The following is a 144,179-nucleotide window of genomic DNA, read 5'->3' on the forward strand; positions in this document are numbered from 1 at the left end:
TCTGTTTATTTTCCTCTATGTTAAAATGGGTACATGTATCTCCATTTTGACCTACTTCACTGTACTTTTTAAAACATTTATTTAATGGCTATTCAGATTCAAATTTATATGAAAAAAACATGATAAAAATGATAAAATATCAGTTCCGATCAGCTTACAACAGTAACAACAAGTTGGTTAACAATAATGTATCAATAATAATAAAATAGCATATGTTATGGAATAATCTTACACTCTTAAAATATGCAGAATCAGTACTTGTACTTTTGATACTGTAAGTACACTTTGCTGATAATAGGCTACTTCTGTACTTTTCCCTCTATATATATATATCAATTGTGAATTGATTTCATATGGTTGTATTCATCTATCTATAAATTATAAGAACGTCTGTCTGTGTGTCTATTATTCGCATATCTCTTGAACCGTTAGCCCGATTGATTTCAAACTCGACAGGTGTATTTCTACGGGCACTAGTAAGTTTGACATTGTTTGGATTAGAAATGCAAAAGATATTGTTAAATATATATCGGTAAAAGAAGCACACATTGGCTTTTGCCGCTCTAGCCTCTGGCCACTCCCCCTCTCACACTGCACTCTAGTGATGGGACAACCGACTCTTTTACGTGAGTCGGTTCAACCGGACGGTCGTTGGTTGGCCTGCCGAGTTAATAGATTCGGTCACCGGTTCGCGTGCCCTTGACGTTTGGAGGGAGTGATCGTGCTATTTCTTATACCCTACAGTAATAGATGTTTATACTTTACTGTAATAGATTTTATTTTTATTTTCTTAATTTCTTATACTCTAATATATTTTATTTTGATTTACATGTATTTTTGTAATATTTACAGTATTTCAGTTTTCAGCCACAGTTTTCAGCCACAGAAAATAAGAATCAATGGAATCAATAAAATTTGCATCATAGAATTTCTGATTCTGGATTCAATTCTTTGCAAGAAGGCAATTTTGACAACAAATGGCTCTGCGTGAAAGCTACGTACAGAGGCTACAGTGACAAGCACTGATTCACACTCAGTGCTGTATTTTGTATTTTGTTGTCCACTGTGTAATGGTTGATTGGAAGAGCTCATACACTTGTGAATACAAACAAAATGTGTCATTTAGACCATGAGTGCCACTGTTTCGGCCTGTGTGTTAACTGTTTTGAAAATGTGGAGCTTGAGTCGACTGCTGCGTCAAAGCAATCAAGATAAGACTTTATTGATATCTGGAGTAGCTTCACAACCTACCCAGCAGCAGTGTTGGGAGTAACGGCGTTTAAGTATAACGGTGTTTAAGTATAACTGCGTTACTAATTGCGTTATTTTTTCAGTAACGGAGTAATCTAATTAATTACTTTTCCCATCGTTGCAACGCCGTTATCGTTACTGAGAATGTAAAGTGGCGCGAATAAAGCGCAAGGTGTCAGGCTTTGGCTACACATCAGCTGCCTGGAGAGAGCAGGGATGGGGATGATGACACCGTTGCAAATGCAATGATGATTGGCATGATTGGAACATGTTCAATGATTTTTAAAGGGTTTTATTTCTTTTATTACACTTTTTTTTTATTACTTTGACCTGCTTAAAGAAACTGGGATCCACTCGGTTTTCATCATCACTGTCTCAGCAGAGCAGAAGACACCTCTTGCAAATGTGTTAACCCTTTCTCATTGGATTGACACATTTCCCCCAGCCTTTTGCAGAACAGTTAACACGGACATCATTCAAGCAGTCCAAACTCCATTGTTTTAGCTATGGTAACCAAACAGAAAGCATCTGTTCCTAATTATTTGAACTACCTACATCAGTATGAAATCACTGAAGCACCTGTTTGATACTCCTTCACACAAATCTTCAATTAGCTATCAGTCTGCAGGGTTAGACCATGTGGGCCCATCGTCAAGACAGAAGAGACTGAGTATATCAATAGTGGCTATTTCTTACACTTTACAGTAATAGATGTTTATACTTTGCTGTAATATATTTTATTTTTATTTTCTTAATTTCTTATAATCTAATAGATTTCATTTTGGTTTACATGTATTTTGTGTAATATTTACAGTATTTCAGTTTTCAGCACAGTTTGAAAATAAGAATCAATGGAATCAGTAACATTTGCATCAAAGAATTTCTGATTCTAGATCCAATTCTTTGCAAGAAGTTACAGTAGAAGAATAAATTACAGTAAGGTGTCCAATAGCTTATACACAACATACATCCAAATAGGATGACAGACATATGACATCCAAGCACACATACTACATAAATACAAAGAAAGATATCAATAGTGTGCCCTTAGGGTCGTTACAGAGTCAACGCATCGGTACGCATAAATATTGAATCAACTTAGCTGAGCAAATTCATCAAACATAGGACTACTGAGTCACATTTTTCGGTATGTATCATCGTTGTGTGTGTGTGTGTCTATGCTGTGTGCCCTCCTCAAGAGGCTGAAATAGCGTACAGCAGGAGAGAGAGAGAGAGAAAGACCCAAATGGGTTTATATATTTTTTAAACCTGCTAAACCATGTTTATGCGACCTTTTATTAATGTATTGGTCAGTGCTACCCAATCGTAGTACACTGTACTGGTGGGGAAACACGCCAGCATCTGATAAAAAGAAGTCAGCCAGCCAGCTGCTCCCTGACGAGAGCCACTCTCCAGGAGGGTCTGGCTCTGCCGACCGAACACCGTGGAGCACTCTGCTACCCCCTGTTGCGTGGGCGGTATTGCATTTCACGCATCGCCCGTGACGCTTGCGTCTACTTGCGTCCACTGTTTAGACTATGAAAGGGAGCGCGTTGCTTGTTCGCGTTGACTCTGTAATGGCCCTTACAGTAAAGTTTGGTTGTAGCATGTTTAAAGGAGCGGTGTGGAAAAAATACAGAAAGGTGCAATGGCATCATAGCGCAAGATAGCGTCAGTGCAAATTCTATATCTATTCAAGTACAACAGGCAACGCAATATATCAAAAATAGAATAATCACACTAGTAAAAGTTTAAGTTACGTAAAGTTGAAAACTGTCCATACAGACAAAAGAACAGCATGGTGTATTGACCATACATGCAAGCTAGCTGGCATGCGAGTGCTGTATTTTGTATTTTGTTGTCCACTGTGTAATGGTTGATTGGAAGAGCTCATACACTTGTTTGCAAGTTGTGTTGTTTGATTGCAAAATTTGCTTTCGTTGCATATTTTAAATGTTTTGGCACGGTTAGAGCCTTTTGCAAACAAAATGTGTCATTTTGACCATGAGTGCCACTGTTTCGGCCTGTGTGTTAACTGTTTTGAAAAATGTGGAGTTTGAGTTGACTGCTACGTCAAAGCAATCAAGAAAAACTGTAAACAACACAACTTGCAAACAAGTGTATGAGCTCTTCCAATCAACCATTACACAGTGGACAAGCAAATCAGTGCACCATTGCTTATCATGTTTTGCTAGCTTGCATGTATGGTCAATACACCATGCTGTTCTTTTGTCTGTATGGACAGTTTTCAACTTTACGTAACTTAAACTTTTACTAGTGTCTATGTATAGTTAAGTAATGATTATTCTATTTTTTATATATTGTGTTGCCTGTTGTACTTGAATAGATATAGAATTTGAACTGACGCTATCTTGCACTATGATGCTATTGCACCTTTATGCATTTTTTCCACACCGCTCCTTTAAACATGCTACAACTAAACTTTACTGTAAGGGCACACTATTGATATCTTTCTTTGTATTTATGTAGTATGTGTGCTTGGTTGTCATATGTCATATGTCTGTGTGCCTATGTGGATGTATGTTGTGTATAAGCTATTGGACACCTTAATTCCCTTCTGGATAAATAAAGTATCTCTATCTATCTATCTCTTTTGTAGCCTATTCCTGTAGCTTTCATTCCAGAGCCATTTGTTGTCAAATTTGTCTTCTTGCAAAGAATTGGATCCAGAATCAGAAATGCTTTGATGCAAATTTTATTTATTCCATTGATTCTTATTTTCAAACTGTGGCTAAAAATTGAAATACTGTAAATATTACACAAAATACATGTAAACCAAAATGAAATCTATAAGAGTATAAGAAATTAAGAAAATAAAATCTATTACAGTAAAATATAAACATCTATTACTGTAGAGTATAAGAAATAGCCACTATTGATATACTCAATCTCTTCTGCCTTGACGATGGGGCCACATGGTCTAACTCTGCAGACTGATAGCTAATTGAAGATTTGTGTGAAGGAGTGTCAAACAGGTGCTTCAGTGATTTCATACTGATGTAGGTAGTTTCTAATAGTTAGGAAAAGATGCTTTCTGTTTGGTTACCATAGCTAAAACAATGGAGTTTGGACTGCTTGAATGACGTCCGTGTTAACTGTTCTGCAAAAGGCTGGGGGAAATGTGTCAATCCAATGAGAAAGGGTTAACACATTTGCAAGAGGTGTCTTCTGCTCTGCTGAGACAGTGATGATGAAAACCGAGTGGATCCCAGTTTCTTCAAGCAGGTCAAAGCAATCAAGAAAAACTGTTATATCTTATACTGTAATAGATTTTATTTTGGTTTACATGTATTTTGTAATATTTACAGTATTTCAGTTTTCATCCACAGTTTCAAAATAAGAATCAATGGAATTAATAAAATTTGCATCAAAGCATTTCTGATTCTGGATCCAATTCTTTGCAAGAAGGCAAATTTGACAACTAATATCACTGGCATGAAAGCTACGTACAGTAATAGGCTACAGTGACAAGCAATGGTGCACTGATTCACACTGAGTGCTGTATTTAGTATTTTGTTGTCCACTGTGTAATGGTTGATTGGAAGAGCTCATACACTTTTGTACTTTGCAAGTTGTGATGTTTGAAGGCAAAATTTGCTTTTGTTGTATTTTAAATGTTTTGGCACGGTTAGAGCCTTTTGCAAACAAAATGTGTCATTTTGACCTCAGTGCCACTGTTTCGGCCTGTGTGTTAACCGTTTTGAAAATGTGGAGTTTGAGTTGACTGCTGCATCAAAGCAATCAAGAAAAACTGTAATATGTCTTTAAATTGTCAAAATTCATTTAAGTACAAGCAAGGTCTTCTCCTTTTTTAGAAAAATAAAATAACTTTCCCCCCACCCATGTTCAGTATATTAAAGAAGTATCCTTTTTAATGGCAACACATATATATATATATGTATATGTGTGTGTATACATAGAAACAGGGCCTTTAAAAAGTATCACCCTCTCTTTAGAAGGAGGTTTTCATGTGTTATTTTTATTGAATCAAAGTAGATTTAATCAACAGGACTTTAATGTCAAAATGAAAACAGATCGTTTCTCTCTTCCTCCTCATCAGAATGGGCGATCGTGGAGGATTCAATAAGTTTGGTGGTAAGTGACAACAAAAAACACTTGAGCAAAAAGGTTTGTTGAGTTTGAGGAGTCAAAGGTAAAAGGAGGGAAGATCAGTACACTTAAAGCATGAAGCAGGTGTGTGGTTTTTGAAGTAATCTAAGTACTTAGAGATGTACAATTTATACTACTAATCTGATTAATACAGAAACATAAACACATGAACAGAATATGCGTAGCAAACTGATGTTAACTTATTAAGACTTTTATGTTATTTCAACTAAGCAATATGCTACGCAAGGTAGTGTGATGCCTAATGTTTTCCATAGCACAGCCTCGCAGGTAAGAACCCTCAGTGTGCTTAGGTGTGGGTAATAATCTCAGGTACTGTGAGTGTACTCATACTCAGTGAATGAAAGTGTCCAGCAGAGGGATTTAAATGTCCCATTATAGCTTTACATGAAGTTCTTCCTCCTCTGCTCTATGTTGGCGTTGGAATATTGATGGTGTTTGGATCTGATGGAAACCTCCACTGTTTGATGGGATAGTGTTTTTTTAAGAGATGAGAGTTTAATGATAAAAACTGGTTTCATTGCACAACTGTGCAATGAAACACATTGTGCTGTAAATGGAAGGAAAGTTTGGTTTCTCAGGAATTTGGTAATTAATTTGAAACAATAGACAAAGGTGGTATTAAAACTTGGACTTCTTCTGTTGTTTAGGTGAACTTCAGGCTCACTCTCAGGTCTGTGGTGGGGACAGAGAGATACTTGGCATTTACATTATCCAGCTTGAAGTTGCTTTTATTGATGTATTTTTTATTATTATAAAGCAGCAGAGTGGATGCAGGTGCATTAGTGCAAGAGACATCTACAATAGTTATATTAATAGTGATAACACAATGTGTTTCACCATCAAAAATACAATGTTTACCAAAGGCAGTGGATTTTGTATGTTTTAATTCCAATATTTAAGTAATATACTATAGTAGTAGTAGTAGTAGTAGTAGTAGTAGTGATTTATTTTTCAAAGTGTCTTGCACCAAAAGGAGCCCAGCCCGCATGGGCTTCCAATACTACCTAACAAACAAGAGCAATAACAAAAAAAAGAGCAAAAGAACAAATATAATACACCGAAATTCATGTCAAACTAAGTGCAACTAACAATGTCAAAGCAAATACACACAATCCTACTGCTTGGAAATTACAGCTAGCAAAGAGGCACATTTAACACGCCCTCCCACACTGTAGGTAAGCTTCTAACAAAATACTGAGGTAGGTCTGTAAACTGGTACTGAGGTCTGCATTCCTCAGACCTCGAAAAACAAATCTGACATTCTGCAGACGTTTGAAGGAGAAGCATGTGTCTGAGATTGTGATATAATGGACAATAGAACAAAAAGTGTCTCTCCAAGATCCCACAGATGGCACTTGCTATTCTAATCTGGAATTATGTGGAAGAGTCTTAGTACAAATAAGCCTATACTACATGGATTATGTAATAATTATTATTATTATGTAGTTGAAGTGCAGTAGGGTCCAGTGTTGGAAACAAATTCTGTGCAGTTGGAATTTTAAATTGCACCAGCAAAGTTGATTAAGAGGTTTTTGATTTGTTGCATACTAATAATATGTGTAGTGAATAGTAATTACAAAAAATAATAATAAAAGTTCAACTTTAAAATGCTACATTTAATTTAGTATAAAATATGTTCATATTAGCCACGTGTCTAGGTGGGCTGAGCAGTTTACTCAATGTATAAAATGTGAGCTGTAGACACAGTATGTCACAGTTGTGAGGCAAAGTATGCCATGAAATGTACACGCTCAAGTGCAAATATGCAAATGTTCAAATGATTCGCAAAGGTCAATGTGTGGCCGAGGATATCCAGAGGTCAGAGTTCATTGTCCTGGTCTGAGAAAAGAAGGTTTCTCTGACTCTGTGTGGGCTACAGAAGAGTTTATTTGAGTGTAGGAGCTGGAATAGTTTATTGCTTGGGTGGTGCAGATTGTTCATAATCCTACTAGCTGTGGTTCCTCGAAAGTGGTGAGTGTAGTCCACCACTCACTGTAGGTCTCTAGGACCCCCCCACTTAAGATGATCTTACCTTAAATAATAATATGAATCTGACAAAACAATAAAAAGCTACAACATAATAACACACAGAAATAAAGACGTAAGAGTAAGAGTAAAAACATGTTACAGCAACAACTCTAGTTTTGTAGTTGCAGTGTAAAGCATGCAAATTATGGGTGAAAGGTGCCATTGTAATCAACAGATATATAAATTGTTGATTTGAAAGAAAATAATCCATACAAAATAATTAGAAAGCATCTCATTGTTTGTATACTTGATGTACAGTTGATTTTACATGAAATACAATTACCAATCACTCAGTCTCAAGTGAGATTGAGACTTGAAATCTTAGTTTCGCTGTTGACACTGATACCTGAACACATTAGTCATGGTGACATGGCGCTATCATGATAAAGGTGTGGAAGCTTTTGAAAGGGAGTTTTTTTTTTCAGAAACAATAACGAGTCATCCACCAGTTGTGCCAAGTGTGGTCAATTAACTTATGGGTGAGGCTATTTGCACCCCTGGTACAATTAGCAGTGTATGCTATTTGCACCCCTGGTACAATTAGCAGTATGCTATTTGTACCCTGGTGCAATTAGAAGTGTATGCTATTTGCACCCCTGGTACAATTAGCAGTATGCTATTTGTACCCTGGTGCAATTAGAAGTGTATGCTATTTGCACCCCTGGTACAATTAGAAGTGTATGCTATTTGCACCCCTGGTACAAATATCAATGTATGCTATTTGCACCCCTGTGCATTTACAGTACCTTGGCATATATTTACACACAGTTATCCATACTACTCATGTATTACACCTTTTTGGAATATTATCGCCCTGACATTCTTACCCTAACCATAACCATCCCACTCCTCTTGTCTAAACCTAACCAACCCAACCAGAGCAGGCATATTCATTAGTCTTCCCCTACCACCCTGCAAAAAAAAAATAAAAAAATACGCGTTCGCGGGTCCTGACTTACGCAATTGCATGCAAATTATCCAATCCAAATTTTAAAAAATAAGATCACCACACAGAGGAATCGAACTCCAAACTTCCATAACAAAGATAAGCGCACTAACCACTCACCTAGCAGTTCTTTCAGAAAGTTGAACAACTTTTTACCACTTGGTTTCTTCAAGCCTCAGTTGCTAGGTAACCATACTGTATACAAAAAAATAGGTACTAACTAACAAACTAACGGTTGTATGCTTTCACTGAAGACAGAAAGCGCAACTGTAGTATCCATTTTCCGCTAGAAATTCAATTGTTATAAACTTTAGAGACAAAACATTCCTAATATGCCAGTTTCTGTGGTCATGGAAGATGAATGTCCGCCATGATTTCGGTGCACGCGAGCAACGTTTTTTTGTTGTTACGTCACAGGGTGTAAATAGCTCAGCTGTGTGGCCGAGGCTATTCGTACCGGGGGTGCAAATAGACACTCTGTTAACTTATAAAACATCAGTTATCAGTTTGGTAACCTCTGTCCGTGTTCACCTGGTTTCACGGTCACTTCTTGTCAGATTTGAAGTGGTTCAAAAGTTGTGTTGATGGAAGGGGCAAACTTGACAGGTATATATATACCTGTCAAGTTTTGGATTTGAAAATAAGGGAAATTTTCCGGTGCCCACCTCGAGCAGTCCCACCACCCCAACCAAGCTCCAGTATCCCTTACATTTTAAGACAGGTGTACAAGAAAGCTAAAATCACCACTTGATGCAGAATGCTGAAAACATTTACAATTTATAACATTGCTTGTCTTTACATTTACATTTTATTTTCATTCCACCTTCTTTTTATTTCATATTGCTTTTCTTTTACAGTTTTTCTTTTAATTTCACATAACTTTTCTTTAGTGAGTTATTGTACAAATTTGTGGGCTGGGCCAGAGCGGTTAATTTTACATGAGAGTAGAGCGCAAACAGTTCTGTTGTCTAACGTCATCCTATTCTCTGTAACAATCTTTCGTACCATGCTAAACATCCTTTCTCAACTTGCATTGCTATGGGGAATGCATAGTAAAGCCTTCATAAGTTTTGGCAGCGCACCGTCTCTGTCGTAGCGTCCATCATCCGTCTCTGTTATTTTTCTTCTTTTTTTTCCCCGCATTGTCACTCATCATCTGACCTCACACACTAACCTCACGACAACTGCCACCTACAGTACCTGTAGTAGGCTACTGCAGGTGGCAGTTATCGCGAGGCTAGTGACAGAGCTCAGATTGGGAATGTTTTTTTCTTTTTACTCCGCTCGGGTCCGGGGTATTATTATTTTTTAATAACGCAGGTTAAAATACGGGGGAGATTTACGGGAAAATACTAATACGGGAGGACGGCGGGAAAGAAGGGTAAAATACGGGACTTTCCCGGCCAAAACGGCATACTTGACAGGTATGGGAAGGGGTTTGGCTTTGGCTTCTTAATACAATGCAAAGTTTGTTTTAAAGAAGGAACATATTAGTTTCAGATCAAGCTGCCAGTGACACAGACTTCAGTCCATCTTCTAAAAGGTGACAGGACTTTACACACCAAAGAATGTCTTAAGGTGTTTCAGTTGACCTCTGAAAACTTCAACTTTGGAAGTTGGTTTTCTGAATGGGTAAAGTGTGTGTAACTGTTGTACTAAATAACAAAGCACTTTGAAATCCTTCTCTGAATGACGAACATGGTGTTCTTACTCTGAAGATGTATGTTGGGGGCAATTTCCAAGAATCCTCTGTGAAGCTGTGTAAAAAATATGGTAGACAAAGGAATGAATGAGAGAATGACAAACGGCCGTGTCAGTTTAAGGTCTACACTCAATAAGGGCATTGTGTTGCAATATGTTGGACTTGGTTACAAAAGTTGGCAATATCTGTGTGAAAGGAAATTATCCATAGTTTGGTCAAGAAATGCATCAACACAAAGGTTTGACTTGTTTTAAATATCAAATTCAAGAGATTTACACAAGGCTGTGTTTACTCAACAAACAACCCAACCAATTAAAATGATATGCTGTGACAGGTATGGTGGTTATTCCGATACACAAAATCAACTTGAAGGCAGTATTTCTATGTGCACAATCTTGCTTCGTGCTAGCCTGACAAGCCAGACCAACATCAAGATGTTGGGTCTGGCAACTCACCATTGACGGAGCTCAATCCGAGGGGCGGGATAAATGGTTGTCTTTCAAATTCTCTCTGCACGTAATAGGATAGCGCTACAACCAGGCAGAGCAACGAAGAAGGTAGCGAAGCTAGTTGATAAATTAAGCTTTTGCTGTATCCGGTTGGCAAAACTCCGAACACATTTTCCTTTTTTAAGAATGATTTCTGTGCCGTTCTTTGTTCTTTTCTCAAAGAAAAGCTGAACTCCAAGTCTTCCAGAAGACCGCTGTTCCCAGCGGCATAAGCCCGCCCAACCACCGACTCTATACACAATGTGATTGGCCTGACCAGAGTTTGGTTTTTCCAGCTCGCAAGCCAACGGAGAGTGCTTAGACCCCCCTGGCTGCAAATTAAATTTGCTGCCGCTAGGGTGCGTCTAGATTTCTAGGCTAGCTTTGTGCATTTGTTTGTGAGACTTCAAAATAACATCACCTACTTCCTCTGCGTACAAGTGGTAATCTTGATGGTATGAAATAATGACACGGTTGAAAGACAGGGTGGTAAAAAGTGGTGGTAAAAACAGGCTGTCCGTGGTAAGCTCCTTAGAGCAAAGCTCTACATACCAAGTGGCTAGAAGCTTAATACTTAATACTGTTTTGGTGGGAACAAGGAGAGAAGTTACACTGTGTGAGTTTATGTAGTTTATCATTTATTCATTTCCACAATTAATTTCACCAAGAGAGCCGGGGCATGGACATGGGGGACCCCGCTTCAGTAAGTTTTGTTGTTTTTTCACTCCACACCGGACATTATACAACCATCATCACATCTCATCACATCTCTCGCTATCTTATGTGAAATCCGTCCTTTTCCCTGTTCCCTGTTCGCCTCTTGTTGATTTTCTGAACATCTGTACCTGTTATTTTCCAACAGTGCAAGACCAGGATAACTCTGACAATAACACTATCTTCGTGCAAGGCCTGGGAGACGACTACAGTGACGAATCAGTGGCAGACTTTTTTAAGCAGATTGGGATCATTAAGGTAGTGTTTGTTAGTGTAAAAGTGTATAAAATAGTAACAGACTGTACAGTAGACCTTCAGTGGCATAAATGATATTGGAGCCTTGTTCCAGGGATCAACTGGAATTATGTCATTTCAAAATTAGAAACGTTTGAAGTTGGCTTTGGAAAAATTTGAAGAATAGAATTAAAATAAAAGAATTCTTAGAATAAAAGCTCAAATTGTGGCAGCACAATTAATTAGACCAGAGATCTTCAATAGGGGGTCCTCAGAGTTACTCCAGGGGGGCCGCCAATTTATTGTTTGCAAATTTAATGAATTTTTTCCTTTAATTAAAATGTCTGAAAGTATACATTAACATGAAACACGGTGCCTTCCCCATGTATGTTTAGCATTAAAATATGATGTATAAATAAGGTATGAATGTCCATCCATCCACCCAGTTTAATATGCAGCTCAATTTAATACAATATATGTAGTGGGGACCCCTGAATGAGACTATGAGACTGCTTCCAGGAAAGTGTGAAACACTAACAAGCATAGATTTAATCATTACTGAAAAGGAGGCTGATGAATTAGTGCAATGTGTGTTTGATTGCTTTTTTAACTTGGTGTGTGAATGTCGTGTCTCAGAAAGCTTGAAACTGATCAAATTCAACTTCAAAACTTGATGTAAAATTTAAACTTTTGAAATTTTGATCTCAATCACATACATGACAGTTAATATCAGCTCAAATTTGACACCTTTTTGCAACTAGATTATTATTGTTTGTGTCTCTAAATATTAGGTCATATGACTCATAACCTTTAATTTAATTTAGTCCTTGACCGCTTCAATAAATCAGACAGGGCAGCATTATATTTTCAGTAAGGTTGCAGTTGTAATGGAGGATGTGTATTCAGCAGTACTTTGGTTTTAATATGAGAGTGTGGAACATAGGGAGTCTAGAGATAGACAGCAGAGAAGTGGACTGTGCAGCAAGAGTGGGTTTAAATCTTTATTTATTATTATTCGGCCGTTTCAATACCTTTTTTCTCCACCTTAGAAACTGATTGGAATCTGTTGTAACTGTCTTGAAGTTTCTGTTTGTCTTGTATTGTGTTTAAAGCTTTAGTGCATAACTTTTTGATATTAGTGAACGTCCGTTACATTCAAGCCGTTGCCAAATGAGTTGCTACAAAGCTAATTAAGACTATCAGCTCCACACAACTCTCTCTGGATTTCTCAGTATGGCTACTGTATGTTCAGAAGATTGTGTCATCCGACACGCGGTCATGGAAGGCTTGTATCATGTGGACGCGCCGACAGTTTTGTTGTCTTTACTTAGAGACAGAAACTATGCACTTTAGCTTTAATTCTGTGCTTGTCTTTCATCCATTTTGGGATTTAAAGCATGTCGATTTCTTGACTCAGATGTCATAAGGATGACGTCTGTCTGTTTTTCATTGACAGGTAAGGACTTCAATGGAAATCCTATTAAGGTGTCTTTTGCCACCCGCAGAGCCGACTTCGGAGGCCGGGGTGGCATGATGGGAGGCCGAGGAGGCCGAGGAGGTGAGTCTGTTTTTTCAAAATCCTAAATTAGAATTTTTTTTTTTTACTTTTATATATATATATACACACACACAGTATATGTTATAGCAGTATTATTTTTTTTTGAAAGTCCTGTTTCATTTAAGACAAATTAAGACAATCTCACCAGGTAACGTTTTGAAGCTTTCCATCATATCAAAAAAAGTCATTTTTTAAGAACTTTAAGGACTTCTTGTTCATGTTATCTTAACAGTAATGATCATGATGATCAAGTAATGATTCATGACCGCTTGTCACAAGCCGGCTCAACGCATGTGACAAAGAGAGGAGACCAGACAAGTTAAAGTGCCACTTGAGTGTTTATTATTAACTAAACAAAATAACTATCTACAACAGAATCCAAAACATGTGTGGAATCATGGTATCAGTAGTGTAAGTGGTGTGTGGGTGAGTGTAGATGTGTGGATACATGACAACTGTAACAAAGGCGATAAAACAAACCCAAACCAGGAGCAGTGGAGCCTAGGAGAAGGAGAAGGCAGACCCAGAACAATGAGACAAGACTTGTACAAATAGTCTTGGTTGAAGCCTACTCACGTGTCCACCAATTAACTAACGACCCCTCCCACACTGCCAGCTCAGCCAGGAAAGCCAGAGAAGCCAAGAGCAGGCAGAAAAGGGAGGGGTCGTAACACCCCCCTCCATAAGAACGGGGTTCCTCTAAGAACCACGTCAATCATAAACACTAAACCTCATTCACCCATACTGTCTTTACATTATAATAAACAATACACTCTAAGGTTATGTTTGAAGGCAAATTAGCTAAATGGTCAATACATTACCCATAGTCCCATGTAAATATCACTCCTTCTGGTTACTTCCCCCAAAGCAGTCCATGTGTCTCCAAGATCCAGCAACCCTGGGTATTACAGGAGCAATTTAAGGCAAGGAAATAGAGGATAACTCAGAAAATAGAAAAATTAAGAACATGAAATTAAGGATCTAGTGGTGCGCAAGACAGCGCGCCTGCGATTACATTGGTCAACCCCTTTGATATGACGAATATCCAAATCATACGGCTGCAAGAACAACGACCACCTCATCAGTCTCTGGTTGGGATATCCTCCCTCATCGTATCCCCCATATCCTCCACCATAATCTTGCATCCCCTTTCTGCGACCTCTTTTGCACCCACCGGTGGACATCTCCTGCCTTGTGAGAGCTTTCTTCACCTCCACCTTGTTCCCATTGCTGACATGGTACTTTGTCAGCACCGCTTTGGTGGCAGAGTCGGTGTCCTCGAAGAAGACAAAGCCAAAGCCCCTCTTCCTGCCGGTCTGCTTGTCAGAAATGATCACAGCCTTCTCCACCACGCCGAACTCGGAGAAGTACTCGGTCAGGTTGTTAGCCTTGATGTGGTCTCTCACACCGATGACAAAAACTTTCTTAACATTGGCGAGGATGTCAGGGTTATTAGCAACGTCCTGTGCTATGGCCCTTTTCAAATCCACGTCGTGGCCTTTGACAAAACTCACCACAAGGTCCATTTTCTAGCAGAACTTTTAAATCTCAATCTTTGATAAAACTTTTTCCAATGACTATTTTTACATAGATTTTTACACCTGCGAGGGAATGAACACGTGATCATGGCTGGGAAGGCTTCACTGTTACACTGACAGAAGATCTTCTGGTTTGGTTCTGTACTCTGTGTAGGGCCAATGGGTCGTGGTGGATTCGGAGGGGGTCGAGGTGGAGGTTTCCCAGGAGGCAATGGGGGCAACGTGGGCAATGGGGGCAGTGGAGGAGGAGGACAACAGAGAGCCAGAGGCTGGAAGTGTTCAAACCTGTAAGTTGAGGATTTATCTCTTCATGAAGGATCTGGATAGAAACATTTCATATTACAAAATAAGTTTTAAAAAGTATTGTTCAAGGATGTTCAAGGAAATCTCAGCTTTTATTAAATGTTTTGCATACACTGTATTGTGTTCATAGTTCATAATACAGCTTCATACAAATACTGTAAGATTTGTTTTATTGCTTTGGTATATTGGAACATATATACATATAAATCTCAAACAGAAATATAATTTTCTAGATGATTGTGCAAAGACCTAGCCGTAACTGTGTCAACCTGAACTTCTCGTGGCGCCCCGAAACCTGAGGATGCTTGTGGGATGTCCCCAATGGAAAGAGGTTAGACTTTTGCAGTTTTTACATTGTAGTCTTGAGGTGTATAGTTTTTATGCAGTTAACTTGAACTTGTATGTGTAACTAATTTGTTCTGCTATCTTGGCTAGGTCTATTTTATATCTCAATGAAACTAACCTGGTTAAATAAAAAAAAATTCATTAAAGTGTTATTTTACCCAAATTAAAAAGAAACTCACTTTTGACTCTGGTCGTGCAGATAGTTTTGATTTCATTTGCCCAGTTTTCATTGGAACTACTTTCTACCTAAAAACAGTTTACCACACTTTGTATAAGTAAGGGTTAATGCCCGACGAGGTGTCCATTGTCAGGTATTAATGGACGACGGCGAGGTGTGAACCGTCTGATACTGAAGTTCATTAATACCTGACAATGGACTCCTCGAAGGGCATTAACCCACTTATACCATGGTCACTTGCCAAATAACATATTTTTAAAACATTAGTTCATATTTTAATTAGTTTTACAATCGAAATCTAAAGTTTATCCAAACAATAACTCTGTTTCCCTGGTTACGCCTGACGGTTTGACTAATACCTGGAACAATCATTCCCATCCATCAGGTTCTTATGCAATGCAAACGTTGTTCTCTCCACCAGGAATTAGGAAGAACCTTAGATACGACTTGCCTCCCTTAGCAACCGGAGATATTTATATAGTCCGCTCAGCTGATAGAACCCTTCAGTTTAGCTACGAGCCAGAAAGCTAACGCTATGAACGTGGGGGCTTCAGAGGGAGCCGAGGGGGCACCGCGGAGGATACGGCCCTGGAAAGATGGACGCAAGGTCAGATACACTCAAACAAACGGCCCTCTTTTATTAAAATTGTTTCAACATCAAAGGTACATAATACAGTGTTTCCCACATATTAGCTATACTTGGGCAACACACACAATATAATAAAGGATGGGTGTTTTTTATACTCCCAATTATACAGTTTTTGGTTGGTGTAATTGTTCATCCTGTCCACATTGGTCTAAAACAGACAAAAGAAGTGGGTATCTACCAAAGTTACTGTCTTTTCAGTGCCAAATTCCCTGGTAACACACTGAGTGCCAGATTCTGCCATCAGGGAGGAGGTTTAGAGTCCCATGTTATCAATTGTTACTACACTTTTTTTTTTTTGTCAAATTCAACTTTGGTAAAACTTTGCTCTGTTAACAAAATAGCAATTTAAAAAGCAATTTGTGGTCAATACCTGAAAGTTCCACATTTGTTATGTGTATAACAAACCTGCACTGTACAGACACGCACACACACACACACACACACCTGTTCACCCTGTAGTTGTTGTTCATTAGTTGGAGGCTGATGATGTAATCTGTGTGTTGTTATTTGCAGGGGTGACGACAGACAGGAGCGGCGGGGCCGTCCCTACTAAATCATCCTCCATAGGACAAATTCTCCCCTGTCCCACCTCCAGTAGAAAGACCATTGTGTGTCCCCTGTCCATACACCTTCCACCTTTTAAATTACTCTGTTAACTTTGATCCTTTACATTCAGTGTGTAGAAAAATGTGACTATCCCTGTTTTTGTGTTTGCTCTTGTTCATGTGACTCGTTGACGTCCATCCGTAGTTCCTTCGTCTGCTCAGTGAGGTCTCATTGCACACAACTCTTCAATTGTCATTGGGCAACATCTATAATAACCTTGTAATTCAAGTGTTCTGAGAAAAACTGGACTTTTATGCTTTGTTTTCAGGCTTTAGAAAATGTAGCCCATGGAAAAAAAGAAGTCTAAAAGAGAGTCACTAATAGTTTAGCATTCTGCTAACCGTAGCCAAAGGCCCACAGCTGCAGCTGATTTAAGCTAATGTTTTTGAAGCTAGCTACAGTATAACCTAGAATCACAGTATGTCATATCAAAGGGCTTTACAAAGAAAACAGTACAGTAATTCTCAGAATTGTTGCAAGATAACAACATTCATCAGGATGAAGTTAGTCTTGCTATCTCCACAGCGCTGTGGCAGCGTCTCCAATAGTGGAGATAGCGAGAGGGGGGGGCTTTATCACTACAATGTGAGGACAAAGAGGGGGGGAAGCTTCAGAATGATGGCTGGATCTGCTGATTTTTTTGGTGCCTTTTCCAGAAAACTGCCTACCCCAGCTTTAACACAAGCTTTCAGAAACGTTTCAGACAAGTCTAAGCACATTATCTAAACCACTTAATACATGTGCAGGGAGATTATGTTTCAGGTCTCATTTCAGTCTCAGATTTAAAAGAAATGTCTAGAAATTCTTCTCTTTGGTGTGCATTCATTAAAGTTTTAAAATGAATTCCTAAAATTCTAAAATAATAAATTTGTCAACATTATTATTAATTTGGCATGACCTGCTGTACTTACTAATTTATTATTAAAATAAATCTAGAAGATTGAAGCTGTTCTAGTTTGGAAATGGAAACAAAAGTGAATGTTGCTTTTAACATCAGAGCTTGTACTACTGTTAACATAGAGAACAGATTAAAAGTAATGGATGATTATAACTTTATGTTTTATACATGTTTTTGTGTTTTCCCTGTCTGGTAGCTTGTGTTGTAAATGTGTAGCTGTCATTGTTGCTACATGCTTAGATGTCAGCTGTGGAAACAAGTTAAGCTGGTGCTGCAACGGTTTACAGTCAAGAAAACCAAACCAGAAAATCGGTTTGCTTTTTACAGTCAGTGACTTCAGTCACTTGTCAAAAACTCATTGCAACCGTCACATTGTTTCTAAGTAATGGGTCAAGTTTAAGTCCTCGGAATTCTAAGAAATGTTGAGTATCTTGATTCTTTGAGATGTCAAACATGTTGTTATTAGCTTTAATGATCTCATTTGTAGAACGACTTTTATCTCACCAGCATTTTTATGATCTGAGGCATTAACCTTTTGTCTGACTGCCACTCCTGTTTAGAACTTGGCACACTGTTTAAGTTCAAAGAAGAGACTGATTTTTAATTATCGTATCATCAACAAGTTAGTTGTAGGTGTCTTTTATGTCAGGTAAACGAGTACAGCTGTTGCCCTGACAACGAACGTGTCCTAAATCCACTTTATGGAAGGGGTCCAATTTAAAAGGTGTTGCATTCTGGCACAACAACTAGCTATGTGCAGTTAAAACCCCAAAACTTAATGTTCTATTTTTTTATTATTTTCAACTGAAGAACTGTCAGTGTAGGGTCCTTATATAATAATGACCATAATAATGACCTTTATAGTATCTTCAAGCTGGAGCTTCTTCAGCTGCAGTTCCTCTAATGGCCACAAAAAGAACATCTAGGAACTTTTCTCTCCCAATGATGTGGTTTTAAAAACTGTATATAAAAAAAATATTGAGAGTGTTTTGGCTGAACTGACTGGTGTCTCAGTTTCTCAGTTGTGTCTATAGTTATTATTATAATAAAATGATCATCAAACTCCCTCAGAAGACCCAAACAACGAATCTGCTAACAAGTATTGTGTGTGTATTCAAAGCCTGATTAAGGTGGAGCAGGTTCAGTCCAGAGAATGCACATTCATACACCTATAAATGAAGTTTAGATTAGCTGAGGTGCATACAGTGTTGCTAGATTTGACTGACACTAAATAGCCCAATCAGAGCAAAATAAAAAGTAGCTTATTTTTTTGGAATTTGCACTTTTAAGAGGATTTTCTTGTCTTTCACTGTTTACATAATACACAAAGCTAACTCGCATCTAGACAACAATTAACACCTCACTAAATGTAGCATTATTATCAGCCTTTTTGGGTTTCAGAAGGAATTTGGCCTCTCAAAGCCTCCCCATGATGTAATGAGTAAAAGAAGAAAAATAACAGTGCCACAGCGTCACACAAATTCTTTGCTCAAGTTCAAACATTTCAACACTTGACTTTGTATGAAATTCCGGCTGGCAAAAAATTTGCTTCACGTTTAGTCTGAACACGCCTTTAGTCTTGTTATCAAATCATTCTTGTCTTCATTAAAACAAATAAAAATGTATAAGCAGATTTATTAACTGTCATTTACACAGCTGTCAGTTTATTAGCTACACATCACTAAAGCAGTAAAACGCAGTCTAATGTGTATTTGTTTTTACGGCCCGAGCACGAAAGTGCAAGGCCCCAACGGTGCCTTGCACTGAAAGTGCAAAGGAACCTATTGTTTTTCGTCAGATTATTATTTTTCCGAGGCGTTAGCATGCACACCTGTCACAACTGGTGAAAATTGCAAAGTTCTCTAGTGCTTGGCCTCGGGTGTTGCCAGGGGGCTCCATAGCGCCCCCTAACGTGCGCCTTAATTCCGAAAAAAGTAAGAAGTTAATATACCAACTTTTGAGGGCACATAGGTCTCATCTTGAACTCCATGGAGCTATTTTTAGAAAAAATTACAAAATTCAAAAATTTCTAAAATCTTGGTTTTCGTGCAAAAATCTTCATTATACGAATACTTGTTTGAGGACTTTAGGATGCACGAAAACTCTCAAAATTTTGCAGCCATGTGCAGAATTTTAAACTCTTTCATCTGAATACACATTTAGGACTGTGAGTGGTATGGTTGCTCTATAGCGCCCCCTAATTGTTTTTAGCCCTTGGGCACATTTTTGACGGCCTCAATATATACGAAAACTCACAAAAATTGGCGCCAACATAAACACCTGGGAGCTTTGTGAGACTGTACAGTGATTTGGGCCATACCTGTAAGCGGGCTCCATAGCGCCCCCTAAGGCGTGGAAGGTCTTAACTTGGACATAGTTGCTCCGATCTTCACCAGACATAATACCCATATTGCACTAATCATTGCAGACATATTTCCCATTTACCTTCATTAGCTCCGCCCAACCGGAAGGCGGCCATTTTTAATTATGCATTTTTCTGGTGTTTTACATTCTTTCTAACTCGTCCTAGGCCGTGATTTCAAATTTTCTCGAATCTTTGCAGGTAGTATCTGTTGACCCTCATGACGAAAATTTATCCAGAGAATTTTCATCGTTGAAAAAATGCACAAGTTATAGGAACTTCCTGTCTAAACAGGAAGTTGCCTTATCGTGGCAACAATTATTCACATTGCCCCGAAACTTGACAAGGTTGTTCCTCATGGCTGGTTTAGCATCTGTGCCAAAGTTGGCGGCAATCGGCCATTAGATGGCGCTGTTTTAATTTTTTATTAAAAAACAAAATATTGACATATGGGAAGCCTACTTTGTCTAACTACTCCTGGGACGTGAGTCCGATCGGCACGAAAACTTGCAACTAGACACGGAGGACCCTCATGAAAAAAAGCTATCAAAACAATATTGATAGCTAACACAATGCACAAGTTACGGAGGACCAACTTCCTGTAGGTGGGTGTGGAAACAGGAACGGTTGTATCTTGCCAACGGCTATTCCAATGGACACAAAACGTAGAGCAGCTGTTCCTCATGTGCTAATGAGGCTGTGTGCCAAATATGGTGACAATCGGCCTTTAGATGGCGCTGTTTTCATTTTTTTTAATTAATTAGCTAATTTACACGATCCAATGTAGTAAACAATACAGGTTATTACGCAGTTACATCTATTGACCACTAGATGGTGCTCTAAGACCACAAATGAACCTAACAGCAACATACAGGTACAATAGTCATGTGACAGATCAGCGTCGCGAATGGCACAGTGCAATGCGCTTCAACAATTACACCAGCAACAACATCGCGAGTGCAGCAGCTGAACTTATCCTCAGCAGGATTGTAATTAACTAATGTACAACACTGTACTAACATACATCCATGAATCAAAGTATTAACTGTTGTTTCTGAATGATATATTTGCAGTAAGTTTCTAGCATTACAGTAGACATAAGCATGCAGTCCTGAACTATAATAAAGAAAAATACTTTCATGTTAATTACACAAACAAAGATACATGCAACATAAAATTGTGCACTTACGTTTTCAATAACGCACACGGCAACACAACAGAATGCTATACAAGTAACGTGCAACTATAGGAGCAGCTGTATTCATGTCTGCAGCGAACTATAAAAAAAAGTCATGGGAGTTAAGGCGTATTGCGCAAATGCGTGAGTCCAAGAGGTGATGTTGTCTCAGTCCAGCAGGGAGTTTTCCACAGTTTGTATCTTGGCAAAAGTTATTCCGATTTACATTAAACTTACAAGGTGTGGTCTACATCTGATTTTGCGTCTGCCAGTACCCCCCGATGCAAGAAGCGAGGGCCCGTCATCGCTGCTTGCAGCTTTAATTATTTAGTTTATTTTTTATTTATTTTTTTATGGATGCACGCCTTAATAACCAAGGTGTGTTTTTTTATTTTTATTTTTTATTATTAATCATTTGTCATACATCTTCTAACATGGTTTATCCAGCTCAAAATCATTTACCAGTGCTGTGTGGAGTTTTCCAACACGACTCTTAAAGGGATGATAAAATGCAAAACTGATTTTACCCTGTCATAGTTGAATAACGACAGTTCGGTGGGTAAATAGGACATACATAGAAGCTCAAAATCCCATTGACACCCCTTTACTATGAAAATCTCATATTTTGAAACTGCCGCTGAAAACGGGCGAATCTCAACAAAGCTGGAAGTTGACGTCAACCTTCCAAGACCTGTACCTTTGTCACGCCCATAGGTGTATTAAGAGAACGGTCACTCCCCAACATTTACATAGGCTACACAACTGACCTGAGATCAGGTAGTCTTCTGAATTTAGGTCGCGCAGATCTCTGCTATTCCATTACAAAATTCACTTGAGAAATCAACTAAAGCTCAAATATGGACCGCTTTACGAAAATGGATGGCTAATTGCAAATTTTGTCGGACTGTGTGTCGGAGTTCAGCGGCCGGTGCTGCCTGTGTTGTTGCCTCGCTGCCTGGCCTGCCTTCCTTCACACACCCCGGCCTGCTATGAGGTACTTGGAGCTCCGTCACGGCTGGCAGCCCAGGGTTATTTAAACAAACGATTGGGGAAATAAACACTGCTTGTCCGCGAGTCTCATTGATAGAGCCTGCTGCTGGATGTAGCTCTATCAATGAGACCTAGCCAGCCTCCTCTTAGAATTCCTCTGAAATTCACAAATATTCATTAACTTGAAATCGGACACCTTTATTGACACTTTCAGCTTTATAAGACATTTAGCTAGATGGTGTATACGTGGCGTGACGAAATTCAAACTGTAAATATACTCGAATTATGCCGAAAATGAAGCTAACTATCCGTGATTTGTAGCTACAATATCATCTATCATTGAGACTCGCGTTTATTTCCCCAATCATTTGTTTAAATAACTCAACACATTATAATTACACACATTAAAAGATTAACTGGAACTGTGGTAAGAGATTGCTGGCGTAACAAGCTCGCTGACCGCGCTCTCACTCACATACACCGGGCATTTAGCTAGCAGTAAGAGGGGAGTTGCAGGCCCTGGAGCTCTGTCAGAGCAGCGTTTGGTTGTCCATTAGCGCAAAAAACAGTGACTTTGCGCGGGTATGGAGTGCAGTGGGCTGCCAGTCGTGACGGAGCTCCAAGTACCTCATAGCAGGCCGGGGTCTGTGAAGGATGGCAGACCGGGCGGCGAGGCAGCAACACAGGCAACACCGGCCGCTGAACTCCGACACACAGTCTTACCAAATTTGCAATTAGCCATCAATTTTCGTAAAACGGCCCATATATGAGCTTTATATAGTTGATTTCTCGCTAATAAAAGTCTCAGAAGAGAATTTAATAAGGAAATAGCCCGATAAACAACTTTAATAACTTTGCAGTGTCTGAAATATGAGACCTGCTGTTGAGTCTACCATGTGTTTCTATGTAGTTTGCTCAAACCAATCAGCACGTAGCTAATTCTGAATATTCATGAGCATACCATATTTGGAAGAAAAGCTCTTGTTCCAAATAGAGCCATATTCACAGGGTAGTTAAGGGCCAAAGCCGGTCTACGGAAAGCCATTCCACTCCCTATTCAGCCCCATTGTACCGAATTTGGTTGCAGTTCCACCAGAGTTCCACTGGGGGTGATCGCGGTCCAGTGCAAAATGAATGGGACTCTATGGAGCTAGACGGCTAAATGTGTCTCTTTCACCCGATTGTCGTTGAGAAACCTCAGATTTGATTGTAGTTTTTGCAAGTTCAACATGGGTCGAAAGTTGAATGAGTACTTATGTCCTTTTGATTTCTTACAGGGTGAGTCGTTGTTGCCCATAACACACTAGCATTCTGCTAATGAATGCTGATTGGTCAGTGAAGGTCTGATTACGATCGGAGATCCCGCTTGACGGCATCCGAAGCAGAGCCAGAATGTCAGAGTGAATATTTCGGCGTGGTCTTTAAAACATTAGCAAACCTCTTTCTGGCACATATATTGACACGGAGAGTCTAACCTGTCAGCTGTGTTGTCAATGCCTCAAGAGAAAAAAGGAAGCGACTCAGAGCTTGCCGTAAAGCAGTATCTCTGGTCGTATATTTGTATGACGTCATTGACATTTTAAAAGGCTTTTTCGAACAAAAAAGCAACTTTAAAAAAATCTAACACCTGGCAGTGTGTATTTTCTTTGCCTCTCCTTTCGAATGCAACATTCAAATTACTAGACAAAAAATGATATCCTAAAAGTGGATTTTGAGGGCTATAGCTCCATAGAGTCCCATTCATTCTGCAGTGGCCTGTGAGCGCCCCCTATATGGAACTGCAACCAGTTCAGAAGCCGGAAGTAACGAGGGAGTGGAACTTCTTCCTATATTAGAAATTCTTTGTTAAGGGCCTAATAAAATGGCATTCGGGCAATTTTCAGCCCAACCAATGTTACATACCCTATTAGGAGACCTTAAGGAACAGTTTAAAATACCCTATATAATCATTCTATCACCCCTTTAACTTCTGTATACCTACCCATTTACCCATAGTCCCACATGTATTTAATCTCAGTGAAGGCGACTTCCTTGTTGAGCTCAGCATGTATGAATGTTTAACTGGAAGATCCAGTTTGCTCTTGAAAAGATCATGTGTGTTCATGGAAAATAAGCGCGTCTTTGGCCAAAAGAGCAATCACTCTAAAAATCCCCTTAACAATTACGTTATATATATATATATATATATATATATATATATATATATATATATATATATATATATATATATATAAAAGTATCACCCTCTCTTTAGAAGGAGGTTTTCATGTGTTATTGTTATTGAATCAAAGTAGATTTAATCAACAGGACTTCAATGTTAAAGTGAAAATAGATCAGATTTGAGTATAAAAATATAAAAAGTATAAAATAAAAAATAAATATGTATTCATACCGAATCACTGGTGCAGCAGTTGGGTTTTTAAGTCACACATGGAAATCTCCTGTGTGCATTCAAAGGGTTTCAATTATTTGTAGTGTAGATACACCTGTAGGCCCAACTTTTGGTGAGTCAGACAAAGTAACACTCACAAAGCTAGTGCTTGTCAGCAATTTTTTTTATTATGGCATCAATGTGCAAAAATGTTGATCAGCAACACACCTGGTTGGGAATCACTGCCAGCATTTTTGTGAAAAGGTAATTACGTAAAAAGCCTCAGGATGGATACAAATACAAAACATCCCAGTCCCAGTACAGTCCAATTATCAGTTAGAAATGATTGGTTCACAGAGGGATTTTTACTCTTGATGCTTCCTGTCCTGTCCCTGTGTTCACTATTTTTGGACGTCTCATCAGAGCTTTAAAAAAGAGGCTTTTAAAAGCGCTCACATGAGAAACTCACCCAGAGATCACAAACCCTGATGTTTGACCTTAATGATGTTGACAGTTTCTGCTGATTCCCTTTTGTTCCCAATGACAACCTGTAGCTGAAACCACATATGGATCATTTCCTCTCTAAAACCTGGTGCAGTTTGACCAGTTTGCAGAAAGTCAGTGTTGATAGATGGAGGTTAACAGTGAATCAACTGTGTCACCTTCAGGAACTGAAACAGAAATAACTTCTGTGTGCAGGGTTGAAAGTCTGGTTCTGTCTGTCATTATTATTAGGTGTGAGCCTTTCTCCAAGTTTTACTTTATATGTCATCACTGTTGTTTACAAACCTTTAAAGCCCCCGAACATTTTCTTTCAAATCTAGTAATTATCTTTAATATTTAAAAAAAAAACTCAAGTATTATTAATTAATAATTATTTATTAATTAATAAAGCTTATCTGCTTCATAAGTAGTGATTGCCTGTGGTTTGGTCAGACTTGAATGAAAGATGCCATGTTAACAAACTAATGAGCTGTCATGACATTCCTTTTAATCACTGTCTGTGAGGAACCGGAGGAATTATTCCTGCCGCCAATAAACGTTCAGTGCACATGTAGCCATGTAGTTATTGTATTAAGACTTCAAATATGAACTCTTTAGACGTGTGTTTACATCAGTGATGTGTGTAAAATGTGAGCTGATCGTTGAACATAAAGAACATTCATTTAGTCATTTTGTTCGAAGACCTGTGAATCAGTGTGGAAGTATTTCAATCCTGTGGTTTTTGTGAAATCTAGTGGAGGGTAGGGCTGCTCTTTGATTTACAACTCAATTCTTCTTGTAAGGACATGTTACATGTTTTGATTTCACTGTTTATTTTCCTTATTTCTCTTTATCCTTTTGGTTCTTTTTGTATCATAATGATTTATCTGCTCTTGTTATTCCCTTATGTCTTCTTGTTGTGTTTACACTGATTGATTTTGTCACTTTGGAGAGGACTTTCTGTAAGCCTTCCTCCCCTGCTTTACTACTGCTTTGTTTGCCCCAGTTTGTAATGTTGGACCTTTGTGTTGTGTATGGCTTGGGGTATATATATACATGTGTGGTATGGTAATTGCACAGACTTTTGCTCAAGATTCCATTACAGACAGGCTTTGATTACATTATTTCAAATGAGCTAGATATTTTAGTTGCATTACAAACTGAAAATCAAAAATGCACCAAGACATCTGTCATTTAGGCTTATTGGCAGTGTGTTTCCTTTTTTCAGTTCATTTGTGATGATTTTGGCCAAATATTACTTGTAACGCTCCTCCAGTCCTGCTAATTGTCTGCAAAATATTCGGTATGCGGGAACCTGTTCGAGTTGACAAAATTGCATGTTTTTAACAAATAAACTTACATTGATGGGAGATCCCTTTCTGAAGCTTCTGTCAACAAGCCTAAAAGGCCAAATGTCTTGGTGCATTTTGGATTTTAAAGATATATAAAGTAGCTATTTTAGTCATGTTTAGTCATGTAAATGGGAATGTAAAACAACTAAACTACACACACTACAACTAAAACAATTTTTACCTACCAGGAGTGTAAGCTATAATACAGTTTTAATGTGATTTGTTGTGATAATGATGTACACATGATTGAGCACAAAACGTGTGTTTAAGCTGGAGGCATGATTGTGCTAGACTTCAAGTTTTATGTAATGGATATGAATGACACACATTTTGCCACAGTTTAAGGCTTATGATTCAAGGTTGTTAAAGCAGGGCGGCTCCAACCTGTAACATCATGCTGTTTTCAAATGAAACAGAAAAAGAATGACTTTTGTTGTATGTTTATTGCATTTGTCTTAATTTAAATGTTCAGCACATTCAATGAATACAAAAAAGGTTTTGTCACTTTAACTTAAAATAGTAAGTGGAGTTCATGTGACAAGGCAATTGATATTACAAAAGATTTTAAGTGAAATCAACTTGGCATTCAGTGTTTTGAACTTAAACTAACAATTCCACCCTTTCAAGCATTTAAGTTAAATGCACTCAAGTTTTCATAACCCATTACTTAACATTTTTAAGGCAACCGGTTTCCTCAAACTTTTTAGGTAAATTCAACTCATCCGGGCTTACAGTGTATCCACTTACCTTTATATCTGTACGTCGTCTGTCATGGTGTTTTAATTGTGAAATAATGAAGACTACAGGTATGCCTAAACAGTTTAGTTTCTTAAATAATAATGTAATGTAATGAATTGGTTTGACAATTAAAAGGACCAAACCAGGTTGTGTTTTTACAGGTTTGATCTCAATCATTACAGAATAATATGTTAACTCCACATTCCTTCTGTTTGTTTTTCATCTCATCAGTTTTTAGATTTTATTTCTTTCCTTTCAGGCAGTCAGTCAGAAAGACATTCCATCGCCGTCAGCATCATGTGTGTCTCACTGGTTGATTTAAAAGCAAAGCACTGTGCAATTATAAAGTAATAACCAGTGGTGTGAAAAAGTACATTTACTCAAGTAGTGCACTTAAATACAATTTTGATGTTCTTGAATATTCCTTTTTTCTGCTACATTGTACTTCTACTCCACTACAACTGTAGTTTGCCAGTTTAGGTTTTTCATTTAAAACATATGATCAACAAATAAAATATGATATCTTTTATAAATGAAACATTAAACAGGTTTAAAAGCAGTTCCAATGAGCTCCACCTTGACCATCTTTTTTAATGCTATTTATTTGATAGCACGAATAAACATGCAGCATGATGACATGCAGCAAAGGGCCACGGGTCGGATGCGAACCTGGGGCACAGCTAAATAATGAGTACTTTTACTGTTGATGCTTTAAGTATTTTTAGTTAATAGTACTTTTGTATTTGAATGCAGGACCTTAACTTGTAACAGAGTATTTCTACAATGTGGTAGTACTACTTCTACTTAAATAAAAAGATCAGGGCATTTCTGCCACCACTGACACAAATAAAACAAAACATTATGTTGATTATCAAGTTTTAGTGGATGTTTAAAGAAATGAGCTGAAATCAAATACTATATTAATAGAGGTGAGTTGTGTTAAATGAGCCAAAATACTGTATGCCTGCACTCAGTATTGTTCCTCAACATGTCTGGGGGGGTGGGGGGTGGGGGAGGTAAACCTGAGCCATCCACTTAATGGTAAAATAAGCAAACGCACTTACGCATTGACTGGAACTCATCAAGTGCTTTAAACAGTGGCTGAACAAGTATTTCTTTACTTCAGTAAAAATATTGATACAGTAATGTAAAAAAAAAACTGTTACAGTTAAAAGTCCTTCATTCAAAGTCCTAGTAGTAGTAGTCAGTAAAATGCAGTTAAAGTATCACCAGTAAAAGTACAGAAGTTTTCTCAGTGCCATGCAGTAAAAGTACATGTAGTGCAGAGAAGTGTCTGTCTGTGACTGATATCTGATTCTATGTGACATTATTAGATATTAATACTGAAGCAACATGAGAGCAGCATGTTACTGTTGTAGCTGATCCAGTACTAGTGTGAATGTAGTTACTGTAGCCTAGAGAGGACATGTTTGATATCCGGTTAAACAGGTGGTTTGCGGTGAGGGGTTGGGGCGAGTCTTTGGACAGGTGACAAAGTTTGTGTTACTGTTTGGGAGGTACAGAGAGAGGGGAAGGGGGAGGGCACAAGAAGATTATTTAATGCCGGAGTAGATCTGATGGCATGTATTTACAGTTATGGCTCTCTACAAGGTGATCGGTGCGGTGGCTCTACTGACTCTCCTGACACACGGTAAGGACCCTCCTCACTGCACACACCTGAACCAATCATGTTTGAGATCTCCTGAGTGGAAGCACACTGAGGAGGAAGTCAAATATTGTAATGAATTAAGTTAGTAAGTAGTGAAGTAAAACGAGTGCAAGTCCTGTATTCAAAATACTACTTTTGAAGTAAATAAAAAGTACTTGGGGATCAAAAGCTCACCAACTCTGTGATCCTGTCACACTGAGTGCATGTTATGATTCAAAGTATGCATGAATAAAAGGCATAGCAAGTTTATTTATAAAGCACATTTCTGACACACAGACAAGCACAAGGTGCTTTATTATATAACTAAATAGGACTATTTATAAAATAAAATCAGTAGAAAAACGGTAGATTAAAAGAATTTAAGAAGTGCAAAAGATGTAAAATGTATGAAAGTGATCAAATTTAGGAGTGTCCAGGTCAAGTAAATTCTCTAAAACTCTTTTAAAGTCCAAACGTTATCATGTCTGTTTATAATGTTTCCAGGAGGTCAAAACAAAGAAATTAATCTGTTATAAAGTCATAAAAACGGACACAGCCTCACAGTATCATCAGAGAAATCATGGCTTTAACAGGTAGTCTTTTTACTTTATACAATTTTCTTTGAGGTCTGCTTTAAAATTCAAATGCATTTTAATAATTCAATTCTATATTTAATGTAAAAAAATAATGACGTTTCTGCAGTTTAAAGATGGAAGACTGTGTGTAATGTGGGTATAATTTAGTCCACATCACGCCTGTGAATTATCTGTTGACTGACAGACCATCTTGATGAAGCAGATGAGACACGTATAGCGTACTGCCGTATGCTCTTGTAACCTACTGGATTTGACAGATTACAGCATCTCGAACTGGTTCAGGGAGTTTTCACAGGTTTCTTTTCATCACTGCTCAGAGGAATGCTGCCGGGTTTCAGGGTACACACGTTAAGTCCCTGATTGCAAAACTTCTACTGAGAAAAAGAACGTGTGTTAGTCATCCATCACAGCAAATGCATTATGCCACTGTATGTAGGAAAGATGTGATTTAGTGATACGTTCACTTACTGTTAAAGTGTAGGCCATCATCATGGTTATTTATAATTTATATTTACATATAATACAATTATTTTTCGCAGGCTTGGTAGTAGTCTTATAGAGTAAACTGAACTTCATGTGTAAAATGAGTTGAGTGACCCTTTAACTTCTGCCGCTGGGATGTTTTATCCAAGCATCATCGGAGACTGGAGAAATAACAGTAGTAGTGGCAATACTGTATGATGAGCAGCAGTAACCGCAGTAGAAGTATTAGCATACCGCATAATTTTGGGATTGTCGTGTTGTAAACTGTCAGTCAGTGATCATCAGACGTCTGTCGGTGCAGACACAGTCAATAAACATTCACCCCTTGCCTGTGTTGGGGGAATTCCTACTTTTTCCCTAAAAAGGGTACCAAAACCTGACCTCTAATTATTCTTCTCCGCGTATTCTTAAATCAGTTTTACATCGATCGTACACAAGAATCAGTGAGACGATACTATTTCGAATGAGTAAGTAACCCTAACCCAATCTACATCAACCGAAAAGAGACACAATAATATTTATTAATTTAATGATTAAATAGTGTCTCCAAGCTTATCTCAATTATAACTTGTCTCATGTTAGTTGTACTACAGTACTTACTTAAAAAAAGAAGCATATTCATAATTTTGGTAAATATTTTTCGGTGTTGTAGTTTGTAGACGGTCCCTAAACACTTGTCTTACTGCCGTCTCACCGCCGGCTGCTCGTTGACACCATAGACTGTTAATATTAATATTTACAGTCAATGGTAGAGACCAATGTTGTTTCTCCAGGTTGGAAGGCGTCTCATTTTGATGAAAGTGAGTTTGTAGCTCGTTGTTAACCTTACTACGTTAGGAAAGCTGCGTTGTTTGTGACTTAATAACATTTCAGTATTTTACGAGTATTTCCCGTAAATTCGAATCTGTGAATATCTTTCTAACTTTGCCTATGTTTGTAAAACCGAGGGCACGGATTATGAATCCGTGCGCACAGTTTATAAAACCGAGGGAACGGATTATGAATCTCTCCGGAGCTCTCCGGCGTCCAGCAAAAATAGAAGCTCTGCGACCGTCTACGTATCTTCTTCGGAGGGCTGCGGATTGCCAGAGCTGGGACGGAGTAGGAACGCAGCCGTTCCGCAGTCAGTGAAAATACACATATTGACTTTAATGTAAACCTATTGACTCCGCCGCCATTCCGGATTGTTTGCAGATCCGCGGAAGTCGAGCACAGAAACAAAAAATCCGGTTAATTTTCAAAATAAAATACACTTGCTCACGGCGGATCATATTTCCCTGCACTACACCTTGAAAACACAGCACAGAGTTGTTTCCCCTCTGCTCCTCTGGATGGAAGCAAACTGTTGTTGGTTTTGTGGTTCTATTCTACGTGAATTCGCGAAAAATCTCGTGGGTCCTCGTGACTTCAGCTCTCACTCATGGCCGCAACAAATGCGGACCTGGTGGGTATTGAAGGACGGCAGAGCATGGACACGCAGCGGAGCCGATTCGCAGCTGTTCTGCAGTTGGTGGAAATGAGGAGTTAGTGTTTGTCTCATGCTATCAATATTTTTGACATACTTTTAAAATTTTGCAGAGTCAAGATTTAATGACAGGCTATTTTATCACTATAAGTGTTGTTATGTGTCAATGATAGGGTTAGATAGTGTTGTCATTTTCATTATGTAAGATTAAGACTGGGTGGGGTTGTACTGGAACTTTTTTCTGTTCTGTTTTTTTACCCCACAATGAACATTAATTTATAAGGTACATTAAAACATATTGCACATATAAAAAACATAAAAAGATATATATGAATGAGATATACATATATATATATATATATATATATATATATATATATATGTATATATGAAAATGAACAATAACATTTAGATATTGAATAAAATAAACAAAAAATCAAATCAAGATCAACATGTGATGCAAGTCAGAGCAAAAATAATAAAAGTAAGGTTGTTGTTTGTGAGTCCCACAAACTTTATGGAAGCAATACTGAATGGGTGAGTGCTCCTTTAAGTACTCGGATAGTTTTTAGTCAAAGAAAAATAAATAATTTCCACATAGGGTGATATCAGGTAAAATGGGCCATCAGGTAAAATGGGCCATTTAAGGTTTGGGGGTCCCAGCCCCTCTGGAATTTAGAGCCAATGACTGCAAAGGATTTCAAACTGTTGTCTTAACTGTACTTGACAAGTAACAGGTGATTTGATTGGTTTATGGTTGCTATGGTGGGCGGGGCAATAATTCAAATCAAGACTGCACCAGAAAGCTGCATGGTAAGTAGCCTGGCATACCAAATCTAACTAAACTATTATAAGGATGATAAATCTATATAAAAAAAACATGCACATAAAAAAAACTATGCTTAATATCTGTCTTGATGGCATCAATCAGAAACAATGTTGTTAGTTTGGTATATGAACATATTTTTAAAAAAAACAATGTTTTTCTTGGCGGCCCAATTTACCTTAACCCACTGAGGTAAAATGGGCAACATGGTTTCAGCTAAAATGGGCCATCATCTGTGTCACTCACAAACACACATACACGTGTTTGAGTGAGTGAGTGAGTGAGAGTGAGTGTATGTTAATGCGTACACATAACACACATACACACACACACAACACAGGTTTGCGGCACTATCTTTGTGGGGACCCGTCATTGACATAATGCATTCCCTAGCCCCTTACCTAACCTTAACCCTTGTGTTGTCCTTCGGGTCCCAGTGACCCGAAGGACAACACAAGGATTAATGTACTTCCGTTTACTTTGTTGAGAATTGCTCTCTAAACAAGGGTTAATACAGCACCTTAGTTCTTGTTTGTACAGCATTTTGGTCAGCTTAAACTGTGTTTAAATGTGTTCTAGAAATAAACTTTACTTACTTACTTTACAAGAAACAGGATTTAGAGAGCAATTCTCAACAAAGTAAAGGGAAGTACATAATCCTTGTGTTGTCCTTCGGGTCACTGGGACCCGAAGGACAACACAAGGGTTAACCATCACAACTAAATGCCTAACCTTAACCCTTACCCTCACCCTAACCATAACCTAATTCTAACCCTAATCCTAAAACCAAGTCTTAACCCTCAAACAGCCCTTTAAACTTGTGGGGTCCAGCATCTTGGCCCCACAAAGCTGTCGGGGACCCCACAAGTATACTGGACTCCCGGTTTTGGGCCCCCCCCCACGAATATAGTTAAACAAGAACACACACACACACACACACACACACACACACACACACACACACCACTGACATCAGTTCACTGATCTATGCTGTTCCATAATGGACTTTTTTTAATTGCACATTTGAATATGTGGGTTTGCACCCAAAATGTTTTTTTTTTTTAATGGCACATATGAATGTTTGTTTAATGCAATTTAAATGTTATGTGGCTGTATAAGCAACTGTGTTTTAAAATTAATATTGATGATAAATTACTATTTCCCTTTGTAGTTTGACTGGCCCATTTTACCTGAACAGCTGGCCCATTTTACCTGAAACTGCTCATGCAAAAAAAGTTGGCACAGCTGATGTTTCAAGAACTGTAGGGCCTAAATAATTATATTTTATTACATAATTTCAACAAAAAATTATCAAAAACAGTCATTAGTAATCATAAAAACACAAGGAAAAGGCATATATGGTATTGTATTATTGTCCCAAACGATTTACCAAAAAGTGGCCCAATTTACCTGATATCACCCTAGTTCACATTCATAAAAAAACTAAATAAAAGTGTGCCTCTGTTAAAGTATCAGTGGTTATTTCTTCTATCTTGTATAATCAAAAGCAAGTTTGGTTGGTTCAAGCGAAGAAAAAATATTTGTGTTATAATTTTTAATTTCTATGTTTACAAATGATCACATTAGGCATCAGTAAATATAAATATGTTTTAAATGTGATTTTGTGTTTGTTTCCTATTTTTCAGAGTCTCACTCACAACTAGATGGTAAGTCAGTTTTATGCACACTTCTTTACTTTCACCTGGCTGTCAACATGTTGTTGGACTTTAGTTGTTTTGTTTAGCATCCCAGGATCATAATCCTCAACCAACAGTTAAAGTTTATAATCCCAGCAGTGCTCAGTGGTAATCCAGGGAGAGGGGAGTATTGCTCACTGTGTTCTTATTGTCTGTCTCTCTGCAGTGTGCGGTATAACTCCGCTCAACACCAGGATTGTTGGAGGACAGAACGCCCCTCCGGGTAACTGGCCCTGGCAAGCCAGCCTGCAAACATCTGGGAGCCACTTCTGTGGAGGATCCCTCATTAACAGTGAATGGGTGGTGACTGCTGCTCACTGCTTCTCAAGGTAAGCACTAAGGGGCAGATTCTCTTAGGCGATGTTTTTTGTGTTTGCTTAACTGCTCTGCTCTTATCTTCTTTGCACTGTTTTGTTTCTCTTTAGCATCCCAGCCAGTCTGACTGTGTCTCTGGGTCTCCAGAGTCTACAGGGACCCAACCCCAATGGGGTGTCTCGGACGGTAACAAAGATCATCGTAAATCCTAATTATAACGCCATAGCTAATGACAACGACATCTGCCTCCTGCAGCTCTCCTCACCGGTGACCTTCACAGATTTCATTGTTCCGATCTGCCTGGCAGCTCCAGGCAGCACCTTCTTCAGCGGCGTTAGCTCCTGGGTGACCGGCTTCGGCAACATTGCACTTGGAGGTGGGTCAGAAAGCAGCTAGGTTACATTTCTTTCTTTCAATACAATGGTGAAAACAACTGAGTTTACTCAGACATTTAAATGTTAAAATGAGTACCACCTTCCTTTACACATAAAGCAATAAAATAGAGTTTTAGAAATATCATTAAGTTTATAAATATTTTATAAAACAACCCACGATACAAAAAATGAATTGCTGCAAAGAGCCTCTGCAGTAAAGAGTTTGTTCTGGTGATGGTGCTCTAGGAAAGGTCAACTTACCTGTGGAGTTTTCTTGGTTAAGTTTAAAAGTTAAGTTTCTCACCAAATCACACTGTGTGTCTCCTGTAGGTCTAACAAAGTGTTTAATGTGTTATCTTCATTAAAAAAAAAACATTTCCAAAAGCTGATTTTGAAAAAAACATTTCAAATTGTTTTCATCCATGTTCGGTTGTAATCCGTCTTCTTCTTCATTGTCTTTGTTGGTGCATGTAGCCACGGACGGACTGGGGCTAAAAAACAGCCCTGGACTTTCTCCCAAATAGGCCCATCATCCGGCCATTCGCCCCTAGCTGTGCGCGACAGACACTAGCCAGGATGTCCTGATACTATGCCCCAATACTGTAGCCTATCAGACAAGGTATTCATAGCAAGTAACCTCTCAAAACCAATGATGATAACTGGGGTTGTGTTTATTAATGAAGCCTCAGCCTTCAAATAAAAACTAAAAATGTACAATGCCATTACATCTGCATTGAAAATAAAATACAAATAATGAAATGTTCTGGCTAAAGAAACCCCAAATTACACAAACTTGTAATTATAAAACAGTACAGAGTATTACTGACAACACTTTCAGAGATAAAGTAGGCTACTTGCTGTACCTGAACATGGGGGTTAGATATTCTGTAGGCCTATACCAAAACTACACTGAGAGTGTTAGTTACTGCAATAACTATTCAAATATAAATGTATATAACATGTGTTGCTTTGTGTTAAAGAATTAGCATTGAATAACCTATTTAATATTTTGTCAATGTCATATTACACTTTTGGTTCATATTAAGGCTGTGAAATGATGAAAATGACAAGGCCCTATCAATGTTGTCTGTGAAGCTTTCACAAACAACCACCAGAGGTCTGTACTATGAATCAAGATCAACAATGTTCAATGTTCAATGTTCAATTTATTTATAAAGCACATATTAATACAACAAAAGTTGACCACAGTGCTGTACAAAACATAAAATAAAACAATATTCAAGACATTTAAATTCCGGACCTTGCCACTAGTAAATACTACTAAAATCCTATCACATCATTAACACAGCACTCATAGATGATCAAAAGCCAGAGTGAAAAAGTAAGCTTTCAAATGTCGTTTAAACTCTATAAGAGAGGAACATTCCCTAATATAAGGAGGTAAGCTATTCCACAGCCTGGGACCAACATGCACTGGATTTCTTTCAGTTACCCGGCTTCACCTAACCTAAGAACCGCGGTCCCGCATAAGCTGTGTCACGACGGTGGTTATCAACTAGTTCAATCAACCCAGGGTTTCCCAATCCAGCGGCGCGCGCGTTCACATAAAAGAGGCAGTTTTTGCACAGCACGACCAATCGCAAACATCTACCAGAGCCGCATATTTTATATAAGAAGAGGAAATTATAATTCTACATAAATATGAAGATCACAGACACGGTTTTGCAGGCTAAACGCAATACAGTCGCTGCTTCCTAAAACAGGAGGAAAGCTGGCAAAGAAATAGCCGACGCTGTAGATGCGTAAATCACAACGCTTATCAATATCACTTCCCCATCAGTTAGGACCCAGATCTGACCATAATTACACTTGTACTTTCCATAAACTGCCATTGCTTTAGCCTATGATTTCAGTTTCAACCCTGGCAGTGGGAAGCCATCGTGAGAGAAAATAAAATATATAAAAACGTCTCAAAAAGCCGATATGTAATTCCCTTCCATTACAATCTATATATTTCATAAATATACCCATCAGGGAATATGCTAACGGGGTTGGCGGTCTCTAAATGTTTTAACTTTTATGTGCGCACCCCTTTCTCCCCCTCTCTCTCTCTCTCTCTCTCTCTCTCTCTCTCTCTCTCTCTCCGTGCACCGAGTTCTGCCTGATCTTCTATAAGAACGGTGATGCCGTTATCAATCGAGTAGGCCTATTGATCGGTCAGTAGGCGGTGCTTTAACACATTGATCTCTGATCAACAACTTAACCTGCTCACGACCAGGTTAGGTGTTCAGCATAAGTTACCACGGCGATTGAACCTGGTAACAAGTGATCCACCTTCGTGATACAGAAAACCCTGGGTTGAACCTGAAGTTAGCTCGTTAACGCCAAATCCTGCTTCGTAGTATAGGCCTCTGGTCTTTGCCAGTTCCACAATAGTAAACGCAAATATGAAAGAAAAGGAAAAACTGCACTCTGATGGAAGACAGACAGAAAGTGCAAGCTAGGATTTTTTGGTTCAACTTTTGGTTAAATTTGGTGAATTATTTCGCCCCCTTCCCTGTTTGTTAGCACATTTAGAGTGGTACCAATGCATGCCTGATGTTTTCCCGTTTAATGTAATACCATAGTCTTCATCCTAGCAGCAAAACTGAGCTCACTACAACCTCTCATATACAACCAAGTTAAATCGCTGTCAACCCACGTTTAATGTTTCAAATTTCAAACAAAACAGAAATTATTAAATACGTTAAGTTTGACAGCACTATACGATCATTTTCATAATCATGATGCACACTCATGTTGAGCTGACTATGCAATTCACTAAGATAGGGATAAAGGCAGCCTAGAATGTTCCCTGCTGGTAGCCTACTTACCAGTATTGCTGATGTGAAATTGACTCACGTCTAATGATGTAGGCCTACTCTTCTTCTTCAGTTTTATTTTTATATGTAGCATATAAGTGATTGTATTTGCGCCCCTTGCTGTTGGCTGTTAATATTGCTTTATTAGACTTTTTTTGTGCCGACGGCTGTCGGTTGGACGGCCGTTCTGGACTTTTCCAGAACGCACAGATTGTCAGTCTGTCCCTGCATGTAGCTACACCTGGCCCCTTGCCTCGTACATGGTACAAACAAAACAGGGATTTGCAACTAAATTAGAGGGCGTGAGAGGAAACACTCAGTGGTCAGCTGAAAATTTTGGATTCATCCTCTTGGGAACATCAATATTTACAGCATATTTCATGGAAATCTTCAATAGGTGATGTAAACAGCATAAACAGCTTTAACAGCATCAGAAGATCAATGCTAACGTTACTTTTATTCGTCCCTGTCTATGATCTGTCAATTTGAGAGGGTTAGCAGGTTTCAGTTCTTTATTTTGAAGTTGTAGTAGACCTGTCCTTTGGTTTGACTTTGTTTAACTTTAAACTCCTGATTGTACCTTTAATGGGCAAATACATGGTCCTTTAGATTCATAGACCTACTGATGTAGTAATCAAACACTCATAATTCATCAAATGTGCTGTTTATTTACTGTATTTGTTTCTCTTTAGTTTCCCTTCCTCCCCCAGGAAACCTAATGGAGGTGAATGTGCCAATCGTGGGGAACAGACAGTGTAACTGTGACTATGGTGTGGGCCGAATCACGAACAACATGATCTGTGCCGGGTTAAGTGCTGGAGGGAAGGACTCCTGTCAGGTAAACATCTTTACGCCTGTGTTGGTGTCAGATTTAATCTTCTGCAAAGATTTCTCTCCTAAATGTTTCTCTTCTTAAAGGGGGATTCAGGTGGTCCGCTGGTGAGCAAGCAGGGCAGCCGCTGGATCTTGGGGGGAATCGTAAGTTTTGGAGATGGTTGTGCCAAACCTAATCTCCCAGGAGTCTACACCAGAGTGTCCCAGTATCAGTCCTGGATCAACAGCCAGATCACCAGCAGCCAGCCGGGCTTTGTCACCTTCACGTCCACTGGAACTGACAGTGATCTCAGCATCAGCTGTGCTGGCCTGCCACCCCTTCCAACCACCCTCCCTCCAACCACCGTCCCTCAACGTGAGTGTCTGTCATGTCCAGACTTTAACCTTAAATTTTCACTTAAAATTAGATGTTTTCATATTTACAGTAGTTCAGTAGTAAAATCTTACATACAACTAAAACATGTAAGTATTACCAGCAAAATTAACCTAAAGTACTTAAAGTAAAGGTAAGTTGTGTGCTGTAAAATGTGTCCTGTCAGTATCTGATGTTTCTGGATTAATATTACTGCTGCATTAATGTGTATGCTGCATTTTACTGCTGTAGATGTTTAAGGTTGTGCTCATTTTAACTCCTTTATTTCCTGTTAGATGGTTTAATCTACAGCAACGCAATATATTCTATAAGATCATCATTTGTTTGTAGCGTCACCGTCCTGTGAGAACCACGTATCTTTAAAAAGTTTTAAAACTTTTCATGGTGTCAGAAAAACAGCCATGTTTTCAGCTTTGTGATGATGCTTTTTCCAGCTGATCAAAAAAGGCTTTTTAAAGAGTTTATTTAGCTTAAGAAGTAGGAAAATTTTCTCAACACATAAAGTAACACTTTATTCTTCAATTTATCACAAACATTCAACATCAACACATCTGGAGATACATGTTTTTCATTGGACAGGAAGGGCTAAAAAACTGTTATCTGAAAAGTAACTAAAGCTGTAAATATGTAAATGTAAATACTCAAGTAAAGTACAAGTACCTTGAATCTGTACTTAAGTCCAGTACTTGAGTAAATGTACTTAGAGTAGTTACATTTTAACACTGGTTAGATATTCTGTATCAGCTCATTATTGAAGCTGTGTCATTTTTATATTGAGGGAAATATTCAAACCCAAGACTGATGTTTTTATGAAGGCACTTTTCCATCAAACTCCAAACAATTCTGAGTGCATCATTTTGTATTTGCTGTGTTCAACTGATTGCAACTGATACACAGCAATTTCCCTTAAAGGGATACTTCACCGATTTAGCATTAAGCTTTGTATCAGTAGAAACCCTCTAGTATTTTCAGATGACCGTGCTTCCCTCCCTCATGTCCCCCTGAGACGAGAGATCTCTGTATTGGGGGTCTGGAAAAAAATGTTCAGATGACGTAAAACGACGATTTTTGCGTCATCGGAACATTTTTTTGCCCAGAGGCAATGGACTACAGCCAAGGGGGTAAGCTTCACTTCAGAACTCAAACCTCCAATGGCGCCATTTTGATGCGAGAAAGCGATCACCTCCCGTTAGCATTCCATTGACTGCCATTCATTTTGACATCACTTTGACAGCGAATAACTTTACTCGACAATGTATAAAAGGCTCCATTACCTTGTACAGCTCCGTAGCAGACGTTTTTGTAAAAATAGGCTAACAATTGTGTCATAACCACGAGACTTACTGTCATACAGTAGAGAAATTACCATATAGTACAGGAGAAGCTCGCAGGCAGTTTCGACCTAAGTTAAGTGTTTAGGTTTAATTACTAATGTTAACTAGCATTTTAGTTAGCAATAATTAGCCTGTGCCCATGTTATCTCCTTACATATACCTACGCTCTCCGTCTCTGAATGATTGAGATTTCTCTTGGCACAGCTACCAGAAGACTTACAACTTTCAGACAGGTTGCTCACGTCAGATCTATGTCGTCTCTCTCAGTTGGAGACTGCGCAGTAATGCTCAGCGCTCACCGGAAAAGTGCTTCTAATATCCTTCACTGGTCTCCGTCCAGAGCAACGGGATCTGTTGGTCCATTTTTATATATTGTCTATGACTACAGCCAGTAGTAGGAGCTACTTCTGCATGTTTTCAACACGCCCATAGGGGGTTGGACTGTCGTCTTTCTCTGAAGATTTCCGAAGCACAACGAGAGTCAGCCATCTTGAATCTTCGCTACTGGCTTCTCAGCATAGATATATATATATAAACCCTGCTCCAACCTCTGTCCTCTGGTAGGCGCTACAGAACACTGTAGGCCCATACCTCCAGTCACATAGTCAGAAACAATCCCTGTGCAATAACCCTTACATCCACTAAACATCCACTGTACCTGTAAATTATATATTTTGTTAATTTAAATACATATTAAGGAGTTTGGACACACTTTCCCAATGACAAAGTGTGTCCAAACTTTTGATTGGTTATGTACCTTTTATATTTATATCTTTACATAGCACTTTTACCTTTGTTCAGCTTTGTTGTCCTTGTTTAAACTGTGTCTATTTCTGTATATTAAGAGCAACGGCAAAACTAACTAAGTCAAAATCCAATAAATCTGATTGTGATTGTTTCTCCAGCTGTGTTCTGTGGCCAAGCCCCATTGAATAGTATTTTGGGAGGAAGTTTGGTGGCGACGGCTGGTGTGTGGCCATGGATGGCGAGCCTACACTGGAATGGAAGTCATATGTGTGGCGGGACTCTGGTGGCTGTTGACTCCGTGTTGAGCAACGCCGACTGCTTCTCAAGGTGAGACAGCTGGAGCGATGTCACGGATCGAAATTTTCTGTTTAATTTTTGAGCAATTTTAGAACCAAAAGGTAACCAGATTGCTAGCTTTTATCCTTTAATGTAATGTTGGATTAAAAATAACAGCACTGCCCTTTAGGAAACCGTATGTATAGGCCCAGCCCTTGTTTTAAACCATTCAGATTTTTTTCTTGAGGCCTTACTTAGTTCATTTTACCTCTCACAGTTCACGAACACCGTCTGAATGGACTGTGGTGTTGGGTCGGTTGAAACAGAATGGATCTAACCCCTTTGAGGTGACACTGAATGTGACAAATATCACCCTGAGCAACCTGAATGGGTCAAATATAGCAGTGCTGCATCTGTCAACCCAACCCAACCTGTCCAACTACATCCAGCCCATCTGCCTTGACAACGGACTGACCTTCGCTTTGGGCTCCACGTGCTGGGCTGCTGGCTGGAACGCCGATCAAGGAGGGGGTAATGCTACCTCTGCATCAATTCACCTTTTTACATTGAACATTTAGGCCCTTGTACATTGTTTTTGGCACTAACAAAGTATGGTTGCCCATTTATTCTGTGTTCCTGTCATTTGGATTTGATTCAGATGTTTCAATTTGCATCAATTTCTTATTTTTCCCAACTTCAGTGGAACAAGTTCTGCAGGAGTTCCAGACATCTGTGGAAAATTGTGGGAACGGGTCGTCAAGTGACAGCATTTGTACCAGAACTTTAACACTGGAGAAGGTGATTAATGAGAGCAGGAGATTATTATACTTTTATAAGTCTCTGTTTTAAACAGGAGTTTGTTGATCCTTAAACAAGCATTTCTGGATGCTTATTCCCTTTCTTGCTGAGAGCTCGATGAGAAGATCAATACCACTCTCAAGCCTGTACGGTAGATATGAAGCTACAGTCAGCAGTAGGTTAACTTAACATAAAGACTGGAAACGGGGAAACAGCCAGCCTGGCTCTGTCAAATGGTAACAAATTCCACCTACCACCATCTCTAATGCTTACTGATTAACATGTTATATCCTTTTTATTTAACCCATACAAACTAAAGTGTAACATGGCTCCTGGCTGTAGTTTCATGTTTATTTTTGTCAAGTTTTATTTCCTCAGAGACAATGCACATTGATCAACATCACTGTAAATGTGCCCGTGTTGGCCACATGTTAAGTTATCCATTAAATTTACTGCACAAACATGAGAGAGGTATCAAACTTTTTATCTAACTCTCAGCGAGAAAGTTTCATTTCACAAAATCAAACCATTCCTTTAAAGTATAAGAAGGTATTATCTATAGCAAAAAATATATATATATTTTCTGTAGTTTCACGGGAAGGTGCGACTGAATGTCCACTTCATACAAATGTTGAACATGCGTGTCTGTTTGTTCAGGGTGATTCTGGAGGTCCGTTGATGTGTAAGCTGGGCAGCTCTTGGTTCCAGGCAGCAGTGTTATCAGCTAGAAACACCACAAGACAAACACGAGATGCAGTGATGCAATTCCCCAAACTGAGCACCTTTCGAACCTTCCTGGCTCGTACAGTGGGGTTCTTATCTCCACCTTCAAACTCCACCAACACCAGCGCCAGCAACAGCACCAACACAACTCTCCCCAACGGTGGTGCCACTCCTGCTCACTCCCTGGTCTTCCTCTTTTTCCATCTCCTCGTCTTCTCGGCGTGTCTCCAACTTTTCTTATAGAAGCCTTCAACTTTTTTGGAAGGATTTACTGTACATGATGTGACAAGCACAAATTAATGTAAACAACCTTGAATCTGAGAGACAATTTAGGTCAAAGCTGCAATAATACTAATGTATGAATTGATTCTGGTGACAACAAGGAATAAAGTAGTAAGGTTGAAGGGATTAAACCAGACATACAGGGTCCTTACAGCTGTCTCCATTAGGCGTTAAATTCTACAGGTCCAATCATCAGCTGAAACAACAATAATGCTTAGCTAAAAAACTTTTGCTTCACTGACAAGTCAACTAAGACCCAGAAAGCATTGTTTTTGTGCATAAATTGAATGAAAGAGCTTTACAATTTTGTGCAGGAATGTGCAAAATACTGACCAGGTAATGTGATAAGGTGACAGTATGAAGTATAAGGATTACTTGCAATGTAAAAAAGATAATAGTCCAACACATGTGGGTTATTGTAACATGTAGAGACATATGTGGAGGCTTTATATTAATGTGTAGATTTTTTATCAATGAAGACTTTGAATTTGATTGATGAATTATTCTTTCTGGGTTTCTGAAGGGTTACTGCTATCAGTCTAAAATGATGGGTGTAAAATTGTAACGAATGTATTTAATATGTAGCCGAGAATTCCAGCATTTCTTCGATTTGATGCTACAGTATAATTGACATCTTTTTTTATATTATTAATTAATAATTATAATTTTTTAATCACCTCAAATATAATTTTATATAATTTTTTTTTTTTGATTTTTTTTAAAAAAAAAACTTTGTATGATGGAATGATTTAATTTATGATTCGCAGAAAAATTAATTTTATGGAGGCTGAGGTACAACAGTAACTTTGATCAATGTCTATATCTATATACAGAGCTACTGAACCATTATGTATATATTTGTTTGTATCAGCTAATACACTGTATTTTGTTGCACTTTAATGGATACTGAACCCTTAATACTTATTTTTTTTTTTTTTGGTATATCTTTTAATGGGACAACACTGAAGAAATTACACTTTACTACAATGTGAAGTATTAAGTGTACAGCTTGTATAACAGTGTAAATGTGCTGTCCCCTCAAAATAACAGCCTACCCTTCACCAGGGCTTAATTTGTAAGCCGGAACACGGCGGAACATGTTCCGGCTCCTCCGACGTTAGATCCGGCACCTCCTGTGTCACAATGAAAAGTGAATCGCCTAAATGAAAAAAAATAAACTACTGTTTGTGTAGTGTTCTAAGTTGTCATCTGTCTTGTTAGTCTTTATTCCCCATTGAAGTTCCACAAAAATCTTGTGTTTGCATTTTCAATGCGTTTTGAGGTGAATTTTCAGGGTAAGACAGAGGGGGGGAGAGGGACGGAGGGAGGGGAGACAATGTAATTTTTTTTGTTCCGTTACCTCCAACCCCCCTTTTGAGTCGCCGGATCCACCCCCCCTCTGCGCTCCGGGACCTTCCACCAGGGGCGCAACTACCCAGTGTCAGAGGGGTATGCAGCAACAATTTTGCCCCCCCCACACACACACACACACACAAAACATATAAATAAATAAGTGTGCCTCGCGTTCTGATATGTTTACTACGTCCCCGCTGTCAGACATAGGCTAATTGTTATATTTTCCATCTCTGTCTGCACTATTTTTTCCCCAAAAAGGACACAGTGAATAGGTTGGTCAACAGAACTTGAAACCATACTGGACATTTAGTTTTGTGTGGTCAAAAAGAACTCCTACCTGATGTCATCACTGGTCTCACCTCTACCTGATACCATCGCTGACCTCATGTCTGTCTCATTCACTCCTTGCCTGTGTTCTTCTCCACTAAGACATATTGTCAAAAAACATTATGTAATAGATTTTCCATAATAGTTTTTTCATATTAATAATATTAAGAAATTAATCTGTTGGTATCAAGTGGCTCCCCCTACACTTCCACCTAATCATACTTATGCTGAGCCACAGAAGGAATACTCGTCGGCAAAAAAGGGAATTAAAAAGGCAACGGGACTGGCAAATTAAAAAAACAAGGGTAAACATCGGGGTAGCCTTTCCCAGGTGGAAAGCGCTAATGAAAGAGAAAGACTTTCAAAGGGACGCTCTTTCTCAACAGGTTAGTCAATGCTTGGTCTAAATTAAAAACTGTTTTTCATTGCTTGGTTGTGTAATTCATTATATAGGCAGCATAGCAGTAGAACATGTGTAATTAAAAGCTAAACAGCCTCGTAAGTGAATAGCAGCATAGGCTATGTTTGATGGAATAAGGGTTGCATTTCATGCCCACTACCTCCATCAGTAGCTTACTTTGCATGATGGTCTTACGCCTGCTATAATGTTTTAATATTAATTTGGTCTCTATGGGCATTTCTGTTTTCCTTATTCAATGCAAAGAGTGCTCCTGACTGCAAACCCAGGTGTATTGACGACAATCCCCATCATCATTTTTTATGTTATACAATGAAACTAATTTTGAAAGCATGCCTGCATGTCGGTGGAATCATCGTATTATGTTAGGTCTCCATGCAAAATACATGCATGGAATAACTTGCATTGTTTGTGTTTTTTTTATCCCCATAAGGCAGGAAAGGTGAAAGGACAGTCTCTTCTCATTCACTGGCTGAGGGATATAGTTAACCATTTCTGGTGGTGCTGCAAGACAGCAGAGATATTTCAGCAGTTTCTTGTAAGCAGGATTAATATTTTTTTTTTTTATTCAAGAAGTTCCATTATTTAAATACATGTGACACGATCATTTGTTTTTGTTTTTGTGTTTATTTGTTTTACTTTCCTCAGGCACTTTGGATTGGAGTTCTGCATCATGTTTGCAACAATCACACCTGGGAAACGGGAAGCTGCCAGCACGATCACCTTGAAGACACTCAGGTTAAGCAGTGGATTGAGAGAGATTCGAAGAGCCACAAAGCACTAGTGGACATCGTTCTCAACAAGCGCTGGCAGAAGGATGTCCACAAGTATCTGCGCTTCAGGTAAAGTGTGGGGACATGACAATTAAAGTGGGTGGGTGGGTGTGTGTTTTCTTTTTTATTCATCCAGATCAACAGCACATCTTGAGTCATTTCAGAATTACATTCTGATGTATGCCAGCAAGCGCCAGGCCTTCACTCCCCGAGTGTATGACTCAAGAGTTGTGCTCGCCGCTCTGGACTACAATTTCCACCGCGAACGGCCAACATACCGGACGGCAGAGGGCCAACAAGTGTATGTCAAACTCTCATCAAAATTTATGTTGTATTCAAATAAATGCAAATTCCTATTGTCTTACAAGTATGAGAATCTAGTTTTCATAATAACCAAAAATACTTGTAATAATTGTTATTTTTTTTATTTAGTCTTAGGAAGTACAACAAGAATGCAAGAAGATATAGCCTTTACGCCGTCAAGTGTGAGAAATCAGATGGTTACATCCCTGAGTTGCAAGCACGCATCTTGAAAGGGAGAGTCACAAGTGGAGTTGGCATGCTGCGACGGAGGACCCTACATCCAGATGACCCACGGCGGCTTGTTGTTGTGCCCCCGATACCTCCACCACCGACATCAGAGTTGGTATGGACACAGGTCAGCAGAGGTCTGGGTAAGTGACAAACATCTACATGCCCTTATTTCAGCTAATTGTCTTTCCCTTTAACTGATACTGAATTGTGTGCACATGCGTGTTAATGATAATCGATTGTGTGCACATGACTAATGGCACTCCATGTCTTTCACAGGATCAGCCTTCCATGCTGCTACCAACTTGGAGGCAGATTGAGTTGAGTTGTTTTGCTGGTATTTGAGGTGTAAATACATGAGCAAATGATTTTGTAAATATGAATAAATCTCTATATTGGGTTTTTTAAACAACATTCATTTCAATCGTATTGTGTATCAAATTGTTATTGCACCTAATTTTGACATTTTTCTCTATACCTACTGCAGAACAAACAAACAAACAGCACTGAGTCAAATAACAAATCTTTTATTCTTTGTAACAAAGTTAGAAGTCAACAGAACTCCAAAGAATACAACATATATAAATATAACTATTTACAATAATTTGAAAAATACTCATGGCAATCTCTTATATCCTTGGATTGTAGCCAGTGTATTGTCCCTGAGGGTCTGGGAACTTTTCCCTTATCCTGCAAACACAGCAGCTGGGAATCACTCTCCTGTTCCCCTTTCCTAATGCACCATGCTGCCAGAAAATAGTGTCTGTAAGCTGCATGCCTGTATTCACGGTTGTCATCAGAAATGTAAGGGAACCCCCCTTACATTTCTGAATGCTGTGAGATCCTCCCGACACTGCCTATGTATTCGCAGATAACCCTCATCCAGGCAGTATTGTGTGAAATGTGGAAGGAGGCTCACACAGTGGGCAGAGACATGTCCACAGCATTTCCGCTCCCTGTCCGTCGGCATGTCTCTGCAGTGGTTACAGGTACACCAAGGTACCCCCGGTACCGCCGCGGATGTAGGGGCAGACCCAGCTGCCTCTCCAACAGTCCAGCTGTGAGGCGTCTGTGATCCTCAAGGCTCATCTCCTGCAGAAGTCTCTGAAGAAATTAAAAGAAATAGGATAGGGTTAGGCCATTAGGTATACAGGTAGGTATTAGGTAGACCTATACAGCCAACAGATTGGACAACATGTTTTGCAGTATAGTGCACTGGAGGCAATGCAGGGATCTCATGTATCAATGTTGACAAAAGGAAACTATTGGTGTGCAAAAGAAAACATTTCTCTATAACATTTTCTATAGGCCTTTGTTTTCAAAAACACTAAATTAGCTCACGTGACTATTTTTAGATTAGATTAGACTCAACTTTATTGTCATTGTGCAGAGTACAAGTACAAAGACAACGAAATGCAGTTTGCGTCCAACCAGAAGTGCAAAAAGAGCAGAAAAGTGCAAGTGATATACAAGTATAGACAGGACAAGAAATATAGTGCAGTGTAGACAGTAGTGTACAGTTGGTTAACAGAAGGTTGTTTAGAGTAATATAAATTAAATATAAATATGTGCGGTGGATTAGCAGTTACCTTATAAGAGCAGAATAAATATGTAATATGAACAATGTATGAACAACATGTACAGATCTGTGCAATGTAGTAGCAGTAACATTATAATAGTAGTAAGAATAATATAGATATATGCAGTGTATTATAAGAAAAACAGAATACATATGAATATTCACTATGAACCATATAGACAGATGTGTATTTCGCCACGTGCATAGGATTGGGCAGAGAATGAAAACTCATAGCTGCTGTTAGTCATATAAATTGTACAAACCTCTGTCGCTTCTCTTCTCTGCCTTTGGAAATCTTCAATTCTTTCACGATCGTCTCTTGAAGCTGCCGAGCGTCCTCTTCCTCGTCCTCCTCCTCGTCTAGTTTCCACCGATCCACTGCCTCTCTGTCCCCGTCCTCTCGCTCTCCCTCTCCCTCTCCCTCTTCCTCTACTTCTCCCTACCGTTGAATCACCTGATGATATCTAACAAGGCACGTACATCGAAAAATAAATGAATAAAGAATGTATCACTACCAATTACCATAGTTCATGCTTTTTACAGTCTGTGATTCATACTGTAACATTCGTTTGTTTGTTGTGTGTCAAGTTGTTAGCTGATGCTATAGGCTACTAATGGCAGACTACCAAATAAAACCCATAAACATAGCAACATAATTCACAATCTTGCTCGAGGAGTAATTACTTATACATGCTCACACTAATGATTAAATGCAGTTTTTTTTAAATAACAAACCTCATCACCCGAAAGAAAACTCGATGAAGCACTATTGGAAGACATGTTGTCATAGCTTCTTGGTACATAACGGCTACCGTAGTTGCAACACGCATTGGAAAAAGCGAAGCGCTAGAGAGCACTATTCGTTTGAATGCAATATACAATTTCACCGCCAAATGGGAGAAATTCCTACACAGTGTACCTTTAACATAGGGGTGTACTCACTTTTGTTGCCAGGAGTTTAGACATTAATGGCTGTGTGTTGAGTTATTTTGAGGGGACAGCACATTTACACTGTTATACAAACTGTACACTTAATATTTTACATTGTAGCAAAGTGTAATTTCTTCAGTGTTGTCCCATAAAAAGATGTAATGAAATATTTACTAAAATGTGAGGGGTGTACTCACTTTTGTGAGATACTGTATATATGGTTCCACTTTACTATATACTGTAGTTAGGTTATTATCGTAAACTAAAACTGAAACTTAAATAAGCAGTGAAAAATCTTGTCGTAAACTTAAAACTAGGGCTGTCAATCGATTAAAATAAATTAACTAATTAATTGCACAATTTGCTGTAATTAATCGCGATTAATCGCTTTTTTAAATTGGGACTGAAGCTTGTAATAATGGATATTTAAATGCTAAATCACTTAACTTTGCAAATATGAAGAAAAAAACAAACAAGGAAAGGTTCTGCTAAGTTCAGAATGTTTAATATCTTTCAGAACAACAGCAGCAACAATTTGGCTTGGTCCTGCTGAAGGCTGCTGGAAACTGGAAATGGCTAGAAACTGTCCGACTTGAGAGCAGATTTTTGTCACCGCCCCCGGCTGCTGTCGCCTGCTCTCATCTACTTTACAGGCGAGGCGCAGTTCATCTCCAACGAGTCTATGTTCAGTCGGCGGCAGGGCAGTCGGGACTCACCCGGAAATGGCGAGCGGAATGAGGTGACTAGTCTCTCAAAATCTGACGAAAATCTTATAAACTGACCTTTGTTGAGCTGAAATAAAGACAGATTCAGCAACTGCAAGGCCTATTTCTCGCTTAAAATGTTTTCAGAAACATGTTTCAGTGAACTACTTTAGTACAATATGAGTGTCACTACCCAAAGTGAGTAGAGTGCAGATTTGAGTTGCGCATGCGTCACTTTGCGACGAGTGCAGATGTGAGTTGCGCATGCGTCACTTTGCGACAAGTAGCCTACAAGATGCTAACGGCGTTTTGAGCTAACGTTAGCAATCAAGTAGCTAGCCTACTAGCTAGATGCTAATGGCGTTTTTAGCTAACGCGTTAGCAGTCAAACAATCATAAATAGCTAAAACGTTTTTGAAATGACTGCTAGCTACAAGTTAGCAATCAAACACAACATCGGCTGTCACTTGAATGGCGTTTTGAGCCAACTAGCGAGCAATCTAACAATAATAGAGAGCTAAAACGTTTTTGAAATGACTGCTAGCTACAAATTAGCAATCAGACACAGGCTGTTACACTTTATGTCACTTGAATGGCGTTTTGAGCTGAACGTATACAACCAATCATAGATTGCTAAAACGTTTTTAGAAATGATTCCCATCTTCTGTTATTGTATGTAAAGAGAAAAGTTTATTATTTTACAGATTTCACAAATTTCAGTAAGACACGTTATGCCGTAAACAGTTTAAATCTGACCATGCGCAACTCACATTTGCACTCGACCAAAGCCGGTCTGACTCGGTTAACATCGGGTATGACACGTTATGCCGTAAACCGTTTAAATCTGAGCATGCGCAACTCAAATCTGCACTATTCTCACTTTGGGTAGTGACAATGAGATCGTATTCTGAACGGCCGCCATGACAGTCTGGCTCTCAATATCCGGAGAAAACAAACCCATGTGACGCGTTCGTCCAATCAGCTGCCAGTTTTCATTACTTGGGCAACAATACAGAGTAGCGCCGCCTGCTGTTATGTAGACGTATTACGTTTCTCAGCCGCCACATGAAGTAAACAAACACAGCTGCGTTAATTTCGTTAATTTTTTTTAACGAGTTAAATATTAAAAAATTAACGCAAAAATTAACGCGTTAATTTTGACAGCCCTACTTAAATCTAAATAAAAACAACATCCTTTAAGAAAAACTAAACTGAAATGATATTGCCTTGTTAAAAAAAATAAAGTAAACTCATTTCATTATTAGTTTTTTAGGTAGAATATTTCACTACCAAAAAAAGAGACAGCATGAATTTACGTCAAATAATGTGACATTAGTTTTCTGAAGTGTGGTAGTGAAAAAGTGTTTCAAAGTTGACTCCCAAATCAAAAGATTGAAACATTATGGCCATTCCTACACAGTTCTCCAACTATGTATTTTGTATGTATATGTATCTGAGACTTTACACGTGACCCTAACTAGTGGGCGGCTGTGGCTGTGATAGAGCGGTCGTCTACCAATGGGAAAGTCCGTGGTTCGATCCCTGGACAAGCCCTACAGTCCCATGTCACTGACCACCAAATTGCTCTCGATGCTGCGCCATCTGTGTGTAAATGTTTATCTGGCAGTCGCTTTGGATAAAAGCCTAAAGTAAAATGCTTCATAAATCAGAAATAATAAACAGCACAGTGACAGGACCTCTAAACTATTGAGCAGGACAGTTGACAGCATCAGGGAAAATAAGATTCTTTATAATTATTCTAAATGTTTTCTAGTCATGGTAACTTCAAGGTAATCACAACCCCACAGAGAGAGAGAGTAGCTATGGGACTGATAAAGGCTGAGCTCAAGTGGCCAAAGAAACCAATTAGATGGATCCATTTCTAAAATATTTCAGAATAAAAAACAAACAAACAGAATGTTTAAAATAACAGCACAAAGCTACTTTAGTAGTATTTACAACATTTTCTAACATTAAAGTATAAGTCTGGTGATATTCTATATTTTATTCAAGTCACCAAATTCCATGAAAACATACACAGTTCTGCTGCCACAAATGCTCACTAGAGCACCAAATGTAGATTAAACCACCGCTGAAAATACTCCCTAAAAAGTGCACTCTTCCTTCCTGTTTGTTTGATAAAAACAACAGTGACCAGCTGTTTCAGGAGATTACTGATGAAACTACTGACAGGAAGTCAGGAAAGTAGTTTTAACCTAATGAACTCCAAACTTCTAAAAATATGAGAGCAATACAAAAGGTATTTCAGCAACATCAACAAAACCAGGTCAACAATTCTGTATTTCATCAAAAGTAAAAGATATAAAAAAAAGTCCTCTCGTATTCTAAATGAAGTGTTAAACAACAGATAGTGTCAGTTAAGAAGTTTTTATGTTGAGGTTTATCATTCTTTGACAATTTAAAAAACCTGTTTATGAGTAATATTCTGATTCTGAAAGCTGAATACAATGTTCTTTTGAAATGTTAGTCTGTTTGCACAATTTAAGGTCCCATGACATGGTGCTCTTTGGATGCTTTTATATAGACCTCAGTGGTCCCCTAATACTGTATCTGAAGTCTCTTTCCCGAAATTCAGCCTTGGTGCAGAATTACAGTCACTAGAGCCAGTCCCACAATGAGCTTTCCTCAGCTTTCCATTTCTGTGTCTGTAGCTATTGAGGAGGAGAGAGGGGGGAGCAAGGTGGAGAGTGGGGATGTGGCCTTGACCAACTGCCACTTTGTTCGTCTGAAAGCCATGATGTCTCTCTCTCTCATGGGTGGGCCAAATTCTCTGGGTGGGCAAAGCAGAGAAAGGGGAGGTAACCTTGCTCCTTATGACCTCATAAGGAGCAAGATTCCAGATCGGCCCATCTGAGCTTTCATTTTCTCAAAGGCAGAGCAGGATATCCAGGGCTCGGTTTACACATGTCACCATGTCTAGCCACTGGGGCACCATAGGCAGGCTGGGGGAATGCATATTAATGTTAAAAAAAGTGAAATTGTCATGCCATGGGACCTTCAACATAAAGGTCCTCTGTTTTATTAAAGCACGGTATTGAGTTAAGTGCTGTTGGAATAGATTCCTTAAATTTAGCTATAGCACTGTCAGATAGGCGTCTAGTGTAGAAGCTTTTATCTAATTTCGTATAGTCGGGTATGTAGGAAAAGATGCGACCGATTCTACTCCGGCTCAAATGGCCAGAGTCTTTTTGACTCCACTGGTCACTTCTCAAGTTTTCCCCTTTAATTATGTGTTCGTTGGAAGGCAGACCAGGAAATGAATACTCAGGATTCATTCAGTTAAACTTAAACAATCTTTAGTAAAATGATATTGCAAACAGACATTTCATATGCATATGGATCAGCCGGTCCTTCAAGACTTTCTCACCCTAGCTACCAACAAAGTCTCTCCGGGTCTGACACTGGACCTTCCTTTTCCCAGTTCTTTTATTCATCTTCAGGATCCTCCTCCCGCCATTGCGTCTGGGCCACCAATCGGTTGGATATCACTCAGACTTTCTGTCTCCGAGAAGATAGAGAAGTTGCGCACTAGCCTTGGGATCGCTCTCATTCTCTTCTTTTAAATAATTTCCCCCTGGGATTATTATTTAAATTACTAAGATTATAAGTATTTCTGATTCTGATTCTGATTCTGATTCTGATTCATGGCCTAAAGATTGTCTGTTACTTTAAGATATTTCATTAGGCGTATTCTGTTCCAAATGTTTATCAAACAAATCAGGAGCACTTTTGTTCCATTAAATTTGAACATTTCTTATCTTACACATGCCAGACAGGAGGAGACAGCAAGGCCATCCTAGGCTACAGGACATTCTTATTCTAAACGCAATATATTTCTAGAGGTATTAAGAATTCGAAAGTTATTAAAAAATGGTCTGATAATAAAGGGTTCTGCGGGAATACTATTACATCTTCATTTTTGATGCCATATGCCAGCACAAGGTCGAGGGTGTGGTTAAAACAGTGAGTGGCCTTAGGCACACTCTGACTAAAACCAAGTGAATCTAGTAGTGAGTTGAAAGCAATACTAAGGCTGTCGTTGTCAATGTCCACATGGATATTAACATCACCTAAAATAAGTACTTTGTCTGATTTAAGGACTACATATGATAAAAACTCAGAGAATTCCGATAAAAAAATCAGAATATGGACCTGGAGCTCGGTAGACAACAACAAATATAATTGGCTATGATTTTCCTTGTTGGATGTTGAAGATTAAGAACAAGGCTTTCAAACGAGTTATAAATTAGTTTAGGTTTAGGATTAATTAACAGGCTTGAATCAAATATGGCTGCAACTCCCCCTCTTCGGCCTGAGCCTCTAGGAATTTCAGTATTATTATGGCTGGGAGGAGTGGCTTCATTTAGACTAACTTATTCTTCATGGCCCAGCCATGTTTCAGTAAGACAGAATAGATCAATTTGATTTACTAGTACTGCTTTAGAAGACAGAGATCTGATATTTAATAGTCCACATCTAATTTTCCTGTTCTGTTCTATCATTGCCGTGGTAGTTTTAATTCCAATTAGGTTGTTAAGTATAGCCCCTCTTTTGGTTACCTTTGATTTAATTGATCTGAGTCGAGGAACAGACACTGTCTCATTTTTTGGAACAGACTGTGGCTGACGGGGAATGGATTCTAAATTGACTGTGTTTGCAGTCAACTTCTTATTACTTAGGGGATTCACCACTTTGTATGGTCTATTGTTGATTATAACTGGAATAGTAGTAGTACTACATGTTACTCTGTAGAAAACATTTTCAGATCCATCCACTTGTAAAGTGCCATTAGGATCAATACCTGGGGGGCATGAATCTGTGATATTTTCTACACAATGTCAATACTTACTCAGTGTGGTCGTTATGTTGTCAGATAACAGCCTGGCTCCATGTCAGTTTGGGTGGAGACCATCATGCTTCAGCAGGCTGGGCTTCTCCCAGAACAAGTTAAAGTTGTTTATTAGGCATCAATGTGCAAAAATGTTGATCAGCAAGAGTTCCCAGCTGGACCGCAGCCTCCTGCCAGCCGGGAGTTATTGTGTCTGGGTTGAGAGGTTGAGAGGGCCGCCTCAGGCTCCTAGAGGGACGGCAGATTGCAGACAATCACCCCCATTTGCTTTGATTTAAACTGGCTAATACATGAATGTTGCAGTATTGTAGATATTTAGGTTGGTGATCCTTTTAAATAATTAAACACATTTAGGTCAGTTTGTTAAGTTTGCATTTGCAATAGCTACAATTTTAACCTTAGATTTTTAGGTTAGTGATCCTTTTAAATAAATACACACATGTAGGTCAGTTTGTTAAGTTTGCATTTGCATTGGCTACAATTTTAACCTTTGATTTAATTGATCTGAGTCGAGGAACAGACACCATCTCATTTTTTGGAACAGGCGGTGGCTGACGGGGAATGGATGCTAAATTGACTATGTTTGCAGTCAACTTCTTATTACTTAGGGGATTCACCACTTTGTATGGTCTATTGTTGATTATAACTGGAATAGTAGTAGTACTACATGTTACCCTTTAGAAAACATTTTCAGATCCATCCACTTGTAAAGTGCCATTAGGATCAATACCTGGGGGGCATGAATCTGTGATATTTTCTACACAATGTCAATACTTACTCAGTGTGGTCGTTATGTTGTCAGATAACAGCCTGGCTCCATGTAGGTTTGGGTGGAGACCATCATGCTTCAGCAGGCTGGTCCTCTCCCAGAACAAGTTAAAGTTGTTTATTAGGCATCAATGTGCAAAAATGTTGCTCAGCAAGAGTTCCCAGCTGGACCACAGCCTCCTGCAAGCCGGGAGTGATTGTGTCCGGGTTGAGAGGGCCGCCTCAGGCTCCTAGAGGGACGGCAGATTGCAGACAATCACCCCATTTGCTTTGATTTAAACTGGCTAATACATGAATGTTGCAGTATTGTAGATATTTAGGTTGGTGATCCTTTTAAATAAATAAACACATTTAGGTCAGTTTGTTAAGTTTGCATTTGCAATAGCTACAATTTTAACCTTAGATTTTTAGGTTAGTGATCCTTTTAAATAAGTACACACATGTAGGTCAGTTTGTTAAGTTTGCATTTGCATTGGCTACAATTTTAACCTTTGATTTAATTGATCTGAGTCGAGGAACAGACACCATCTCATTTTTTGGAACAGGCGGTGGCTGACGGGGAATGGATGCTAAATTGACTATGTTTGCAGTCAACTTCTTATTACTTAGGGGATTCACCACTTTGTATGGTCTATTGTTGATTATAACTGGAATAGTAGTAGTACTACATGTTACCCTGTAGAAAACATTTTCAGATCCATCCACTTGTAAAGTGCCATTAGGATCAATACCTGGGGGGCATGAATCTGTGATATTTTCTACACAATGTCAATACTTACTCAGTGTGGTCGTTATGTTGTCAGATAACAGCCTGTCTCCATGTCAGTTTGGGTGGAGACCATCATGCTTCAGCAGGCTGGGCCTCTCCCAGAACAAGTTAAAGTTGTTTATTAGGCATCAATGTGCAAAAATGTTGATCAGCATGAGTTCCCAGCTGGACCGCAGCCTCCTGCCAGCCGGGAGTGATTGTGTCCAGGTTGAGAGGTTGAGAGGTTCAGGCTCCTAGAGGGACGGCAGATTGCAGAAAATCACCCCATTTGATTTGATTTAAACTGGATAATACATGAATGTTGCAGTATTGTAGATATTTAGGTTGATTTTAAATAAATAAACACATTTAGGTCAGTTTGTTAAGTTTGCATTTGCAATGGCTACAATTGAAGTACCAGATGCTGGATGTTTCTTATCCATTTTACTTTTATTTGCAATACTATTTCAACTGTGCATTCATTACTTTAAGCTAACTTTTTCAATCATTTATCCAGTATTTATAACGTAAGCTTTTTTCACCATTTGTCCAATAGCTCACTATTTCAACTTTAACCAGTAGGCCTTCTCTTAGCTAATTATTCACCAATGACTTAGACTATTTCATGCAGTTATCCATTACTTGACTCAATTGCAACAAGTGTTCAAGTGTTACAGCTGAATCAATATGTGGATATATTCATCATCATGACTGATATGTTATTTCTGTTAGTTATGCTACACTCAAATACACCTGGTTGGGAATCACTGCAAGCAGCTCCGTGAAAAGGTGATTACGTAAAAAGCCTCAGGATGGATAGAAGAACATCCCAGTACCAGTACAGTCCAATCACAGTTAGAAATGAAAAGAGTCACAGTGGGCTTTTTACTTGTGATGCTTCCTGTCCTGTCCCTGTGACTCAGCCTGACATATTCACTAATTTTGGACACTTCTGGGTAGAGATGGCCCGATACCATTTTTTGCTTCCCGGTACCAATCCGATACCAGTGTGTCATACAGTACAGGCCAAAAGTTTGGACACACCTTCTCATTCAATGCGTTTCCTTTATTTTCATGACTATTTACATTGTAGATTCTCACTGAAGGCATCAAAACTATGAATGAACACATATGGAATTATGTACTTAACAAAAAAGTGTGAAATTGTTGAAAACATGTCTTATATTTTAGATTCCTCAAAGTAGCCACCCTTTGCTTTTTTGATAACTCTGCAAACCCTTGGTGTTCTCTCAATGAGCTTCATGAGGTAGTCACCTGAAATGGTTTTCACTTCACAGGTGTGCCTTGTCAGGGTTAATTTGTGGAATTTTTTCTTTTCCTTTATTAATGGGGTTGGGACCATCAGTTGTGTTGTGCAGAAGTCAGGTTGATACACAGCCGACAGCCCTATTGGACAACTGTTAGAATTCATATTATGGCAAGAACCAATCAGCTAAGTAAAGAGAAACGAGTGGCCATCATTACTTTAACAAATGAAGGTCAGTCAGTCCGGAAAATTGCAAAAACTTTGAATGTGTCCCCAAGTGCAGTCGCAAAAACCAAACTGGCTTACATGAGGACCGCCCCAGGAAAGGAAGACCAAGAGTCACCTCTGCTGCTGAGGATAAGTTCATCCGAGTCACCAGCCTCAGAAATCGCAAATTAACAGCAGCTCAGATTAGAGACCAGATGAATGCCACACAGAGTTCTAGCAGCAGACACATCTCTAGAACAACTGTTAAGAGGAGACTGCACGAATCAGGCCTTCATGGTCAAGTAGCTGCTAGGAAAGCACTGCTAAGGAGAGGCAACAAGCAGAAGAGATTCGTTTGGGCCAAGAAACACAAGGAATGGACATTAGACCAGTGGAAATCTGTGCTTTGGTCTGATGAGTCCAAATTTGAGATCTTTGGTTCCAACCGCCGTGTCTTTGTGCGACGCAGAAAAAGTGAACGGATGGATTTTACATGCCTGGTTCCCACCGTGAAGCATGGAGGAGGAGGTGTGATGGTGTGGGGGTGCTTTACTGGTGACACTGTTGGGGATTTATTCAAAATTGAAGGCATACTGCAACCAGCATGGCTACCACAGCATCCTGCAGCGACATGCCATCCCATCTGGTTTGCTTTTAGTTGGACCATCATTTCTTTTTCAACAGGACAGTGACCCCAAACAAACCTCCAGGCTGTGTAAGGGCTATTTGACCAAGAAGGAGAGTGATGGAGTGCTGAGCCAGATGACCTCGCCTCCACAGTCACCGGACCTGAACCCAATCAAGATGGTTTGGGGTGAGCTGGACCGCAGAGTGAAGGCAAAAGGGCCAACAAGTGCTAAGCATCTCTGGGAACTCCTTCAAGACTGTTGGAAAACCATTTCAGGTGACTACCTCTTGAATATCATCAAGAGAATGCCAAGAGTGTGGAAATCAGTAATCAGAGCAAAGGGTGGCTACTTTGAAGAATCTAAAAAATAAGACGTTTTCAGTTATTTCACACTTTTTTGTTAAGTACATAATTCCATATGTGTTCATTCCTAGTGAGGATGCCTTCAGTGAGAATCTACAATGTAAATAGTCATGAAAATAAAAAGGAAACGCATTGAATGAGAAGGTGTGTCCAAATTTTTGGCCTGTACTATATATCGTATTTTATTATGTTTTAACAACTGGATGTGATATTATTTCTATCTTTGTTGTCTGTCTGGCTCAGGTTAAACTCTTTGTAAAACATGAACAAACAGAAACAATGAATGCCCCAGAACTTTCTTTTATTATCCAGTTTGACAGTCAGTTATAACGGAAAAGAACATAAATAAACAACTTTAACGTAGATTTTCTTTAGGTCTTAATTACGTGGTATCGGATCGGTGCATAAACTCCAGTACTTCCCGATACCAACACCAGCGTTTTAGGCACTATCGGAGCCGATACCGATACCAGTAACGGAACATCTCTACTTCTGGATCTCGTCAGAACTTTAAAAAAGAGGCTTTTAAAAACTCTCACTTGAGAAACATGCCCAGAGATCACAGTAAACCATGACGTTTGACCTTTATGATGTTGACAGTTTCTGCTGATTCCTTTTTGTTCCCAAACAATGACAACCTGTACCTGAATCTGGATATGGTATTTCCTCTCTAAAACCTGGTGCAGTTTGACCAGTTTGCAGAAAGTCAGTGTTGCTAGATGGAGGTTAACAGTGAATCAACTGTGTCACCTTCAGGAACTGAAACAGAATTAACTGTGTGCTGTCTTTCATTACTTTTAGGTTTGAGCCTTAGGTTTGAGTTTTACTTTATATTTCATCACTGTTGTTTACAAACCTTTAAAACCCCTGAACATTTTCTTTCAAATCTAGTAATTATCTTTAATATAAAAAAACAGAAAGCTTATCTGCTTCATGAGTAGTGATTGCCTGTGGTTTGGTCAGACTTGAATGACAGATGCCATGTAAACAAAATAATGAGCTGTCATGAGATTCCTTTCAATCACTGTCTGTGAGGAATGAACCAGAGGAATTATTCCTGCAGCCAATAAACGTTCAGTGCACATGTAGCCATGTAGTTATTGTATTAAGACTTCAAATATGAACTCTTTAGAAGTGTGTTTACATCAGTGATGTGTGTAAAATGTGAGCTGATCGTTGAACATAAAGAACATTCAGATTCAGATTTAGTTGTTGTGTTCAAAGACCTGTGTATCAGCATGGGAGTATTTCAATCCTGTTGTTTTTGTTAAGTCTAGTGGAGGTTGGAGCTGCTCTTTGATTAGATTGATTAGATTCTTCCTGTAAGGACATGTTACACTTTTGATTTCACTGTTTATTTTCCTTATTTCTCTTTATTCTTTTGGTTGTTGTTTTTTGTATCATAATGATTCATCTGCTCTTGTTATTCCCTTATGTCTTCTTGTTGTGTTTACACTGATTGATTTTATAACCTTTAAATCTGTATGTCTTCTGTCATGGTGTTTTAATTGAGAAATAATGAAGACTATAGGTATGCCTAAACAGTTTATTTTCTTAAATAATATAATGAATTGGTTTGACAATTAAAAGGACCAAACTGGGTTGTGTTTTTACAGGTTTGATCTCAATCATTACAGAATAATAAGTTAACTCCACATTCCTTCTGTCTGTTTTACAAATCATCTCATCGTCAGTCAGAAAGACATTCCATCACCGTCAGCATCATGTGTGTCTCACTGGTTGATTTAAAAGCAAAGCATTGTGCAATTATAAAGTAATAACCAGTGGTGTAAAAAAGTAAATTTACTCAAAATAAATACGTAAATACAATTTTGATGTTGTTGAATATTCTTTTTTTTCTGCAACATTATACCTTTACTCCACTACAACTGTAGTTTGCCAGTTTAGGTTTTTCATTTAAAGCTCCATTGTGGAATTTTTTGAGTTGATTCTTAGCAAAAAACTCTTTGTTCTTTCACAAATATGTGCTCATTCATGTGTAATTACTTCCTCCAACTAATCAAAGTATTGTTGTACGCGTAGAACCTGCCATTCAGAATCATTCAGAATACATACGAGCGACTTGCTTGAATGACGGCCACCATGTTGGGCCTCCATCTTTAAAATACATTAGCCAAAGAGGGACATACCTCTGCCTTTCTCCGTTTTTAAACTCAGTGGCACCGTGACGAATGCCAGGGAGGGGGAGAAGATAATGGAGTCATCAAGGAAGTTAAAAAGAGAATTAAAACGACAACGCCACAGGCAAAGCAACAAGACCCAAGTTAATATTGGAGTGGCTTTTCCAAGATGGAAAGAGATCATAAGGAGCAAGGATTTTAAAAGGGACGCCAAAGTTGCCTGCTTTCTTTTCAAAAGGTATTTCTGCCTATTTGTATAAATTCAAAGTTTTATAGTTGCTTGGCTAACTATAGCATGGTTGTGCATAACGCTAGAACGACATCTAGGATACTTTTCCTCGCGTCAATGATGAAAAAGGATTGTCCACCTTGTAACATAAACGTAATCATATGTGTCGTGATTTCTCTGGCAGACAACTCACATCATGGGAGTTGTAACACAGACTAGCTACAGCTAGAACAGCTGCATGTAAACGATGGAGATACTAAGAGCTAATTTCAGTTTCACTGACATTGTTCATACTGCTCAGAGAAATATACTAAAAACACAAACCTCCGTTGCTTCTCTCCTACGCTGTAGAAGAAATTCTTACACAGTGTAGCTTTAAAACATATGATCAAGAAATAAAATATGATGCATTTTATAAATGAAATATTAAACAGGTTTAAAAGCAGTTCAAAATGAGCTCCACCTTGGCCATCTTTTTTAATGCTATTTATTTGATAGTACGACTAAAGAGGAAAGCGGGGAGAGAAGAGATGACATGCAGCAAAGGGCCACGGGTCGGATGCGAACCCGGGGCACTGCTAAATAATGAGTACTTTTACTGTTGATGCTTTAAGTAATTTTAGCTAATAGTACTTTTGTATTTAAATGCAGGACCTTTACTTGTAAAGTATTTCTACAATGTGGTAGTACTACTTCTACTTAAATAAAAAGATCAGGGCATTTCTGCCACCACTGTGTAAATCCTTTTTTTTTTTTAAGATTTTTTTTTTTCGCCTTGAATTGATAGGACAGCTAGGTGAGAGAGAGGGGGAAGACATTAAGGAAATCGTCTCAGGTCGGACTCGAACCCTGTGTCGAGGTATAAGCCTCCCTGTATATGCATTGACTGGAACTCATCAAGTGCTTTAAACAGTGGCTGAACAAGTATTTATTTAGTTCTGTAAAAGTATTGATATAGTAATATAAAAAAAAATTATTACAGGTAAAAGTCCTTCATTCAAAGTCCTATATAAAAAGTCAGTAAAATGCATTCAAAGTATCAGCAGTAAAAGTACAGAAGTTTTCTCGGCACCATGCAGTAAAAGTACACGTAGTGAAGTGTCTCTGTGACTGATATCTGATTCTATGTGACATTATTAGATATTAATACTGAAGCATCAACGTGAGAGCAGCATGTTACTGTTGTAGCTGGTGGAGCTACTTTAAAAACTTCATCTACAGTTACATAGTACAGTTACATAGTTTGGTCCAGTGGTTCCCAACCGAGGGCTCAGGCCACTCCAAAGGGTCACCAGACAAATCTGAGGGGCCGTCTGATGGAAGAGAAGAAGAAGAAGAAGAAGAAGAAGAAGAAGAAGAAGAAGAAGAAGAAGAAGAAACTAAGATCTGATAGACAAATCAGTTTTCACTTTCTGGACTTTTCTCCAATCTTTGATTCTTTTTGTAAAATGTGAAATATATAAATAGGAAATGAAATGGGAGAAGTTTAGAGGAGAAATGTCTCTTTGACTGAGAAACAACACAGATTTTTATAAGAGCTCATCAGTCAGAACGTTTCATTTGTAACAATTCATTGCATTTTATACATTCATTTTCTATGCTTTTAGTTACTACAGATGTGAAATAAATGTTAAAAAAAAAAACATTTTCCTGTGAATGTACAAGTGGATTATAACCATAACGTGGCATTAAATAAAAATACATAATAAGAACAGTACTAGTGTGAATGTAGTTACTGTAGCCTAGAGAGGACATGTTTGATATCAGGTTAAACAGGTGGGTTGTGGTGAGGGGTTGGGGCGAGTCTTTGGACAGGTAACAATGTTTGTGTTACTGTGTGGGAGGTACAGAGAGAGGGGAAGGGGGAGGGCACAAGAAGATTATTTAATGCCGGAGTAGATCTGATGGCATGTACTTACAGGTATGGCTCTCTACAAGGTGATCGGTGCGGTGGCTCTGCTGACTCTCCTGACACACGGTAAGGACCCTCCTCACTGCACACACCTGAACCAATCATGTTTGAGATCTCCTGAGTGGAAGCACACTGAGGAGGAAGTCAAATATTGTAATGAATTAAGTTAATAAGTAGTGAAGTAAAACGAGTGCAAGTCCTGTATTCAAAATACTACTTTTGAAGTAAATAAAAAGTACTTGGGGATCAAAAGCTCACCAACTCTGTGATCCTGTCACACTGAGTGCACGATTCAAAGTATGCATGAATAAAAGGCATGGCAAGTTTATTTATACAGAACATTTCTGACACACAGACAAGCACAAAGTGCTTTATTATATAACTAAATAGGACCATTTATAAAATAAAATCAGTAGAAACACGGTAGATTAAAAGAACTTAAGAAGTGCAAAAGATGTAAAATGTATGAAAGTGATCAAATTTAGGAGTGTCCAGGTCAAGTAAATTCTCTAAAACTCCAAGAGTCCAAAAGTTATCGTGTCTGTTTATAATGTTTCTAGGAGGTCAAAACAACCAAAGAAATGAATCTGTTATAAAGTCATAAAAACGGACACAGCCTCACAGTATCAGTATCTTTAAAATTCACATGCATTGTAATAATTCAATTCTATATTTAGTGTAAAGAAAAAATAATTACATTTCTGCAGTTTTAAGATGTGTGTAATGTGGGTATAATTTAGTCGACATCACGCCTGTGAATTATCTGTTGACTGACAGACCATCTTGATGAAGCAGATGAGACACATATATTGCATGCTCACACCTTCAATAGATTTTAATACGTTTTAAGTCGTTGCAGAGCTGAGAGTTTTAAGTCTGCCGTATGCTCTTGTAACTTACTGGATTTGACAGATTACAGCATCTCGAACTGGTTCAGGGAGTTTTGTGGTCACCACAGGTTTGTTTCATCACTGCTCAGATGAATGTGTGCTGCCGGGTTTCAGGGTACAAACGTTAAGTCCCTGATTGCAAAACGTCTGTAGTCATCCATCACAGCAAATGCTTTATGCCACAGTATGTAGGAAAGATGTGATTTAGTGATACGTTCACTTACTGTTGAAGTGTAGGCCATCATCACGGTTATTTATAATTTATATTTACATATAATAAAATTGTTTTTCACAGGCTTGGTAGTAGTCTTATAGAGTAAATTGAACTTCATGTGTAAAATGAGTTGAGTGCCCCTTTAACTTCTGCTGCTGGGATGTTTTATCAAAGCATCATCGGAGACTGGAGATAACAGTAGTAGTGGTAATATGATGAGCAGCATTAACCGCAGTAGAAGTATTAGCCAACCCAGTCTCACGTCAGTTCGTGATGGAGCATCATTTTGGGATTGTTGTGTTGTAAACTGTCAGTCAGTGATCATCAGATGTCTGTCGGTGCAGACACAGTCAATAAACATTCACCCCTTGCCTGTTTAATTAATTAAGACTGGGTGGGGTTGTACTGGAACTTTTTTCTGTTTATTTTTTAATCCCAAAATGAACTTACATTTTTTAAGGTACAGTAAAACATATATATACATACACATATAAAAAAACATAAAAAGATATATATTACGGTGGCCGGGAAGTGCAATGCAACATTACAAAGAATGAAACACTTTTACATTTTGGAAAACAAAATAACATTTTAGAAAACAAATTTACATTTTGGAAAACAAAATAACATTTTAGAAAACAAATTTACATTTTAGAAAACAAATTTACATTTTGGAAAACAAATTTACATTTTGGAAAACAAAATAACATTTTAGAAAACAAATTTACATTTTGGAAAACAAAATAACATTTTAGAAAACAAATTTACATTTTCGAAAACAAAATAACATTTTCGAAAACAAATTTACATTTTAGAAAACAAATTTACATTTTGGAAAACAAAATAACATTTTAGAAAACAAATTTACATTTTCGAAAACAAATTAACAAGATGCAAAACACTTTTACCAGTCCCGAAACAAATTTACAAATGACAGATTCTTCACGGAAAGGGAATGTACCACATACCGGAAGTGATGAGGTTTTGTATACATGTCGCCTTGACTACGGCAGTTATGGATCGAATGCGTCAATAGAGCCGCCATCTTGGAACAGGGGAGGCACTGCCTTATATACTGTCTATGGGCCGTCCTTAATGCATCAGCGTCAATGTAGGCAAAGGTCTAACGGAAATAAAATCACTATAAATCGTCAAAATCTCATGCGATGTTCTAGTTTTTTTAAACAAAAAGACAAAGAGACTAATTAATGTGTTAATACAAAGAATATTTATTATAATCAGTTCACAGATATGAGTACAAACGGAAACTTCACCCTTCTGAACTAAGAGGTTCTGCTTCAAAGTGAAGTTTAAACAGACTGAAATGTCCAGGCTCACCCCCCACTAATGATTCATTTATTTCTGCATGTATTTATTTATTTAACGAGACTTTAAGTCGTGTTTCGTCGTCCACAGTCCGAGTCCCGCCAGACTCCCTTTAGGAAACCTGTGATTTAAACTTCAGCAGGCTGTGACAGTCCGCTCCGTTCAGTCCTGGATCTGATTCTCCCGGGCTTCCCTTCCCTCCAGCGGGCCCAGCAATACGGCCTGGGTCTCCAGCTGCGTGGTGTCGGTTTTGGCTCCCAGGAATGGGCAGTGAGCTCCAGGTCCTGCAGCTGCAGACGGACTCAGCTGCCCCCCTGCTGTAGCTTCGATCCGGCCGCGGCTGTCGATACGTTCCCTGTGTTTCCGTCAGGTCCGCGTCATATAAAAACTCCAAACACCGACCACACGTAAAGTCACCATAAACTTCATTCACGCCATATACTCACTCACAACAACACAAATTGACTGCGCTCACCAACAACACCTCATCACTTCCGGTATGTGGTACATTCCCTTTCCGTGAAGAATCTGTCATTTGTAAATTTGTTTCGGGACTGGTAAAAGTGTTTTGCATCTTGTTAATTTGTTTTCTAAAATGTAAATTTGTTTTCGAAAATGTAAATTTGTTTTCTAAAATGTTATTTTGTTTTCCAAAATGTTAATTTGTTTTCCAAAATGTAAATTTGTTTTCCAAAATGTAAAAGTGTTTCATTCTTTGTAATGTTGCATTGCACTTCCCGGCCACCGTAATATATGAATGAGATATACAGTATATATATGAAAATGAACAATAACATTTAGATATTGAATAAAATAAATAAATAATCAAATCAAGATCAACATGTCATTTAAGAGCAAAAATAATGAAAGTAACGTTGTTGTCTTGTGAGTCCCACAAACTTTATGGAAGCAATACTGATTGGGTGAGTGCTCCTTTAAGTACTCTGACAGTTTTAGTCAAAGAAAAATAAATAATTTCCACATAGTTCACATTTATAAAAAAATAAAATCAAAGTTTGCCTCTGTTACAGTATCAGATGTTATCTCTTCTATCTTGTATAATCACAGTACCATCTTCATGACGAAGAAAAAATATTTGTGTTTGAATGACCACATTTGTGTTTATGGTTTGAAATGATCACATTAGGCATCAGTAGATATAAATATGTTTTAAATGTGATTATGTGTTTGTTTCCTATTTTTCAGAGTCTCACTCACAACTAGATGGTAAGTCAGTTTTATGCACACTTCTTTACTTTCACCTGGCTGTCAACATGTTGTTGGACTTTAGTTGTTTTGTTTATATCTTCATGGTTGTTAGTATTTACTGTCAAACCCAGTAAAAGCAATGAAATGTGTAGACTTAAACTGAAATACGAATAGTTTCTCCTCTGTTACTTAGGACTGTTGGATTAGAAACACCTGAGAGCATCCCAGGATCATAATCCTCAACCAACAGTTAAAGTTTATAATCCCAGCAGTGCTCAGTGGTAATCCAGGGAGAGGGGAGTATTGCTCACTGTGTTCTTATTGTCTGTCTCTCTGCAGTGTGCGGTATAACTACCCACACCAGGATTGTTGAGGACGAGAAGCCCCGCCTCGGGTAACTGGCCCTGGCAAGCCAGCCTGCAAACATTTGGGAGCCACTTCTGTGGAGGATCCCTCATTAACAGTCAATGGGTGGTGACTGCTGCTCACTGCTTCCCAAGGTAAGCACCAAGGGGCAGATTCTCTTAGGCGATGGTTTTTGTGTTTGCTTAACTGCTCTGCTCTTAACTTCTTTGCACTGTTTTGTTTCTCTTTAGCATCCCAGCCAGTCTGACTGTGTCTCTGGGTCTCCAGAGTCTACAGGGACCCAACCCCAATGGGGTGTCTCGGACGGTAACAGAGGTCATCGTAAATCCTAACTATAACGCCATAGCTAATGACAACGACATCTGCCTCCTGCAGCTCTCCTCACCGGTGACCTTCACAGATTTCATTGTTCCGATCTGCCTGGCAGCTCCAGGCAGCACCTTCTTCAGCGGCGTTAGCTCCTGGGTGACCGGCTGGGGCAACATTGCACTTGGAGGTGGGTCAGAAAGCAGCTAGGTTACATTTCTTTCTTTCAATACAATGGTGACAACAACTGAGTTTACTCAGACATTTAAATGTTAAAATGAGTACCACCTTCCTTTACCCATGAAGCAACAAAACAGAGTTTTAGAGATATCATTACATTTAAAAAATATTTTATTGAACACCCCACGTTACAAAAGATAAATTGCTGCAAAGAGCCTCTGTAGTAGAATAGAATAGAATACACTTTATTGTCCCCGAGGGGAAATTTGTCTTGGACACAGTGCCACATCCGTTGCTTCACAACACAGACAATATGTAACATAAAAACATTCTCAAGTTAAATACAGTAAAATAAAGTAAAATAAAATCAACATAAAAGTGAGATCAGCACAGCGTCCTGAGACACAAGGACACAAAAGCACAAAAGACAAAAGGACACACATGACAGCACAGAAAGCACAACATCCTGAGAATTAACTGTAATAATTAAAGTGCAAAGTGCAAAAATGGCTGGGGTATTTACTGCACCCCTGCTCTGCTGGTCTAAGATTTACTATTGGAGTTCAGCAGCTTGACAGAAGTTGGAATAAATGATAACTTTAGTCTGTTTGTTTTACATCTTGGCACACGGAATCTTCTGCCTGATGGCAGAAGTTCATATTCAGGGAAGAGAGGGTGTAGTGAGTCTACGGTGATTCTTTCAGCTTGTTTTCTGACTGCTTGCTCATACAGGCTCTGTATGGGCTTGTACTCTTTCCTCCCTATTATCCTCATAGCTGCCTTGTGTGTGATGACCAGCCTGCTTTTTAGCTGCACTGTTAAGTTGCCAAACCATGCTGTAATTCCATATCTAATAATGCTCTCCAGAATCGCCCGGTAGAACATGAGCATGATCTGGCTGCTTACTCCATACAGTCTCAGTCGCCTTAAAAAGTATAATCTCTGCTGCAATTTATTACACAGATGGTCAATGTGTGTTTTCCAGCAGAGAAGATTGTCTATGTGGACACCTAAGTTTCTGATTTTTTATGACAACCGGCTCATGGTCAATCACTTGCCTTGGGTCAAGGATCATCTCCTGTGTTTTTGTGACATTTAAGATAAGATGATTGGTGTCACACCACTTAATAAATGTGTCTATCTCATCATGGTACACAGACGGATTTATGTCCTTCTGAAGAAGGCTCAAAATTGCAGTATCATCTGCAAATTTTATAATATAGTTATTTGGGTGTACTGTCCTACAGTCATTGGTATACAATGTAAAAAGTATGGGTGATACCACAGAACCTTGTGGGACCCCCATATTGCTATGTTTAACCTCTGACAGCGTGCCGTTAACTTTCACCTGTTGTGTCCTATTAATCAAAAAAGAATAAAACCATTTAATCAGGGCAGGGTTGACATGCATATTATTCAATTTCTTTAAAAGCAGATAAGGTTGCACAGTATTAAATGCTGAACTGAAATCAACAAATAATATTCTAGAATAGGCTTTTGTATCCTCAAGATGTTTAGAAGTAAGATGCGAAATGCAGAGGATGGCATCTTCAGTACTGCGTTCATGTTTATAGGCAAATTGCCACGTGTCCAACACCGGCTCAACCTCTGCCTTAAGCTGGGACACTACAATTTTCTCAAGGCATTTCATTACAATAGGGGTCAAAGCTATGGGACGAAAGTCATTATTCACTGAGGCGGCGGGCTTTTTAGGGACTGGTGTTACAATGGATTTCTTCCATAAAGCTGGAACAGTGTGCGTGTCCAGAGACCGTTGGAATATGGGACACCATGCTGGTGTTAGTTCCTCTGCACAGTTTTTAAGCAGAAAAGCTGGTATTCCATCTGGGCCTGTTGACTTATTGGTGCACACCTTTTTAAAGAGGCGCTGAACGCTGCCTGGATCCACTTCCAACCAGCGGGTGTAATCATTATCAGGCATAGATTGCCACACACTGTCCAGCTCCTGGGAGGAATTTTCTGACTCGAACCTCATGAAAAAAGTCATTCAGCTCATTTGCCCTTTGTAATTCATCTACTGCGATAATTGTTTGTTTTGAAGGGTTCATGTTAGTGACCGATTCATAGTAGTCCACAGTTTTTTAGTATTTGATGTTTGTATACTGTTTTCTATGGTTTGCCTATGTTGTTCTCTTGTATTTCTGAGGAGCTGTTTGAGCTCTTTTTGAACAACTAACAATGCTGCCTTATCTTTGTTTCTAAAGGCTTGCTTTTTCCGATTTATGCAGTTTTTAATCTCTTTTGTAATGTAAGTTTTATTGTTGGGGTAAACAATAATATTTTTCTTCTCTACCACATTGTCAAAGCAGAATTTTATATAATCAGTTGTTGTTTCAGTAGCATCATCAAGCTCTAATGCATGAAATATAGACCAGTCTGTACACATAAAAAAACACCCCTTTAAAGTCTCAACGGAGTCATCTGTCCACACATTAACAATCTTATGTTCTGGTTTATTTGACTTAAAAACAGATTTATAAGAAGGGATTAGGTGTATTGTATTGTGGTCTGAGTTAGAGAGAGGAGGTTTTGGCTCAGTAAAGGGTTTGTTGTGATGATGGTGCTCAAGGAAAGGTTAACTTACCTGTGGAGTTTTCTTGGTTAAGTTTAAAAGTTAAGTTTCTCACCAAATCACACTGTGTGTTTCCTTTAGGTCTAACAAAGTGTTCAATGTGTCATATTCATAATTTTTTTTTTTAAACATTTCCAAAAGCCGATTTTGAAAAAAACATTTCAAATTGTTTTCATCCATGTTCAGTTGCAATCCGTCTTCTTCTTCATTGTCTTTGTTGGTGCATGAAGCTACACCTGGCCCCTTGCGTTCGTATATGGTACAAACTAAACAGGGATTTACTTGTGAAAACATAGTGTTACTAGTGGTCAAAAATTCCAATTAGAGAAGGTTAGAGGAAACAGTCAGTGGTCAGCTGAAAAATTAGGATTTATCCTCTTGGGAAAATAAATATGTACAGCATATTTCATGGAAATCTTCAATAGGTGATGTAAACAGCATAAACAGCTTTAACAGCATGAGAAGATCAATGCTAACATTACTTTTATTCGTCCTCTCCACGCTCTGAACCGTAGTTGGGAGCGAGCTGGTCTCAAACTAATCCCTTGGCTCGTGGCAGGTAACTTGCGTCTAGTGGTCTGGGTTAACAGAGCCGAAGCTCAAAACGGTGAGGCATCGGTTGGTTGCAGCAATGAACATGGGCTTTATTTTATAAGTGGTATACATTCACGGGCATAAAAGGTACTTTGCTTGGTAGCGTTCGGCTGGAGCGTGGACTGCGTTACTATTACATTTGCACCGTAGACTCAGACTGATTCCCACGCTATACTTTGTTTTTACTACCCAGAACACACCTGTCTCACTATGTCACACATACGCATTTCTCCAACAAGCCACCAGGGGGAGGCAGAGATTGCAACACTGTCTATGATCTGTCAATGTGAGAGGGTTAGCAGGTTTCAGTTCTTTGTTTTGAAGTTGTAGTGGACCTGTCCTTTGGTTTGACTTTGTTTGACTTTAAACTCCTAATTGTACCTTTAATGGGCAAATACATGGTCCTTTAGATTCATAGACCTAAGTAATCAAACAATCAATTCATCACATCATTCATGTGCTGTTTATTTGCTGTATTTGTTTCTCTTTAGATCCCCTTCCTGTCCCAGAAAACCTAATGGGGGTGAATGTGCCAATCGTGGGGAACAGACAGTGTAACTGTGACTATGGTGTGGGCCGAATCACGAACAACATGATCTGTGCTGGGTTTAGTGCTGGAGGGAAGGACTCCTGTCAGGTAAATATCTTTACGCCTGTGTTGGTGTCAGATTTAATCTCCTGCAAAGATTTCTCTCCTAAATGTTTCTCTTCTTAAAGGGGGATTCAGGTGGTCCGCTGGTGAGCAAGCAGGGCAGCCGCTGGATCCTGGGGGGAATCGTAAGTTTTGGAAATGGTTGTGCCGAGCCTAATACCCCAGGAGTCTACACCAGAGTGTCCCAATACCAGTCCTGGATCAACAGCCAGATCACCAGCAGCCAGCCGGGCTTTGTCACCTTCACGTCCACTGGAACTGACAGTGACCTCAGCATCAGCTGTGCTGGCCTCACACCGCCTCCAACCACCGTCCCTCCAACCACCCTCCCTACAACCACCCTCCCTCCAACCACTACAACCACCCTCCCTACAAACACTACAACCACCCTCCCTACAACCACCCTCCCTCCAACCACTACAACCACCCTCCCTACAAACACTACAACCACCCTCCCTACAAACACTACAACCACCCTCCCTCCAACCACTACAACCACCCTCCCTACAACCACAGGTTTGTTTCATCACTGCTCAGAGGAATGTGTGCTGCAGGGTTTCAGGGTACACACGTTAAGTCCCTGATTGCAAAACTTTTACTGAGGAAAAGAAGAACATCTGTGTTAGTCATCCATCACAGCAAATGCTTTATGCTACTGTATGTAGGAAAGATGTGCTTTAGTGATACGTTCACTTACTGTTGAAGTGTAGGCCATCATCATGGTTATTTATAATTTATATTTACATATAATACAATTGTTTTTTGCAGGCTTGGTAGTCTTAAATTGAACTTCATGTGTAAAATGAGTTGAGTGCCCCTTTAACTTCTGCTGCTGGGCTGTTTTATCAAAGCATCATCGGAGACTGGAGATATAACAGTAGTAGTGGTAATATGATGAGCAGCAGTAACTGCAGTAGAAGTATAAGCATACAGCATCATTTTGGGATTGTTGTGTTGTAAACTGTCAGTCAGTGATCATCAGACGTCTGTCAGTGCAGACACAGTCAATAAACATTCACCCCTTGCCTGTCATCACACAATGTGGCAGTTGCACACATAAAAAGACATGCTTTGAGAGAAAAATGTCCCCTATCAGTCAAACCAGTTTGATGGGACAGCAGACAGCACGGAACACTGCTAAGCTGTTAAAACGAGAAAATAAGACAGTATAGCTGTTGGAAGAGAAAGACATGCACTGCACTGTATGTCAACACCACTCATAAATAGGGCTGTCAAAATTAACGCGTTAATTTTTGCGTTAATTTTTTAATATTTAACTCGTTAAAAAAAATTAACGAAATTAACGCAGCTGTGTTTGTTTACTTCATGTGGCGGCTGAGAAACGTAATACGTCTACATAACAGCAGGCGGCGCTACTCTGTATTGTTGCCCAAGTAATGAAAACTGGCAGCTGATTGGACGAACGCGTCACATGGGTTTGTTTTCTCCGGATATTGAGAGCCAGACTGTCATGGCGGCCGTTCAGAATACGATCTCATATTGTACTAAAATAGTTCACTGAAACATGTTTCTGAAAACATTTTAAGCGAGAAATAGGCCTTGCAGTTGCTGAATCTGTCTTTATTTCAGCTCAACAAAGGTCAGTTTATAAGATTTTCGTCAGATTTTGAGAGACTAGTCACCTCATTCCGCTCGCCATTTCCGGGTGAGTCCCGACTGCCCTGCCGCCGACTGAACATAGACTCATTGGAGATGAACTGCGCCTCGCCTGTAAAGTAGACGAGAGCAGGCGGCTGTCAGTACCCGATCCGTTCCACCTGCACAATCCGTTCTGCGCATGTGCAAGATGACACGTATGCCATGACGTAGGCGCAGATGATAATGCAGCGTTCAGGCCACCTCGAAATAACAGGCACCGCCCCACTGGTTACGTTGTTTCTGCAGCTAGATTCAGTCTAAAATAACGTTAAATTAAACTTAATGGGAAAAGCAGGCTACAGCTAAATTAAGACATTACAGTAATAACAATAAAGACAAGTATTGAGTGATTGTATTTTAAATGAGCACAAGTAAAGTAGAACTGACGTAACAGCTGTTATATATGTTAACGTTTATTTTCAAGTTTTATTTTGAGGGTCTTTTAAAGTTTACATGCTGTCTCAGCTAGCGGTTAGCCGAATTAACCGTTAGCTAAACTAACGTTAGCTTCCCGGTGGAGGATCGTGCAGGTGGAAGCGGTGCCGTTATTCCAAGGTGGTGGTGGAATGAACGCAGCATTATCATCTGCGCCTACGTCATGGCATACGTGTCATCTTGCACATGCGCAGAACAGATTGTGCAGGTGGAACGGATCGGGTACTGACAGCGACAGCAGCCGGGGGCGGTGACAAAAATCTGCTCTCAAGTCGGACAGTTTCTAGCTATTTCCAGTTTCCAGCAGCCTTCAGCAGGACTAAGCCAAATTGTTGCTGCTGTTGTTCTGAAAGATATTAAACATTCTGAACTTAGCAGAACCTTTCCTTGTTTGTTTTTTTCTTCATATTTGCAAAGTTAAGTGATTTAGCATTTAAATATCCATTATTACAAGCTTCAGTCCCAATTTAAAAAAGCGATTAATCGCGATTAATTACAGCAAATTGTGCAATTAATTAGTTAATTTATTTTAATCGATTGACAGCCCTACTCATAAATAATAGAAATAAATAACAGCATACTTAGTGTTTGTCTCATGCTATCAATACTTTTGACATACTTTTTAAATTTTGCAGAGTTAAGATTTAATTAAAAATAATAATAATTAATTAAGACTGGGTGGGGTTGTACTGGAACTTTTTTGTTGTTGTTTTTTTTACCCCACAATGAACTTTCATTTTATAAGGTACAGTAAAACATATTGCACATATAATAAAACAAATACAAATATATATATTAATGAGATATACAGTATATGAACGAAAAAAATGAACGATAACATTTAGATATTGAATAAAATATATAAAAACTCAAATCAAGATCAACACGTGATGCAAGAGCAAAAATAATAAAAGTAAGGCTGTCTTGTGAGTCCCACAAACTTTATGGAAGCAATACTGAATGGGTGAGTGCTCCTTTAAGTACTCGGACACATTTTAGTCAAAGAAAAATAGATAATTTCCACATAGTTCACATTCATAAAAAAAATAAAATCAAAGTTTACCTCTGTTACAGTATCAGATGTTATCTCTTCTATCTTGTATAATCACAGTACCATCTTCTTGACAAAGAAAAAATATTTGTGTTTGAATGAGTTTACTTATCAATTTTTATTTCTATGGTTACGAATGATCACATTAGGCATCAGTAAATATAAATATGTTTTAAATGTGATTTTGTGTTTGTTTCCTATTTTTCAGAGTCTCCCTCACAACTAGATGTTAAGTCAGTTTTATGCACACTTCTTTACTTTCACCTGGCTGTCAACATGTTGTTGGACTTTAGTTGTTTTGTTTATATCTTCATGGTTGTTAGTATTTGCTTTCAAACCCAGTAAAAGCAATGAAATGTGTAGACTTAAACTGAAATACGAATAGTTTCTCCTCTGTTACTTAGGACTGTTGGATTAGAAACACCTGAGAGCATCCCAGGATCATAATCCTCAACCAACAGTTAAAGTTTATAATCCCAGCAGTGCTCAGTGGTAATCCAGGGAGAGGGGAGTATTGCTCACTGTGTTCTTATTGTCTGTCTCTCTGCAGTGTGCGGTAAAACTCGGCTCAACACCAGGATTGTTGGAGGACAGAACGCCCCTCCGGGTAACTGGCCCTGGCAAGCCAGCCTGCAAACATCTGGGAGCCACTTCTGTGGAGGATCCCTCATTAACAGTCAATGGGTGGTGACTGCTGCTAACTGCTTCTTAAGGTAAGCACTAAGGGGCAGATTCTCTTAGGCGATGTTTTTTGTGTTTGCTTAACTGCTCTGCTCTTAACTTCTTTGCACTGTTTTGTTTCTCTTTAGCATCCCAGCCAGTCTGACTGTGTCTCTGGGTCTCCAGAGTCTACAGGGACCCAACCCCAATGGGGTGTCTCGGACGGTAACAAAGATCATCGTAAATCCTAACTTTGACTACATGATTGGTGACAACGACATCTGCCTCCTGCAGCTCTCCTCACCAGTGACGTTCACAGATTTCATTGTTCCGATCTACCTGGCAGCTCCAGGCAGCACCTTCTTCAGCGGCGTTAGCTCCTGGGTGACCGGCTTTGGCGCCATTGCATCCGGAGGTGGGTCAGAAAGCAGCTAGGTTACATTTCTTTCTTTCAATACAATGGTGACAACAACTGAGGTTACTCAGACATTTAAATGCTAAAATGAGTACCACCTTCCTTTACCCATAAAGCAACAAAACAAAGTTTTAGAAATATCATTAAGTTTAAAAATATTTTATAAAACACCCCACGATACAAAAGTTAAATTGCTGCAAAGAGCCTCTGTAGTAAAGAGTTTGTTCTGGTGATGGTGCTCGAGGAAAGGTCACTAAATTTTCACCTGTGGAGTTTAAAAGTTACGTTTCTCACCAAATCACACTGTGTGTCTCCTTTAGGTCTAACAAAGTGTTGAATTTGTTATCTTCATAAAAAAAATTTTTTTTTCCAAAAGTCAATTTTGAAAAAAACATAGTGTTACTAGTGGTCAAAAATTCCCAAATAGATTTTAAAATTAATTTAGAAATTAGAGGGGATGAGAGGAAACATTCAGTGGTAGGCTGAAAAATTAGGATTCATCCACTTGGGAACATAAATATTTACAGCATATTTCATGGAAATCTTCAATAGGTGATGTAAACAGCATACACAGCTTTAACAGCATCAGAAGATCAATGCTAACATTACTTTTATTCGTCCCCTCCACACTCTGAACCGTAGTTGGGAGCGAGCTGGTCTCAAACTAATCCCTTGGCTCGTGGCAGGTAACTTGCGTCTAGTGGTCCGGGTTAACAGAGCCGAAGCTCAAAACAGTGAGGCGTCGGTTGGTTGCAGCAATGAACTCAGTCTTTATTACTCACAGTGGTACATTCACGGGCATAAAAGGTACTTTGCTTGGTAGTGTTCGGCTGGAGCGTGGACTGCGTTACTATAACATTCGCACCGTAGACTCAGACTGATTCCCACGCTATACTTTGTTTTTACTACCCAGAACACACCTGTTTCACTACGTCACACATATGCATTTCCCCAACAAGCCGCCAGGGGGAGGCAGAGATTGCAACACTGTCTATGATCTGTCAATGTGAGAGGGTTAGCAGGTTTCAGTTCTTTGTTTTGAAGTTGTAGTGGACCTGTCCTTTGGTTTGACTTTGTTTAACTTTAAACTCCTGATTGTACCTTTAATGGGCAAAGACATGGTCCTTTAGATTCATAGACCTACTGGTGTAGTAATCAAACACTCAATTCATCACATGTGCTGTTTATTTACTGTATTTGTTTCTCTTTAGTTTACCCTCCTCTCCCAGTAAACCTAATGGAGGTGAATGTGCCAATTGTGGGGAACAGACAGTGTAACTGCGATTATGGTGTGGGCCGAATCACGAACAACATGATCTGTGCCGGGTTAAGTGCTGGAGGGAAGGGCCCCTGTCAGGTAAACATCTTTACACCTGTGTTTGTGTCAGATTTAATCTCCTGCAAAGATTTCTCTCCTAAATGTTTCTCTTCTTAAAGGGGGATTCAGGTAGTCCGCTGGTGAGCAAGCAGGGCAGCCGCTGGATCCTGGGGGGAATCGTAAGTTTTGGAAATGGTTGTGCCGAGCCTAATACCCCAGGAGTCTACACCAGAGTGTCCCAATATCAGTCCTGGATCAACAGCCAGATCACCAGCAGCCAGCCGGGCTTTGTCACCTTTACATCCACTGGAACTGACAGTGACCTCAGGATCAGCTGTGCTGGCCTGCCACCGCCTCCAACCACCCTCCCTCCAACCACCCTCCCTCCAACCACCCTCCCTCCAACCACTACAACCACCCTCCCTCCAACCACTACAACCACCCTCCCTACAACCACAGGTTTGTTTCATCACTGCTCAGAGGAATGTGTGCTGCAGGGTTTAAGGGTACACACGTTAAGTCCCTGATTGCAAAACTTTTACTGAGGAAAAGAAAGAACATGTGTGTTAGTCATCCATCACAGCAAATGCTTTATGCTACTGTATGTAGGAAAGATGTGATTTAGTGATACGTTCACTTACGTTGTGTGTAGGCGAACTTAGGCCATCATCATGGTTATTTATAATTTATACTTACATATAATACAATTGTTTTTCGCAGGCTTGGTAGTAGTCTTATAGAGTAAACTGAACTTCATGTGTAAAATGAGTTGAGTTCCCCTTTAACTTCTGCTGCTGGGCTGTTTTATCAAAGCATCATCGGAGACTGGAGATATAACAGTAGTAGTGGTAATATGATGAGCAGCAGTAACTGCAGTAGAAGTATAAGCATACAGCATCATTTTGGGATTGTTGTGTTGTAAACTGTCAGTCAGTCATCATCAGACGTCTGTTGGTGCAGACACAGTCAATAAACATTCACCCCTTGCCTGTCATCACACAATGTGGCAGTTGCACGCATAAAAAGACATGCTTTGAGAGAAAAATGTCCCCTATCAGTCAAACCAGTTTGATGGGACAGCAGACAGCACGGAACACTGCTAAGCTGTTAAAACGAGAAAATAAGACAGTATGGCTGTTGGAAGAGAAAGACATGCACTGTACTGTATGTCAACACCACTCATAAATAACAGAAATAAATAACAGCATACTTAGTGTTTGTCTCATGCTATCAATACTTTTGACATACTTTTTAAATTTTGCAGTCAAGATTTAATTAATAATAATAATTAATTAAGACTGGGTGGGGTTGTGCTGGAACTTTTTTCTGTTTGTTTTTTTACCCCACAATGACCTTTAATTGTATAAGGTACAGTAAAACATATTGCACATATAATAAAAGAGAGTTTGGCTCACTGTTTAGTTTGAGTTGCTACACATCAGCAAGAACATTATAAAAAGATATATATGAATGAGATATACAGTATATATATGAAAATGAACGATAACATTTAGATATTGAATAAAATGAATAAATAATCAAATCAAGATCAACACGTGATGCAAGAGCAAAAATGATTAAAGTAACGTTGTTGTCTTGTGAGTCCCACAAACTTTATGGAAGCAATACTGAATGGGTGAGTGCTCCTTTAAGTACTCGGACAGTTTTTAGTCAAAGAAAAATAAATAATTTCCATATAGTTCACATTCATAAAAAAATGTAATAAAAGTTTGCCTCTGTTACAGTATCAGATGTTATCTCTTCTATCTTGTATAATCACAGTACCATCTTCATGACGAAGAAAAAATATTTGTGTTTGAATGACTTTGGTTATAATTATTCATTTCTATGGTTTCAAATGATCACATTAGGCATCAGTAAATATAAATATGTTTTAAATGTGATTTTGTGTTTGTTTCCTATTTTTCAGAGTCTCACTCACAACTAGATGTTAAGTCAGTTTTATGCACACTTCTTTACTTTCACCTGGCTGTCAACATGTTGTTGGACTTTAGTTGTTTTGTTTATATCTTCATGGTTGTTAGTATTTACTGTCAAACCCAGTAAAAGCAATGAAATGTGTAGACTTAAACTGAAATAAGAATAGTTTCTCCTCTGTTACTTAGGACTGTTGGATGAGAAACACCTGAGAGCATCCCAGGATCATAATCCTCAACCAACAGTTAAAGTTTATAATCCCAGCAGTGCTCAGTGGTAATCCAGGGAGAGGGGAGTATTGCTCACTGTGTTCTTATTGTCTGTCTCTCTGCAGTGTGCGGTATAACTCGGCTCAACACCAGGATTGTTGGAGGACAGAACGCCCCTCCGGGTAACTGGCCCTGGCAAGCCAGCCTGCAAACATCTGGGGGACACTTCTGTGGAGGATCCCTCATTAACAGTGAATGGGTGCTGACTGCTGCTCACTGCTTCCCAAGGTAAGCACTAAGGGGCAGATTCTCTTAGGCAATGTTTTTTGTGTTTGCTTAACTGCTCTGCTCTTATCTTCTTTGCACTGATTTGTTTCTCTTTAGCATCCCAGCCAGTCTGACTGTGTCTCTGGGTCTCCAGAGTCTACAGGGACCCAACCCCAATGGGGTGTCTCGGACGGTAACAAAGGTCATCGTAAATCCTAACTATAACGCCATAAGTTATGACAACGACATCTGCCTCCTGCAGCTCTCCTCACCGGTGACCTTCACAGATTTCCTTGTTCCGATCTGCCTGGCAGCTCCAGGCAGCACCTTCTTCAGCGGCGTTAGCTCCTGGGTGACCGGCTTTGGCGCCATTGCATCCGGAGGTGGGTCAGAGAGCAGCTAGGTTACATTTCTTTCTTTCAATACAATGGTGAAAACAACTGAGTTTACTCAGACATTTAAATGCTAAAATGAGTACCACCTTTGTTTACCCATAAAACAACAAAACAGAGTTTTAGAAATATCATTAAGTTTAAAAAATATTTTATTAAACGCCACACGATACAAAAGTTAAATTGCTGCAAAGAGCCTCTGTAGTAAAGAGTTTGTTTGTTGGTTGCAATCCGTCTTCTTCTTCATTGTCTTTGTTGGTGCATGTAGTTACACCTGGCCCCTTGCCTCATACATGGTACAAACTAAACAGGGATTTACTTGTAAAAACATAGTGTTACTAGTGGTCAAATATTCCCAGATAGATTTTAAAATTAATTTAGAAATTAGAGGGGGTGAGAGGAAACATTCAGTGGTAGGCTGAAAAATTAGGATTCATCCACTTGGGAACATAAATATGTACAGCATATTTCATGGAAATCTTCAATAGGTGATGTAAACAGCATAAACAGCTTTAACAGCATCAGAAGATCAATGCTAACATTACTTTTATTCGTTCCCTCCACGCTCTGAACCGTAGTTGGGAGCGAGCTGGTCTCAAACTAATCCCTTTGCTCCGTGGCAGGTAACTTGGCGTCTAGTGGTCCGGGTTTAACAGAGCCGAAGCTCAAAACAGTGAGGTGCCGGTTGGTTGCAGCAATGAACTCAGTCTTTATTACTCACAGTGGTACATTCACGGGCATAAAAGGTAGTTTGCTTGCTGGTTTTCAGCTGGAGCGTGGACGCGTTCGCGCTATGTCATTCCAACGTAGACTCAGACTGATTCCCCACGCTATTCTTTGTTTTAACTACCCGAAAACACACCTGTCCCATACGTGCCACAAATACGCATTTCCCCAACAAGACGCCGCCGGGGAGGCAGAGATCGCAACACTGTCTATGATCTGTCAATGTGAGAGGGTTAGCAGGTTTCAGTTCTTTGTTTTGAAGTTGTAGTGGACCTGTCCTTTGGTTTGACTTTGTTTAACTTTAAACTCCTGATTGTACCCTTGAACAAGGCAAAGACATGGTCCTTTAGATTCATAGACCTACTGATGTAGTAATCAAACACTCAATCCATCACATGTGCTGTTTATTTACTGCATTTGTTTCTCTTTAGTTTACCCTCCTCTCCCAGTAAACCTAATGGAGGTGAATGTGCCAATCATGGGGAACAGACAGTGTAACTGTGACTATGGTGTGGGCTCAATCACGAACAACATGATCTGTGCTGGGTTAAGTGCTGGAGGGAAGGACACCTGTCAGGTAAACATCTTTACGCCTCTGTTGGTGTCAGATTTAATCTTCTGCAAAGATTTCTCTCCTAAATGTTTCTCTTCTTAAAGGGGGATTCAGGTGGTCCGCTGGTGAGCAAGCAGGGCAGCCGCTGGATCCTGGGGGGAATCGTAAGTTTTGGAAATGGTTGTGCCCAGCCTAATACCCCAGGAGTCTACACCAGAGTGTCCCAATACCAGTCCTGGATCAACAGCCAGATCACCAGCAGCCAGCCGGGCTTTGTCACCTTCACGTCCACTGGAACTGACAGTGACCTCAGCATCAGCTGTGCTGGCCTGCCACCGCCTCCAACCACCCTCCCTCCCTAAAACCACTACAACCAAACAACAACACAAATTAATGTAAATGTTCTGAGTTTCTGAAGGGTAACTGCTATCAGTCTAAAATGAAGGGTGTAAAATGAAGACTGGTTTAAGTTGCACTAAACAAATGTCTATGTAATATGTTGTCAATTGTTGACAGTGACCTCAGCATCAGCTGTGCTGGCCTGCCATGATTATTTGTCATTGACATGAAGTGTCACCCTAAACTGACACAGAGAAGGATGCATTTATGATTACTTTGCAGATAGAGTCAAACTAACTTTATGTCAGAGAAGGCTTTAACACGTGCAATGAAATGAAAGCTACAGAAGCATATTTTGGAGGCCTGAGGAACACAGTAACTTTTATCAGCTTGTCCATCATCTACCTCAGAGAGCTACTGTATGTTTATATCTATCTGAAGCAGTTTATGTACACAAACTGTATTTGCTGCACTTTAAATGGATATTTCTTTGGTTTGAATGCTTAATGCCAATTCTTGCATAGTCTTGTCCAGTAAATGTGAAGTCCTTTCTGTTCGCTTGATTCTGTGGCATTTATGCTTTGAGCACATGCATGCTTATATTTAATATTTAGGGCCCGAGTGCCGACAGCGGCTCTCAACAGAGAGTTCCGTTTTCATTGGTCATGGTTTGGCCCGCCCTCTATGCTTAAGCCACGCCCCCTTTCACAGCTAATGAACTGTATGATGTAGAGTCTTGTGTGAGGTATCATTGAACTCAACAGAGAGTTCCTTATTAATTTGTGATGGTTTGGCCCGCCCCACTATGCTTAAGCCATGCCCCCTTTCATAACTGGTCATGGTCAAGGTAACTTTATTGTCCCCGGGGGGCAATTGTTTGTACAGCCAGCAGACAGACATAAAGACAAGACACACAACAACACAGCAAAACATGAAATACCCACAGTATCTAAAACGCCATAGTAAATGAAATGCATATATTTAAAATTGTTCTGGCAAGTTGTTTAGAATGGAAATGGAAGTCGGGATAAAAGAGTTGCTGAGTCTATTGGACCTGCATCTGGACATGCATTATACGGCCTGAGGGAAGTAGCTTAAACTGGCAGGACAAGGGATGGCTAGGGTCAGCAGCAATGGATTGGGCCTTCTTTGCCACTCTGTTTGAGTAGATGTGGGAGAGAGTGGGGAAGTTGATGCCTGCAATCTTGTTACATGTCCTAACTATACTCTCTAGTCGTTTTTTTGTTTTTTTATGGACAGAGAACCAAACCAGCAGATAAAACAGAAGGTTAAGAAAGGCTCAATAAAACAGGAATAAAACATTCTCATAAAAGTAGTGTTGATGTTAAAATTCCTCAGTTTATGCTGATGGTCTTTGTGCCAAAGCCCATCAGCGTATGTACTTTTACCGACAGCATCAGTGTGTGGTTCAAAACATAGCTTGCTATAAATTATTGTGCCAAGGTACTTATATTCTTGTACTATCTCAACAGGTTGGCCATCAATGATATAGTGTGGGGAAGAGGGGGGCACTGTTCTAAAATCAATAATTAATTCTTTAGTCTTGGAGACATTTATGTTTAAAAAGGACCGCTTACACCAATCATTAAAATCCTTCACTATTGGTCCGTGGTCCATCACACTTTCATTAAGAAGGGACACAATGACAGAGTTGTATGCAAATTTAAAAACCTGTCTTCCATATTGTGAACGGCATTCATTTGTGTATAAAACAAAAAGGAGAGGGGAGAGGACACATCCTTGGGGTGAGCCAGTAGATGATAAAAGATTGCCAGATATGGTGACCCGTTTAAGGTAGAGTCTTATGTGAGGTATCAATGAACACAGCAGAGCCTTCCTTTATTATTGGTAATGGTTTACCCCGACCCCTATGTTTTGGCCACGCCCCCTTTCACAGATAATGAACTGTATGACAAAGAGTCTTGTGTGAGGTATCGGTCGCAAGGAGCAGTGTCCGCCAGTAATCCTGACGAGCGCAGAGGCGCAAGGGCCCGTCCAACGCTGCTTGCAGCTTTAATTAGTCTTGATCCACTGTAAACTCTCTAATAAAAGGCATACAATTTAAAAACATTTTTCAAAGAACTCAAAAACTAAAGTACTTGTGGTCGCTCAGTTGACATTGGTGCACCTCGATCCTCGTCTTCTATTGATCCGGATCTCGAAGCAGAGGCAGTTGCAGGAGTCACACTCCGGAGGCTGACAGGTGTGAAAACATATCAGACACAAGAGTTCACTAAAATTATGTATTTAAACTTTCTATGGTGAGCTTTTTGGCAAGGAGCACTTAGACAACACTTTAGATTCTGACAACAGACTATGAGCTCCGTCCCCTGTGTCATGTGATTGAATATGTCAGAGAGTTGGTGATAACACAATGTTGGCTATTTATCATTAGTGATAAGCAGAAGAACTTCAGCCATGTTTGTGATACAGTGACAAGCTTAAACTCAGATATCCAGTTTTCTCCTGCACACACTACAATGTGAGACTGAGTCTGTGGTGGAATAGTTTTTTGCTTAGAAAGGTTAATAAGGGAAATGACCTGGAAGTATCTAAGACCCCTTTTACACCAATCATCACCATCAGGGTTATACCCAGGTCGACTGTATGTTTAAATGGGGTAACCCTCCTCGATCTGCTCGGCTTCCTGACCCAGGTCGCCAGGTGGGTTTGATCAGGGTAGACTAGGGTCGATTTAAAATGTGAATTGCACACGACCTGAGGACGCTAACAACCGGGGCGGGACAAATTATGTGATTGGTTGGAAATGACAGTGGGGCAGTCGTCACAGCTCGGCGCCTATGTTTGCTGCACACTTTGAAAATATAAATTAATTTTGCACATTCTGCACAAAATCACCTGAGAAGTGTTTGATGGTTATTTATCTGTGCTCACTTTTCTCATCTCCTTTAGCATAGGGTACACTCAACCATACTTTACCAAAGGAAAGGCGATAATGCCCAATTCCTTGCGGCAGCCACATTTAAAGCAACGTACCATTTGGACGTTCACAAAAACAAATGATACCCTTATTATATACTTTTAAGAATTATTTTCATACAATCATATTAATGATTCATGGGGATAAGTATGAGTGGACAGGAGGGTGAGTGTGAGCAACATTCTCAGCAACCATTTCCTTTTACTTTTGTGACTGGTAGCCTATATTTCTTATTTTATTTCAATTCCAACACACAGGGCAAAGTATCTAACAGACCCAACAGACCCACATCAATAACATCCGCCATTGCAAAATTACGTAGCCGAGTGTAAGTGCAGTTGGATTCTCTGAGCACCGTGTTGTCTTTCCCTAAGACCTAATGAATTGTCCTGATAGCTTTCCTTCACCTCATGACGCTTTTTATCGAGGTCAAGGAAAAAATGTTTAGGAAAAGACATAGGACATCATTTTTTGACTATTCGACCGCAGCGTAAGTGTCTTTGCAGACCCATTTTTAGGTAGAAACCACTGGCTTAATGCAGATGAAAAGACCAAAATTGAGAGAAAATGATAGATTTTCAAAAGTATACACATTGGTTTCAAGTCTTCTTTGCAAGTAATTGGGACAAAGAAAAAGGTCCTGTCCTGGCAGGCAAGTAAGTTCTTTTCTATTCTAAAAGGATTTTCCTTGCAGACTTTAAATTAAATTAAACCAATATCTGACTTTGATGCTTTGAAAACTAGTCACGTCAAGTCAATTTTATTTATATAGCTCAATATCACAGTGGATTTACAATCTGACCAGAAGCCTGCTCAGTGAGAAAGTGAACCTGATTTAACAACATATTGATAGTTGAGAAAAGGGCTCTTGATTATCCACTTATCTCAGTCATGGTGTGGAGTGTTTGAAGGCTACTTACAGAAGGAGACGGGCACGAAACGGCCCGACATGTGCGCACGGTTGGCAGGCGACAGTCACACATTTCCGCAAATCTGAAGCACTGGTCACATACGGAAATGTTTGGACAGCAGTCACAACACTCTGAAGAACAACGGTCCTTTTGAAGAGAAAACAGACAAAAATTTGCATCACTCTTCGCGCTGACATTTCTGTACTTTTTACTTGTGTGTGTTGACAAACAGGAATGTTAGTGGAACATAAACCTAACTAATAAACCACACATTAGTATTTCCGTTTAATCCTAACAAATAAAATTCAATCATAATAATGAAAACAGTTTCAGCTACTGTATTAACTAGTTCAAGGTTCCATCATTAGTCTTGATCTTTTATGTGCAAACTGGAGGAATTGAAGATGATCAAAAAAGATGACACCAAATGCTTCACAACAACTCTCTCCGTAATTTATACATGAATAGGTAAGTGAAAAGTTTTTTTTATATTTAAAGAAGAAAAATGTTAGACTTGGTGAACCATGATATATGATTATATAATTTGTATAATGATTGTGATAGAATATAATTTTGTTTTTGGAAAGATAAGACAATCACACCCTAAGAAAAAACTTGAATAACCTCAGACAACTTTCCTGGAGTAGAGCAGGCCTCCTAGGAAGGCATGGTTTGTCTGGTTTCTAACACTGGAGGGAGCCACAAAGTTGTCACATTCTCCACATGGTGACTTGAGTTTAGTGTTGATAGCCCAAGGTTTACTTTCCTATTCATCTTCCTCTACATCCGTGCTACTATGTTTAGTGCAAGTTCCAGTAAACAGCACATTGATCTATTTTACATTTTACAAACTGTAGCGAGGAGAAAGGCCTCCTTGCTCTTTAGAGAGCAGTGGCCGTGCCTGCAGCACCAACCTTGAGGCAGGATCGGATCCACAGCCCGATCCCCAGGAAGATCATGTAGAGACTCAGAGTAATCATCAGCACTGCTGGGAGAGGGATGGAAAGCTCCCAAATAGGCAACACCTGAGGAGCAGGACATACCAAATATATAACTACATCTAACAGAGTAGAGCTGGATACATATTAGTAGAAACATGTTCTTTCTTACCAACATTGTCTCTTTCTAAAAAGACACCTTCAACTGTCACAACGCTCACATCTCTGGGAATTCTGACAGGAGAAGAATAACAATTAAAACCATTATTATCAATTATTTAGGCTTAAAACTTGGATTGTTGAGCTCAGCATGTGTGAAAGTTTAACTGGCAGATCCAGTTTGCTCTTGAAAAGGTCATGTGTGTTCCTGGAAAAAAAGCAAGTCTTTGACCAAAAGCAATCCCTCTAAAAATCCCCTAAAAGGGATACTTCACAGATTTAGCAGTAAGCTTTGTATCAGTAGAAACACAGTAGTATTTTTGAATGACCGTGCTTCCCTCCTTCATGTCCCCCTGAGACGATAAGGCTCTGTATTGTGGGTCCGGAAAAAATCTTCCGATGAAGTAAAACGACGTTGGACTGTCATCTTTCTCCGAGAATTGCTTAAGCAAAACGAGCGTCAGCCATCTTGAATCTTCGCTATTGGCTTCTCAGCGGATAGATAGATTTATTCATCCCGAAGGAAATTTTAGAACAATTATGTGCATTCAATCTACCGCACATGTGTACCACCAGGATACACTGGTACAGATCGGAGAATATGCAGGACACTTTATTACAGACGGAATAGTCGACACACTACGCCGGCTTCGCCCGCCTGCTACGGAGACCAGCGGTGTTGCTCGATGCCTCTGGCCGGTAAAGGGACATCATCAGCGGGGAACGTTGAACGAGTGTGCCGGTGGAAAGCTAACGCTAGCCGGCCACCTGTTCCATCAATCCTGCTTGCAAGTGTCCGTTCATCCCCTTAACAATTACGTTGAGCATGTAGATTGTGTGAGTATCAAAGTAATTTACTCAACAGGACTTTAATGTCAAACTAAAAAACAGATCAGATTTGAATTACAAATATAAAATATAAAATAAATATGTATATATCCCGAATCACTGGTGCAGCAGTTGGGTTTTTAAGTCACACATGGAAATCTCCAGTGTACATTCAAAGGGTTTAAATTGTTTGTAGTGTAGATACACCTGTAGGCCCAACTTTTGGTGAGTCAGACAAAGTAACACTCATAAAGCTAGTGCTTGTCAACAATTCTTTATTAGGCATCAATGTGCAAAAATGTTGCTCAGCAAGAGTTCCCAGCTGGACCGCAGCCTCCTGCCAGATGGGAGTGATTGTGTCCGGGTTGAGAGGTTGAGAGGGCCGCCTCAGGCTGCTAGAGGGACGGCAGATTGCAGACAATCACCCCATTTGCTTTGATTTAAACTGGCTAATACATGAATGTTGCAGTATTGTAGATATTTAGGTTGGTGATCCTTTTAAATAAATAAATAAATAAATAAATACATTTAGGTCAGTTTGTTAAGTTTACATTTGCAATGGCTACAATTTTAACCTTTGATTTAACTGATCTGAGTCGAGGAACAGACATCGTCTCATTTTTTCGGACAGGCTGTGGCTGACGGGGAATGGATGCTAAATTGACTATGTTTGCAGTCAACTTCTTATTACTTAGGGGATTCACCACTTTGTATGGTCTATTGTTGATTATAACTGGAATAGTAGTAGTACTACATGTTACTCTGTAGAAAACATTTTCAGATCCATCCAGTTGTAAAGTGCCATTAGGATCAATACCTGGGGGGCATGAATCTGTGATATTTTCTACACAATGTCAATACTTACTCAGTGTGGTCGTTATGTTGTCAGATAACAGCCTGGCTCCATGTCGTTTTGGGTGGAGACCATCATGCTTCAGCAGGCTGGGCCTCTCCCAGAACAAGTTAAAGTTGTTTATTAGGCATCAATGTGCAAAAATGTTGATCAGCAAGAGTTCCCAGCTGGACCGCAGCCTCCTGCCAGCCGGGAGTGATTGTGTCTGGGTTGAGAGGTTGAGAGGGCCGCCTCAGGCTCCTAGAGGGACGGCAGATTGCAAACAATCACCCAATTTGATTTGATTTAAACTGGATAATACATGAATGTTGCAGTATTGTAGATATTTAGGTTGGTGATCCTTTTAAATAAATAAACACATTTAGGTCAGTTTGTTAAGTTTGCAATGGCCACACTTATTTATTAAAAGTCAAACTGAAAGCTTATCTGCTTCATGAGGAGTGATTGCCTGTGGTTTGGTCAGACTTGAATGACAGATGCCATGTAAACAAAATAATGAGCTGTCATGAGATTCCTTTCAATCACTGTCTGTGAGGAATGACCCGGAGGAATTATTCCTGCAGCCAATAAACGTTCAGTGCACATGTAGCCATGTAGTTATTGTATCAAGACTTCAAACATGAACTCTTTAGAAGTGTGTTTACATCAGTGATGTGTGTAAAATGTGAGCTGATTGTTGAACATAAAGAACATTCAGATTCAGATTTAGTTGTTGTGTTCAAAGACCTGTGTATCAGCATGGGAGTATTTCAATCCTGTTGTTTTTGTTAAGTCTAGTGGAGGTTGGAGCTGCTCTTTGATTAGATTGATTAGATTCTTCCTGTAAGGACATGTTACACTTTTGATTTCACTGTTTATTTTCCTTATTTCTCTTTATTCTTTTGGTTGTTGTTTTTTGTATCATAATGATTCATCTGCTCTTGTTATTCCCTTATGTCTTCTTGTTGTGTTTACACTGATTGATTTTGTCACATTGGAGAGGACTTTCTGTAAGCCTTCCTCCCCTGCACATACACTAACCTTTAAATCTGTACGTCTTCTGTCATGGTGTTTTAATTGTGAAATAATGAAAACTATAGGCATGCCTAAACAGTTTAGTTTCTTAAATAATGTAATGAATTGGTCTGACATTTAAAAGGACCAAACCGGGCTGTATTTTTACAGGTTTGATCTCAATCATTACAGAATAATATTGGTTGATATGGTTGATTTAAAAGCAAAGCACTGCACAATTATAAAGTAATAACCAGTGGTGTGAAAAAGTACATTTACTCAAGTACTGCACTTAAATACAATTTTGATGTTGTTGAATATTCCTTTTTTCTGCAACATTATACCTCTACTCCACTCAGGGACGGACTGGGGCTAAAAAACAGCCCTGGACTTTCTCTCAAATAGGCCCATCATCCGGCCATTTGACCCTAGCCGTGCGCGACAGACACTAGCCAGGATGTCCTGATACTATGCCACAATACTGTAGCCTACAAGGTATTCATAGCAATTAACATCTCAAATGATGGTTGTGTTTATTAGTGAAGCCTCAGCCTTCAAATAAAAACTAAAAATGTACAATGCCATTACATCTGCATTGAAATTAAAATACAAATAATGTATTATGTGTATAATGTCACTGGCTACAGAAACCCCAAATTACACAAACTTGTAAACAGTACAGAGTATTACTGACAACACTTTCAGAGATAAAGTAGGCTACTTGCTGTACCTGAACATGGGGATTAGATATATTGTAGGCCTATACCAAAACTACACTGTTAGTTATTATATACTATAACTATTCAAATATAAATGTATATAACGTGTTACTTTGTGTTAAAGAATTAGCATTGAATAACCTATTTAATATTTATTACACTTTTGATTCATATTAAGGCTGTGAAATGATGAAAATGACTATAGGCCCTATCAATGTTGTCTGTGAAGGTTTCACAAACAGCCACCAGGTCTTTGCCAGTTCCACAAAAGTAAACCAAATATGAAAGACAAGGAAAAACTGCACTCTGATGGAAGACAGACAGAGTGCAAGCTAGGATTTTTATGGTTAAACTTTTGGTTACATTTGGTGAATTATTTCGCCCCCTTCCCTGTTTGTTAGCACGTTTAGAGTGGTACCAATGCATGCCTGATGTTTTCCCGTTTAATTTAATACCATAATCTTCATCCTAGCAGCAAAAGTGAGTTCACTACAACCTCTCATATACAACCAAGTTAAATCGCGGTCAACCCGCGATTCATTTCTAACGCGTTTAATGTTTCAAATTAACCTAACAGAAATGATTAACTACGTTAAGTTTGACAGCACTAAAAGGCATGATAATTTTCATAATCATGATGCACATGCTCATGTTGAGCTGACAACATGCAGTTCGCTAAGATACGGATAAAGGTAGCCTATAGTGTTTACTGCTCCTGGCATTTACCAGTAATGCTGATTTGAAATTAACTCACGTCTAATGATGTAGGCCTACTCTTCTTCTTCAGTTTTATTTTTACACATAGCATGTAAGTGATTGTATTTGCGCCCCCTGCTGTTGGCTGTTAATATCACTTTAATAGACTTTTTTTTTTTTTTTTATAAACTTTATTGAAGAATGTGGACATACAGTGGGAAGGAACGTCTTCTGTACATCTTAACAGTCTATGTTCTAAACGAGCCAGGGGGTTACTAAGGAAAACAAAAAGAAAACAAAGCAAAAAAAATTCATACAAATATTTTGTAAAGCTTACAAAGATCATATGATCTGACAGCTTTTTTGTTTGTGCAGGTAGAAATGGAAAAAATTTATTGTTTAATATTGGCAGCCAGCTCAAAAAAGCTTGGCTTCTTTTTCAAAAACTTTGATTTATGTAAATAAGATTTTGTTAAAATAATGATCAAATTTATCACATAATACTCACAGTAAAGCTTTTTATCATATTGAATGAATCCAAACAATACATTTTCCCAAAGTAATGTGAATTGAGGGTAAATGTGAACAGCAATGAAATGTGATAATCTGCTCCAAAGTCTCTTGGTATATTGGCAAGACCAAAATAAATGTACAAGAGTTTCATTTAGTTCTCCACAAAAAGAACAGCTGATATCAATGTCCTTTTTCATTTTCTGCAGATAATGGTTAGTTGGGTAAAATCTGTGGAGCATTTTGAAAGAGATCTATTTAACTTTGTTGGTTAAGAAGAACTTGTGTGGCAATAGCCAAACCTTTTCCCAACAAATATCCTCAACATATGAAGACCAGTACGATAAAGCAGCAGGCGTACTCTTAACGTCTTGTTGAAAGAGTTGACGAGTCGCCTTATTCTTACTTTTAGCTTGTAGTGAAAAACAGATATTTCCAACAGTTGTTTCTTTCACATTTAACAGTATAGGGTGATCACCAACTCCATTAAAACCTTTAAAGAGTGCAACGATAGCTGAAGGTATTGCATCAAAAACAATAGCAAACTCCTTCGGAGAGACAGGGATGCCGAGTGTTTGTATGAAAAATTCAACATAATTATAAAGCTGACCATGCTGGTTGAGTATCTTAGTCAATATGCAATTGTTGTAATACGCATTCTGAACCTGAAATATAATGTGTTCAAATGTAAAATTTTTAAAAACTAACCTGAATTAGGAGAGAAATTATGCTTGTAAATCAAAGACCAAGCCAGCAGCATTTGTTTATGAAATGAAGAAAGTTTCAGAGGAATTTTGTCAATATTATAGGTACATACCAATAAAAATTGGAGTCCACCAACTGAGGAAAAGACAAAATGGGGAATAAAATTCCACAATGAAGTTGGACACTTTAAGTAACGCTTAATCCAATTCATTTTGAATGTGTTATTTAAAGTATTAAAGTCCAGGAAATTGAGACCACCTTTATTGTACTCATTCATTAAAACAGACTTTCTCAGATAGTGAGTGCGGTTTTTCCACACAAAATCATATAGAACTTTGTCTATAATTTTACACATTTGTTGATCTACATATAAAGATAGAGCAGCGTATGTTAATCTTGATATTCCTTCAGCCTTCGAAAGTAGAATCCTGCCTTTTAATGATAAGTCACGTAAAAGCCAAAGGTTGAATTTCTTTCTTGTTTTTTCAACAATAGGAGTGAAATTATTCTTGCATCTTTGGAGTTCATTTTTATCAATAATAAGCCCTAAATAATTAATACTATTTTTCACAGGAATATTAGAGATCACATCAACATCACAATCCTTAAGTGCTAGTAATTCACATTTTTTAAGATTTAAACGGAGACCAGAGGCTTTACTAAAGACTTCTATTATAGAAATTGCTAGAGGAACCTGGGAGCTGTCTTTTAGAAACAGCGTTGTGTCATCTGCCAGTTGACTTAAAACAATTGTCTTATCAGCGATGGAAATACCCTGTAAATGACTACATTTAATGTGTTCACATAAAAGTTGGGCTGCAAGCAAAAAAAGGTAAGGAGATATAGGGCATCCCTGCCGAATTCCACGTTTGATTTCAAATCTGGGCGAGGACCCATTTTTAAGTTTAAGGGAGCAATTTGCATTATTGTAGAGAGTTTGGATCGTATTACAAAAGAAATCCCCAAAGCCAAACTTCTTAAGTGAATGATAGAGAAAATGATGCTCGACAGTATCAAAAGCCTTGAAAAAGTCTAAGAAAAACACAAAACTGTCATCTGAAATTAAATATGAATAGTCAACTAGATCTAAGACTAGTCTAATGTTGTTGGAGATATGCCTATTGGGCATAAAACCTGATTGTGTTTCATCAATTATAGAGTTTAACACTTTTTTTATTCTTCTGGCAAAGATTAAGGCCAAAATTTTATAATCATTATTTAAAAGACAAATTGGACACCAGTTATCAATATAAAGTAAATCCTTGTGTGGTTTAGGGATTAAAGTGATCAAACCTTGAGTCATACTCCAAGGTAAGGTATTGGTCGATAAGCTTTCATTAAATACCTGCAATAAGAAGGGCGCCATCTGCTGTGAAAACAATTTATAAAATTCTGACGATAAACCGTCTGTCCCCGGGGACTTGTTGTCTTTTAAAAGTTCCAAACACTCACTGATCTCTGCCAGGGTTAAAGGGAGATCACAAAGGTCCCTTTCCGAATTATCGAGTTGAGGGGTGTTATGTAGAGAGTTGAGGAATATAGAAGTATCATTTTCTGAATATTCTGAAGTATATAGCTTTTTGTAAAATGAAGAGCAAAAATTACATATTAATTGTTGATCATCAGTTATAGAGTTGTCAATGATTAATTAATTAATGGTATTAACTTTTGCATGGTACTTTTCCAGTTTGAAGAAATATGAAGAATTCTGTTCTCCTTCTTCTAACCACTGCTTCCGAGACCTTATAAAAGCTCCTTCCGCCTTGCTCTTATATATTTTGTCCAGGTTCTCTTGTAAATTAAACATTTCTATTTTTTCCTCCTCTGTTAAAGCATCTGGTGATATTTGAGATAAGACCGATATGCCTGTGATGACTTTTCTCTAATTTCCTCATTTTAGCAAGATTGCTGCCAAGCTTCCTAAAATATTTGGCTGATTCATATTTAAATAACTCCCAATTAACATTAAAGGATTTTTCCATCTCAGCTTTGTTGAAAAAATGTTTTATCAACTGTGGGATTTTCTGTTTAACCTCCTCAACTTTAAGGAGAGAGTTATTTAATTTCCAATAATTGGCTTTGCAACCATCTGAGGGAAATAATTTTATAGAAATGTAAATGGCTTTATGATCACTTAAGGGACAGGGAAGAATGTTAACTGTCACATTCTGTTCTTTAATACTATTTGACACTAGCCAAAAGTCTATACGGGAAAGCCTAGTTTTGTCTTTGTTACTCCAGGTGAAGGATAAAACATCTGGGAATTTAATTCTCCATATATCAGTTAAGCTATATCTTTCCATGAAAAGCTTAAGGTATGTATATCTACCGCTATCACGCACAGGTGGCCATCTATCAAGCTGGGAATTTAAAGTAACATTAAGGTCTCCTCCAAGCAAAATATGAGAGTTTGGAAACTTTGTTAACCAATGTTTGAGTCTATCCTCTATGTCAGCAAATAGTTGAATGTTTTCTAGATTAGAGTTGTACCCATATACATTAAAAATAATCAAAACAATATTGTTGTAACTAATCACTTAGCAAATATAGTGCCCTTTTAGATCCGTATCTGTGTGTAAAATGTCACCATTATACCTTTGCTTCATCGTTAAGACTCCAGCTGATCTTTCTGAGCAGTGAGAAAACCATAACTCATTACCCCACTGAGTTCTCCAAAAGTTTACATCACTTGAAGTTGAATGAGATTCCTGACAAAACGATAAATCTGTGTTCAGCTGTTTAACAAATAAAAACAACGCTTTACGCTTAGTAATATTTCTTAACCCCCTGGCATTTAAAGAAACAATAGACAATGAAATATTTCAAATAGAAAAGGCTTATTAGATACTAGGGAACAAATATCCTAATAAAGCTATGCCAAGCATCAAGCTGCACCTTAGAGTAATAACGGTTAATTTATCGGTGGAAAAAAAAAGTGTTGAGTTTCAACAAAGAGGAGAGACCAGCATATTTCAAATAAGTCTTTCAAAAAGTTGGTTAAAAGTATATTCTTTAGAAGATATATTATATCCAACAGAAACGTTTTTCAAACAAAACTTAGGACTAGGCTCAATAATAAGGCAGTAAAAATAAACCAAGAGCCTGGATACTCACTTTGGCTGAGTGCCAAAAAAATATAAAAGTTAGCTATGCTCATCATTCAGGTGAATTTAAAGTCACCGTCAGTAGTCCAGTACTTCAGGTGATTTCCTTCCCATCGACAAAGGCTCGTGCTCCAACAAAGTAAGCTGGCTTTCCCTCACTACGTGCCCTACTCACCAAAGGCCACATCTTCAATCTGGCCTCCTTGACAGGTTGCGGGAGGTCTTCGACAAAGCGGAGCTTTTTTTCACGCATGACGGGGTGATTTTTGGCTGCCTTCCATAGCGCATCTCTGTAGGATCTCTGGGAGAATCGGATGATGATTGCTCTCGGCCGAGAGCTGGCAGGTGTTGGTTTTCCAATACGATGAACGACGTCGATCGCGGCTGGGAGCTTGTTGTTTTCATCTGGCAGAATACTCCGACAAAGCTCTACAACTTTTCCCTTCACATTTTCTGCAGAGTTTTCGGCCACTCCATATAGTTTCAGGTTCCATCTTCTTGAGTAGGTCTCCAGTTCGCACACACGAGTCAGAAGTGCCGCCACTTTTTTTTCTTCCTCTAGAACACGACCATCAACACTCTTTACTTTCTGTTGAGTTTCTTTTAATTCACTACAAGCAAAATCTAGAGTTTTCTTCAGCCCTTCGATTTTCAGTGCGTTTCCATCAATTTTCTTGGAGTTTTCACTCACCAGCATTTTTATGGAGTCAGCCTGCTCCTTTATAAGTTGAGAGAGGGTAGAGATAACGACGTTATCCTGGGGTGTTGAGTCGTGTTTTGTTACATAGAGAGCCTTTTTTGCAGCTGGGGAATCACACGGAGTCACAGGAAGAGGGGGGAAATCTTCTGACATGGAGACTTCTACCGTCGACATATTGCTAGCCAAGGTTGTGCTAGCATAGTCGTGGCACGAGGCTATCAGAGCATTACCTGCCTGTACTTCAGGAATGACGTTCTTCTTACTCTTGTTCATTCTTTTTCTATCACGGGATGACATATGGTCGTTTTCCACAAGTACAGACATTAGTCCGACAACGTAAGGATAGAGTATTTTTTAAGTTTCCACCAAAATAAAACTTTTGTGCAGGAGCTCAGCTGTAGCGCACTTACGCGGCCGCCATCTTGGTCCGGGCTTGTAATAGACTTTTTTTTGTGCCGACGGCCGTCGCACAGATTGTCAGTCCATCCCTGACTCCACTACAACTGTAGTTTGCCACTTTAGGTTTTTCATTTAAAGCTCCATTGTGGAATTTTTTGAGTTGATTCTTAGCAAAAAAGTCTTTGTTCTTTCACAAATATGTGCTCATTCATGTGTAATTACTTCCTCCAACTAATCAAAGTATTCTCGTAAGCGTAGAACCTGCCATTCAGAATCATTCAGAATACATACGAGCGACTTGCTTGAATGACGGCCGCCATGTTGCGCCTCCATCTTTAAAATACATTAGCCAAAGAGGGACATACCTCCTCCTTTCGCGTTTTTAAACTCAGTGGCACCGTGACGAATGCCAGGGAGGGGGAGAAGATAACGGAGTTAAAAAAAGAATTAAAACAACAACAACGCCACAGGCAAAGCAACAAGAACCAAGTTAATATTGGAGTGGCTTTTCCAAGATGGAAAGAGATCATAAGGACCAAGGATTTTAAAAGGGACGCCAAAGTTGCCTGCTTTCTTCTCAAAAGGTAATTCTGCCTATTTGTATAAATTCAAAGTTTTATAGTTGCTTGGCTAACTATAGCATGGTTGTGCATAACGCCAGAACAACATCTAGGATACTTTTCCTCGCATCAATGATGAAAAAGGATTGTCTACCTTGTAACATAAACGTAATCATATGTGTCGTGATTTCTCTGGCAGACAACTCACGTAATGTGCAGCTCTAACACAGACTACAGCTAGAACAGCTGCGTGTAACGGCCACCGTTGTTAGAACGCGTTTGGAATGGGAGGGGCTAGAAAGTAATATTCAGTTGGTTGTCATATAATTTCACCGCTAGATGGGAGAAATTCTTACACAATGTAGCTTTAAAACATATGATCAACAAATAAAATATGATGCATTTTATAACTGAAACATTAAACAGGTTTAAAAGCAGTTCAAATGAGCTCCACCTTAGCCATCTTTTTTAATACTATTTATTTGATAGCACGAATAAACATGCAGCATGACGACTTGCAGCAAAGGGCCACGGGTCTAACGCAAACCCGGGGCACTGCTAATAATGAGTACTTTTACTGTTGATGCTTTAAGTATTTTTAGTTAATAGTACTTTTGTATTTGAATGCTGGACCTTTACTTGTAACAGAGTATTTCTACAACGTGGTAGTACTATTTCTACTTAAATATAAAGATCAGGGCATTTCTGCCACCACTGTGTAAATTTTGTTGTTGTTAAGATTACATTTTTGGGCTTTTCCGCCTTGAATTGATAGGACAGCTAGGGGAGAGAGAGGGGTAAGACATGCAAATTGTCTCAGGTCAGACTCAAACCCTGGACCTCTGTGTCGAGGCATAAGCCTCTCTGTATATGGGCGCCTGCTCTACCCACTAAGCCAACCCAGCCACTCCACTGTGTAAATCTGACACAAATAAAACCAAACATGATGTTGTTGATTATCCAGTTTTAATGGATGTTTAACCCTAATGTGTCCTTCCCGTCGACCATGAACTTGTTGTCCTTACGGGGCAAAATTGAAATGATTTTCAGGAGATATTCCACATTATGTACTTAGACTTCATGCATACCAATAATGGTGAGCAGGACTGTATGTGAACACAAACTAAAGGTAAGACGGAGGTGTGTGGGCCATCAGCGAGTGTCACATTCAATCTGTGCAGAGATACAGGAATGTTGCCAAGTGAGATGCGCTGCGTGACCTTTTGCCTGCACTCAGTATTGTTCCTGTCATCAACATGTCTGGGGGGGGCACTGACGCATTGACTGGAACTCATCAAGTGCTTTAAACAGTGGCTGAACAAGTATTTATTTACTTCAGGAAAAGTATTAGTATTAGTAAAAAAAAACTATTACAGGTAAAGGTCCTTCATTCAAAGTCCTATATAAAAAGTCAGTATAATGCAGTCAAAGTATCAGCAGTAAAAGTACACGTAGTGAAGTATCTCTGTGACTGATATCTGATTCTATGTGACATTATTAGATATTAATACTGAAGCATCAATGTGAGAGCAGCATGTTACTGTTGTAGCTGCTCCAGGTGGTAGCCTCGTGAGACCGTCCTGATCTCGCGAGCTCCAACAAGCTGCCATGTCTAAACAACATGGCAGCTTCCACGGATGAGATGAGCGTAGCTATCGCGCAAGTTTTATCCAAATTAGAAAGTATTCCTTCATTGAAATAAGAGCAAAACACTGCACTGGAGGCTTTTCTTGGAGGAAAAGATGTTTTTGCTCTTCTCCCGACTGGTTTCGGCAAGAGTTTGATCTGACTGGTTGATATGGCCCGTCTATCACCAACATAGGTGGTGATAGACAGATGGTTTATCCAATCAGCTAACCAGTATTTCCACCCCTTCCCAAAAGTTCTCCAACGGAAAGTTCCCAGATGGATATGCCGAGCAAATGCGAAGCAATCCATCTGGCGGAGTCAGGTTACCAGGTGGAGCTACTTTAAAAACTATATCTACAGTTACATAGTTTGGTCCAGTGGTTCCCAACCTAGGGCTCAGGCCACTCCAAAGGGTCACCAGAAAAATCTGATGATTAATGGAAGAGAAGAAGAAGAAGAAACTAAGATCTGATAGACAAATCTGTTTTCACTTTCTGGACTTTTCTCCAATCTTTGATTATTTTTGTAAAATGTCAAATATATAAATATGAAATGAAATGGGAGAAGTTTAGAGGAGAACTGTCTCTTTGACTGAGACAACACAGATTTTTATAAGAGCTCACAAGTCAGAATGTTTCATTTGTAACAATTCATTGCATTTTATACATTTATTTTTTATGTTTTTAGTTACTACAGACAGAGGTGTCAAGTAACGAAGTACAAATACTTCGTTACCTTACTTAAGTAGAAATTTTGGGTATCTATACTTTACTGGAGTAATTATTTTACAGCATACTTTTTACTTCTACTCCTTACATTTTCACGCAATTATCTGTACTTTCTACTCCTTACATTTTAAAAATAGCCTCGTTACTCACATTTCAGTTCGGCTTGTTTTCATTCCGGCTTGTCATCGTTCAAAAACAAAAAAAACAAAAAAAACTATCCCGATCGCTCCATCCGGAGAGAGTGAATGTGATTGTGGTTGGATGAGAAGTATAAACATATACCATTCCGACACCCTATTGGTTTGTACGCGATCAATCGCACCTGCACAAACCCAGTGCTAATACGGCACCGGTGCCTTAACGACCGTTATCTACCGGACCGAATAGCAACGCGGATTTCGTTGCCTTATTTAGGTGCCACTTAAATGACTGCACTTCTCTCTGATGCTCCGAAAACGGACGTTAGAGGGAACTGAAACATCGCCGCACGGGACGCTAGTTAACACTACAGTTGACAGCAGGTAACGTTAGCCTAGCATTAGCTAGCAGCTGGAGTGAACACGGTTAAAATGCTGAGAGCTAAACGGTGTAAAAGTGTGTCTGTATTTCACTGGAGAGGATTCTAACACCAGACTGTAGCTGCCCTTGTCTGAAAAACACAGAAGAGATGTGTCACCTTTTTCAGCCCTTCTGAGTTTGCAGGTACGATTTTAATATAACCTTAGCTATTATAGTCATTATGGCCTTTAGAAAAATGTTTTTTGTGGAAGTGGGGGTTTTGTCCCCACGTTTGGGGTTAAGCTTTTGTCCTTAATGGCATTACATCAAGGGTCTTCAATGTTTTTTAAGCCAAGGACCCCTTAACTTAAAGTGAGATGCAGAGATGGCAAAAGGTACTCACTTCCCGTACTTAAGTAGAAGTACAGATACTTGTGTTAAAAAATACTCTGGTAAAAGTAGAAGTACTGATTTAACTTCTTTACTTAAGTAAAAGTAACAAAGTACAGGCTTTGAAATGTACTTAAAGTATAAAAGTAAAAGTAGCCTTGCGAATGACAACCACTTTTATGCAAAGCTACCTGGACCACACACGTTACTAGAGTGCAAGCTGAGAAACTTCAGTGGACATAAAAACCAGGCTCTTTATATGCCATTGTCTACATTTTAAATGGATGTCTGCCAAACATCACATATATGATTATTGTGACAGAGACTGGGACTCCAGCTTAATAAGATTCTGACTGAGTAGCAAGATATGAATTCAATTGTGATTCTGTGTGAATTCACAGATCCAGTTTCTCTTTTTTAATCGTCCCCTTAACATTTAAAGGAATCTACATGTATGTGTGTGTGTGCTCAAATATAGAAAGAAAATAAAGGATACAATATGAATTACTAAACATTAATTAATTAATTAATTAATTAAGAAGTTCCCCATACTTTTAGAGTTACACAGCACATTGGCCAGGAGTCATACTTGATGCCTCCTAGCCTATCTCAAACATCTCTCTCAGATAAGGCCAGGGATGATTGGTAATGTCTTGCTGCTTGTCTGCCTAATCTCTGGGATCTCTGTTTTCTTCATTTTCAATCATGTCGCCGTCCATACTACTAGTGCTAACGTTACCACCACCAAGCTGCAATTATTTGCCGCAAATGAATGCAGAATGCGGCCGAATCTGTCGAGTCGTCTTGTAGTGGCGCGTTACATGCAACGTAGCCTACAGTATATTCCCATCCAATTAGATTGAATTCGGTATTGATCACGTGAAAAATAATAACGGTAACTCCAGTGAAATTATTTGAAACTTGCTAGTGAGGACTAGATTAGGACCGTATTTAAAGCTGATGCTGGTTTCCAATTTCGCCAACTTTCCAGGTGTGTCTGTAAAACACGGACAGAGACAACTTCTCTCTTTTGATGCTTTACAAGCAACGTGAAACCTAGCTAACAGGTGAAGAACACAAACAACTAAATCACTAGCTAACCTACTTTAACTGTGCAGGAACTATAGACCAATACAACAACAGGCTTAAATGAACTGACAACATAAGTTATACGACTTACAGTTCTCAAGGACGCACACACACCATCTCAACTGATTATCTGCCGGACAGCAGTCTCTCTTTCTTTTTTCTCACTTTTTTTCCGCTCGCGGTGTGAGGCGCGTGTCCGCGCTATTCTCCGACATTACGACCTCTTGTACAAAACTAAAGTAACGAGCCAATTTTTAAAATGTAAGGAGTAGAAAGTACAGATATTCGTGTTAAAATGTAAGGAGTAAAAGTAAAAAGTCGCCACAAAAATAAATAGTAAAGTAAAGTAGAAATATCCGAAAAATCTACTTAAGTACAGTAACGAAGTATTTGTACTTCGTTACTTCCCATCTCTGGTGAGATGTAGCAGGGACCCCCTACTACATATTGTATGAAATTAGGTTGCATATTAAACTGGGCCTACAATAACTGTTAGGGCAACCTGAAGCCTTCTTACAAACCCTTTTTTCATAAGCTATTAAAATATTAATTGTTGGCATGATTTTATAAATCATATTTGAATGTTACATATGTGGCACAGTAAATCTAGTATTAACTGTATCTGTGGGCTGATATCTTAGTGACTACCTAACCTATAGGCCAGTAAGCCTATCATCAGTGGGAATTTATATTTGCTAATAATATATTGGAATTATGTTAAGGCATTTTCATTTTTTTTTCTCTTTAAAGACTCAAAAATTTACAATAATTTGGATGCCCCCCTGCAATGACTCTGAGGACCTCCTGTTGAAGATCTCTGCCTTACATTACTTTTATACTTTAAGTAGTTTTGAAACCAGTACTTTTACACTTTTACTTAAGTAAAAAGCTTGAGTTGATACTTCAACTTCTACAAAAGTATTTTCAAACCCTAGTATCTGTACTTCTACTTGAGTAATGAATGTGAATACTTTTGACACCTCTGACTACAGATGTGAAATAAATGTAAAAAAAAGAAACATTTTCCTGTGAATTTACAAGTGGACTAGAACTATAGCCTTGAGAGGACATGTTTTATATGCAGTTAAACAGGTGGTTTGCGGTGAGGGGTTGGGCGAGTCTTTGGACAGGTAACGAAGTTTGTGTTACTGTGTGGGAGGTATAGAGAGAGAGGGGAAGGGGGAGGGCACAAGAAGATTATTTAATGCCGGAGTAGATCTGATGGCATGTACTTACAGTTATGGCTCTCTACAAGGTGATCGGTGCGGTGGCTCTGCTGACTCTCCTGACACACGGTAAGGACCCTCCTCACTGCACACACCTTAACCAATCATGTTTGAGATCTCCTGAGTGGAAGCACACTGAGGAGGAAGTCAAATATTGTAATGAATAAAGTTAGTAAGTAGTGACGTAAAACGAGTGCAAGTCCTGTATTCAAAATACTACTTTTGAAGTAAATAAAAAGTACTTGGGGTTCAAAAGCTCACCAACTCTGTGATCCTGTCAAACTGAGTGCACGATTCAAAGTATGCATGAATAAAAGGCATGGCAAGTTTATTTATACAGCACATTTCTGACACACAGACAAGCACAAGGTGCTTTATTATATAACTAAATAGGACCATTTATAAAATAAAATCAATAGAAACACGGTAGGTTAAAAGAATTTAAGAAGTGCAAAAGATGTAAAATGTATGAAAGTGATCAAATTTAGGAGTGTCCAGGTCAAGTAAATTGTCTAAAACTCTTTTAAAGTCCAAACGTTATCGTGTCTGTTTATAATGTTTCTAGGAGGTCAAAACAAAGAAATGAATCTGTTATAAAGTCATAAAAATGGACACAGCCTCACAGTATCATCAGAGAAATCATGGATTTAACGGGTAGTCTTTTTACTTTATACAATTTTCTTTGAGGTCTGCTTTAAAGGTCCCATGACATAGTGCTCTTTGGATGCTTTTATATAGACCTTAGTGGTCCCCTAATACTGTATCTGAAGTCTCTTTCCCGAAATTCAGCTTTGGTGCAGAATTGCAGCCACTAGAGCCAGTCCTACAATGAGCTTTCCTTAGTATGTGCCATTTCTGTGTCTGAAGCTATTGAGGAGGAGAGAGGGAGTGGCAAGGTGGAGGGTGGGGGTTTGGCCTTGACCAACTGCCACTTTTCTCGTTTGAAAGCCATGATGTCTCTCTCTCATGGGTGGGCCAAATTCTCTGGGCGGGCAAAGCAGAGAAAGGGGAGGTAACCTTGCTTGTTATGACCTCATAACAAGCAGATTCCAAAACGGCCCATCTGAGCTTTCATTTTCTCAAAAGGCAGAGCAGGATACCCAGGGCTCGGTCTACACCTATCACCACGTCTAGCCACTGGGGGACCATAGGCAGGCTGGGGGAACTCATATTAATGTTAAAAAACCTCATAAAGTGAAATTTTCATGCCATGGGACCTTAAAAATTAACAAGCATTTTAATAATTCAATTCTATACTTAGTGTAAAAATAAAATTATTAAATTAAGTTTCTGCAGTTTTAAGATGGAAAACTGTGTGTAATGTGGGTATAATTTAGTCCACATCAAACCTGTGAATTAGCTGTTGACTGACAGACCATCTTGATGAAGCAGATGTGACACGTATTGCATGCTCTTTCACCTTCAATAGATTTTAATACGTTTTAAATCGTTGCAGAGCTGAGATTAAATTAAATCTGCCATATGCTGTATTTGACAGATTACAGCATCTCGAACTGGTTCAGGGTGTTTTGTTGTCGCCAGCATAGCCAGTATATACTGTTATATCATATATATTATATGTGCTTACATAATAAAGATTGTAATAGCTTGATGCTATTTAAATATGTTGTTGCATTGAATTGAATTGAATTGAAAAACTTTATTGAACAACAATCAACAAGAGGTGTTCAAAAGGATAAAAACACAATAAAGCCCAAAGGCTTGTTTCCATTGTGGTCTTTAAGATGGAAGGGGAGTAACACCATATGGACTAAAAAGTTTCGGTGTGAAGGACGGGCCTATCCGCGATCGCTTGGTTCTGACCAAAAGAAGAGCGCTTTGGAATCTCCATTATGCACCTGGCTGTGCGCTGACACACTAACCCGATAATAGATAGGCTAGAGGGGTCACCAACGCGGTGCCCGCGGGCACAGGTAGCCCCCAAGGACCACATGAGTAGCCCTAAGTACGGTGGCCCTGAGAGGCCACAGCACGCAACAATAAGACAACACGTGCAAATAAGACAACACATGCAAATAAACCACAGCACGCACTAATAAGACAACACATGCATATAAGACAACACATGCAAATAAACCACAGCACACAACAATAAGACAACACGTGCAAATAAGACAACACATGCAAATAAACCACAGCACGTAACAATAAGACAACACGTGCAAATAAGACAACACGTGCAAATAAACCACAGCACGCACTAATAAGACAACACGTGCAAATAAGACAACACGTGCAAATAAACCACAGCACGCACTAATAAGACAACACGTGCATATTAGACAACACATGCAAATAAACCACAGCACGCAACAATAAGACAACACGTGCAAATAAGACAACACGTGCAAATAAACCACAGCACGCACTAATAAGACAACACGTGCAAATAAACCACAGCACGCACTAATAAGACAACACGTGCATATTAGACAACACATGCAAATAAACCACAGCACGCAACTAATAAGACAACACGTGCAAATAAGACAAAAAACAGGACAATTTTAACAATTTTCGCCATTTTATTCATCACTAAATTCACTTCTGAATACGTTTTAGGCGAGAAATGAACTCTTTAGATTTCGAACATAGGCAGTCTTGCGTAAATCGTTGCCGAATTGACAATTTGTTTCAAAGTTTTCGGAATTGAGTAGCTCCATAAAGTGACGCGACAGCCAGCTAGCGCCTGCCGGGGCGCTAGGTCGTCGCTCAGACAGTCCTGCTCAGAGAACCCGCTCTAAGCTGGAGGTCTCTCAGACCGCTCTCGTAAATAAGAGGCTTTTATTTCGCCGTTGATGGATTATTTGTTTAAGTATCACAACACATGTCCATTTTAAGAGTAACCTGTGGTTAGCTGCATTTCGGAGTTAAACTCCACAAGCGCTTGCAGGCTTAACAACCTCGCCCGGCCGGTCACACACACACACACCACACACAACACACACACACACACACACACACACACACACACACACACACACACACAGATACATAATAATAAAATACTGAGCACCCTACTTGTGCCATACCAGTTTCTCTTCAGGAGAATTGTTTAAATTGTTTATTATTAATTAAATTATTATTAGCTTTAATTTTATTGTTTATGGTTTAGCTCTAACACCCCTAACTTATTCAAAAGAGTGGAGCGCGATCCCTACTAGTATTAGTGTATTATGTCAGTTTAAATTATAAAAAGAAGTAGGCCTATGCACTGGCGTGTCCTAGGTGTCCCTATTAGTGTTATGTGGAATTATCATTTATATATTATTGTAGTGCACTGTAAATGCCTAGGGACAACAGATGGAAATTAGCAATTCAAATTATAAAGGTTGGTGTCTCCCCTTTAGTCTACATAACATGTCATAGCATGTTACCACTTTATGTACAACTGTTCATTTATCATACAGACTGAAACTCAACTTCTAATAAATCAGAAAACAAATACACCAACAAAAAAGTATGAGCTAAATACCAAATCTAATGTATATAGCCTATGTCATAATTTAAACAAGTCTCCCGCATCTGCCTGCTGCGCTCTGGCTGTGTGTGTGTGTGTGTCTGCATAGCCGCGGATTTATGTTTTCCAAAGTGGGTGCTCACGGGCGCAAAAAAAAAAAAAGGAGTCAAAAATTGTTTGCATTTCAGAACATTAGGAAATGGACAGCGGCCGACGCGAACACACACACCTATTAACTCGATAATAAAGCCGTAAAATAGGCTTTCAACTCAGGACAGCGCCACTTCTCACAAATACAGATAGGATTGGAGATGAGTAGTTAAACTGGCACGTAACCGCGATCAGCTTCGTGGGAAATTAAGAATCAATTCCACCAACATAACCAATCACACCATGACAGACGCTCCACTCAGCACCAACTGCTATGTTTAATTTTAAATGAATGTAGCCTACTGGTAGTCTGGCACATGTAGGGTGCTCAGTATTTTATTATTATGTATCGGCGAGTGTGTGTGTGTGTGTGTGTGTGTGTGTGTGTGTGTGTGTGTGTGTGTGTGTGTGGTGTGTGACGGCTGGCCAGCGAGGTTGTTAAGCCTGCAAGCGCTTGTGGAGTTTAACTCCGAAAATGCAGCTAACCACAGGTTACTCTTAAAATGGACATGTATTGTGATACTTAAACAAATAATCCATCAACGGCGAAATAAAAGCCTCTTATTTACTAGAGCGGTCTGAGAGACCTCCAGCTTAGAGCGGGGTCTCTGAGCAGGACTGTCTGAGCGACGAGCTAGCGCCCCGGCAGGCACTAGCTGGCTGTCGCGTCACTTTATGGAGCTACTCAATTCCGAAAACTTAGAAACAAATTGACAATCGGCAACGATTTACGCAAGACTGCCTATGTTCGAAATCTAAAGAGTTCATATCTCGCCTAAAACGTATTCAGAAGTGAATTTAGTGATGAATAAAATGGCAAAAATTGTTAAAATTGTCCTGTTGTTGGTCTGTCTATGTACCGGAAAGCCAATGGTTGAGGCACATGTGCATCACTTAAAAGTGTCCCCTGGAAACACTTCCGTTGTGGTGTGGGCTATTTGCATGTGTTGTCTTATTAGTGCGTGCTGTGGTTTATTTGCACGTGTTGTCTTATTAGTGCGTGTTGTCTTATTTGCACGTGTTGTCTTATTTGCACGTGTTGTCTTATTTGCACGTGTTGTCTTATTTGCACGTGTTGTCTTATTAGTGCGTGTTGTCTTATTTGCACGTGTTGTCTTAATAGTGCGTGCTATGGTTTATTTGCACGTGTTGTCTTAATAGTGCGTGCTATGGTTTATTTGCACGTGTTGTCTTATTAGTGCGTGTTGTCTTATTTGCACGTGTTGTCTTAATAGTGCGTGCTATGGTTTATTTGCACGTGTTGTCTTATTGTTGCGTGCTGTGGTTTATTTGCACGTGTTGTCTTATTGTTGCGTGCTGTGGTTTATTTGCACGTGTTGTCTTATTGTTGCATGCTGTGGTTTATTTGCACGTGTTGTCTTATTGTTGCGTGCTGTGGTTAATTTGCACGTGTTGTCTTATAAGTGCGTGCTGTGGTTTATTTGCACGTGTTGTCTTATTTGCACGTGTTGTCTTATTAGTGCGTGCTGCGGGTTTATTTGCACGTGTTGTCTTATTGTTGCGTGCTGTGGTTTATTTGCACGTGTTGTCTTATTAGTGCGTGCTGTGGTTTATTTGCACGTGTTGTCTTATTTGCACATGTTGTCTTATTGTGTGCTGTGGTTTATTTGCACGTGTTGTCTTATTAGTGCGTGCTGTGGTTTATTTGCATGTGTTGTGTTATTTGCACGTGTTGTCTTATTTGCGCTTAGTGCCGTGCAGGCCTGTTCTAAAAATGAAAACTGAATATTGATATTATCTGTTTCCCACCTTGTTAAGTCATTTTTGATAATTATTGTGAGAAATCATTAACGTGATCAGTGTCTTCACATAGATGAGCGTCATTAGTCATTAATAATCATATATAACTAAAGGCAAACTGAGCACATTTGTTATTTCAGAAGAGTGTATCAACTGGTAGCCCTTCGTATGACTCAATACCCATGAAGTAGCTCTCAGTTTAGAAAAGGTTGGTGACCGTAAAAGTGGTCAGGAATCTAATATTTCCCCAAAACATAGTTTAGTTCTGCTCGTATATATGAGGCCGAATATTTCACAATTCTGTTCAATCGTTTTAAGTTGTCAACAATACAGATCAACAACACTGCCCGACAGTTTCAATCAATACTCGGCCACAGAACTTGTTCAGTGACAACGTCATCTGTCATGTAAAACAAGACTCAAGTTATTTCCTTACTTTAGTGTTAACAAAAATAAATAAATCGCATTAACAAGCCCTAAAAGGGGTGATAGAATGCAAAACCGATTTTACCCTGTCATAGTTGAATAACGACAGTTTGGTGGGTAAATAGGACATACATAGAAGCTCAAAATCCCATTGACACCCCTTTACTATGAAAATCTCATATTTTGAAACTGCCTCTGAAAACAGGCGAATCCCAACAAAGCTGAGTTGCTTGCGCAAGCATCTCAAAATCCGGAACCTTAAGAGAACAGTCACGCCCCAACATTTACATAGGCTACACAACTGACCTGAGATCAGGTAGTCTTCTGAATCTAGCTAGGTCACGCAGATCTCTGCTATTCCATTACAAAATTCACTTCTGAAACTTTTTTATGCGAGAAATCAACCATATAAAGCTCGAATATGGGCCGCTTTACGAAAAAGGATGGCTAATTGCAAATTTTCTCCGACTGTGTGTCGGAGTTTAGTGCCGGTGTTGGTGCTGCCTGGGTTGCTACATCGCCGCCCTGACCGCAGTGTCAGCGAGCTTGTTACGGCCGCAGTCTTTTACCGCAGCCCGCAGGTTCCAGTTAATCTTATAATGGGTATGTGTGTTGTTATTTAAACAAACAATCGGGAAAATAAACGCCTCTTGTCCGCGAGTCTCATTGATAGATCCGCGGTGAGATGGAGTCCATTAATGAGAGCTAGCTAGCCTCCTCCTAACTCTGACATTCACAAAAATACATTCAATTGAAATCCGAAATCGGACAAGTGTTAGCTAAGCTTTGTAAGACCTTGAGGAACCTGTAATATTCATGCCGTGACGAAATTCAAACTGTAAATATACTTTAGTTATGCGAAAGTGAGCAAGCCGCGCGGTATTTCCCCATTGTAATGAATGGGACATATAGCAAGCAGCTGTTCGTCCTACAAAGACGCCTTGCGTTCATAAAAATGCCTTAAAATCAAATCGGACACAATGGTTAGCTTTATAAGACATTGGGGAATGATGTTGTACAAGTGGCGGGGACGAAATTCAAACTGTAAATATAATTTAGTTATGGCGACAATGTAGCTAGCTAGCTGGCGGTATTTCCCCATTGTAATGAATGGGACATATAGCAAGCAGCTGCCTCGTCTACAAAGACGCCCGCGTTCATAAAAATGCCTTAAAATCAAATCGGACACAACGGTTAGCTTTATAAGACATTGGGGAATGTGTTGTATAAGTGGCGTGACGAAATTCAAACAGTAAATATAATTTAGTTATGGCGAAAGTGTAGCTAGCTAGCTGCGGTATTTCCCCATTGTAATGAATGGGACATATAGCAAGCAGCTTCTTGTCCTACAAAGACTCCTCGCGTTCATAAAAATGCCTTAAAATCAAATCGGACACAACGGTTAGCTTTATAAGACATTGGGACATTCAAAACCGTAAATGTATTATTTATAGATATAGTTATGCCGGCAGCTGGCCGCGGAGCCCCGTATGCAGTATCCACAAAGGGTGACTTTGCGCTGGGTATGGAGCCCAGCAGGCTGTCGCTTTCTCGTCAGACTGTGTGGAGCTCCTAAAGTCCGACACATCTTACCAAATTTGCAATTAGCCATCAATTTTTGTAAAACGGCCCATATTTGAGCTTTATATAGTTGATTTCTCGCTTAAAAAAGTCTCAGAAGTGAATTTGGTAATAAAACATTGCAGTGTCTGGAATATGAGATTCTGTCGCTTCTCTAATGTATGTGTATTGGGGATTCGCTCAACCAATCAGCGCGCGTCTCTAATGTCTGCGTATGGCAAGTCGCTCAACCAATCACCGCGCAGCTCATCTAAATATTCATGACCATACCATATTTGGAAGAAAAGCTCTTGTTACAAATAGGGCCAAAACACAGGGATGCATAAGGGCCAGTAAAATATCAACCAGGCCATTTTCAGCCCAACCAATGTTACATACCCCATTAGGAGACCATAAGGAACAGTGTGAAATACCCTATATAATCATTCTATCACCCCTTAAAGCATTATTGGCCATAACAAGAGAAAACCATGAGGGAAAAACAACTTGACAACAGTAACAAACCGTTATAGAAATAGAATTGCACCTGCAGCTCTGTAGCGAGTTATGAATCGATTATTTTAATCCATATATCTAATATAACGACATAATACAATACAGGCAGAGTAGCCTTCACATACCTTACTATTATCCTCTGGCGGTCCTACACAATTAAACTCCCTAAAGTGGAAGAAGTGACCGGATACTTTAGCACTGGTTGAGTTGCGGGCTCATCCACGGAAGACAGATCCACAGGGCTATATCATCCACTCGCGAGTCAGGGACAGAGGCACTAGCACCGGCGATGGTCGCGCTAACCGCGCTAGCATCATGGGGTGGCAGAGACAAAGATGTGCTAGGTGTTGTGGATCTCAGCTCTCCATCTCCTGGTTGCAGCGATGACTCTGAGACCGTTCGTCCACGTTTAAGGTAGCCTACCTAAACAATGACTGTTGCAACATTGTCCTTTACTGGAAATGATTTTCACACTCTCAGATCACTTGGAGCTAGCCTAGCATACCGACAAGCTACATCCATCCCGAACCTCAGAAACGCGCAGAAACATAAAAATAGACATGACCAGTTTTTTTTTAAACATTTAGACAATTTTAGCACATATGAGATTATTTGCCGATTTTTAATAATTCTTCACCAAATTATAATATATTAATTAATTAATGTTTTTTGAAGAAAAGTTTTGGGTGGGCCTGTTGAAAAGTGGGTGGGCCTAGGCCCGTCAGGCCCACCCATAACGCCGTGCCTGGCTGGTTGTCGCCACCAGTGTTGGGAGTAACGCGTTACAAAAGTAACGCAATTGCAGTAATGTATTCGTTTTTGGTGTAACGCAGTAATATAACGCATTACTAATTAAATTTCGGTAATATTATTACCCGTTACAATCTCAGTAACGCGAGTTACAACACAACATTTTTTAAGAATGTCCCAACACCGCGAAGCATTTGTTCACAGGAAAAAAAAGAGCCGTGAGTATTATTTTGTAACATCTGTGTCCCAACAGGTGACGGTACGTCAGCTCGGACAGCAGTGTGTCCGAGCCGCTGACAGATTTAAACATGTCGGGAATTAATGTTTAGGCTTGCTTACACGTAAATCATTGCAGTTTATCAGCCGTGGAGAGTAACTCTGCCTGTAGTGGAATGGCTTGACGACCAAAAACGCTTGTCTTTTACTGTGACCATTTACTGTCCAATATGTTTCTGTCATGAACGGTAATAATTATTACAGTTGCAGTTTTACAAACAAGAAAGTGAGCAACTTAGCTTGACGGACATGTTGCATCCATAGACAGTATTTGTTGCATCAACAACATGCATAACAGTTGCATCTCAGTAAGCTAGCAAGAGTACACAAGTAATAAGCCTTTTTATGTTATTTTAAATTGTTTTACATGTACTGTAAATCAGTTTTGTTTGCTGTGTCTGTTTTTGTGATTCTGTGTAACTTGTGTACTGTTGCTCCAGGGCTCCCTTGTAAAAGAGATTTGACTATCTCAATGGGACATCACCTGGTAAAATAAAGGATAAATAAAAAAAATTAAAAAAAGAGTACACAAGGTACACAACTGACAACTTCCGTGTAGCCTACTTCAAAATAAAAGCACTTCCTGTGACGGTTCGCAGTAAAACTAAATTACTGTTAAACAAATAAGGTTGTGGACCTTTTCACATATCAGCTGTAAATCAAGTACTGTAAATAATGTAAATAGTGAGTTTTAATCACACTATAATTGACAATTTCCTTTAGACTGTTTTAAACTAAACAACATGAATTTCTTATTCAAGTGCTTTAAACAAACATTTTACAACAATGCCGTACTTCAATACAACTGTAAGGTACTTTTAATTGAGTATTTTCATTTTCTTCTACTTGCCTATTGTACGTTTTACTTATCTATTTTTTATAGCTTTAGTTACTTTGCATATTCATATTAATTATACAAAATATTATGAATAATCTGAGATGTATTAAAGTGGATAAAGATGAGACTTTATTGATCCAGTGGTGAAATTCACAAGCTAGCTGCCAAGTCAAACTTCCGCTGTTATTTTGGTGAAAGTAACTCAAAAGTAATGCAAAAGTAGTGTAACGCATTACAATTCAGAGACAGTAATATTGTAATATAACTAATTACTCTCAAATGACAGTAACTAGTAATCTATAATGTATTACATTTTGGAAGTAACTTGCCCAATACTGGTCACCACAGGTTTGTTTCATCACTGCTCAGAGGAATGTGTGCTGCAGTACACACGTTAAGTCCCTGATTGCAAATCTTTTACTGAGGAAAAGAAGAAAATCTGTCTTAGTCATCCATCACAGCATATGCTTTATGCCACTGTATGTAGGAAAGATGTGATTTAGTGATAAGTTCACTTGCTGTTTAAGTGTAGGCCATCATCATGGTTATTTATAATTTATATTATACAATTATTTTTTGCCGGCTTGGTAGTAGTCTTAAACTGAACTTCATGTGTAAAATGAGTTGAGTTCCCCTTTAACTTCTGCTGCTGGGCTGTTTTATCAAAGCATCATCGGAGACTGGAGATATAACAGTAGTAGTGGTAATATGATGAGCAGCAGTAACTGCAGTAGAAGTATAAGCATACAGCATCATTTTGGGTTTGTTGTGTTATAAACTCAGTCAATCAGTGATCATCAGACGTCTGTCGGTGCAGACACAGTCAATAAACATTCACCCCTTGCCTGTCATCACACAATGTGGCAGTTGCACGCATAAAAAGAAAAAGAAAAATGTCCCCTATCAGCCAAACCAGTTTGATGGGACAGCAGACAGCACGGAACACTGCTAAGCTGTTAAAACGAGAAAACAAGACAGTATAGCTGTTGGAAGAGAAAGACATGCACTGTACTGAATGTCAACACCACTCATAAATAACAGAAATAAATAACAGCATACTTAGTGTTTGTCTCATGCTATCAATACTTTTGACATACTTTTTAAATTTTGCAGAGTCAAGATTTAATTAATAATAATTAATTAAGACTGGGTGGGGTTGTACTGGAACTTTTTCTCTTTGTTTTTTTACCCCACAATGACCTTTAATTGTATAAGGTACAGTAAAACATATTGCACATATAATAAAAGAGAGTTTGGCTCACTGTTTAGTTTGAGTTGCTACACATCAGCAAGAACATTATAAAAAGATATATATGAATGAGATATACAGTATATATATATATGAAAATGAACGATAACATTTAGATATTGAATAAAATGAATAAATAATCAAATCAAGATCAACACGTGATGCAAGAGCAAAAATAATAAAAGTAACGTTGTCTTGTGAGTCCCACAAACTTTATGGAAGCAATACTGAATGGGTGAGTGCTCCGTTAAGCACTCGGACAGTTTTAGTCAAAGAAAAATAAATAATTTCCACATAGTTCACATTTATTAAAAAAATAAAATCAAAGTTTGCCTCTGTTACAGTATCAGATGTTATCTCTTTTATCTTGTATAATCACAGTACCATCTTCATGACGAAGAAAAAATATTTGTGTTTGAATGACTGGTTATAATTTTGTATTAATATCAATATTTTATTATTATTTCTATGGCTACGAATGATCACATTAGGCATCAGTAAATATAAATAAGTTTTAAATGTGATTATGTGTTTCCTATTTTTCAGAGTCTCCCTCACAACTAGATGGTAAGTCAGTTTTATGCACACTTCTTTACTTTCACCTGGCTGTCAACATGTTGTTGGACTTTAGTTGTTTTGTTTATATCTTCATGGTTGTTAGTATTTGCTGTCAAACCCAGTAAAAGCAATGAAATGTGTAGACTTAAACTGAAATAAGAATAGTTTCTCCTCTGTTACTTAGGACTGTTGGATTAGAAACACCTGAGAGCATCCCAGGATCATAATCCTCAACCAACAGTTAAAGTTTATAATCCCAGCAGTGCTCAGTGGTAATCCAGGGAGAGGGGAGTATTGCTCACTGTGTTCTTATTGTCTGTCTCTCTGCAGTGTGCGGTATAACTCGGCTCAACGCCAGGATTGTTGGAGGACAGAACGCCCCTCCGGGTAACTGGCCCTGGCAAGCCAGCCTGCAAACATTTGGGAGCCACTTCTGTGGAGGATCCCTCATTAACAGTGAATGGGTGCTGACTGCTGCTCACTGCTTCCCAATGTAAGCACCAAGGGGCAGATTCTCTTAGGCGATGGTTTTTGTGTTTGCTTAACTGCTCTGCTCTTATCTTCTTTGCACTGTTTTGTTTGTCTTTAGCATCCCAGCCAGGCTGACTGTGTCTCTGGGTCTCCAGAGTCTACAGGGACCCAACCCCAATGGGGTGTCTCGGACGGTAACAAAGATCATCGTAAATCCTAACTTTGACTACATGATTGGTGACAACGACATCTGCCTCCTGCAGCTCTCCTCACCGGTGACGTTCACAGATTTCATTGTTCCGATCTGCCTGGCAGCTCCAGGCAGCACCTTCTTCAGCGGCGTTAGCTCCTGGGTGACCGGCTTTGGCGCCATTGCATCCGGAGGTGGGTCAGAAAGCAGCTAGGTTACATTTCTTTCTTTCAATACAATGGTGACAACAACTGAGTTTACTCAGACATTTAAATGCTAAAATGAGTACCACCTTAGCCATAAAGCAACAAAACAGAGTTTTAGAAATATCATTAAGTTTAAAAATATTTTATGAAACACCCCACGATACAAAAGTTAAATTGCTGCAAAGAGCCTCTGCAGTAAAGAGTTTGTTCTGGTGATGGTGCTCGAGGAAAGGTCACTAAAGTTCACCTGTGGAGTTTAAAAGTTAAGTTTCTCACCAAATCACACTGTGTCTCCCTTAGGTCTAACAAAGCGTTGAGAAAAAAAAAAAAAAAACACTTTCCAAAAGCCAATTTTGAAAAAAACATTTAAAATTGTTTTCCTCCATGTTTGGTTGCAATCCGTCTTCTTCATTGTCTTTGTTGGTGCATGTAGCTACACCTGGCCCCTTGCCTCATACATGGTACAAACTAAACAGGGATTTACTTGTAAAAAACAGTGTTACTAGTGGTCAAATATTCCCAGATAGAGTTTAAAATTAATTTAGAAATTAGAGGGGGTGAGAGGAAACACTCAGTGGTAGGCTGAAAAATTAGGATTCATCCACTTGGGAACATAAATATTTACAGCATATTTCATGGAAATCTTCAATAGGTGATGTAAACAGCATAAACAGCTTTAACAGCATCAGAAGATCAATGCTAACATTACTTTTATTCGTCCCCTCCATGCTCTGAACCGTAGTTGGGAGCGAGCTGGTCTCAAACTAATCCCTTGGCTCGTGGCAGGTAACTTGCGTCTAGTGGTCCGGGTTAACAGAGCCGAAGCTCAAAACGGTGAGGCATTGGTTGGTTGCAGCAATGAACTCAGTCTTTATTACTCACAGTGGTACATTCACGGGCATAAAAGGTACTTTGCTTGCTAGCGTTCAGCTGGAGCGTGGACTGCGTTACTATGACATTCGCACCGTAGACTCAGACTGATTCCCACGCTATTCTTTGTTTTAACTACCCAGAACACACCTGTTTCACTACGTCACACATACGCATCTCCCCAACAAGCCGCCAGGGGGAGGCAGAGATTGCAACACTGTCTATGATCTGTCAATGTGAGAGGGTTAACAGGTTTCAGTTCTTTGTTTTGAAGTTGTAGTGGACCTGTCCTTTGGTTTGACTTTGTTTAACTTTAAACTACCTTTAATGGGCAAAGACATGGTCCTTTAGATTCATAGACCTACTGATGTAGTAATCAAACACTCATAATTCATCACATGTGCTGTTTATTTACTGTATTTGTTTCTCTTTAGTTTACCCTCCTCTCCCAGTAAACCTAATGGAGGTGAATGTGCCAATCGTGGGGAACAGACAGTGTAACTGTGACTATGGTGTGGGCCGAATCACGAACAACATGATCTGTGCTGGGTTAAGTGCTGGAGGGAAGAACGGCTGTCAGGTAAACATCTTTACGCCTGTGTTGGTGTCAGATTTAATCTCCTGCAAAGATTTCTCTCCTAAATGTTTCTCTTCTTAAAGGGGGATTCAGGTGGTCCGCTGGTGAGCAAGCAGGGCAGCCGCTGGATCCTGGGGGGAATCGTAAGTTTTGCAAATGGTTGTGCCAAACCTAATTTCCCAGGAGTCTACACCAGAGTGTCCCAGTATCAGTCCTGGATCAACAGCCAGATCACCAGCAGCCAGCCGGGCTTTGTCACCTTCACGTCCACTGGAACTGACAGTGACCTCAGGATCAGCTGTGCTGGCCTCACACCGCCTCCAACCACCCTCCCTCCAACCACTACAACCACCCTCCCTCCAACCACTACAACCACCCTCCCTCCAACCACTACAACCACCCTCCCTACAACCACTACAACCACCCTCCCTACAACCACAGGTTTGTTTCATCACTGCTCAGAGGAATGTGTGCTGCAGGGTTTCAGGGTACACACGTTAAGTCCCTGATTGCAAAACCTTTACTGAGGAAAAGAAGAACATCTGTGTTAGTCATCCATCACAACATATGCTTTATGCCACTGTATGTAGGAAAGATGTGCTTTAGTGATACGTTCACTTACTGTTGAAGTGTAGGCCATCATCATGGTTATTTATAATTTATATTATACAATTATTTTTTGCCGGCTTGGTAGTAGTCTTAAACTGAACTTCATGTGTAAAATGAGTTGAGTTCCCCTTTAACTTCTGCTGCTGGGCTGTTTTATCAAAGCATCATCGGAGACTGGAGATATAACAGTAGTAGTGGTAATATGATGAGCAGCAGTAATTGCAGTGGAAGTATAAGGATACAGCATAAAGTTGTGTTGTAAACTGTCAGTCAGTGATCATCAGATGTCTGTCGGTGCAGACACAGGCCCTGTTTACACAAAGGGAAGACGCAGATATTTTACTGCGGTTTGGCTTCCCATTTACACGAAAACCCCGTTTTTAATCACAGAAAACGATTATTTCTAAAAACTCCAGCCAAAGTGGAGATTTTGGAAAACTTCGTTTGCATGTAAACTGAGACAAACGGAGGTTTAGGCAGCCCAGAGAGAGAAGAGGATGTGATTGGTTGCTGTTGGTGCTATTGTCGGGATTCTGATTGGCTAATGTGGGCTTGAGCTTCTCGTTACACTGCCACCTACAGGTCTGGCGTGCTCTTGACTGCATTGACGGCATATATACACGGGTACATATAAACGAACACTTTTCTGAAAACCGAAAGGTTGAAATGTCCGTTTATGAAAATAGCCGGCCACGTGTAAACGTAGCAACAGTCAATAAACTTTCACCCCTTGCCTGTCATCACACAATGTGGCAGTTGCACACATAAAAAGACATGCTTTGAGAGAAAAATGTCCCCTATCAGCCAAACCAGTTTGATGGGACAGCAGACAGCACGGAACACTGCTAACCCTTTATAGGGCACTCATTGAAATCTTTGGAAATTCTAAATTGTAATAATTTCCACATTTATTAAAAAAATAAAATCAGTTTGCCTCTGTTACAGTATCAGATGTTATCTCTTCTATCTTGTATAATCACAGTACCATCTTCATGACGAAGAAAAAATAGTGTTTGAATGACTGGTTATAATTTTGTATTAATATCAATATTTTATTATTATTTCTATGGTTACGAATTATCACATTGGGCATCAGTTAATATAAATAAGTTTTAAATGTGATTATGTGTTTGTTTCCTATTTTTCAGAGTCTCCCTCACAACTACATGGTAAGTCAGTTTTATGCACACTTCTTTACTTTCACCTGGCTGTCAACATGTTGTTGGACTTTAGTTGTTTTGTTTATATCTTCATGGTTGTTAGTATTTGCTGTCAAACCCAGTAAAAGCAATGAAATGTGTAGACTTAAACTGAAATAAGAATAGTTTCTCCTCTGTTACTTAGGACTGTTGGATGAGAAACACCTGAGAGCATCCCAGGATCATAATCCTCAACCAACAGTTAAAGTTTATAATCCCAGCAGTGCTCAGTGGTAATCCAGGGAGAGGGGAGTATTGCTCACTGTGTTCTTATTGTCTGTCTCTCTGCAGTGTGCGGTAAAACTCGGCTCAACGCCAGGATTGTTGGAGGACAGAACGCCCCTCCGGGTAACTGGCCCTGGCAAGCCAGCCTGCAAACATCTGGGAGCCACTTCTGTGGAGGATCCCTCATTAACAGTCAATGGGTGGTGACTGCTGCTAACTGCTTCTTAAGGTAAGCACTAAGGGGCAGATTCTCTTAGGCGATGTTTTTTGTGTTTGCTTAACTGCTCTGCTCTTATCTTCTTTGCACTGTTTTGTTTCTCTTTAGCATCCCAGCCAGGCTGACTGTGTCTCTGGGTCTCCAGAGTCTACAGGGACCCAACCCCAATGGGGTGTCTCGGACAGTAACAAAGATCATCGTAAATCCTAACTTTGACTACATGGTTGGTGACAATGACATCTGCCTCCTGCAGCTCTCCTCACCGGTGACCTTCACAAATTTCATTGTTCCGATCTGCCTGGCAGCTCCAGGCAGCACCTTCTTCAGCGGCGTTAGCTCCTGGGTGACCGGCTTTGGCGCCATTGCATCCGGAGGTGGGTCAGAAAGCAGCTAGGTTACATTTCTTTCTTTCAATAAAATGGTGAAAACAACTGAGTTTACTCAGACATTTAAATGTTAAAATGAGTACCACCTTAGCCATAAAGCAACAAAACAGAGTTTTAGAAATATCATTAAGTTTAAAAATATTTTATTAAACACCCCACGATACAAAAGTTAAATTGCTGCAAAGAGCATCTGTAGTAAAGAGTTTGTTCTGGTGATGGTGCTCTAGGAAAGGTCACTAAAGTTCACCTGTGGAGTTTAAAAGTTAAGCTTCTCACCAAATCACACTGTGTCTCCCTTAGGTCTAACAAAGCGTTGAATGTGTTATCTTCATAAAAAAAAAAAACAAACATTTCAAATAGTTTTCATCCATATTCGGTTGCAATCCGTCTTCTTCATTGTCTTTGTTGGTGCATGAAGCTACACCTGGCCCCTTGCCTCATACATGGTACAAACTAAACAGGGATTTACTTGTAAAAACATAGTGTTACTAGTGGTCAAATATTCCCAGATAGATTTTCAAATTAATTTAGAAATTAGAGGGGGTGAGAGGAAACATGCAGTGGTAGGCTGAAAAATTCGGATTCATCCACTTGGGAACATAAATATTTACAGCATATTTCATGGAAATCTTCAATAGGTGATGTAAACAGCATAAACAGCTTTAACAGCATCAGAAGATCAATGCTAACATTACTTTTATTCGTCCCCTCCACGCTCTGAACCGTAGTTGGGAGCGAGCTGGTCTCAAACTAATCCCTTGGCTCGTGGCAGGTAACTTGCGTCTAGTGGTCCGGGTTAACAGAGCCGAAGCTCAAAACAGTGAGGCATTGGTTGGTTGCAGCAATGAACTCAGGCTTTATTACTCACAGTGGTACATTCACGGGCATAAAAGGTAGTTTGCTTGCTAGCGTTCAGCTGGAGCGTGGACTGCGTTACTATTACATTTGCACCGTAGACTCAGACTGATTCCCACGCTATACTTTGTTTTTACTACCCAGAACACACCTGTTTCACTACGTCACACATACGCATTTCCCCAACAAGCCGCCAGGGGGAGGCAGAGATTGCAACACTGTCTATGATCTGTCAATGTGAGAGGGTTAGCAGGTTTCAGTTCTTTGTTTTGAAGTTGTAGTGGACCTGTCCTTTGGTTTGACTTTGTTTAACTTTAACTCCTGATTGTACCTTTAATGGGCAAAGACATGGTCCTTTAGATTCATAGACCTACTGATGTAGTAATCAAACACTCAATTCATCACATGTGCTGTTTATTTACTGTATTTGTTTCTCTTTAGTTTACCCTCCTCTCCCAGTAAACCTAATGGAGGTGAATGTGCCAATCGTGGGGAACAGACAGTGTAACTGTGACTATGGTGTGGGCCGAATCACGAACAACATGATCTGTGCCGGGTTAAGTGCTGGAGGGAAGGGCCCCTGTCAGGTAAAATCTTTACGCCTGTGTTGGTGTCAGATTTAATCTCCTGCAAAGATTTCTCTCCTAAATGTTTCTCTTCTTAAAGGGGGATTCAGGTGGTCCGCTGGTGAGCAAGCAGGGCAGCCGCTGGATCCTGGGGGGAATCGTAAGTTTTGGAAAGGGTTGTGCCGAGCCTAATACCCCAGGAGTCTACACCAGAGTGTCCCAATACCAGTCCTGGATCAACAGCCAGATCACCAGCAGCCAGCCGGGCTTTGTCACCTTCACGTCCACAGGAACTGACAGTGACCTCAGCATCAGCTGTGCTGGCCTGCCACCGCGTCCAACCACCCTCCCTCCCTAAAACCACTACAACCAAACAACAACACAAATGTTCTGAGTTTCTGAAAGGTAACTGCTATCAGTCTAAAATGAAGGGTGTAAAATGAAGACTGGTTTAAGTTGCACTAAACAAATGTCTATGTAATATGTTGCCAGGCATTCCAGCATTTCTTGGATTTGAAGCTACATGGACCATACGCACATCTGTTTTTATTATTATTAAAGCCCATGTTGCAAGTTAACCACCACTGTTGATTAATAGGTACATATAGCACTCAATATATGTATATCATTGTTAAAAATGTCTCCAAATAGTGTTAAAGGCCAGTTTTTGTCAGGTTTTTGTCATTTTTGGTATTAGTGGGTTTTTTTCGCAATTCGGTGATGACGTCACATTGTGGAGACGTGTATCAGCCTAGTACTAGAACTATGGGGACTGACTGGGATGAGGAAGAGGATTTTTTACTGTCCGTGAATAGCACCAAGTGAAAGTCAATGTTTTATTTATACCTAGTGACAGTGATCATGTCGTTAGTTCAGATAAGTACCGGTAAACTTATCTAGATCTAGAAAATACAAGGCATCATGCTAGCTATGTGCTAACTTGCCAGTCCCACCTGTGAAATCCCCCGATGGTTGTAAACACATAGATATGATTGATATCATGATTAGATATCTCACGTTTTGATGGTAGCCTACTAGCTCCAGTAACAACATATTTGCCTGGTGTTTATTTATTACTTGGACGGGGATGCTGTTCAGCTTCTCACAAGTTTAGACAGCTAGCTAACGCTACGCCGACTCACTGCAGATTGACTGCTTTTAACAGCAGAGGTTGATTGTGGGCAACATACTGTCGCGGTTAGCTCCCCGAAACTACTGCCGATTGCCGAAGTTGCTGGCTGGCTACGCAACGTTAGCTAATCCCGCTAGCATACGTACAGGCTAACTATAGCCAGTTAGCTTTGTGTGTAATGTTACAAAAAAAACACCTATTTCGTAGGAGCGAAGCTTAATATTTCATTCAATAAAAGTATGATACAAAAGGAGCACTAACGCCACATGTCTCGTGTTGACAACGTGGACGCAGCTCCGAAGGCAGTTGTAATACCGGTATTTAACTAGCAGTCTAAGTTAACGCTGTTGCGCTAACGTTAGCAAACGTCGGCGTATCGTTAGCTAGCCGTTTAAACTTGTGAAAAGCCGAATAGCATCCCCGTCTAAGCTGCCTTTCACTTAATATTCACATAATAAAGACACATTGACTCGGTCGAGACCAAAAGCCATATTTTGCCAGATCAGTGGCAGCAACCGTGACCGGGACAGTGAACCGAGACGGGGCTTTCGCCTGTCGTCTCCCCAACGTGACGTCATGCAATGCATTGTGGGGGAAAGACAAACCGCTGTAAAATCGTACCTACTTTTTCGTGTTATATTCTTTTTTTGTGATACCTAACCACATCAAATACATGAATACCAGTTTAAATGTTTATTACCAACAAGCAATTACCACAAATTCGTTGGAAAATTAAACTTGCAACATGGGCTTTAATTAATAATTATTATTTTTGAATCACTACAACAATAAAATATGTGAAACCTTTGTAATATATGAATGATTTCTTTTTACCACCGTACCACCCCTAATATACAGTATCTCACAAAAGTGAGTACACCCCTCACATTTTAGTAAATATTTCATTATATCTTTTAATGGGACAACATTGAAGAAATGACACTTTGCTACAATCATAGGTGTGATTGGCATAGGACCAAAAAGCAGGAAAATATACAGCGCACCCATGATGCGGCGACAGCACACCCCCCCCCCCCCACCTATCCTTTTAGGAAGGCTGTATACCGTTTTTTTTTCTTTGAGATGTTTTCATTTAACTGTGTGGTCATTTAGAAGGCTTAATGAATCTGTCTGACTGTCAACCTGCATACTCAGCATGCGTTCTTTATGAGATGTGTAATAGTACTGTTCAGGCATGAAAACGGGTTTGAAAAATGTGAGAAGGATATTACCCCTCTGGGGGGGTCCGGGGGCATGTTCTTCCGGAAGATTATTATTATTTTATTTTTTATTTATTTTATTTTAAAGCATCAATCTGATGCATTTTGAGATGCATTTTTTGCCAACCAACAGTATAATATTTCAATATGCACTCATTAAAGTTAATTTGACTGGCAAAACAGTTGAAGTCCTTCTGACATTACACAATAATAAAAGTCATAATTTTTAAAAACTAAAACGTTTTGGATCAATTTTTACTTCTTCCAACCATATGTTAAATTAAGAGTCAATCTGGATATACATATTGCAATAATATCATAATCCTACAATGAATCATTGTGAAAACTAAACTTAACTACTTTGGCCAGGTCATCATCAAACAACTAATAGTGGCTAAGACCTTACTATTTGAGGATATACAGATTTGTGTTGCTTTCTCCAAATACCTGAGGAAAAATGTCATTAGTCATTGTCACTTTAACCCTTGTGTTGTATTGCCTTGTCCTTCCGGGTCAAAATTGAAAATTCTTTTTTTAGTGCTTTTTTCTGGCCCGTTTGTCGCTTTTTGCAAAAAAAAATTTTAAAGGTTTTTGTCAAAAAAGCTTTCAAAGATTTCTTTATTCATGCTCAATAAACCAAATTTATATGACATTATACCTATTTTTTTTTTAGGTAAAAAAGCAGGAATTATTAATTAACAGTTAAGATCAGAGGATGTTGAGTGGATCACAGACTGGTGTATGTTAAAGTTTAGTCAAGATACTGTTTTTTCTTTTCAAATATATATATATATATATATATATTTGAATTTGAATATTTTATATATATATATATATATATATATAAAATATTCAAATAAAATTGAATATAACACACCAAAATTCAATGCAAGTTATCATTAATTATACCTGCATATAACGTTGTATGGAACCCATAAAACATATCCATGCATCCATGATAATGTTCTGCAATTTGGTTGAAACCCGTATTTTTCATATAAAAAACTTTTTCAAAAGGGTCAAATTTGACCCGAGGACAACACAAGGGTTAAAAGTCCATATACCTTGAGGATACTTGAACATGTAGCTATTTACCACTTCAAAAAAATTTGTTGGAACATGAGGACGCTGACGTGAATATCGCTGCTTCACAATCCGCGAAATTGATATTTTGTTGTGTTTTCTAGTAAATTAAGTACCCTAATTTTTAGATTAGGTGTTGGTCATTCAACACCTTTCTATCCCTTGCTGTGACTTATCAATTCTGGACTCTGTGCTGCTGCCAGCCTGTGTAGCGTAGCTACGTTACTCACCGTCGATCGACGGTTAGCTTCCGCTGGCTAACGTTAGCTGTCAACCTCCCGACTAACTGTTACCGCAAACTATTGATCTAGCGAGGATTATCCCTTCAGACCACAGTGGACTTCAGTGGACTCTCCATCCAAACTCCCAACTGGACCTTCGTCTGCCACGACTGCCGGACTCTTTCAAGTACATGTAGCCTACTCCCTGTCTCCGCCGATCACTTGGTAGCTTTGAGACACCTGGTCAGCTGTCAGTTTACGCAAGCTAGCTTCTGTTAGCTTCCACCGACGGCTCGCCCAGCACATCTGTGTTCGCTGCGTAGAGCTCTTTTTCCGGCTTTGAAATTACGATTCCCCCCGCCAAGACCCGCCCTTCAATCACTACTATTGGCCAGACGGGTCCATTACGCGTAAGGTAACGTAACCTGATTTGTTCAGGTCTTATCCCCTGACCAATCGACTATCCTAACCTTAACCCCCCCCCCCCCCTCCTAAATTTTTTTTGCGGATTTGCATGATTTACGAGAGTCTCATTTTCAGGTCGGAAAAGCCGGATTTATCCGGAAGAATCACACCCCTGTACAATGTAAAGTATTAAGTTTACAGCTTGTATAACAGTGTAAATGTGCAGTACCCTCAAAATAACTCAACATACAGCCATTAATGTCTAAACCGCTGGCAACAAAAGTCAGTACACCCCTATGTTAAATTCCCATAGAGGCAGGCAGATTTTTATTTTTAAAGACCAGTTATTTCATGGATCCAGGCTACTGTACATCCTGATAAAGTTCCCTTGGCCTTTGGAATTAAAATAGCCCCACATCATCACATGCCCTTCACCATACCTAGAGATTGCATGGGGTACTTTCCATAAAATCATCTCTCAATGCAAATCAAACTATTAGCTATTAGGCTAACTGACATAAAACCATGCCAATCTCTAGGTATGGTCAAAGCCGGTCTAAGGAAAGCCGTTCCAATCCCTATTCAGCCCCATTGTACCGAATTTGGTTGCAGTTCCACCATAGTTCCACTGGGGGTGATCGCGGTCCAGTGCAAAATGAATGGGACTCTATGGAGCTAGACGGCTAAATGTGTCTCTTTCGCCCGATTGTCGTTGAGAAATCTCAGATTTGATTGTAGTTTTTGCAAGTTCAACATGGGTTATAGGTCGAAAGTTGAATGAACGAGTACTTATGTCCTTTTGATTTCTTACAGGGGGAGTCGTTGTTGCCCATAACACGCTAGCATTCTGCTAATGAATGCTGATTGGTCAGTGAAGGTCTGATTACGATCGGAGATCCCGCTTGACAGCATCCGAAGCAGAGCCTGAATGTCAGAGTAAATATTTCGGCGTAGTCTTTAAAACATCAGCAAACCTCTTTCTAGCACGTGTATTAACAGGGAGAGCCGAACCTGTCAGCTGTGTTGTCGATGCCTCGAGAGAAAAAAGGAAGCGACTCAGAGCTTGCCGTAAAGCAGTATTTCCGGCCGTATATGTGTATGACGTCATTAACATTTTAAAAGGCTTTTTAGAACAAAAAAGCGACTTTAAAAAAATCTAACACCCAGCAGTGTGTATTTTCTTAGCCTCCCCTTTCGAATGCAACATTCAAATTACTAGACAAAAAATTACATCCTGAGAAAAGTGGATTTTGAGGGGTATAGCTCCATAGAGCCCCATTCATTCTGCACTGGCCTGTGAGCGCCCCCTATATGGAACTCTGGTGGAACTGCAACCGGAAGTAACGAGGGAGCGGAACTTCTTGATATATTAGAATATCTTTGGTCTGGTGAAGGGCATGTGATGATGTGGGGCTATTTTAATTCCAAAGGCCAAGGGAACTTTATCAGGATGCATAGTAGCCTGGATCCATGAAATAACTGACCTTTAAAAATAAATAAAAATAAAAAAATTAAAGAATTGGGGTGTTCTAAAACTTTTGACCCGTAGTGTGTACCGTAGTGTGTATATATTATATATATATATATATATATATATATATATATATATATATATATATATATATATATATATATATATATATACACACACACAGTACAGGCCAAAAGTTTGGACACCTCTCATTCAATGTGTTTCTTTATTTTCATGACTATTTAGATTGTAGATTCTCACTGAAGGCATCAAAACTATGAATGAACACATATGGAATTATGTACTTGACAAAAAACTGTGAAATACACAAAACATGTCTTATATTTTAGATTCTTCAAAGTAGCCACCCTTTGCTTTTTTATTAATAAAGGGGAAAAATTCCACTAATTAACCCTGACAAAGCACACCTGTGAAGTGAAAACCATTTCAGGTGACTACCTCATGAAGCTCATTGAGAGAACACCAAGGGTTTGCAGAGTTACCAAAAAAAAGCAAAGGGTGGCTACTATGAGGAATCTAAAATATAAGACATGTTTTCTGTTAAGTACATAATTCCATATGTGGGAAGAATTACAATGTAAATAATCATGAAATAAAAAAATATAAAAGAATGAGAAGGTATGTCCAAACCTTTGCCTGTACCGTGTGTTGTAATATATATATATATAGGGCTGTGAATCAATTAAAAATTTAATCGAATTAATTACATACTCTGTGATTAATTAATCGAATTAATCGCATACATAATTAACGGTGCCTGGACCGATACTTTTAAGAAAGTAAAAAAGAAAAGAAAAAAGAAGGGTACTAAACAACAGTCGGTAACATTAAAGAAGGGCTTGTTTATTGCTAAGGCCATATGGTCAAAATTAAATAATTTGATAATAATCTATAACAATAACAATAACTTATTTCACTAGTAAATTGCTGTTGAATGACAAAAACAACCACCAGATGGGAAAAGGACATTTACAATAACTTCAAATGCACCACTAGGCTGTAGTTTACCAGTTTCATTGAACGCTGCCGTCTGTGTTTTTTCCAACGGCAGCTACAGATTGTTAGCCTAGAAATCTAGACGCACCCTAGTGGCAGCTGGCTTGTCAGGCTAGCAGATTGTTACATACCGGTGTTGAATCCTCTACAGTAAAAACAGTCAAACTTTACACCGTTTAGCGTTAGCTGTCAGCATTTTAACAGTGTTTAATCCAGCTACTAGCTAGCGGTAGGCTAACGTTAGCTGCTGTCGAGCATAAGCGTTAACTAGGCGCACGTGCAGCGGTGTTTGTGTTGCCTGTATCGTCCGTTTCAGAGCATCAGAGAAAAAAAAAGACATAATCAGTGGCACCAGATTTCGGTAGCCAGGGTTGGCAGGAAGAAGTAACAAGTAGCTAAATGTTCCAATCAATTATCCAGGCAGCACATTCCGTCTCCCTCCTTAATTTTACGGTAGAATAGTGGCTAGAATGGCTCCGGGTTCAAACGTCAATATGGAATGGATTAATCTGCGTTTTTTTTTTAACGCTTTATTTTTTGTCAGATTAATTAATCGAAATTAACGCGTTATTTTCACAGCCCTAATATATATATATATATACACACTAGGGGTTCGGATGTTTTTTCATGAACCGTACCACCCCTAATATATATATATTTCAAGGCCAAGGGAACTTTATCAGGATGCATAGTATCCTGGATCCATGAAATAACTGACCTTTAAAAATAAAAAAATTGGGGTGTTCTAAACTATATATATATATATATATATATATATATATATATATATATATATATATATATATATATATATATATATATATATATATATATATACACATTTATATAGTTCCATATGTGTTCATGAAATATATATATATATATATATATATATTAGGGGTGGTACGGTTCATGTAAAAACATCCAAACCGCTCGGTTCGGAGCGTGTGTGTGCCGCACGGTTCGTCAGTACACTGTTACTGTTAACATTGTGGTTATCTACAATTTTAAGCACTTTTGTCTATGTTGTAACCAAATGAAGAAGTCGTACACATAGCGCTGTATACTGCTACCTATAGGCATGTCGCTACAGTCTTATTAGGAGTTAAATACCGCCTGATTAGTTATTTTGTAGCTTGTGCAGCTGAAATTGGCTAGAGACGCTCGGTTGCTATATGACAACAATGGCTTTAAGCCGAGTCTTGAGCAGAAAGCAGAGCAGTAGCCTAACGTTAACGTTAACCAAAACGTAATTTTCATGTATCAAACTGTGAAATATGTGTGTAATATGTCAATAACTGGATGAATAGAATCCTAAATGTTACTAAAAATATTACAAAAATCCATCTTTTCTCCGACTCGTAGTATTGTGTGACAAAAAGAACGCAACAACCCGCGGTTATTCATTTTTCGACACGGATGTGACGTCACGCTCGAGCTACTAGTTGCGATTACAAGACAAAAACAACGCACCATTAATGTGCACTAACCACTTATTACCGTAGCGCCCACTTTCGACACCTATGTTAAAACACTTACTGGAAATGACGAGCAGGATGAGTTTGACGAATGCAACCCATGGCAGCTGATTGGACGATCGCATCACATGGGTTTTGCTCGGTTTTGCTCAGGTGTCAGTACCCGATCCGTTCCACCGGCACGATCCGTTCTGCGCATGTGCAAGATGACACGTATGCCATGACGTATGCGCAGATGATAATACCGTTTTACGACCTGCCCAATCTGTTCCACGCTAGCCTCCACCGGGATAGCTAACAGCTAATTCGGCTAACCGCTAGCCGACAGCCTTCAGTCTAAAATAACGCATGCGCAGAACGGATCGTGCAGGCGACAGCGATTCAGTCTAAAATAACGTTAGGTCAAACATAATGGGAAAAGCAGGCTACAGCTAAATTAAGACTTTACAGTAATAACAATAAAGACAAGTATTGAGTGATTGTATTTTAAATGAGCACAAGTAGAACTGACGTAACAGCTGTTATATATGTTAACGTTTATTTTCAAGTTTTATTTTGAGGGTCTTTTAAAGTTAACATGCTGTCTCAGCTAGCTGTTAGCCGAATTAGCTGTTAGCTAAACTAACGTTAGCTTAACTGTGGAGGCTAACGACAGACCGCTACAATCAGCTAGCGGTTAGCCAAATTCACCGTTAGCTAAACTAACGTTAGCTTCCCGGTGGAGGCTACCGGCAGACCGTTATAATCACCTAGCGGTTAGCCAAATTAGCCATTAGCTAAACTAACGTTAGCTACCCGGTGGAGGCTAATGGCAGACCGCCATAATCACCTAGCGGTCCACCGAATTAGCTATTAGCTAAACTAACGTTAGCTGGAGGCTAGCGTGGGAACAGATTGGGTAGTGTCGTAAATCCTCGTACCACAGCGCATGCGTGAACATCTTGCGCATGCACAGAACGGATCGTGCCGGTGGAACGGATCGGGTACTGACATCAGGTTTTGCTGCTCCCGAATTTCAAAACAGAATTTAATGGCAGCTCGTTCAGAATATGATCTCGTATTTTACGAAAATAGTTCACCGAAACGTGTGTCTGAAAACATTTTAAGCGAGAAATGGGCCATGCAGTTAGTGAATCTGTCTTCATTTCAGAAGATTTTCATCAGATTTTGAGAGACACAGAGCCGACCGCTCCTCAAGTGGAGTGGGGGGGTGCTGCTGCTGCTGCTGCTGCAGGTCACGTCACGTCACGTGCAGAAATATCAAGTGGGAGAGAGGCTGCCCGGAGTTGGAGGATGCGCCGCCGTCATTTATAGTCTGGTGTGTGGGAACATTTTGGATTTCACGTTACCTATGATGAAATAAAACAATATATAGAACTGCCACTGTGTGCATGTATTGTGCAACATGCATTCAATATTCTAATTTTATCTATATATTGTATGCTGAAGTATATTCTGGAGTGTTAAAGATTAAAAGAAAAAATAACAAGAACCGTACAGAACCGAAAAACGTGACCCTAAAACCGTGATACGAACCGTCCCACCTCTAATATAAATATATATATAGGTAGGTCATTATCGTAAACTAAAACTGAAACTTAAATAAGCAGTGAAAAATCTTGTCATAAACTTCAAACTAAATAAAAACATCCTTTAAGAAAAACTAAACTGAAATTATATTGTCTTGTTAAAAAATGTAATGAAATAAAAATGAAGGTTTTTTAGCTAGAATATTTCACTACCTAAAAAGAGACAGCATGAGTTTCCGTCAAATAATGTGACATTAGTTTTCTGAAGTGTGGTAGTGAAAAAGTGTTTTGAAGTTGACTCTCAAATCAAACAATTGAAACATTATGGCCATTCCTACACAGTTCTCCAACTATGTATTTTGTATGTATATGTATCTGAGACTTTACACGTGGCCCTAACTAGTGGGCGGCTGTGGCTGTGGTAGAGCGGTCGTCTACCAATGGGAAAGTCTGTGGTTCGATCCCTGGACAAGCCCTACAGTCCCATGTCACTGACCACCAAATTGCTCTCGATGCTGCGCCATCTGTGTGTAAATGTTTATCTGGCAGTCGCTTTGGATAAAAGCCTAAAGTAAAATGCTTCATAAATCAGAAATAATAAACAGCACAGTGACAGGACCTCTAAACTATTGAGCAGGACAGTTGACAGCATCAGGGAAAATAAGATTCTTTATAATTATTCTAAATGTTTTCTAGTCATGGTAACTTCAAGGTAATCACAACCCCACAGAGAGAGAGAGTAGCTATGGGACTGATAAAGGCTGAGCTCAAGTGGCCAAAGAAACCAATTAGATGGATCCATTTCTAAAATATTTCAGAATAAAAAACAAACAAACAGAATGTTTAAAATAACAGCACAAAGCTACTTTAGTAGTACTAACATTTTTTAACATTAAAGTATAAGTCTGGTGATATTCTATATTTTATTCAAGTCAACAAATTCCATGAAAACATACACAGTTCTGCTGCCACAAATGCTCACTAGAGAACCAAATGTAGATTAAACCACCGCTGAAAATAGTCCCCAGAAGATGCACTTTTTCTTCCTGTTTGTTTGATAAAAACAACAGTGACTAGCTGTTTCAGGAGATTACTGATGAAACAACTGACAGGAAGTCAGGAAAGTACTGAAATATACACTACACATTAGCTTTAACATAATGAACTCCAAATTTCTCAAAATATGCAATAGAAAAGGTATCAACAAAACCAGGTCAACAATTCTGTCTTTCATCAAAAGTAAAAGATATTTAAAAAGTCCTTTTGTATTCAAAATGAAGTGTTAAACAACAGTGTCAGTTAAAACATTCTTTCAGTTTTTATGTTGAGGTTTATCATTCTTTAACAATTAAAAAACCCTGTTTCTGAGTAATATTCTAATTCTGAAAGCTGAATACAATGTTCTTTTGACTCTGCTGAAGACACTGAATTGTTGAAATGTTAGTCTGTTTGCACAATCAAAGGCTGCAAATGAATCAGTGTGCTCCAGTTCTTTTTTTTTTAGGAGTTATGTGTCCTTGAGCTGAGAGGGACCTGATTTATATGCTGCTGAATGATATGAGGTGGTAAATTGAGGTGGTAAATTGGTCCACAGAGATTTTGCCTTTCTATTTATACTATGTATCTGGGCAGTCAGTATGCAAAATACAAACTTTCTTACCCAAGTACAAAACTGTCATTGTGATTTTGCATCAATAGATCGCTCCCTTTGACATTTCAATTTTATTAGATTATAAAGTACAGAAGTATCAACATGTACAATATTATAGCAGATATCTAATTTTAATATCAACATTAGACATTAGATATTTAAATTCAATGAGCAAAACAGTTTTTCGGTACATTTTTGCATCAATGTGATGAAGTACGTTGTTTTATCAGGTATTTAATTTATCACTTATTTACTGTCTGGTTGTTTCATCCATTAACTCCATTCATTTTACAGAAAATAAATATGCTGAGCATAAATCACAGTCTTACACAACCCTCTTTTACCTGTTATTTCTCCACTGGAAACTTTCTAATAAAAGGCATACACTTTAAAAACATGTTTTAAAGAACTCAAAAACTAAAGTACTTGTGGTCACTCAGTTGACATTGGTGCACCTCGATCCTCGTCTTCTACTTGATCCGTATCTCGAAGCAGAGGCAGTTGCAGGAGTCACACTCCGGAGGCTGACAGGTGCAGGCACAGTCCCATTTGGCACACTGTGTGAAAACATATCAGACACAAGAGTTCACTAAAATTATGTATTTAAACTTTCTATGGTGAGCTTTTTGGCAAGGAGCACTTAGACAACACTTTACATTCTGACAACAGACTATGAGCTCCGTCCCCTGTGTCATGTGATTGAATATGTCAGAGAGTTGGTGATAACACAATGTTCGCTATTTATCATTAGTGATAAGCAGAAGAACTTCAGCCATGTTTGTGATACAGTGACAAGCTTAAACTCAGATATCCAGTTTTCTCCTGTGCACACTACAATGTGAGACTGAGTCTGTGGTGGAATAGTGTTTTTTACTTAGGAAGGTTAATAAGGGAAATCACCTGGAAGTATCTAAGACCCCTTTTACACCAATGGCTCCATCAGGGTTATACCCAGGTCGACTGTATGTTTAAATGGGGTAACCCTCCTCGATCTGCTCGGCTTCCTGACCCAGGTCGCCAGGTGGGTTTGATCAGGGTAGATTTCGATGCGAATTACGCACGACCTGGAGTCGCTAACAGCCGGTGCGGGACAAATTATGTGATTGGTTGGAAATGACAGTGGGGCAGTCGTCACAGGTCACCGCCTATGTTGTAAGTATATGTATATATGTATTGTATGTAAGCTTCAAGTAGCTACTAAACCATTAGTTCTGCTGGCTAGGACTGGAGTGTGTGTTATAGCTGTCCTGTTCGCTGAATATGACGTGTAAAGCCCCGCCCATTTCTAGCACTTAAGGTAAATGTTATGCATTGCTCCTGGGTTGACCCAGGTGATCTCTGAATTGTCATGACCAGGGATATACCCATGTAGACTGGCTTGGTTTGAAGTTCCAAAAGGAGGGTTGAACCCTGATCAGACAACCCTAGCCCAACCCTGGTGGGTGGTGTGAAAGAGGTATAAGTGACAGCCATGATAAGAGCTGGTGGAACTCTCTAAATGCTCAGGAAAAGTCCTTCAATACCGCTTTTCTCATCTCCTTTAGCATAGGGTACACTCGACCATCCTTTACCAAAGGAAAGGAGATAATGCTGTCCCACAATTCCTTGCGGCAGCAACATTTAAAGCAATGCACCATCTGGCCGTTCACAAAAACAAATAATATGCTTATTGTGTACATTTAAGAATTATTTTCATATAATCATACTAATTAGGATTCATGGGGATAAATATGAGTGGACAGGAGGGTGAGTGTGAGCAACATTCTCAGCAACCATTTCGTTTTACTTTTGTGACTGGTAGCCTATATTTCTTATTTCAATTCCAACACACAGGGCAAAGTATCTAACAGACCCAACAGACCCACATCAATAACATCCGCCATTGCAAAATTACGTAGCCGAGTGTAAGTGCAGTTGGATTCTCTGAGCACCGTGTTGTCTTTCCCTAAGACCTAATGAATTGTCCTGATAGCTTTCCTTCACCTCATGACGCTTTTTATCGAGGTCAAGGAAAAAATGTTTAGGAAAAGACATAGGACATCATTTTTTGACTATTCGACCGCAGCGTAAGTGTCTTTGCAGACCCATTTTTAGGTAGAAACCACTGGCTTAATGCAGATGAAAAGACCAAAATTGAGAGAAAATGATAGATTTTCAAATGTATACACATTGGTTTCAAGTCTTCTTTGCAAGTAATTGGGACAAAGGTCCTGTCCTGGCAGGCAAGTAAGTTCTTTTCTATTCTAAAAGGATTTTCCTTGCAGACTTTAAATTAAATTAAACCAATATCTGACTTTGATGCTTTGAAAACTAGTCACGTCAAGTCAATTTTATTTATATAGCTCAATATCACAGTGGATTTACAATCTGACCAGAAGCCTGCTCAGTGAGAAAGTGAACCTGATTTAACAACATATTGATAGTTGAGAAAAGGGCTCTTGATTATCCACTTATCTCAGTCATGGTGTGGAGTGTTTGAAGGCTACTTACAGAAGGAGACGGGCACGAAACGGCCCGACATGTGCGCACGGTTGGCAGGCGACAGTCACACATTTCCGCAAATCTGAAGCACTGGTCACATACGGAAATGTTTGGACAGCAGTCACAACACTCTGAAGAACAACGGTCCTTTTGAAGAGAAAACAGACAAAAATTTGCATCACTCTTCGCGCTGACATTTCTGTACTTTTTACTTGTGTGTGTTGACAAACAGGAATATAGTGGAACATAAACCTAACTAATAAACCACACATTAGTATTTCCGTTTAATCCTAACAAATAAAATTCAATCATAATAATGAAAACAGTTTCAGCTACTGTATTAACTAGTTCAAGGTTCCATCATTAGTCTTGATCTTTTATGTGCAAACTGGAGGAATTGAAGATGATCAAAAAAGATGACACCAAATGCTTCACAACAACTCTCTCCGTAATTTATACATGAATAAGTAAGTGAAAAGTTTTTTTTATATTTAAAGAAGAAAAATGTTAGACTTGGTGAACCATGATATATGATTATATAATTTGTATAATGATTGTGATAGAATAACATTTTGTTTTTGGATAGATAAGACAATCACACCCTAAGAAAAAACTTGAATAACCTCAGACAACTTTCCTGGAGTAGAGCAGGCCTCCTAGGAAGGCATGGTTTGTCTGGTTTCTAACACTGGAGGGAGCCACAAAGTTGTCACATTCTCCACATGGTGACTTGAGTTTAGTGTTGATAGCCCAAGGTTTACTTTCCTATTCATCTTCCTCTACATCCGTGCTACTATGTTTAGTGCAAGTTCCAGTAAACAGCACATTTGATCTATTTTACATTTTACAAACTGTAGCGAGGAGAAAGGCCTCCTTGCTCTTTAGAGAGCAGTGGCGTGCCTGCAGCACCAACCTTGAGGCAGGATCGGATCCACAGCCCGATCCCCAGGAAGATCATGTAGAGACTCAGAGTAATCATCAGCACTGCTGGGAGAGGGATGGAAAGCTCCCAAATAGGCAACACCTGAGGAGCAGGACATACCAAATATATAACTACATGTAACAGAGTAGAGCTGGGTACATATTAGTAGAAAGATGTTCTTTCTTACCTGCATTGTCTCTTTCTAAGAAGACACCTTCAACTGTCACAAGGCTCACATCTCTGGGAATTCTGACAGGAGAAGAATAACAATTAAAACCATTATTATCAATTATTTAGGCTTTCCAAATGCCTCTGTTTATTTTCCTCAATGTTAAAATGGTATATTTGGTATAGCCAGTAGCGGGGGAAATAAACATTTATTCAGGTACTGCACTCAAGTACAATTATGAGGTACATGTATCTCCATTTTGACCTACTGCATTGTACTTTTTAAAACATTTAATGGATATTTTGATTCAAATGTACATTAAAAACACTAGGGGTGGGGGAAAAATCGATACAGCATAGTATCACGATATTTTTCGTGGCAATATTGTATCGATACACAGATGCCAAGTATCGATCTTTTATGATATATGTGTTGGTCAGTCTGTCTGCTTGACAATCTGATTTTGCAGCAATAAAATTGAAGTGAGATGAACAAACAGAGAAATGTATCTTTTTAGATAAAACAGATGTTGACAAAATTGTCCTTTGGGGACAGAATTTGAAATTGGGAAAAATTTGAAGTTGGAAAAAAGGTAGTACATTGCAATATATCGCAGAATATTGCAATATGTTTAAAATCGCAATATCGTATCGTGACATAGGTATCGTGATGATATCGTATCGTGAGGCCTCTGGTGATTCCCACCCCTAAAAAACACATGATAAAAATTATAAAATATCATCAGTTCCAATCAGCTTACAACAGTAACAACAAGTTAGTTAACAATAATGTGTCAATGTTAAATAGCATATGTCATGGAATAATCTTACACTCTTAAAATATGCACAATCAGCACTTGTACTTTTGATACTGTAAGTACACTTTGCTGATAAAAGGTTACTTCTGTATTTTCTCTTCATAAAATTTTGAATGCAGAATTTTCAATTGTGAATTAATTTGATACGGTTGTATTCATACTTTTAATTAAGAAAAAACTAAGTAAGTTAAATACATTTTCTACCACTGAGTATAGTGTGTAAAGTCTATTTACAGGTACTATATGCCACAGAATAGTGAATGTATATTAGTAGAATAGTGGAATGTATATTTAAGCAAGTACTGTACTTAAGTACAAATTCAAGGTACTTGTACTTTACTTGAGTATTTTCATTTTATGCAACTTTATACTTCTACTCCACAACCTGCCAGAGGTAAATATAGTCATTTTTACTCCACTACATTTAACGGACAGCTTTAGTTACTTTTCAGATGACAGTTTTTCGGCCCCTTCCTGTCTAGTGAATTATACTTTAATACATTAACTTAAGTAGCATATTCAATGAAGGATTTTTTCTTGTAACAGTGTTGTATTACTAGTAATATCTGAATACTTGTTACACCACTGATAAAAGTAAAAAACGGGCAGGGAACATTTGAATGCACAATGAATACTTACGTTTATTTTACATTTTGCTGATACATACTTTTACTTAAGTAAGATTTCGAATGCAGGTCTTTTACTTATTGTGGAATATTTTCACAGTGTTAGTACTTTTACTTCAGTAAAGGATCAGCATAACGTTACTTCTTTCACCACTGCTAGCACTAAAGTAAGTCATTTTCTTCTTTAGCTAACTCCTTGCAACTAGGGTAAGGAAATGAAAGGTTGATATGTGGGCCCGTGATGGAAAAGTAATCAAATAATGTATTTGAGAAAAGTAGAAATCCCAAAATGCAAACGAATACTGCTTACAAAATACTTAACGTTAACTAGCTAGCTAGCTAGCTAGCTAGGTAAAAGTACACAAGTAACTAGCTAGCTACAGTTAAACTATATCAATGTTAACAGATAAACTGGCTCAAGTAAAGTTACCAAGCGTATTTGTAGTGAGGAATTGTCCCTCGCAGTCCAAGTCAGACAAAAATATAGAAAATGACATAAAGTTAGATTAGCTAGCTAATATGTAACGTTAGCTAACAGCTAACGTTAACAACACGTTAGCAAAGAATAACTGGTTACCGTTACAGGGCAGCTAACAGTGCTAACATCTTATCGTTCTGAAGGGTCCTGTATTTTCATGAATGCGTCTTGTGTAATCAATACAGAATAAAGCGTTGGCTTATTTTAACTAAAGTCACATTGTCCAGTTTTATCGTTAATTGTATAAAAAAAGAGCAGATTCTGCCGCCTGCACAAACAAATGAGATTAGCTATCTGTGGCTGTAGCTGCGTTGCCATGGAGTCAGAAGGGTCCTTTGAAGGGACAAAATACGTGCACGCCAGCGCGAACCATAGACAGTACTAAATGAACTTTTGTGTACTGTTTAAGTTATCAAATCAAAATCAAACCAAAAAATGGGCTAAATGGTACTTTGTATGGATCCCAATAATTATATTGTGTGTAAAATATTCATGCATAAACACGTAGTGGAGTAGAAATATATCCTAAATATGAAATAAAAGTAAAATATTGGTACTTAGTTACACTTTCTCCGATTTGAAATGTTATGCGCATACACATAGTAAGCATTAGGTTGTATTTAATTATTTTTTTAAGTTTGGGACAACTAAAGATTAATGATACAACCCCAGTAGTGTGATGACTCATAAGTATATCATTGTTCACAGAATGATTCAGAAATCGACACCAAAAAGCAAACGGAAGACATAATCACCCACATGTACAAAAAACACAACATGCTAATCAACTGCAGACATTTTATTGAACCAAATGTGGATTTTGCAAAACAGACTTGCTCTCCATCACCCTTTGTCACAAGAGCACAGTGCGACCTGGCCATGGCTTTGATTTTTACTGTATTCAGCATCACTACATCTTAACGGTTTATAAATTATTGCATTATAGGAACTTTAAGATTCAAGCGTCCATAACCACACGTGCGGTAACAGGTGTTTTCGGACCACACTAGAAAGCTGGTCAAGTGCCAGAGTAAGAAACCACTTAATTGACAAGTAATTCCAAAATTATACGCAATGTTATCTTCTATCATACTTTCACTTAGTAAGGTACAGCCAAATATTACCAGTATTTTTTGCTACCCACTCTGGAGGATTCACCTGATCACTTAGTAAACCAAGTCAGCCTTCCACATAACAGGCTTCACTCTGACCAAAGGTAGGACCACCACTGAACGCCCATTTAGTTTTAATACTTAGATTGGCAGCAAAAACAAAACATTAAGAATTGTGCAATTAAATGATCGAGCAAAAAAAATTTGAAGAAGTACTTCACACTTCTGCTCTATAACCTGCAAGTAGGTAGCTGGGCAGGTAAACAATGCCAGTGGGATATTGAAGCAGACTGAAGAGAGGGAGGCTACTTCTAAGTAAATCCTGACTTCACAGCAAATGCCTAAACAAGAACCCTTGTCCCCTCCTATGTACCCACAGGGTTCAAAATTAGCACCATCCAACAGCCAGCAATGCTGGTAAAATATGCAAATAGTCAGATTTGCTTCACTCAGCCTTAAACAGTACTCTATTGAGTGGCTGGTAAAATTTGAACATTCGCCAGCCAGTTGGACAGTGGACAAAAAGTTAATTTTGAACCCTGTGTACCCACTTCAGCAGTAAACCGTTTTAAAGTCTAACCTTCTTGTACAAACCCAGCCCCCATTCCCATGACACCACTCCAACATATGGAGACTCAACGTTTTATTGAAACACCTTGAAGTACAAAACAAAAACGTTACATGAAACAGTGCCTCTTTTGTTGTGGCACGAGACCTAAAAAGAGGAAATTAAAAAAGGAAATAAACAGGGGAAAAGGAAGGAGGAAGTGTGTGGGAGGGTCATCACCACTCATCCCTGATGTGTGGAGCTGCAGTGGTGTGTCTTTGTGAGAGCGAGCCTGCCCCCTGGTGTTGTAGGGGGGTGGTGGTGTTACAGAATCCCATGTTTGGGAGAGGTAATTCACGTGTTAGCTAATAGGAGCTGGTGGGGTTGCAAGGGGGGAGAGGGGGGAGGAAGAGGAACAGCAGCACATAGGAGGAGAGGGAGTTTAATGGCCTTCTAGGAGAGAAGGGGAGAGGGCTGCTAGCAGCTTCTAGAAGCCGTGGACTTTGAGCTGCTCCTCCTTGGCCAGGTCAATCTACAAAGAAGAAAACAAGAGATCAAATAAAGGAAAAGGACCTCGACCTTCAGTCTGTGCCTCAAGTCAGCACTGTTCCACATATGCAGGAAACCCCTGTAGAGTCGCACAAGTGCAGCAAATTTTGTTTAAACATCAAAAACTTACCTCAATGAGGAACTGGCAGATATTCTTGCGTTGGTCTCCCTGAAGCTGGATCACTTCACCATACTCTGGGTGCTCAATCACTGTCCCATTGCAAGCAAACTTCTGTTAGGGTTTAAAAGAAAAAAGGAGCAAATACAATTAGTCAGTGTTAACAGGGGCCTGAAAACAACACATCTCGCTGCAGTAGCATTTGGTAAAAGCTGGCAGCATAATGTAAAACAAAACCGTATTAACCACCAACTGAGACTGCTATTGCTTATTTCAGTGGTACCTTCTTGAAGGCCTTGACTAGCTTCTTCTTGTCATAGTCAGTGGCAATGCCCTGGACAGTGGTGAGGGTCTTCCTGCCGTTCCGCTGTTGGATTCTTATGTGGATATAGTCCTCTGTCCCAGCTGGGAGGCGGTCATCACCCTTAGTTGCATCAGCAAAGGGGTCTGGAGGAGGGAGTGGTAAAAGACCATAAGGACAACAAAACAATTTTCAAACCGATTGAGTGCTAGTCACAGTTCAAGCATCTTAACTTAATAGTTTAGTCATTCACATTGAATGCCGCATTTTACCCGACCGCACTATAAAATCAACACTTTATCTCCCCTGTGTTGACATCTGGCAGATTCTTTGGAAATGTCCTTTTCGGATGAAGAACTGCGCAGACGTACAAGCTAAATATAAGATTAACAGCTTATTGGAGACTAGCTAGCCTACTGCTGAGCGGCACCCTTTAGATGGCAAACAGGATTGGTCGTGAATTAACATCAGTCATGACACTGCAACTTTCATTTTTAGAGTGTGAACCGACTCCTAAAAAAAGATTATAACCAATTGGAATGAATGTTATATGTATTTTTTTTTTTTTTTTATCAGGCATACGATTTTCATGTCGACGCGAACACGTATGAAGAATAAGCTAACGCGTTAGTAGCACAATTCAGGCCTAATGGCGGCAGTTTTAGCAAAGGCCTGCTAGTCGGATAAAATGAACACGAAAATAATGTCAAATGTATAAACTTAAGCTTTCACGACATACAAAGTTAATGTCGAATCGATTACTTTGAGGATCAAGCATTATAATAGTCAAATCCTCTAAAAGGCGGAAAAGAACTCGACGCAGGCACGAAGCTTGACGGTTAGCTTCGCTGGCACTCGCCCTTCCCCCACCTTGTCTAACGTTACCGGGTAGTTTGATATAAATGACTTACCAAAAGTTTGGAGGTTCTGGATATCGGACATACGATAAGATTTGCTTTCCTTTCGGATACTGACTTGGTTATCGAGCAGTTCGTCGGCTAACTTTGACTCTTTTGTCGTTTCTAGGTTTCGTCTTTTCACAGGGACGGTGCTCTGCTTCAACAGCTTTCACAAAATGGAGCTCTTTCAAACCGTAACACTGAAAAACAAGCCTATATAGCCCCGCCCCGAAATTAACGTCAGCACGTCGAAGACGTTATAGAGAGACGTCATCGTCAGCCACGCCCTGTTATTTCTCAACTCTACTGGAAAGATGATGTCATCATGTCATACTCTTGGGACAGGAACATTAGCTAAACTCATAGATATAACCTAAAGTCCTAAACTAACCAAACAAAACGTTTTTTGATATATATATTTTCTAGAACATGCTAATAATAACAAAAGTGTATATACCATCATTATAACCAATTATTTGGTGATCTATCTACTATTTAATTTGTAAATACTGTATGTTTCTTTCTTTTTTTTACTTTTTCGTCTTCTCCTTATTTATTTTATTGTCATCTGTCTTTTTAGACGTTATGTGAAATTTATGATGTCTGACTTTGTACCAACAAGGTTGGTATGGAATGCAGAATGTGCAAAATATATCCTGTATATATGTTTAGAACAATTAATCTTTTTTCCTCTCCTAATTATAACAAAATGCTAATAGTGGCGGAAGATGTACTTAAATCTTTAATTTAGGCTAGTAATACTACAGTGTAGAAATACTGTGTTACAAGTAAAAGCCCTGCAATTAAACTCTTACTTAAGTTAAAGTATATGGCACCTTTTCTACAAGAATGATCCAAACTTAATTGTATTTAATGTCTGTGGATTCTGCAATAATACCCTACCGAATCTTGATATGAATGATGAACACTGAAAAGAACATCAGCTGCCTTTACAAGACAAATATGACCAGTTTTTCAGCCTCGTGAGTATATTTTATATACAGTACTAAGTCAGCTAATTTTCAGTGCAGACCTATCAAGTATAGCTCTTAAAAATGAAAGTGGCGTTTCCTTTTTGCTAAATTGACAATAAAAACGTAATCAACATTTTCAAGGAATATATTTATAGGCCTGTACAACTTTTGGCGTAAGGATTTGCACTATACATTTTGTATTTGCACTCTTCCTACTAATTGGAAGTGCTGCACAGGCATTTCCCTGGGGATAAATAAAGTGGTATTGTATCTATCACAGAGGTAGCATAAATAAAGCTGTTAATAAACGAAGCTTTTAGACAACCTCTTCCTCCCACTATCATATTAGTTGTTTGCATTTTAGTTATCCACACTTTAACTGATGTTTTTGAAAGGACGGATTGCAAACATGATTCAAGAGCTGAATGCTGATAAATTCTTACCAATCATTCTTCAGCTCTCTTCTAAAATATGGTTTCCTATGGAGAAAATATGGAATGGACAGTTCAGAAGTTTGTGTTGACAGAATGCTACTTGGACAGAAATTTTATATAGCCAGTTTCTAAGATGTGGTGCTCGCTGCTTGCACGCAGAGGGCAGTTACTGCCTCTGTTGTCCTGTTGTTTCCCCGTCATAATGTATAACAACATCAGTGGTTTCACATTTCATTGTTTTAAAGCACAAGGTCTATTTCTGTGCACTGACTATTTTGATTTTATGGTGTATTTACTTCCAAAATATCACACAGCTAAAAGGGTTTTAAAATGTAATTTCAGCAACAATGTTATGAAGCGGTGCACCCGCTTCGAATGTTATCATTGAATTTAATGGGTGTTATCAGTGGTTATCAGACTTAGATATGGGTCAGAAGGGGCCTGCTACACCTACTGGTAGGCTCAGAAAGCTGTTATCATCCATTCGGCAGATTCACACAGGACAAACAGCAAACGGTGAAACTAATGCAGAGGGCATTCGGCAAAAAGGCAGCCCAGTACACCATGGCCCTGTTCACTCGAGTAAATGATATGAAGACAGAGGGACGGACTAGATTCAGCTCTGTGTGACCTCATCAGTGAATGTTGTGGGGGATACCATGTTTTTGACAACAGAGATATGTAAATGATTATGGATTTTTCAATAAGATGTAATTTTAACTAGTTATTAAACTTTTTGTGGGAAAACCATGAAACATGATTTATTATTCCAAACATGTCATGTTACATGAGTGTAATTCACTGGGCTGCCAAACTTGAGTAGTATTTGAGAGCGAGATTTAAAAATGTTTTTCAGCTTGAGGGTGAGGGCCGAGGGGTGTTCACAAATATCCTAGAGAAAGGGGCAACTCTAATGCAACTTCTGGCTAATGTTCATATTTTAATTTACATAAAAAATAAAATGAACAAGATTAAAAACAACACAAAACATATTTGAATTAATGGACTCCTTAAAACACTAAATTATACCCTTTACTATATTCAGCATTTAGACAGACTGTCTATTCATGTTAACTTTGTTATTACTGATCCACATCACTAACTAGGTTACATCTTGCACTAATTGTATATTGACTTCACTACTTCTCAGCATTCTGTCTATTTATATGCACTATACACAAGACTTGAAATTTGGACACTCTAGACTTAACAGTAGACTATTCAGAATATAGATAAGCATACAGGTAGATGTGATTACCGTGGGCAAGAAGAAACAGTAAATCATGTTATGATATGTTGTCAAAAATATGAGGAAGAAAGACGGGATTCAAAACCTGAGGAAGATAAAAAATTTGATCTAATAGATATTCTAAAAGAACTCAAGAAATAAGAATTAGTGTTGATTACTATTTCAGTAGCCTATTTCCCAGCACTGTGGAGATGCGGAGGTCTGGCAATACAAGACATAATCCATAATTTCATATATAATTACATATTACAATACAAATCCATAATTAAGTCTGAAAGTATGCAAAGATGGCAAACTGAATGGGAGGCAGAGTTTAATGTTAGACACTACCATAAATTACAGAAGACTGTGACCGGGAAAAGGGTTACTTTGCTGAGTTTACACAGAAGGGAAGAAGTGGTCTATACCAGACGTAGATTAGGTCACACAGGATTGAATGCTACCTTACAAATAGTAGGTACTGGTACTGGCTTATGCATAGAATGCCAAGACAAAGAAGATTAGAACATGTACTTTTTGTATATGAGAAATATAATGATAGTAGAATAAACTGGCAGGAAATGGAAGGAGAGAACGCAATACATGATATACTTGAAGAACAGGGTATGACAAGGGAGATACTCAAAGCTTTATTTATTTTTCTTCATAATACTGGTTTAATGAAAAGAATATAAGTTTTTTTTGTTATTTTCTTTATTTATTTTATTTTGAATTAATTCAAGCCTAGACTCTATGAAGTTCATGGTATTACACACTCCTGTACAGTTGGTGGCGGTATAATACAAAAGTAGTAATCTGCCAAAAAAAAGAAGAAGAAGAAGAAGAAGTAGTAGTAGAAGAAGAAGGGGGCGCCAGTGAGGCATATGATACCGAGGAACGCCTAATTTCTAAAGCAGAAGAAGTTCACTCGCTGGTTTGGTTTTGGGCAGCTGAGCGCGAGGCGGACGGAGTTGTGCGGAAGAAGTCGCTTATTTTGCGGTTTTTGGATCCCCAAATACCCCACAGACGAGGCAAATCCATTTAAATTCCACACTCGTGTGTGTGCGCTCGGACTTTTACAAACAGGTAGGCTCTATCGTAGCCGAGATATAAAGTGTTTTGAGAAAGGCTGCTAGGCCTCGCAGGTTAATCACCATGAGTTACGGTAGGCCTCCGCCAGACGTCGACGGCATGACTTCACTCAAAGTGGACAACTTAACGTACCGAACTTCGCCCGAAACCCTCAGACGCGTGTTCGAAAAGTATGGCCGTGTAGGGGACGTTTATATTCCCCGAGACCGTTACACGAAAGAAAGTCGGGGTTTCGCTTTTGTGCGGTTCCACGACAAGCGTGACGCCGAGGACGCAATGGACGCCATGGATGGCGCGCTCCTGGATGGACGGGAGCTGCGAGTCCAAATGGCCCGCTACGGAAGACCCCCCGATTCTCACTACGGCGGTAGTGGTGGTGGTGGCGGCGGCGGAGGAGGCGGCGGAGGCGGTGGAGGAGGCCGGCGCGGAGGGCAGACCAGGAGGTACGGCGGCCATGGACGCAGAAGCAGAAGGTAAGAATAAGCGCGTAACAGCTTAGCTAGTTAGATAGCCCTTTTGTATAGACACAGTCCGTTGCCAGACTCCATTGAAGAATTTGTTTTCTCAGAGTTGCCTTGGTCACTTGATGAACGCACTATTTTTGCAAATCCACTCTACAATTCGGCACAGATTGCATAAAACTATTATGAAATTATTTTACCGGAGACCTTTTGAGGCCGCCTTTTCCAATAGAACCAACTGATCCATAACTGTACATCTGATCTATTCTTTCAGTTATGTACTTATGTTTGAGCCTCCCTTTATGTTGGAGACAAGCAGCAACAATCGGACATCTTCAGTATCAGAAACAGTTTATTTCCAAGTAGTTATGCAAATAGAAAAATTGCAATAGAACATGTTATTAAAGTGTACAGTTGCAGGTATTCGTTTGGGGTTCTTTTGGGATGTAGTATCTGCTAATGCCAGCTGTGAGTTTAATCTTTTAATGAAAAGGTTAGCAAGCCTAAATGAAGTCTGTATAATATATCACAT

The 144,179-nt window shown here is 39.1% G+C and overlaps 7 protein-coding genes and 2 long non-coding RNA genes across 16 annotated transcripts in view; 5 read left to right on the plus strand and 4 right to left on the minus strand.

Annotated features, from left to right (window-relative positions):
- Nucleotides 1-13,913: 13,913 nt before the first annotated feature.
- LOC120575274 (heterogeneous nuclear ribonucleoprotein A0-like) lies at nucleotides 13,914-14,599 on the minus strand. The gene is made up of 2 exons (XM_039825993.1): nucleotides 14,151-14,599; nucleotides 13,914-13,971 (listed from the first exon to the last, which is right to left on the minus strand). Exons 1-2 carry the CDS (start codon nucleotides 14,597-14,599, stop codon nucleotides 13,914-13,916), a joined length of 507 nt encoding a protein of 168 aa, XP_039681927.1.
- Nucleotides 14,600-15,927: 1,328 nt separating this feature from the next.
- On the plus strand, nucleotides 15,928-18,577 carry LOC120575222. The gene is made up of 2 exons (XR_005641961.1): nucleotides 15,928-16,044; nucleotides 16,600-18,577. It is a non-coding gene; the product is annotated as an uncharacterized LOC120575222 (long non-coding RNA).
- Nucleotides 18,578-28,620: 10,043 nt separating this feature from the next.
- LOC120575219 (polyserase-2-like) lies at nucleotides 28,621-42,792 on the plus strand. Its single transcript, XM_039825907.1, has 10 exons — nucleotides 28,621-28,714; nucleotides 33,728-33,748; nucleotides 33,945-34,107; nucleotides 34,204-34,469; nucleotides 37,982-38,127; nucleotides 38,208-38,478; nucleotides 40,736-40,904; nucleotides 41,131-41,384; nucleotides 41,554-41,651; nucleotides 42,309-42,792. Exons 1-10 carry the CDS (start codon nucleotides 28,660-28,662, stop codon nucleotides 42,615-42,617), a joined length of 1,752 nt encoding a protein of 583 aa, XP_039681841.1. The 5' UTR covers nucleotides 28,621-28,659; the 3' UTR covers nucleotides 42,618-42,792.
- Nucleotides 42,793-62,418: 19,626 nt separating this feature from the next.
- Nucleotides 62,419-81,262, plus strand: LOC120575275 (transmembrane protease serine 9-like). The gene is made up of 10 exons (XM_039825994.1): nucleotides 62,419-62,473; nucleotides 66,044-66,064; nucleotides 74,433-74,595; nucleotides 74,692-74,957; nucleotides 76,169-76,314; nucleotides 76,395-76,734; nucleotides 78,548-78,710; nucleotides 78,807-79,072; nucleotides 80,239-80,384; nucleotides 80,465-81,262. Exons 1-10 carry the CDS (start codon nucleotides 62,419-62,421, stop codon nucleotides 80,720-80,722), a joined length of 1,824 nt encoding a protein of 607 aa, XP_039681928.1. The 3' UTR covers nucleotides 80,723-81,262.
- A 5,545-nt stretch (nucleotides 81,263-86,807) lies between these two features.
- LOC120575223 lies at nucleotides 86,808-101,425 on the minus strand. Its single transcript, XR_005641962.1, has 3 exons — nucleotides 101,307-101,425; nucleotides 87,363-87,590; nucleotides 86,808-86,892 (listed from the first exon to the last, which is right to left on the minus strand). It is a non-coding gene; the product is annotated as an uncharacterized LOC120575223 (long non-coding RNA).
- A 12,038-nt stretch (nucleotides 101,426-113,463) lies between these two features.
- Nucleotides 113,464-120,044, plus strand: LOC120575220 (serine protease 27-like). The gene is made up of 9 exons (XM_039825908.1): nucleotides 113,464-113,716; nucleotides 115,033-115,178; nucleotides 115,259-115,616; nucleotides 116,933-116,953; nucleotides 117,275-117,437; nucleotides 117,534-117,799; nucleotides 119,108-119,253; nucleotides 119,333-119,637; nucleotides 119,725-120,044. Exons 1-8 carry the CDS (start codon nucleotides 113,563-113,565, stop codon nucleotides 119,588-119,590), a joined length of 1,512 nt encoding a protein of 503 aa, XP_039681842.1. The 5' UTR covers nucleotides 113,464-113,562; the 3' UTR covers nucleotides 119,591-119,637; nucleotides 119,725-120,044.
- A 9,653-nt stretch (nucleotides 120,045-129,697) lies between these two features.
- si:ch211-198p11.6 (keratin-associated protein 4-8) lies at nucleotides 129,698-136,581 on the minus strand. 2 transcript variants are annotated; one of them, XM_039825912.1, is made up of 5 exons: nucleotides 136,032-136,581; nucleotides 134,030-134,091; nucleotides 133,834-133,944; nucleotides 132,930-133,067; nucleotides 129,698-130,996 (listed from the first exon to the last, which is right to left on the minus strand). In XM_039825912.1, the coding sequence occupies exons 2-5, from the start codon at nucleotides 134,033-134,035 to the stop codon at nucleotides 130,910-130,912; spliced, it is 342 nt and encodes a 113-aa protein (XP_039681846.1). In that variant the 5' UTR covers nucleotides 134,036-134,091; nucleotides 136,032-136,581; the 3' UTR covers nucleotides 129,698-130,909. The 2 variants fall into 2 exon arrangements, with proteins under 2 accessions (XP_039681846.1, XP_039681845.1); XM_039825911.1 differs by having other exon boundaries at nucleotides 135,885-136,581.
- A 1,089-nt stretch (nucleotides 136,582-137,670) lies between these two features.
- LOC120575224 (eukaryotic translation initiation factor 1b) lies at nucleotides 137,671-139,652 on the minus strand. The gene is made up of 4 exons (XM_039825910.1): nucleotides 139,471-139,652; nucleotides 138,542-138,705; nucleotides 138,271-138,372; nucleotides 137,671-138,123 (listed from the first exon to the last, which is right to left on the minus strand). Exons 1-4 carry the CDS (start codon nucleotides 139,499-139,501, stop codon nucleotides 138,079-138,081), a joined length of 342 nt encoding a protein of 113 aa, XP_039681844.1. The 5' UTR covers nucleotides 139,502-139,652; the 3' UTR covers nucleotides 137,671-138,078.
- Nucleotides 139,653-142,987: 3,335 nt separating this feature from the next.
- srsf2b (serine and arginine rich splicing factor 2b) overlaps nucleotides 142,988-144,179 on the plus strand; it is a 5,188-nt gene continuing 3,996 nt past the window's right edge. For 4 of the 7 annotated variants that reach the window (XR_005641896.1, XR_005641897.1, XM_039825173.1 and 1 more), the window contains exon 1: nucleotides 142,988-143,659. Coding sequence is in view for 4 of the 7 variants with exons in the window: in XM_039825173.1 (XP_039681107.1) it covers nucleotides 143,250-143,659 (410 nt within the window). In the remaining 3 variants the exon portion in view is untranslated. The remainder of the gene's footprint in view (nucleotides 143,660-144,179) is intronic. The other 3 variants (XR_005641895.1, XM_039825172.1, XM_039825176.1) reach the window with 1 other exon arrangement.

Source organism: Perca fluviatilis, chromosome 15, assembly GCF_010015445.1.
Source record: "Perca fluviatilis chromosome 15, GENO_Pfluv_1.0, whole genome shotgun sequence".
In the NCBI taxonomy this organism is placed as follows: Eukaryota; Metazoa; Chordata; class Actinopteri; order Perciformes; family Percidae; genus Perca; species Perca fluviatilis.

Coding starts and splice junctions, on each gene's coding strand:
- LOC120575224 (XM_039825910.1), bottom strand. CDS start 139,501: ATGTCCGATATCCAGAACCTCCAAACTTTTG. Junction 138,373..138,541: donor TAGTCAAGGCCTTCAAGAAG/GTACCACTGAAA, acceptor AAACCCTAACAG/AAGTTTGCTTGCAATGGGAC. Junction 138,124..138,270: donor TCTGCCAGTTCCTCATTGAG/GTAAGTTTTTGA, acceptor TCTTCTTTGTAG/ATTGACCTGGCCAAGGAGGA.
- si:ch211-198p11.6 (XM_039825912.1), bottom strand. Junction 133,068..133,833: donor GGATCCGATCCTGCCTCAAG/GTTGGTGCTGCA, acceptor TCTCTTCAAAAG/GACCGTTGTTCTTCAGAGTG. Junction 130,997..132,929: donor TTTCGTGCCCGTCTCCTTCT/GTAAGTAGCCTT, acceptor GTTTTCACACAG/TGTGCCAAATGGGACTGTGC.
- LOC120575219 (XM_039825907.1), top strand. CDS start 28,660: ATGGCTCTCTACAAGGTGATCGGTGCGGTGGCTCTACTGACTCTCCTG. Junction 33,749..33,944: donor GTCTCACTCACAACTAGATG/GTAAGTCAGTTT, acceptor GTCTCTCTGCAG/TGTGCGGTATAACTCCGCTC. Junction 40,905..41,130: donor AACGCCGACTGCTTCTCAAG/GTGAGACAGCTG, acceptor TACCTCTCACAG/TTCACGAACACCGTCTGAAT.
- LOC120575220 (XM_039825908.1), top strand. CDS start 113,563: ATGATTGGTGACAACGACATCTGCCTCCTGCAGCTCTCCTCACCGGTG. Junction 113,717..115,032: donor TGGCGCCATTGCATCCGGAG/GTGGGTCAGAAA, acceptor GTTTCTCTTTAG/TTTACCCTCCTCTCCCAGTA. Junction 119,254..119,332: donor GAGGGAAGGGCCCCTGTCAG/GTAAAATCTTTA, acceptor CTCTTCTTAAAG/GGGGATTCAGGTGGTCCGCT.
- LOC120575275 (XM_039825994.1), top strand. CDS start 62,419: ATGGCTCTCTACAAGGTGATCGGTGCGGTGGCTCTGCTGACTCTCCTG. Junction 66,065..74,432: donor GTCTCACTCACAACTAGATG/GTAAGTCAGTTT, acceptor GTCTCTCTGCAG/TGTGCGGTAAAACTCGGCTC. Junction 79,073..80,238: donor TGGCGCCATTGCATCCGGAG/GTGGGTCAGAGA, acceptor GTTTCTCTTTAG/TTTACCCTCCTCTCCCAGTA.
- LOC120575274 (XM_039825993.1), bottom strand. CDS start 14,599: ATGGACCTTGTGGTGAGTTTTGTCAAAGGCCACGACGTGGATTTGAAA. Junction 13,972..14,150: donor CCCAACCAGAGACTGATGAG/GTGGTCGTTGTT, acceptor TGTAATACCCAG/GGTTGCTGGATCTTGGAGAC.